This window comes from Salarias fasciatus, chromosome 23, assembly GCF_902148845.1.
Source record: "Salarias fasciatus chromosome 23, fSalaFa1.1, whole genome shotgun sequence".
NCBI lineage: Eukaryota > Metazoa > Chordata > Actinopteri > Blenniiformes > Blenniidae > Salarias > Salarias fasciatus.
Genome location: NC_043766.1, coordinates 19216578 through 19338593, shown reverse-complemented (window position 1 = coordinate 19338593; position 122016 = coordinate 19216578). Strand labels below are relative to the sequence as shown.

At 40.2% G+C, this 122016-nt stretch overlaps 2 protein-coding genes and 1 long non-coding RNA gene across 7 annotated transcripts; 1 reads left to right on the top strand and 2 right to left on the bottom strand.

Annotated features, from left to right (window-relative positions):
* The first annotated feature begins 5262 nt into the window (after nucleotides 1-5262).
* LOC115381422 (uncharacterized) lies at nucleotides 5263-26426 on the top strand. The gene is made up of 3 exons (XR_003930421.1): nucleotides 5263-5273; nucleotides 12605-12614; nucleotides 26345-26426. It is a non-coding gene; the product is annotated as an uncharacterized LOC115381422 (long non-coding RNA).
* tle5 (TLE family member 5, transcriptional modulator) lies at nucleotides 23371-72908 on the bottom strand. Of its 2 annotated transcripts, none has more exons than XM_030082773.1 (7): nucleotides 72104-72908; nucleotides 50382-50470; nucleotides 42074-42137; nucleotides 37708-37752; nucleotides 30100-30162; nucleotides 29179-29253; nucleotides 23371-27383 (listed from the first exon to the last, which is right to left on the bottom strand). In XM_030082773.1, the coding sequence occupies exons 1-7, from the start codon at nucleotides 72128-72130 to the stop codon at nucleotides 27156-27158; spliced, it is 591 nt and encodes a 196-aa protein (XP_029938633.1). In that variant the 5' UTR covers nucleotides 72131-72908; the 3' UTR covers nucleotides 23371-27155. The 2 variants fall into 2 exon arrangements, with proteins under 2 accessions (XP_029938633.1, XP_029938634.1); XM_030082774.1 differs by having other exon boundaries at nucleotides 23371-27380.
* Nucleotides 72909-75778: 2870 nt separating this feature from the next.
* LOC115381418 (guanine nucleotide-binding protein G(q) subunit alpha) lies at nucleotides 75779-119195 on the bottom strand. 4 transcript variants are annotated; one of them, XM_030082769.1, is made up of 9 exons: nucleotides 118014-119195; nucleotides 89445-89629; nucleotides 89013-89167; nucleotides 87765-87893; nucleotides 83663-83792; nucleotides 81828-81981; nucleotides 80170-80356; nucleotides 79103-79108; nucleotides 75779-76900 (listed from the first exon to the last, which is right to left on the bottom strand). In XM_030082769.1, the coding sequence occupies exons 1-9, from the start codon at nucleotides 118147-118149 to the stop codon at nucleotides 76882-76884; spliced, it is 1101 nt and encodes a 366-aa protein (XP_029938629.1). In that variant the 5' UTR covers nucleotides 118150-119195; the 3' UTR covers nucleotides 75779-76881. The 4 variants fall into 4 exon arrangements, with proteins under 4 accessions (XP_029938629.1, XP_029938628.1, XP_029938631.1 ...); XM_030082768.1 differs by lacking the exon at nucleotides 87765-87893 and adding an exon at nucleotides 87062-87190 and having other exon boundaries at nucleotides 118014-119191; XM_030082771.1 differs by having other exon boundaries at nucleotides 75779-80356; nucleotides 118014-119193.
* Nucleotides 119196-122016: the final 2821 nt, after the last annotated feature.

The window sequence follows — 122016 nt, the reverse complement described above, 5'->3', positions numbered from 1 at the left end:
TTTGAAGACATGTTATGTAGTTGATTTTTTTCAGATAGTGATTTGCATTAATGCCAGTGTGATTTTGATTCAGCTCTTTTATTCCATACTTCTTTTCAGCTTTATATAGCAGCAGATGCACAAAAGGGAGTAACGCCAGAAGAGTACAAGCATAACACTGACTTACCTATTTTTAAATCTATGACAAAAACTAATTTAGTCTTCCCCCGTTGTGTGTTGTGTTGAGCACTTATTGCCAGCAACTTTGTCTCATAAAAAAAATCCATCTGAACGGTAATATCATAGCTACTGGCGGCATAATGCTGGGCATTATATATATATATATATATATACATATACATATACATATATATATATATATATATATATATATATATATATATATACACATATACATATATATATATATATACATATACATATATATATATACATATACATATATATACATATATATATATATATATATATATATATATATATATATATATATATATATAGGTAAGACACACAACAATCCCTGACACAATCACTATTTCTCTGTGTATTTTTGTCTTTTCTTCTTCCTCTACTGTCCTTAAAATTTAACAGCTCTTTAACTTGTGTCTCTCTTCTTCAACTTAGCTTTCTTTGCCCTCGATTGTTCAACTTCCACACTTTTCCTTTAACTGAGACATGTCTTCCTGCTTTTTTTTCTTCCTCTGCCTCCCTCCCTGCAGACAGCCATGCAGCTCTGTAAATGGTAGGGTGCTATGTGGTTGAGATGTGGCCTGACTGTGGTCTGTTTGCACTGCCACTGCGGTTCACTCTGCTTTAACAGTCTGCTGCTTAGCGCTGTCTGGACCAGGCTGACTGCCTGTCTAGATGGTTGACTAATGTCACAGATCAAGGTGGAATGCAAAAGCAGTCTCATAAGAGTAGCGGAGTTGCTGAATGCCATGATACAACTGTACAATGATGATCTGGCTATGGATACTAGAGGGAAAGGGGTTTATTTACACTGGGGAAGAAGAAGACACAGGTGAGACGTCCTGACACAATCAGACACACAGTGGGAGGACCCACTGAAAAGACAAGTTTGCATCGTGGTCATTAGGGGTGTAACGGTACACAAAAGCCACGGTACGGTACGTACCTCGGTGTAAGGGTCACGGTTCGGTACGTTTTTCGGTACAGTGGGGAAAAAGTAAAAAAAGCTCACAAATGTACCAGAACATTTTTCCCAAGCTTTCCCATGCGACACATTATTGGCCCAGTTTGCATGGTGTTTTTTCAATCCGATTGTAAACAATAGTATTAAACGCGAGTGTATTCATGTACAGCATACAAAGCATCCATGCGCACAAAGTCTCACGAGGAACTTGCAGGTCTTCCTCTCTGCAGCAGCAGTCCTCAGCGCCAAGCAGAGAGTTTTTATCTGCTGATATCTGCTCAAATAATATCCCAAAATCTCCATGATATGCTGCTGAAGGAGCGGCTGCTCCCCTGACCGCAGCACCGCCGTGCGGAGCAGCACGTCTCGGTGTGAGCTCTGCGCCGCGTGCCGATGTTTCGAATTAACTGGTGCCCGTGTTAACTTGTGACCAATAATGACTGAAACATCTAGTCGTTCTGGCGAACGTCGGCTATCGACAGTTACAGTGAGTGTATACGTTTAAAGTCTTTTGTGAGTCTTACTTTAACAACTGCTGTAATCAGCATGTGTTTACACAGACCTCCGCTGTCATTCGTTAACACGGGAACCAGTTAATCCATAACACCAGCCGGCGATCGCTCGTATTCTGCTATAGAGCTCTTTATACAACTCGCTGTTGGGCGATTTGGTTCCATCTCGCCTCTCCAATGGTTTTTATGTCGGGGTTTTGTATTAAAAAAGTGTTTTTCCACCACCGTGGCGTTCTCTGCTGGTTTTTTGACTGTGCTCCTTCCCGTTTACTGGCACGTCACACGTCACTCCGTATGAGGGAACGCACGCAGAACAAATACTCTCCCGTTTAATCCGCTCCGCCACACGCTGCAGCTCTCATTCCGCTTGTACTTTCTTCTTTGTTTGTTCATGTTTGGACCTGCTTGTTCTACTTCTTCTTCTTCTGTGATAATGGTGGTTGCCGGCAGCTTTTAGGCTCATTACCGCCATCTAAGGTTGGAATTTTTTTTTTTTTTTTTTTACTCACTGGTGTATTCGTCGTGTGATTGTGTGTGCCGAACCGTGACCCCCGTACCGTGACGGTACGGGACGAATACAAATACCGTTACACTCCTAGTGACTACAGATGTATCTTACCACCATTGAGCATGGAATCAATGAGTAATGTCATTGTAAGCGACCTTGAGTTCACAGAGAAAAGGCGCAGTATAAAACCAATGCATTGAGGTCAGAGAGGGGGCCCAGAGCAGAGCCCTGAGGGACATCGGAGGAGAGGGGTGATGGCTAAAGGATTTTAACTGGACAAACCCAGTGTGGCCTGAGAGCTCTGATTTGATCCAGTCCAGGTGTGTGAGACAGTCCGATGACTGCCAGTCTATGGAGGAGGACGGAGTGGGAGATGGTATGCAGTAAGAATAATAAAACTGACCTTAGGTTATTGGGTTGCCTTTTCCGCTCAGAAGCTCTCCATCTCAGTTCCCTCTGGGTCCAGCAGGGGGGGCATTGGCAAAGCCTGGAATTCCAGGAACTCCTGGCTCAGTACGTCAGCTCCTCTGCTCTATGTCAGGGGAGCAAGTGGGAAAACCTCATTTAAGAAAGCATAGTTAAAAGTTCTGTGTTTGTGATGAAAGATTATCAACGCAAAGGATTTTTTTTTAATGAAAATACAGCTTGCGTGCATAGAGTAAAATATTCTCGTGTCAATGTGTCTTAATGTCAAATTTCATATGTTAAAGTGTCTCAGTATAGAATTCATTGTATTGAATCTCAGATAATCAGCAGAAATGTGTTGAAAAAAACTCCTAACCTCTCAACAAAGTAAAGAACATCTTGAGGGCCACATTCCAGCCTCTGCCGGATATCAAGAAACTTGGCGTGGTTGAGCAGTGGCTCTTGCAGGGTCAGCTTCTTCAACGCCGAGTCCACAACACTGATCAGAAATACCAAAGCAGCACCATGGAATCGCTCCGTCTGCTGTGGTGTGATGTGTCTATCATCCAGGAGCCCGCTGAGCTCAGGCCTGCTGGAGAAGTCCGTATTCAGCCCTCTTCTTATCACAGATACAACAAATCATGTTGACAGACAGGTTGAGTCAAGTAGATCATATAATACCAGCATAACACACTACATATGAAGTACAGTAGTTTGGGGCTAACTAGAATCTCAGCAGATGTAACATCCTTGATCACAAAGCTTGTCCTTAGATCACAAAGCGTGGACAACCTCAGCAGGCTTTTCTCCTCATGAGAAGAGAAACATGCTGGGTACAAGCATGACAGGGGTTCCCTGTAGTGCGGTTTCATTTCTAAAATTTGAACTAATAAAATGATTGTCAATGATCAAATACTGACCTGGCAAATGGCTTTCTCTTTCATGAAGCTGTTCGTGGCCCTTCAGCACTGTAGGCACCATGATTCGGCACATAGCTTTCAACTGAAGTATCTACAATACAGACATTTACAGGTGTAAAACAGTGGGTGAAACTTGTACAAACCCCAACAAGATAGCAGCGAGCTAAACACACAGAAAATAAGAAAGGCAGAATTATTTAAAAACAAATGCATGCATTGTAAATGAAGTATATATACAGACATTAAAAAAAAACATCTGTCTCTCACGTTTGTCATATATCTCTTCTTGCTTGTCTTATTTGACCACGTTTTATATGTTTTGGCTCCAAAATTAAATCAAAAGCGCCATAAACATATTCATACTAGTGCTGTCAATCGATTATACACATTACAGTTAATTGCAGATCTGAATATAGTTAATCACATTTATTTACCTGGTTAACTTGTACTTAGCACACCAAATCACAATTTTCTGATGCACAATAATGTTTCATTCTGGCTCTTAAACCTGAAGTGGGGCATGTATTTAGGCTGGCAACAGTTTCACATCGAAACTTTGAAATATGGAATTTGAACCATCCAACATTTAAATGTTGAGATGCTTAACTGAAGGTCAATCTGTCTATTAAGGTTAAAAAAAATAATTAAATTAACTGAAATAACTTCATTAAATTTGAAGAAACAAAAGTGCAATACCAATACACTCGTCTTATGTTCAGAAAATTAACTGTATTCCACTGAAATGTTAGCATTTTAGACCTGAACACATTTGAACTTTTCACAACAATGCAATGTGGTGAAACACAAAGAACTATTCCTCCTTTACATTCAGCCTTTACATTCGGCATGTAAACCTCAAAATAGCGTTCACAAAGCGCTCAAAATGCCTGAAACATTTTCTCACAACGCCTTTAAAATGAGTGAGCAAATGTCAGTTTAGGTTTATGAGCTTAACATACCAGAACGCGTTCAGATCGAAGATTGACGTCTGTCAGCGACAACGCATGCGCAACTCTCTGCAGACATAACTAATAGATCGCGAATGGCTTTCCGCAGGCTCAACAGATCGATCACAGACAAACTCCAGACGTGTGAGAAATCGGGGGGGTGTGGCGATCGAATGCGTGAGTGTCAGGGCCAGTGCGTGAGAGTTGTCAGCCCTGGGTCTGTGTTGGAACTGATTGGCTACTGATTAATTGGACTCATGGTACTCTGTGTGTTAGTCTTGTCTAATGGCAAGATGTGATGTGTCAGTGTTAAGGGTGACATTTATTTAGCTGCACGTGAAGACAGGTTGCAAAAAACAGAGCAAAATCTGCTTAAATCACTTGATAAACATAATGAACACAGATGCTCCCACTCAGGTGCACTACATGATACAATTAAGCAATTAATATCCAATTATGCGCTGTGGCTTGAATGAAAATACTGAGCAGCTGTGGTAGACTCTAGTTTTCCATGATGCAGGAGGATATGAGATTTAAACGATTTTCAAAGAGGCTGTTATTGTTGCTGAAATGGCGGGAGCTCCAGTCACAGAGGCTGACTGATGGGATATTTGAGGAATGAAAACTAAGATCGGTGTACAAATAAATGGAAAAAGATCATAATATGTGATCTGTTATCGACAGTGCATCCGACATCTGCACTGCTTGTGCTTTTGTGTAATATATGAAAAACAGAAGCGCAATTGTTCGCAGTGGCAACATAGGCTTAGATAAGTTAACAAAAAGGGCAATCTCTGACAAAGTCTTTAAAACTTCCTTTCTAATCTGGTCTCACCACGATTACAACAACACATCATCTGGAGGACAAAACCTACCTGTCTCTCAGTGTTCCAAACTCAAATCATGTCCCTTATTAGTGGGTGAACAACACTGGGTGGGACACACCCACATTCAGACACAATCAAAAACCAGAAGCTTTCAAAATAACAGCAACGTGTTATTTTCCCAAGACTGCTCCAGATTCTAGCCTTATTCAAGTGTGGTGAATTTGTTATCAGACAATAAAAAACAAAGTGAACTTAAAGAATTTCTCTCTTTTGAATGTTGGGTTAGTAATGAAAGTACTGACAGTAAGCCACGGTGAGAACATTTCCTGTTCAAAACTCATTCAGATCCTTTCTGTGTGGAGATTGCATGTTTCCTCTGTGTGGATGGCTTTTCTCTAGTAGTCTGGTTTCCTATTTTCCTGTAGTCCAAAGGCACTGTTAATAGCATTAATCACCTGTAGGAATCAGTGTGACCGTATGAGATAGTCTGTCTAGCATCCTATTGTTTTTCTTTTTTCTTTTTGCTCCATTTATGCAGGTCTTACCCTCATTCCAGTGTAATAAATGAGTGATGAAATATTTGTGTATCATATCATATCATATCATATCATATCATATCATATATCATATCCATAGATATAATTATTTCATCCCTTCTTGAGGGTTGCAATGTGATGCTATACAGAGATTTCTTTTTCAATTCAATTCAATTCAATTTTATTTATATAGCACATTTAAAAAACAACTTCCGTTGACCAAAGTGCTGCACAGCAATAGAGAAGTAAAAAGAAAAGGATAAAATAACTAAATAAAATAACAGGCTCAGCTAAACATAATAAAAAACACAGATAAGACAAATAAGACAGCCAAGAATATACTCCGGTTTTGCTAGTGTTTAAAATTGTTTAAGAGTGTAAAAAGTGTTTAAGAATTTTGCTGGTCTTTTGTTGTGAAGAGAATGGTGCATGGTGGTATAGCACTCTCATCCAATTCCATTAAAATTCCAGTTTGATTCACACCACTAGAACTCTCTGTGAGTAGGTTGCGTGTTCTTTCATTGTTGTTTTTTCCCCCGTGTGTGTGTGTGTGTGTGTGTGTGTGTGTGTGTGTGTGTGTGTGTGTGTGTGTGTGTGTGTGTGTGTGTGTGTGTGTGTGTGTGAACTGTCAACCTGTTTCTGGGCTGTACAGTGCTCTTCACCTGCTATTGACATGGATCAGGCTGAGTTTTCTGTGACCGCTGCTGACCTGAATAAAGCAGTTATAAAGGACTGATGGAAGAGCAATGTGTCGCTACAAATCAACAAAAAGGTATTCTTCATTGTGCAGTTCTGACCTTCAATTCAAGCTTTAATTAGAATAGTAAGTAATGGAACAAAAACCAGCATATCATAGTTATAGCATAACATAGCATAACATAGTTGACTATACATACACAGTGCGATTTCTGCCATCATTATTACCGTAAATCACAATAAAACGGAGTAACTTTTAGAATATAGATGTGTGTCCCTCAAGAAGCGTTTCAGATCAGTATCAGAGCAAACGGAAGTCCATCAGATGGTGTGTGAAACATTTGGTGCTGTTGGGTGTATCTGTGGATGTGGAGGAGCATGTAATAAACTAAAAGAGTGGAGATGACGTGACAAAGGGGCAAAACTAGACAAAAGCTGAATAACTAAATGAAGAAAAAGAGTGAGAAATGTGCTTGTAAGAAAAAGGGGACACTGCAGCAATAAAGTAATACGCGCGCGTGCGTGCGTGCGTGCGTGCGTGCGTGCGTGCGTGCGTGCGTGTGTGTGTCAGAGACAGAGAGAGAGAGAGAGAGAGGGAGAGAAAGTGAGTCAGACAGAGAGGGGAGAGAGGAAGCGGAAACAGGAGGAGGGGTGCTGCCAGAGGGTGAATGTTGGAACATAGAGCATGCTGTGTTGATTTGATTAAATTCAGTTCTGTTCTATTTGCAGTAGGCCTACTTACTCTGCTATATTTGTACAGGGCTGTCTGTGGAGTTTTTAACAACACCGACACAGATCTGTGGGAGAGCGAGGAGCTAAGGATTAGGCTTTAAAATACATGTTTTAAAAGCATACACCAAGTATCTCTGACTGAAGAAATTACCCATGTTTGACATTTGTATGGTTCAGTGTATCCCAGAGGCCAGAGTGGGTAACACTGAGTCCAGTTTGAAACTGCTGGCTCAAAATCATCATAAATACTATAAGATCACAATCCACACCAGTGGCAATGACACCTGACTGTGCCAGTCGAAGATCACAAAAAATAATGTTGCATTGTTGTGTAAGTTTGGGAAAACTTTGTTGGGCTCTGTAATTTTCTCTGACCCATTACCCAATCTGACCCGTGACCACATTTTTAGTCGAATGTTCTCATTTAACCACTGATTGTCTGGATGGTGTCCTAAAAACAACGTGGGTTTCACCGACAACCAGACTAGTTTTTGAGGAAAGCCTGGTCTGATGAGGAGAGACGGCATCCATCCCACTTTAGGTGGTGCAGTTCTCTTATCTAGAAGTATGGCCTACTTTGTTACACCCTCAAATCCCTGACTGCGTCTGAGTCTGGGATTTGAGGGTGAGTCCAGACCAGGAACTAAAAGCAGAGTTGCAGTCTTATATGCTTCTCTGCTGCTTCCTCGCATCTGTCACCCTCCAACAACCAAACATTTATTTTTCCTGTAGAGACTGTGTCTGTGTCCCGACCACTTTATTTAAGACAAGAACAATCCCGCAGGAGAAGAGTTAGTCTTAGAATCTTAATCAAAATCAAAACTGCAACTGCAGCAGATCGCTAAGTATCCACTAGATCTTTACTTATAAGTGATTTGATAACTCAGAGTAATGTTGATTTATTGAACCTCCCTGACATCTTTACAAAGGGGGAAGAATTTCCAGGCTTAAATCAAGAAACCCCCACTTGTGACATAATTATAATAATCCTTAAGAAACTGGTTAAAGAGGAGGAACAGCGTCCATTTACAACTCTAATCTTCTCATCCCTTCCAGACAAAAACTAAGTTTGAAAGTCTCGTTCTTAATTTCCTGAACTCCAGCTGGAAAACACAGAAGTTAAATATAGATGTCTGTCATACAATGCTGTGACCAAATTCAATGAAAAGGGTCCCATCGTCATTTGCTTCACTGGTATTTGTGGCTCTGAGGCTCTGATGATAAGCAGTTGTTCTAGCATTAGTCCCACTCAGGCTGAGTTGGTTGTCGATGGAGCAGCAGGCTCACTTTGCTCCACACTTGATTCGATTGTCCCCCAGAAGATAAAAGCAACACCTGAGAGGAGGAAAGCTTCATGGTATAACAGGTGCAAAAACTGAAGAATTTGGCAATGAAAACTGAAGAGGCAATGGCATCTAATTCAATTAAAAGTTTTTTGTACTATCTAGAAAGATAGTACGTGCATTCATACTGGACTTTTTAATTCCTGCTTAAATCCGATTAAAGCCTAATTCCGCTCTAGAATGACCATGTAAATGCCTGAGAACTTTGTTCAGAATTGAGTTTGAATCTGAATAGACTGGCCGGTTTGTTCTCCTTTGGGAGCGCAATTATATGTAAAATTAGGCATTACTTTATTCCGTGATGACGCAATATTCCAAAAAGGCAGCCTGCAGCTCGCGGTTCGCCTCGTACAGAGACAATTTTCTTAACGGGAGCTTTAGAGCAAACGAATATAATGGAAAGAGCGGATGAATGGGTGCAAAACCATGCAGATATTTTCAAAGCTGCAGCATCAAAGTTAAACGAGAAAGAAAGAAGAGAAAAATCACTGCCAAAACACTTTGTTTACTTCCGGGAGATGACAGTACATCACGGCCGCCCCCTGTCCAACCAGAACGCTGCACAGCCCCAGCGTTAAAGAGGATTCAGTCCTGTGTTTTTCCCATGTAAACAACAAGCTCATGAATATAATTCTGAATTGATTAGTTTGCAATAAACCAACTGCGAGTTAAAAACTCCCATGTAACTGCAGTTAGTGTGTTAATTGGTAATAATAATAATTAAAAAAAAGCCTACTGTTACTCCTTAAATTAAGAAATCACAAAAACAACCCCAGGTTTCTCTGTTGCAATGTTGCCAGACTGATAAAAAAAAGTCTCTGTCAAGCCTCATATCCCTTTAACTCTGAGCTGTAATGACTTTATAAACTTCTTTAAGAGCAGAACTGCAACTATTTGGGATAAAATTGAAGACACAATTGACAAAGCTGTCAAAAACCTATCAATGACGTCTTTAAATTTGTCAATAGAGCTCAGTGGTGGCTGGTGGTAAGGTTCTTAAGTGGGACGCTTCATCATTCTTCAATTTCAGCCAAAATCCTGAGTGTTAATTTAAAGGTGTAATACAGGATTTTCTATTTGCTTTGAGTTCCGGGTGGATCATCAAATAACTGGTGGGTTTGTTTGTCAATCATTCTGATGAGCTGGTTTCGTAAGGCCGTTCTACGTGCTCGCTCCCAATAAACTTCTCCCGTTTGCGCATGAGGACACGCTCGTATGCTTCCGCCATTGATAGGCGTTTCCTGGGAGAAGCAGGAGAGCCGGGCGGATGGTCTGACGCATGCACGTTTTTCAAAAAGTGAGTAACAGACATTTGGCTTCGTCTTTTCGAGAAAATCCTGTATTACACCTTTAAATATAGTCCATTTATAAACCACATTAGCAATATGTGATCTAAAAGCGACCCCAAACCACAGCCATCAAATGCTGCTGATTAGTTTAATTTTCTACCCTCCATTTATATTGTTAATCACCGATTTGTGGAATCGCTACTTAAACCTGCCTAATTGGGGTTGATATAGTTTGAATTTCATTCAGTTTGGGATATATGAACGAATATTCATTACCATCCTTAACTTTAATGCAGATAAATCACATTTGCAAAAATGATGTGTAAAGCAGGTGAAACCCATAAACTGATATAGTGTAAATGCAAAGTTTTAATACAGCCCAGTGCTGCAGATCCAGCTCTGTGTGTTTCTGTCCACTGCAGGATTATCTTTTGCTCCCATCAGGCTGATGGATTTGACAGGTGGGTATACAGCACGTGAGCTTCTTACTCAGTGGCTGCTCAACCTAAACTACTTGGAGAAGTATCGAGCACAGTCTTCTTTTAGTTTTCAGCTAGAGAAACGTTCAAAGCTGAAAAAAATCTTTGCCATCTTCTCATTCACCTGTCAGATTGTGCCACATCTTTGCAATGTTCAGACAATGGTTATTAGTTGCGAGCTGTATTGTTCTCATTGAATCAAAACTCTTTTCAAGCTTAGCTTGATTTTTAAAACGTTGGGTCCAAGTGTGAGTTGAGAAGGAAATACAATTGAAAATTACATTTGGTGACTGCAATAAATTAAAAGAAAAAAACTTGTATATGGTATGTTTTTTTTATTTTTATTTTTAGAATTATTAATGCATATAAGAGAGAATTACAGATTTATAAAATTATGACTAAAGACTGCAAATATTACATCTAAAGAAGTCACAATACCAAAGGCTATTTTGTTTACTTTTTACACGTCACTTCAGTCATTTTTTAATTAGGTTTGCACAATTGTGGGAACAGTTATCCGTCCTCTCCTTCCCTCCTGCTATTTTCTCACCTGCTCACAAGCTGTTGGGACGGCATGTCTTTGCTGTTTTAGCAAATCATACCAGCAAAGGTTACACCTTCACACACTGTCTCCGAAAAACACACGTTTAAAAACTGAATAAACAACAACAACAACAATAATAATAGCTGTGGCAGAGCATTTGCCACATTTAAAGACTATTTAAATTTTTTCAATATTTTCAATATTTTCAGTCAATAGACTGTCAGTCAAATTTCGTGGACTCAGGGATATTACAGCCTAAGGAGAAGTGGCGAATGCACCAACCCTGTGGCCAATACGCAGTCACTGATATGGTCAGGGCCAAGTTAGCCATGTGGACAAACTCAGCTGGATTTCTAACAGCTCGGATGTGGTGTGGCATGTTAATACTGAGCCGGATATCAGATGACAGCTGAAAACACTTGTATCACTGAGGAATCAGCTTTCCAGCAATTGAGCAAACCTAGCATTTTACAGCCTGACAACCATATATTTATGAACTCGCACAAAGGACTTTGAATGGTTGCCACAGACCACAGAGGCAGGGGAAGAAAAGAGCAAAAAATGAAAAAAAAAAAAAAACACTTTCAAAAAGCACTGCAAATAATTCTGCAGATGTGAAAAAGTGTGAAATCCCAAATGTGACTAAATACATTCCACTTTACTGGAACGGCTCAGACTGCTCACAACCTTGATCCTTGATCCACATGCTGCAGCGCAGCAAAAACAAAAAAGGAAAAAAAAAAAAATAAAGACCAACTAAAATTAAATTCTGAAGTACACATGTTGGCAGGAAGACATTTGTGAGAACACAAAAGAGCTGGGAAGATGTACCATTAGTGTTACTGTGTTTAAGAAACTAACTACAAGGAGGCCATTATGTTGTCACTGGCACTCACTGTATTGCTCGCTTTAAGGGGAGAGTTTGGATAAATACAGTTAGAACAGAAAAAGAGGAATAGGGGAAAAACAAAAACAGGCAGGAAACCAGAGTCAACAAAAAAAATAAATATAAGAGTTCGTAAAACCAAAAACAGCATCGGCTACAGAGATAGAGAGCTGTGGCAGAGGAAAAATCAAAGAAGAAGTCAATGTGAGTAGATGTAGAGAGAGCAAGTTTTTCAGTGAGAACAGAAAAAAGGAAGAGAAGCAGAGGAGGTTTGATGGTTCGAAAAGGAAGACAGACCACTTTTGTTGTGAGACAGGCCGAGGTGTTTTCATACTTGAGCCAGTGCTGATGGATAGAGGTCGTAAAAGGATGAATTAGTGATGAGGATCATGATGAAAGTGCTTTCCAGAAACAACAGGGCCGGCCGGCCAGACAGAGCCGGGGCACATGGGACAGGTGAGCCCGGGGTGCGAGGCTGGAGTGATGGACGGGACAGGCTGGCCATGAACCCACGATCTGTCAACACATATCAAACATGCCAGCAACACTTCAGTACAGTCTGCGGACCTGTCAGCCAGGCTGCTGGGGTATCTCTGTGCAATCTGTGTTTTCATGGTTTGTCTTTTCTCACACGTTCACATTCCTCAGCCTAAAGTTTTCTGCTCCAGAGTTCACAGCTCGATGCTGGCAGTTTGCCACCATTAGCAGCAAGGAAAACAAACCGGCCAATTAACCAAGCTGTGATGAATCAGTTGTGGTGTTGGCAGGAGCTGCTGAGTGCTTTCAAAGCACATTCTGAAGATGAAAAACAGTGACGTGAAGAAAAGAAAGCCAGAAGTCTGGAAGAAACATTGAATGGCATCAAAAAGAAAGACCAAATGTGAGTTAAACAATCAATGAAAACAAGAAAATAGCTGGATGTAAGTTTAAGGAGTGATTAAAAGTCAGCAGCAGTTCATAGGGTAGCCTTTTCGAAAGTCTAAAGAGACCGAATCAAGCACAAGACTCTGATTCTGTATAAAGACCAATCAATCAACAATGCTTTAGCTGCATTATAAATGAGATTCCCTGAACTCTCGTATTCTTTGCCTAGGACAGGATCTGGTGTGCGTACTTCTCTTATCCATAACTCAGACGGGTTGTCATAAGTTAATAATCAAAGACTAAATAAATAAATAAAAGCAGACAGAAATCAGAGAAATGCTGCTTTGCATCTATAAAGGATTTCTGCAGAATGACTCCAATCAGGGAAGATTCAACAGGGCGTCACACATTTGCTACATGTACTGTCAGGACAACAGAAAAAACTGAGTAATCATCAGATATTAAAAGTTAAAGCCATTCTAGAAAAGGGGAAGGGGGAAATCTCTTTGCACATATTTGTCAATGTTCGGGCCATGAAAGCGTAATATATCTGGTTGTCTTGAATTGAGCAACGTGTTTCATTGTGTGTGTTTCATTATAAAAGGCTGAACCTTCGCAGTCCTTCATGCATTTAATAAAGTAGTTATGAGGTCTAAACATTTCCTAACTAAGACTGTTTGAAGAGCTGGTCATTGTGTTCTCATTTGTGGAATGCTGATATCTGCAGTCGGATACATAGTTTGTTGCGCAAGCTTCACTTCAAAGGCCCCATTTTTCCCCTGGTGCCAAACGTCTGATTCATTGATGTTAAATTCTGGTTGTGGAGGTCCACAGTCCTTCATGTTTCTGATGAATAACCAGCACCACGGCAAATTCGCTGCTCAACCAACACAGTCACAAGACTTCCAGCAACAGAGCTTTATAATGCCATACAGGCTCGTCCTGGAATCTTCAAGCTGTGTGCGAACTGCACTTGAGAAGAAAAGATGCTGGTCTTTGGGATTCCTCGTGATTAATCTGGGATAGCTCAATCAGTTCTTTCACCACCGCCTTCATCTGGATTTCATAAAACCTTAGTTACATTCAGAACTTTTGTTTTCTCAGGACATGTTTCATACATAAAATATTGATTCTTTCACTGAAAAAAAAAGAAGAAAAGAGGATGAGCTAGTCAGATAAGATTAAAGTGACTGCTGTGCACATCACAGAGGTTAAGTGGTCACAGAGAGGCGTGTCCCACTGCGTGAGGACAAAAGCACATTTATAAACCATGACATTTTCCTATTCAGACCTGATACTCAGGCATAGAACAGTGGAAAAGTGGTTAGTACTGCTGAAAACACCCATTCAGTTTGGTCCAATCAGTGTGTATGTGTGCGTGTGCGTGTGTGTGCATGCATGTTGCAGTTGTCAAAACAATTTCACTTTTTCTCCTGATCCACTTGACAAAATTTGCCCATTGCAGGACAAAAAAAAAAAAAAACAGCAACAAGCATGAATACGTTTGCTAAAAGACAAATGTGTTTATTGGGTTGTGGGATAACTCTAACTATTAAAAAAACAAATATGAAATAATATTAGCAACAAATAGGAAATTAATGTCAGCATCATGATATGGAATGGGTGTAATTTACAATATTATCATAAACTGAAATAAAGAATTAACACTCTGTGGCAGATGCATGGATTCATCACGCAAGGTGAACAAAGTGTTTACAGTCCTTAAGTCCCTTGCATAACAATAAAGATACTTAAAGTATTTCTATTACTTACAACAACATCACGAATGTCCTCATATTTATTTGTGTACAGCATGATTGTGATTGGTCAAAGAAGACCGGATATCTTTTGCCTCTGCCACAATCAATTAATGTAAAGCTTTGTAGAGATTTATGAGGAGATTTATCAGAAGATTTATAAGGCTGATTCTGTCAAAAAAAGAGTTCAATTTCAAAAAAGAGATGTTGGTTTTGGACTGCTCCGTGGCCTAGCAGTTAGTGCCCCTGTTTCATAGACAGATGACCCCTAAAGTAGGTCTTTCTGTGCAGAGTTTGCATGTTATTCCTGTGCATGGGTGTTCTCATTTCCACGGTCTAAAACCGTGGTTTTGATTTTAATGAAGACCATACAAACTGAATGTGAGTGTGGCTGTCCATCTCTCTGTTTAACATGTCCAGAGTGCAGCTGGGATCAGCGCCAGCCCACTGTGATCTGAATTAGATGAAGTGGGACAGAAGATGAATGGATGAGAGTTGACTTTCATTAACAACAGTGTAAATATAAAGGATATTCAAGGTGCCATTTACCTTTAATACCGAAAATTGGTTCACATAACTGTTAGATTAGATAGGATGCAAAAAACCTTGAAAGAAAATGAGAAATCTATTGTTTAAGTCAAATAATAGTCCTATCGGTTTAAATTACTGCCTGGGCCCTTTAGAAACGATGCCAAAGCTAATCAAAGGCAATCAAATTATTATAATGTGCTAATCTGTAGTCTTTATATGTATGTGATCATACCCTGTGCATCCAGGTGCGTTTTATTCTGCTGAAGCTGTGAACTACAGATCAAGTGTGTCCTATGTACAGAAAAAGACAGAGTTTTACAAGCAAAGATCAGGGGAGAAAAACATTTTGGTAAAAAAAATAAATAAATAAATAAATGAAGGAAATAGAGGGTGCAGGAAGAGCTCAGAAGACCTGGCTTCTTATCTTCCAGCCAGGAGAAGAAGAGGAGGAGGAGGAGGAGGAGGAAGAGGAGGAGGAGTGTGGCAGGCTGCAAATAGAGCTGGAGAAGGAGAGGAGGGAGAGAAAGCAGTTGCTAAATGAATTTGGCTTTCAGCAATAGTGAGTTTACTTCACTGCTGAACCAGTAATTTGTTTTGTGTGCATATGTGTGGCACATGTCTGCGTGTGTGTGTGTGTGTGTGTGTGTGTGTGTGCGCGCGCATGCGTGCGGGCACGCGCACATGCTCTCAGCACCCAAATTGTTTTGCAGATTTGTGCATAAAAGACATCAGTGTCCATGTTTATGCATATCTCTTTTGGACAGACCCCTGACGAACGCTCCTAATGATGCTGTGTATCACAAATAAAAGAGGCATGCATGGCTGTGCACCATGCATGCATGAGCATGTGTAAGTGACGTGCGCGCGTGCATGTGCGCGTGTGTGCGCTTTAGGCACACACTGTCACCCGGATTGGAAGTGACAGGCAGGAAGTATCAGAGGCAGCTGGGTAACAGCCCACTAACCACACAAGGGAGGGCTCCACTCTGAACAACATTACCGGGGGGGCGGACAGACTACAGAGACACTCAGGAGGGGAATGGGGAGTGCAGAGAGAGAAAAACTTATAGAGAAAGGACAGAGGGGTAATTTTTTTTCCTGCTTTTTGTTTTTTGCTGTTGCTGTTTTTGTGGTCATGAAGCCAATATCACCACTTCCAAGCATGCTCTTTATGCTGTGGGTGTAAAGCAGCTGGATGTCATATAAACCCCTTTATACGTTCATTGTAAATTATTTCCTGCCTCTTTTTTTTAATGACCTGGAGGAACAGCACGTCGCTGTATTGTCCGAAACTGATGCCAATCAGCTAGAAGATTCAGGTTCAAATCTGAATCTGGTCAATTTAGTGAAAGGTTTCTATATTCTCTCTGTGCGTCTGCATGTTTTCTCTGACTCTACTTCTCCAAACGATCTAAACACTGCTTGTTTGTTCAATTTAATGGCGACTGTTAATTGACTGTGTAGAGGGGAAGCTGTTATTGTCTTTCTGTCTCTCTTTAATCCTGTAATGGACAGGTGACCTGATATCCTGATATCAGCGCAATTCATGTGTGTGTGTGTGTGTGTGTGTGTGTGTGTGTGTGTGTGTGTGTGTGTGTGAGAGAGAGAGAGAGAGAGAGAGAGAGAGAGAGAGAGAGAGAGAGAGAGACAGAGAGAGAGACAGAGAGACAGATTTGTATCAATTTTTAGAGTTCCATCCATGGTGACTGCATTTTACTGGTTTTTCAGCAGTTTTAGGAAATTCACATGACAAACAACAGTTTGCTGACGCACATCAATGTCTCGGAATGATACGGGAACAAATACTTCTGATATTTTCTCGGTGGATGGTTTGTGCTTGCATCCTCATATCAATATGAGGTGATTGAAACGTTAAGAGGTTTGATCATACACACACCAAATTCCTCTGATATTGCGCATTAAAGACTGACTCTGGGAACCTGTTCAACTTCAGTATTTTTTTCATAATAACGCTCTGATCTGTAGAAATCCAAAGTGACAGAAATTGTTATCATGGTCATGTTATTAAAATATGACTGTTGCTCCCTCTTTACCCCGAAAATACAAACTGTGTGGTATCAATACTCTCATTTATTACTGAAAGAGAAGAAAGAAGCATTTCACATAAGCGTGACATTATTTCATCATTTGCCTTCAATGGAGGGTCCTGAAGTCTGTGATAAAGAAAAAGTGATGATAATTGAATAAACCCAGATTTCCTGGAAAGAGAAGCAAAGCAGAGCGGTATCGACTGAAGACGGCAGCTCTCAGCCGGCTGAATGAAGATGACAAAAATGAGAGCTAGAGATAGACAGCAATGGAAAAAAAGACGCCAGTTATGAGTCAAAACTTAAAGACAGAGTTGTAGATGAAACACAGAATTAAGAGCAATGAGCGAAATGGAGGCGATGATGAAAAAAAAATCAAAATAATAAAGAGCCAGAAGGAGAGAGGATTGGGTTGAGGGAACAGATAACATAGAGGAAAGACAAAAGGTGAGAGTCAGCCGAAACAAAGAGATGAAACTATCAGAGAAAGACAAGGAAAAGGAAGATGAAGATGAGGAGGGTCAGTGATGAAGAGAGGTTTTCTTTGTATCGCTCTATAAAGTCTGAATAGACCCTCATCTGCACACACACGCTCACACACACGCACACACGCTCACACACAACAGAGACAGCACGCAGATGTACTCACACACGTGTAGAAGCAAACAAATAAACCCATGCACACAGACATTCCCCTGCCTCGCAATGATAAACAAACAGCTCGTGGCTGCAGAATAGAAGTGTGTCACTCATCGCGAGCGTGCTTGTGCATGCATGCCTGCTCGTGTGTATGCGTGCGTGCGCACATTGTTGTGTATTGGTGAAGACAAGATTAGAAAAGCAGGCCGAGAGACAGTTTCCCAGGGTGCATCTCTGGAAGCATCTGTATTAGACTGGGCTGTGTCAACACTGACTGCTCTCCAGCTGAGGCTGAGTGAGAGAGAGAGAGAGAGAGAGAGAGAGAGAGAGAGAGAGAGAGAGAGAGAGAGAGAGAGAGAGAGAGAGAGAGGAAAGACTGTCTTTACACTTTCTGATCTCTCTTTGCTTGACAGACACACTCAGAGAACGACAGATCAGTTGAATGCAGTGGAGGGGGGGGAAAGGGAAAAAAAGGAGGATGAAGATACATAGTGGAAGCTTTTGAACATTTGTAGAGAGAAATGGAATCCCAAAGTGGCAGGAATTAGTGAGACGTGGAAAAAAGAGGAAGAAAGGAGAGGGGAAAGAGTGACAGTGATGGCGGGGAGAGAGACAGATGGATAGATGGAGGGATAGATGGAGGAAAGTGCGGTGGGTTAGAGGATGGAGACAAGCAGACTGTGATTGACAGCCTCCTTTCCCAGGGATAGACGAGTAAACTGACGCAGCAAGGCGGGAAGTGGGAGGAGGTGGGTCGGTGGGGGAGGCAGGGTGGGTGGAGGGGTCAGAGAGAGAGAGAGAAAAAAGATAAAGAAAAGGAGTGAGAGATGGAGGAGGGGAGGTAATGAGAGATAGAGTATGTAATCAAGCCATAAAGGAAAGCTGGATGGAGGTAGCGAGGGAGAAAAGACGAGTGGGTTTTGAATGAGTCAATCATGATTAATCAAGACGCTTCTCGCTCTCCGCCATTCTCTCCATCTTTCCCTCTCTTTTTCGCTCAGGCTCATCATCATCATCCAGCACATACACACATGCATGCACGCATGTACACACGTGCACCAACACACACACACACACACACACACACACGAGTGAGAGAGGGTAGAGTGCATCGATGCCGTTTACAGCACCACAGCCAGTGTTTCCAAAGAAACACTCTTCAAAATCTCAAAATTGTTCCCTTGTGAACCTGTAAATTATGTCTCAGTCTCAGTTAGCCCGGTCACAGAGAATGGATTATGGTGTAAATGTGCAGAATGTACGGCTTTGATGTTCAGGCTCTGACTTTGTCACTCCAAACAATGGAGCGCCAAGCTCAGCACAGCAGGGAGCGAGGAGTGACAACACTAAAAAAACTTTCCTTTTAAATGCTATATGAACAGCAGCGGGAAGCAGACAGCAAGTGACAATGAATGGAGCGCTGTGCGAGGAGAGGAGAGGGAAGACAGAGGAGAGCTCTCATGGTTTTAACAGCAGCAGTGAAAAGGGTGCTTTAGATTTAGATTGCAGCGTGAACAGTGCGTTATGTCGGAGGAGCATCATTAAAAACTCTGCAGGTTGTCTTTTTACACATTAAAGGTCCTCCTGTGACCGCCTTGTAACATTGCTGTATACTGAAATACTCAGATATCACGGAGAACACGGTTCATCGACACGGCGCTGGCTGTCTGGGTCATCTTTTACTCTGCTATTCTTACTCATGGGGAGGTATAATGTCTTTTTTTCTCAGAGATTAAACTTATTCCACCTAGATAAACCACACGACTCTGAAACACACTTACAGTGCACATGGTTTGCACACTACGGAGTGAACACTAGTTGAAAGTTTGATTTCTTGTATTTGCAAAATAAACTGACAGGTGGTGTTTCAACGGGTTCCCTTTGAAAGTACAGAACATGTGTAACATTTGTTCTGGTCGTGCATTTCATCGAGTCTGCGTTACATTCTGACCATCTGTACACTGCTTGAACTCCAAATCCTAACAACTTCATTTAAAGACTTTTTGTTAGTCAAATGCTTCGTCCCAGTTGAATTGAGATAAATTGATCTAAAAACTATATTTCAGCAAGACAGAGGGACTTATTTTAAGGCAATCTTAAATCGAGACAATGTTTCATTTGTTCTGTTGGTTGATATTTTGACTTGTTTCAAGGTAAAAGTGCCTTAATTTAGTTTCTGCAGGGTATTCTTTCAACACAGAATATTCTATTATCCAACTGAACCATCATAAGACTACTTCGTACTTTAATGTATTTCAGAATTTTTTTTTTCAATTACAGTTCCTTTTCTTGTAATTTAGTGCAATTTAGGCATCTTAGCTGTATTTGACACAAGTGTTTCATACTTTTGAGGCTAATTTTGATACTTTGATGTTGGATTTCTTCCCGATGTTCGCGAAAGGAAGTTACTTCAGAAAACACTCTTCAGGAACTTTATTGCTCACCAACAGGTGAGTACTGGACATCTATCAGTCTCAGTGAACTAATCAGGCAGATTCAGTGAAGTGAATTTTTTCTCGGACACATAGTGTGTGTAAGCGCTGATCATCAACAAGCCAACAGTGCTGAGGCCGACTCACACGGTCTGCAGTGTAACTCTGGGACATAGTGGCTGAAACTCTTGTCCCATCACAGCAGCAACAGCATGCTCTCCCTATTTGTGTGTGTGTGTGTGTGTGGATTTTCTCTGGGCAGACTGGTTTCCCCAAAACATATTTATTTATTTAAATTGTGTGAGGGTTTGTGCTCATCTGTGTCCTGGGTTTTCCTGATATCGAGGAAATGTCCATGGTCCTGCCTTCACCGTTAGCTGAGATCGGCTCCGGCAATCCACGACCCAGGATTCCATGAAGCCAAATCAAAAAGAAGTAACATTTTAACGACTTATAAAGAACAATATCTCATATGCATTGTCACTAAGGTTCAAAGTGGATTGAATTATTGAATTATTTACAACATAGACGTGACAACAGAACCAGAACCATCAGTGGCACCTTTGTGCATCAGCTGAGATGCACAAACGCCTGACAACATGCTAAAGCAAAACAAAGGCAGGGCAAAGTTCAGAGAGAGAGAGAGAGAGAGAGAGAGAGAGAGAGAGAGAGAGAGAGAGAGAGAGAGAGAGAGAGAGAGAGAGAGAGAGAGAGAGAGAGAGAGAGAGAGAGAGAGAGAGAGAGAGAGAAAGATTAAACTATCTTTTACTGTGTAGGCTTGAATGCTTAATATAACTTTGACCTGGTTGAACTGATTGAACTGAGTGTCTTCTCTCTCTTGGAGGCCCTCAGTGGAGGAGTGAACAGTTTCCAGTTTCTGTGGAAATAATACGACTGGCTGACTCTCATCTGTTTGCTTGTTGCATTGTAAAACTCATACAAACACGCACTGGAGAGGAGATATCCTTTGGCCTGCATCCCAGCCTCAATTTTTTTAGTGTGACTGTGTGTCTTTGTGGATGCAAGACTCACCTTTGTTCTTTGTCAATGAGTTCCTTATTGTTGTCCACCTGAGAAGGTAAACATGAAACACAATATACGTCGTTAGGCTAAAATAAACTATAATGAGATACAATTCTCAGTCATATGAATAATATATTGATCTTGATATTTGTTTTCTCTCTCTCTTTTTCCCACATGCACAAACACAACACCAGCGTGCAACATTAATGTCTCAGTAATTCAACAACTTGAGTGTGATCGTAGCACTTTTTCCCCACAGTCTCTGATGTGTTCTGTGGAAAAACAGTGACAGAAGCCCTCCCCACCTCTGCTGCCGCTGCTGAGGAGCGTGTGAATCCTCAGACAGAAAGAGGGAAAAATAGGGCACTTTCATATTTATTTGAGTGTCAGACCCAGAGAGAGAGAGAGAGAGAGAGAGAGAGAGAGAGAGAGAGAGAGAGAGAGGGAGGGGGCTGCAACCGCAAGAACTCTGAGGTCTCACAAGTTCTTTTTTCTGTCCCTGGACACACACACACACACACACACACACACACACACACACACACACACACACACACACACACACACACAAGAAAAGGTTAAACAGAGGGACAGAGAAATAGGGTGTGAAAAGAATAAGAAAGCGTGAGGAGATAGATGAGGAAACGTTCGCACGCAGAAGCATCAAGAGAATCATCCACTTATCGAGCCTTCGTCCTCCCCTCCGCGTGCGCACGTGTAAATGAGAAGATGTGAATGCAGCAAACCAGCTTATGTCTGAAGAGTAATGAACTAATGCAGGCGGCTGTCGCGCGGGTCATGATCCAGCCATCAGTTCTGGGGACACGTAGCGCAGCATAGACGAGTCCTCATCAACTCATCCTGCAGAACAGGAAGCGGCCCCGCTAAGTGACACACAAACACCGGAGAGGAGAGAGAATACCTCAGAGCAATTACCTGCTGGCTTCACCTGAGGGTGCACGCGCTGCTAAACGTAAATCAAGAGTTCCTCCTGGTGGAGCCGCTGTGAACTGCAGGAACCCTCAGGCTGTCTGCGGTCTCCTGCTCCAGGTTTCCCCCATCTTCATGTTGGTTTGCGTTTCCAGTCTTTGAATCATGCTTTATTCTTGGCATGAAAGAACACGTGTCGTTGTCTTTGTTTTTTTTTAGCCTATAGTAAAAATAGAATTTGCATGTTTTTTTGTTTTTTTTTAAAAGGTGTCAGCTGTTACTGATTTTGTTGGAGAAGTATGAACTGAAGAAGCATTACAAGCATTTTTCTCACATGTGAGTGATGGCATGGAGGATAGCACTAGAGTGTCTCCAAGTCAGGCCAGCAGGCCTTAATGTGTGGAGTTTCCATGTTCTTCTTGTGCATGTATGAGTTTTCGGTAGTTTCATTTAGTACAATTGTTAAAAAATACAGGAAAGCTATGAATTATAAATTCTTCACAGGACTGAAAGTGAGTGGAAGTGACTCTCTGTCTGTCTGTGTTTGCCCTGTGGTGAACCGGTGACAGCAGAACACATCCTCCTCATGGTTACTCAGCGCCAGAGCTCAGACTCATGCAAGGAAACTGTGATCGCCTGCGGATATTTGGAGAGATTTTTGGCTTTCCTGTGTAAATTCGTATAGCAATTTTTTTTTCCCCGTGAGATGAAAACTATAAGGGTTGGTTTTCTTGATGTTGGTTATCCAGGCCAAGCATCAGTCAGCAAAGTAGTGGGGACGGTGTCAAATTACAACCATATAGCACTGCATGCTGGGAGAATCTTCACTGCTTGAAGAGAAACTTTGGGTGAAGCAGGAGACAAGAAGCCTTGAAGAACTGAAAGAGACAGAAACTTAAAATACAGTAACTTTTTTCAGAGATGATAACGTAGAATGAGATAGTGATCAATTTTAAGCGTAAATTATTAAAAACCAATGTAAGAATTCAATAATAATAATATAATGATAGTAATAACAATAAACCTTCAAAGAGGAATGTCAGGTACCATTTAAACAAAATGTAGAAGGTTCCCCATTGAAAAAACTACAGAATGTGTAGAAAAGTGTAAACAAACTCAGACAATTATCCACTGATGTTCTCTAATCCGTCCACAGTGAATTAAGACATGAGTCTGTGTGTCTGGTGAACAAACACAGCAACAGCAGTTCACTGAACTTACACACACATATCATTCCCACTGTGCTTGAGAGACGAGCAGAAATGCTTTTCATGATTTGATTGACTTTATTTGTAAGGCACCAGAAGTCCTTCCTTACTGCAGAACATTTCATATTATTTATAGTAAATGTTTGTTGCACTTTTTTTTTAAGTTTCTTTCATTGTTTGTTTAAATGAAGCTATGATTTCAGACACAAAACATCTTTCTTTTTTTTTCTTTTTTTTTTGCCAAAGTACACATTTTCAGGTTTTACATTATACACAAAATAAGTATTTAAAAAAAGACTTTTACAAAGCTCAAAATGCTTACAATGCTTCACGCTATGAGGGGAAGAAGTTAGGGAGAGGGGATGTTGCATGGGAATAAAGGGTATAAAGAAGGGCTGGGCAGGAAAAGAGCAAGAGGGTGGGGTTCAGAAAAGAGAGAAAGGAGCCAAAGGGTGAAAGGTCAACATACTGCGGTCCCCCCACCCCAGTGTCACATCAGCTTTGTAACACAATTAGTACAAGAGTCATCCAGGACAGACAAGAGAAGATGCAGCCATACACACATAAAGCTTTCTATGTAGAACTGTATACAGAGGTCAGAGCCTCCAACTACTTGAACAAATACATAGGATTTCATTTGTATGTTTATAACATCAGCTCTGCAATTCTCTTTCGAGTTCATATCGATTAATATTCAAAAATGAAGAAAATGTGAAAAATAAGTGCATGTTTGGATAAAACATTCTTAAAAAAAAATGTCTCCATTAGAAAGAAATAAATCTCGGTTCCTCTGCAGACATGCATTGATGTGTGTTGGTGTGTGTTTTGCTTCGTCTACACGTTCTGCATATCTCTACAACGAGTACAGTTTGTAGCTAGATACATGCAGCGTGTGGCTGGATGGGAGAACGTGCTGCAAGCTGAACTGACAAGCAGGATAGCATGTTAACCTTAGAAGTGGCAAGAACAGCAACGCATTTCACCTGGTTTATCACTGACGATCAGACCTGTACAGCCGTTTATACACGCCTCCTTTATGTATTCACAGACATATACAACGATGGGCAACAGATGAGCCATCCAAACAATGCCACCAACATATTTTCACCTGAATTTTAAGAGCATGATGAAAATCTCCCGATATGCAACTGTAATTTCACCAAAGTATCAAACTTGTGTGAGATGCTGTTACTCAAGAAGCAAATGTCTTCAAGTTGCTTTGACCATAAAATGTGCTTCGACACTCAGAGTAGTGGTTGTTTGTAAAATAAAACATGTATTTCACACTGAACCAACCAAAATGAGTGAAGCCATTCAGATGTGAGATCAGAGCAAAAGAGATGTTTTTTTTCTGTCCTTGTGTATTAAACAAGAGTTTATTCACAAGTTGTTTTGTATTAACACTCCATAGGCATAGACCTCCATTGAATGAGGCATTTCAGAAACACCGTCCTCTCTTTAGCGTTGTACTCCGACGCTATTGAGGTGTGATTAGTGTGAGTGTAAGCAGTTCCACTTCAATTGCATCTCAACATTTTAAAGGAGCCATCATGGCTGATTTAACAGATCTATATCAAACCGCCCTGCGCGCCCACAGTCCACATGCACGCACAGGGATTACACTGTGTTGCCTGATTAGATCTCTAATGGGACAGCAGGGTCAAGTACAAACTAGACTTCAGAGTGTTCCTGGATTCCTGCTGCATTTGATGGATCCAGATATCGCTGAAACTGAGCACTTGTGTTGCATTATGAATAACAGTGAATACTCCGATATATTCATATAAACACTGAATACATGAAAAAAGAAGTATTTGCTTCTGCAAACAAGAGTCGATATGACATTTCACCAGATTATCTCATTTCATGTTAAAAAGGTACCTCGGTTGACATAAAACCAACAAATTGAAGGTTTTATCAAACAGGATGCATGCCTTTCAGCAATTACGAAAACATTTTATTTTCTCATACTGGCCACCCTTGTCACTGACCCTGCAGAAACCGCTTCCGATCTGATTATTTTATCTATTCATCAAATCACTGATCAATTATTTGAAGTTCAGAAAAGTCCCAGCGCAGCAAGGAAATGGGGTCGGCACTGTTTTTTTTTTTTTTCCATTTTCAGAATACAAAATGCTGCATAAATGTTCGAGCATTCATAAAATAGCAGAGAACTGCTGTTAATTTACCTTCCATTAGACTGGAGGTCTAATCTGGCAACAACTCTGAGTGCGCTGCACCTTTCAAGCTGAGGGGGAGTTTTTTGTTTTCTTCCTTCTAATTCGAAGAACTGAGGAAATCTGCTTGTGCTTCATTCTTGTGACTTTCAATACTCATTCTTGATAAGAGTTTTGAGGCTGTTGAATGATGCCTCTAGAACCAGACCATAGAGGAATTAGTCTGATAAATGACAGACCTGCGCACGCAGAGGGAATCATAACGTTCACGATATCAATGGTAAATAAAAGTTTTTTTTTTTTTTTAGCTCTGGGACAGATTGTACTGTAAAGTAGACCGATTGGAAATTAAAGTAAAAGAGAGCAGAACGTTCTCAAAATCCGACTGCAAGAGTGACCAGAAATTAACATCACCGGGTGAGTGTCCGAGTATGAAATTTAATTTGTACGCTCAGAGTGACAATTTACATGTCGTTCCTTTTATTCTCATCCTGATTTTGCTCAAGCGTGAACCCAGCGAGGAGCATTCAAAGACACACGCTGCCCTCTGCTGTCAAACACACAACATGCACACGGTCTGTAGTCTGTGCTCCAACATTACTGCACGATGGAGGAAGAAAAACTTTGCAGTGTGTGGATTTGAAATGGCATTATCTTTGTTGCACATTGTGTGTCCTCAGTTGTGTTCAAGGATGCTTTTGGGTTACAGTGTCTGTTCATCCACGGTACATCGGGGGGTCCGGTGGGGATTGTGGTTTGAGGGAGATTACTTAATTCAGGGTTTGTTATTCAGTCAATAGCTCTCTGAGTGACGTCTGCTATCAGAAAGTGCTTTTTTTTTCTTTTTTCATACAAACTGAAGATTTTAAACAAACTGTAGTTTATCGACTGAAGAAGTAATTTCATTACAATGATTCTACTCTAAAAGCAGAGTTTTTTGGCTAAGATAAAAGTGTAGCTTTTAAGACATTTCTGTCTCTAGTCAGGGCATGAGGAGGGCACTATCCAAATATTTCTGTGATCTGTAACAATCAACTGATTAAACTCACAGCCCACCTTTAGCTCAAAATGAGTGCATGCAATCTCAAATGACAAAGTTTCAACACTGTCGGCCTCGGAGAAACTTTTTCTTGGAAAAGTTTCTTGAAAAAAGAAATCCTGTGTTGTGTCTGACAAGTTTCGCAGCTTGCCAAAGAATCCCTGTGTTCAACTGTTTGTCGGGTTTAACACCTACAGGATGGTGTTTTCAGTCTTACAGATCAGTCCAGGAAAACAGTGACCTGTATAGAACAAAGGCAAGAGGACAGAGGAGATCTGAAGGAGGAGTAGCATGTTGAGAGGGAGAAAAGAAACCCCCAGACTGAACAGCAATAAGAACTGAGAGGAGACTGAAACAGGAAGGCAGGAAGGAACAGATATAGAAAGCAGGAGGCAAAAAAATGGAACCTAATCTCATATAAGAAAGAGACAGCGTTTGAAGTAAAGACACGAGATACATCAGAGGGAGACAGTCTTGCAGGAATAAAAATAAAAGTGGATGCAAAAAACCACTCCAGTAGCTGAATCTGAAAAGATCAGGTGGCAAGTGCTGAAACTCTCCCAGCAGTGGGAGTGGCTGGAGATCTGAAGCTGGAGCTGCAGTGATGAGATTTAAGCCTATTTCCTATAAGGTCAGAAGAAGGGAGGCCAGAGGAGAGGCTTGAGGCTGTGGGGTGGGGTTTGGGGGACTCGGGTCTCTGGGTAAAAACAGAGCTGAGCGAGGACGCCGTCTAATCGGACTTGTCTCCATCCTCCTCGCGGTGGCTGTCCACGCCGTCACGAGACGCTTTCTCCTCCTTGGCCAGCTGGGCTTGGGAAGCCAGGAGGGAAGAGAGGGAGAAAAGGCCGGAGGAGGTGGTGACGGCGGGGAGGGTTGGCTGGCTCAGGCCCAGCGGCAGGGGGGTCATGGGCAGGGCCAGGCCCTGGAGCTGGGACAGCTGGTGAGCCTGAAGCTGCTGCTGCATGGAAGACAACAGGGACACAACTTAGGCACAGCAGGATGGATCAAGAACATAAATCACTGCAAAACAATCTACAAAGCGCGGAGCTATTATAAATCACGTTATGTTTAATACATAACCCCTGAGGCTCAGCGCTAATAGTTGAGACACAATAGATTAGAAAGAGCACACATATCATAGCCAAAATGTGCGCTCGGTAAGAGATGGAAAATCTGCAGCACGCACAACTTATTCATAATAGATGCAAATTCAAATATATAACCCCAAGAAAACAAGATAAGGAAAGCAGAGAGAACAGCGCATAATGAAAAATATATAAGACACAATACAGACGTGGTCAAATTAAACAAAAGTACACAATGTGCTGTTGCACACGCATTTCATTTTACTACAAAGAAAGACAAATTGTTGCTGTCAAGTCTGGGCATTTTCATCACTCCCTGCTCCACATATTCATTCGTGATGACACATCAGTGGGTTGATTTTTTATTACAGTCCTGACTGACTTCTCATAAACAGAGTTTAACAGCTTCCTGCTACACCCACAAAGTCAACAACTCTGCACACTGTTCAGCACTGACTTCACTTCCCCAATTATCCAAACTGTGTGAACACCTGTGGGAACAGAACGGGCCCCCGCCCTGCACACAGACATTCACACACGAGCACTTGCTGAGTGCGAAGCAACAGACACGACGACCAAAGCAATGCTGCGCATCATGCATCACAGTGATGGAGTGTTTAGGTTCGCTAAGACCAGAGCCTTAGTAAAATGACTGAGTGGCTAAGCTATCGAACCTCAGGCTGATAATGATGAAGTGAAGCCGGCTAACAGCTATAAAGGATTGCAGCTAAGTGACTAATGCCCAATGTGTAATGATTCACTACTTTTGCGAGCTAATCCCATTGATCTATACATAATTGTTGCAGCGTGCGCCAAGATGCAGGGTATCATTGATGAGATGATACCACTTTAATTAGCAAACAAAAGACCGATGAGGCAAACCAAGTGAATTATGAAGAAGAGGACTCCGACGAACTGGTGCATGAATGAGATCAAAATATAACAATTCTCTCACTTTAGAATTAAAGTACACATTTAGGAGAAAATTAGCTCACTGAAGTCAATGACTGTGGATAGATGGGCAAACAAATACACCTTTGTCTCCTAGACCAATATGAGATTCTGTTTTTGTGATACACTGCCAGGAAAGAGAGACGGTGTGTGAAGTGTTTTGGCCCAGTTACTATCAGAACAAGTATTATGAACTGACTCAGAGCAACAAAATGTGAAACATTGCTAAACTTGACATGAATTTTGACAGTCCTTGCTTTCTATCCAGCTCTTGCAGCTTTATTGAATTGTAAAAGTACATTAACAGATAAAATTGTTCAATTGGAAGTTATTAGCACAGTGCTGCAAGGAGCCAAACATTCGTCAAGTAATCTATTTTCTTGCTTATGACTTGGAAAACTGAAAGGCTATTTAACATTTCTTCATTGAAACACCTAGAGTTTATAGATTTTTAAAGTCTAGTCATTGCAAACAAGAATGCTGCACGTTATTGCCTGAGTTATATTGTCTGTTAAATAATTTTATTTTTGAGTTGTAACAAAACATGTCCTCTTATGATCATATGCACACATGCACACAGGTTTTTCTTTTTTAATTATGGCCCAATAAATAAGAACTATTAAAGAAAACAATAGAATTGATCACACTGATCAATATTTGCACTTTTAAAGTCACGGTAAAAGGCCATGGGGGTGACTCGGGGCTGGAACATCGTACCCTTATGATAGAGTTCATCTCTGGAGGGGTGACCTGCTTGGCCCTCTCTATGGCTGCCAGAACCTGCTGCTGGTGCTGGAGACGATGAGGAGGAGTAGGGAAGAGGAAGATTGGAGGGGGGGGGAAGAGGTGGAAAGGTTAGATCAATATCAATAGTCCCAACAGGGATCCAACAATCTTTTCTGGTGATGCACCTCCCCCTCAGGCCATTTAACTATTCATTCAGTCATATGGATGGACACACACACACACACACACACACACACACACACACACACACACACACACACCACACACACACACACCACACACACACACACACACACACACACACACACACACACACACACACACACACACACACACACACGTGCTGTAATGGGTGGAGGTCAACCCCCTCGTGGGCAGATAAGAGCAGGGCTTATCTGAATCACACAACCATTTATTACACTGACACACAAACACACACGTGTAAAAGAAAGGAAAAGGGGAGAGATGGGATGAAGACGCAGAGGAGGATGGATGGATGGATGGATGGATGGATGGATGGATGGATGGATGGATGGATGGAATAAGCGGTAGCAAAGAGGTGGTAGAAAAAAGGGAGTGTGGAGGAAAGAAAGCAGCGAAGAGGGGAGTTTCTGAATATGACAGTGGAGGCTCAAGGTGGGGGCAGGGTGAAAGTGAAAGTGAGGTGGAAAGGAACACAGGAAGCAAGTGATGATGAATGACGGCAGGAGAGAGGAGGGATGCTGAGCGAGAGGGTCAGAGGGGCGGCGAGGTAATGAGGCGGGAACGAGGGTGATCTCATTCCAGGATGTAAGGAATAGCGCTGAGGGTCAGAGGGTTAGTGAAGTCTTTGTACAAGTGTGTGTGTGTGTGTGTGTGTGTGTGTGTGTGTGTGTGTGTGTGTGTGTTTACCTCCTGAGACAGGTAGGGGAGGACTTGTGCACAGATCCCATTCAATCTCTTTACTATCTCCGCCTGTGGAAGATAAGTTATTTAGTTAAAGCATGAGTTTGCTTTGTATGTCAGCATCACCAGTCCTTATATCTCAGTAGCTTCGGTCCTCCCCGCTCTTTCTCTCATCTTTCTTGGCATTAACTTCTGAACTTGAAGCATTAATAGATTGTTTTACTTCTGCAACAAATGAGCTACCGTAAAAAATCCGGGAACTGTCTTTTTGGGAAATGTTGCTGAAACAAGCAAGACAATCTGGAAGGATGCTTTCTGCATAAGTAACTCAAAACACACACACCATGGTGTGCATGTTGATCATAAGAAAACAACAGGAATAAAATCTACTGCAGTTTTCCCAAACATCTCAAGTCACAAACTGGACATTGAGATTCCTTTACAATTTCTAAAATATATCCTGCTCAGGTGCCCTCAGAGCCCTGCCCTCACATTTGCATGAAGCAAACGCACGATCGACCATACACACAGCCGTTTTCCCCGGCTGTTCATGATTAACACTCTTCTTTAGATGTGCATGGGTTATGATTGAACAGCTTGTGAACTTTGCTCTTTGATGTGCTGCACACTTTAACTCATTGGATTTTTTTAATCACAAATATGTTTTTTTGAATTGGAACTTGAGATATCAAAAAAAAAACCACAGGTGTAAATAATAACACAAATAATGTTATTTCAGTGGCAGGGTTCTGCTATTGCTCATGCTGGTTCACTGTAGTGCCTCACTGGAGCACTTGATTAGGACGAGGCATCAGTAATGTGATTTAGTAACACCTGTGCTTTCCCTGTAATGACATGTCAAAATGTCTGTGGTGAAAAAGCCCTGCTGCCAAATGCATTGTTAGTTCAACTTTTAACAATTATGTACCCGTTTTTTTTAAGAATATTTTATCAGACGAGTACCTCCTCAACTGGGCAAAACAATTTTGGCAGGAATACAAATGGTACAATCAAGAGTTTTTAATAATTTACAGTGTTTCTGAGTCTTTAGTCTCACTTATTTATTTATTTATTTATTTTTTTTGGTCTTTTCAATCTGTATTCAAGTGGTGTCCTGGAATCACAAAACAAAACAGTGCGGATTACTGCACTTAAAACTTTTATGTTCAAGCTTATTGAACGGAAGATGAGAAGAAGCTATTTGGCTGTAATGGGTCCCACAAATAAGGATGGATTTTGATTGGTCGCTGCTGTGATTTGTGGGTTCATGCATTCTTGTGAATTCAATGTGTCTCCACTCATACGGGAGATTGTGTACTCAATGTAAGCTTTGACGAAGAAGCATTGTTAAACTCAAGCGTAAACGGCACAAGCGGCACTTTGGAATCCATCATTCTTGTTGTCAGTCTACTTCTGCATGTACAGAATATTGACTGCAGCCTGAGTGTGCACACACATTTTGTTCACATGGAGATCAAGGTGTTTGGAGAAGGTTTCACTCTGGAAGCTGTCTTCAAAAAATGCTACATTTCATCAAATATTTTTGTTATTTAAACTGTAAACTGTTAAAAATGAACAAAAGTGTTCCATTTTCATTTACAAACCTTTTGTGAATTTTGCCTTACCCTGTACAAGGCATGAGCACAATACAGTGAAACCAATACAGTAGGGGGGACTCTTGAAAAGTTATTTAACACCAAAAATCACACAAAAATCTACAACCAAAAAGAAAACAACACAAGTATATAAAAATGAGGCCAACTTTAAGTCAACAAATGAAAACATTTCAACTGAGGTAAACCAGTTTCTTCTCTGCTACTCTGTGTAAATTATCCAAAAAGGTGTCAACAAATAAAATGATCAGAGCTTTGCCAATGCCATCTTAATATTTTAAGACACCTGTCCAGAAATACATAGATCTATCTATCGAGTGTCCATGGAAGTCTGTGATGCAGAGGAATATTCTGTATCAGGCTTCGGGCACAGAGACTTGATAATAAGATCGAATTTATTGGTGGTTCTCGTCATTCCTAGGGTTGTACTGACAAGGACAAATGCAGAATCTCACCAGCCTTATCCTTTAAACCCTCATTAAATGTGAAATTGTCATTCAGTGATTCAGTCCACACTCTCATCAGTATGGGAAACGTCTGGTGTAACCTTCGCAAACTCCATGGGATTATGTCTCACTCACTCACTCACTCACTCACTCACTCACTCACTCCCCTTTGTTCACCTGAGTAATTATGTTGCTTGTTCTTAATACCCTTTCTCATAAAGTTTTGGACACAAATGCATACAAAAATGACAGGAATTGATCACACACACACACACACACACACACACACACACACACACACACACACACACACACACACACACACACACACACACACACACACACACACACACACACACAAAATCTTTCTCACATACGGGTCTATTATCACATTTGGTTAGTAATCATCCAATCCGTCTGAGATATGCAAAGCAGCAGTAATTGTGTTAGAGCTTAATTCATGGCGCGATGAGGAGAGAGGGGCCCTCCTAACAGTCATTAGGCATGCAGAGCACAGTTCCCCATCAAGCGCCTCACTCCTATCTGCTCATCATTACACATACAATCTCCGTGACATCTCTAAAACGTCTCTCTAAAATGTCTCTGTGGTACTCGCTCAGCGCCAACTCGCTCTTTCCCTTTTTCAGTGGCCTCTATTTGGTCCACCTCATTCTCTTCTGACTCAGCCTCTATACCGTATGTGCTTTTATGGCTTCTTTCTGTCATCTTCTCTTCTGTGTCTCTGCCACAGATTATGAATGCAGTTTTCTCTCTCGTGTTCTGTTTTTACAGTTTACTATCCATATTTGGTTTCCTAAAGCGCTGCATTCAATGAGAAAAGCAGGATACATTGGTAAAATAAACCATACATACTATAAAACTGAGTATGGAGACAGAGTCATGGCGCAAAAAATTTGCCTAGAGACTGAATCTGAAGCTGTTGGAAAGGTTTATGCTGCTTCTTGCCATTTAAATATATTTTTACATTTTGAGTTTTCAAATGAAAAAGCAAACACAGGTGGCCCAAAAATACGCAAGTTGATTTAACGTGTCTTTCAAAATCTGATACTAACCATAAACTACAGAAGATGATATTTGCAGATGACACTATAATCTTTAATGTACCACAACAGGAATATAGCTCTTGGTCTCCAACGGTCTTAGCAGAACCAAAGTAGCTTGAGAACTTCTGTTACGATACAAACCAATTAGATCTCTCAGATCATCAGAATCAAACCTACTTGTTGCTAAAAGAGTTACAAAAAAAATCTAAAAACTGCTTTTAGTTTCAGTTATGGCAGGGTTAAAAAAATTGATTTAGACATTTGGATGAACTTTCCTTTGAATGGTCCGATATTGATTTATACAATCCTAAATTTTATCTTTTAATATGACTTTTCTACTGTGTATAGTGCAAACTGAAGGTCATCAACAAAGTTCAAACAATACCTATAGTTGTTTCTCTTATCATTCAGTTGAGTTTGTTTTTTTTAACCACTGTGTAATATAGAACAAAAGCTTTGCAAAGTAAGAACATTCACTTGGCTGCCAGTGACCCTCTAACAGTGTGTTTCTAGTCACCTTATCTCGGTCTGCCAATGGTTTTAAAACATTACTTTTTTGTTTTGTTCATGTAATCTCAAGTCAGTTCAAGAAAAATTACTAGTACTTTATTAATGTAACTGCTTTGGGATTAGTTCTCAGTACAAACAATATTTTTAGCCATGCACCAACTTGGAGTTAGTTTCTACTGTTTACAGCATCAGTTCTCTGAGAATCTCTTCCATGTTCAAATAAAATTACAAATGTGACTGAGAAATCGTTCAATGAACTGAAAATCGAATTGAATCACCAATCAAATTGAACCTTCTCAATCAAATCCATTTGATTTAGAACATCTGAATCGATATCCAGCTCTAGTTAGAGGGTTACTTTCCAAATGAATTTACAGCATTAGTTATTTGAGAATCTCATCTTACTGAAGTCCATTTGAGAATCTCTCCCATTACAAAGTAAAATTGGTATTGTAACTAAAACATTGAGCTGTATCAGCAATTGTATCAACTTGAGACCTTGTATATCGGAATTGTATTGAATTGGGAGATTAGTGATGATATCCCGCTCTAGTTTCAATACACCAGACATTGGGAAGGTCGACAGGGAAGTAGAAAATTAAACCATGTTGTGTATGCCATAAAAAAAATAACCAAAGACAGAAGGTTGAACTGGAGATGGCAGAGGTGAGGATTGAAAATGGGTACATTATAAGGAAAGCTGATGTTGGACAGATTGGTGGGAAAGTGACAGATACGGCACTGAGATGGCTTGATCAAGAATGACCAGTGAGGACTTCACTCCTCACATCTGGACTCAAATACGGGAAAGCTGTTATCCTTTACAACAAATATAACAAAATCATGACACAAAAGGCTATGAAGGACAGAGACCTTAACTATATTTCTTTAGAAAAATATCAAAACCAAATATTTAAAAAAAAACAATAATTGGTGAACACGTTTCTGGCAACTGAATAATCCATTAGAGGACATTTCAAATCAGTACTTTTGCTTATTCAAAGTGGTGTTCTTCCAGCCTGAAAAGGAAATTCAGTGGTATTCTCTGTTTCATCTTACAGTTTCAAGTCTACAACACGGCCTAATATGTCTGGGTTTACCTTTACTGTCGAATATGTCTCCTCACTAAGATAAAACAGAAAGATATGGGGAGAGAAGAGACAAAAAAAGAGAGTGAACAGACAGAAAGGAGAGGCATTTTTTTGAATTGAGTAGGACAGAGTGATCAAGAGGGAGCAATTGAATGTGTGAGAGTGTGAAAGAGAAAGAAAGAGGGAAATAGACGCAGAGGTGGAAAGAGGAGGAGGAGGAAAGAGGAGAGACTGGCTCTGCACAATAGACCTAGACATGAATGCTCCTCGACATTCGTTTCCACACATCCCCTTCAATTTCAACTCTCTAATGGAAGTAGCGATTCTCCACACCCACTCACACTGTGCACAAAGAAAATGCACACATGATAACAAGAGCGGACCTGCACAATGACAGCCAACCGGTTATGAACATGTACCAATCACACAGAAATATAAGCATCTGCACTAATGAACACACACCAAAAACCTGAATTGGCAGCCTCAACCCACACATTATTATGTAATACACACACACACACACACACACACACACACACACACACACACACACACACACACAATAGACTGTATAAATATATAGTCTATGGCACACACGCTTGTGCCCGTGAGTTTCATGAGAGAGATGAAGGGAAAAGGTGCGATTGAGTGAACAAATAAAGCTCACTGTGTGATCCGAGTGTGCATCTGCAGGTGTGTGTGTGTGTGTGTGTGTGTGTGTCGCATGCATTACTGTGGCTGCTGGGTGCCTCCATCAAGTGTGTGTGGGTGGATATATGCGAAGGTCTTTAAATCATAGAAGCTAGGTGTGTGTGTGTGTGTGTGTGTGTGTGTGTGTGTCTGTGTGTGTGTGTATGTGCGCGCAGGCGCGCGCGTGTCCATTTGTCAGAGCGTACTCAGTTCTTCCAGTATAGCTGTCAGTGCACACCGTCAATCATAAGACAGTGTGTGTGTGTGTGTGTGTGTGTGTGTGTGTGTGTGTGTGTGTGTGTGTGTGTGTGTGTGTGTGTGTGTGTGTGTGTGTGTGTGTATGGACAGCGCCAGACGGGGTCACTGATAAGGACTGGCCCTTTGGAGGCCCATTGCTCTCTCCCTTCTACAGGCTGAGCATAAATTACTCCCTCAGCTTCAGCTGCACAAACTGATGTATGGACAGCAGCAGCCTCTCACCCCACCTCGGCCTGAGTCTGGGTTTTCCTGGGTATAAGTGCACATTCTTCCCTGAGTTTAAGCTGATAACAAGCAGATGAATGCATCTGTTGTTACAGAAATTGCAGGGTAAATCATATAAAATACTCTGGCAGCATTAACAGATATAAAAGTGATAAACTATCAAGGCACTAAACATAGAGACTAGTCACTAAGCTTTCACCACCTACTTTCACTTTTAAAGTTTTGAGTAATTCACACAATAACAGCAATGCATCAAAGTGAAAAGCTTGACAAGGGAAACGCTAAATCTGCACAATATCCGGAGGAAATCAAACTCTTGTCTTTGGACACCTCCGAAGTGACAGAAGGTTTTTAGTTGTGTTTACAACAAACTTTGCATATCATTGTAATCTGGGTATGCAGGCAGCTGGATCTACTAAAACAAGGCATTCTAAGTCATCTTGCTTTTATTTCTTTCACAAGATTAATCATTTGAAGTCACAGCAAGTAACAGTGGGGACTACTTTCCTTGAGACAACCTGAAAATTAATCATGCTCTGCAATATCAGCTGTGAGCTACAGTGGGATTAGAAACTTCTTTAGTTAAATATATAGTAATAGTAAATATATAGTAATGACAAATTGCTTAAGATCATTGCAACTCCTTTGACTTTGGAAATGAAATGGGAGTGCACCAAGTTCAAGTTTACACAGGACAACTTTCAATATGTCTGAAAAAGTTTGTGCTCACAACTACAATCATGTGGAAAGTGTTTTTTGTACACATGGCACGATCAGCCATTGATACAATGGTTAAATGGGTGGTAGCAACTAGATCAACAGTTGTAACAATAAGATCTTGGCTTTATCTGAATTGGAAGAGCAGTAAGTGGTGTGAAAGAGCCTAGAAGCATGACACACATGCAGGAAATCTGCTTCACAAAAACACTAAAAGCTGACTCTCACAGACTGTAATGCTCTGATAGTGGAATCACACCCACTAAACTACAAAATGAATTATTTGGGTGACTGAGGATCATTCGGTGTTTCATGAATTCTCCGTTTTCAGTGTGAGGTCCTCGGCCTTACTGGTCTTGTTTTACCAAGCCAATCTCTGGTCAAGGTATCCTTTACAAAGGAGAATTATCAGTCATATGAACGGACAATGTTGCGCTTCTGCCATTATGAAAGTGAGAGAATGTCCTTAATGCATTTTCCACTTTGATATTTTATAAGACAAGAGTAAATCAAACCTAAGGCATCATGTGGAAGTAACCCTCTTGTTGAAGTGTTGTTAAAAAGTTGTTTTAAAGACACTTTAAAACAGCTCCCGGTGAATGACATTGAAAATGATTGGAAACTCATGCCATGACAGACTGCTGCGTTTGCTGTTTCTCAGCCCTAGACATTAGGATTACAAGCTTCATTTCCTGCAGAGAAATATAAAAAAAAGTATCCATTTGCATTCTCATTTTATATGAATGTGCACAAGGACAACAGACCAACAACAGTTTTTACCAACAACATCAACATAAACACACTGTCAACAGAAGATTGCAGCCTCACAAACATGCATGCCCCCCAGTTGGAATCCAACCTGTCCTGCAAGCAAAACAGGCATCCTGCTGTGGTCCAATTTTTCTTCACATAAGCATTGTGCTATGGCCATACAACAGTTTTATATACTGACTGATGGGAACGGCACAGTTCGCTCTGGGAATATTAAATATTGGCTTACCTGTTTGTGCATCTCAATATTGAGTCCATACGACATTTCATAGTACTAGACAGGGAGGAAAGAAGACAAAAAAAAAGAGAGAAAAATTGTGAAAACAGAGATAACCATGGCGGTGTGAAACAAAGTGCTGCTACCTTCAAACCAGCATGTGACATAGTTGACGTCTAATGAGCGTCATAATTCCAGTTATTGTACAAGAGGCACATCACTACAAACAAGGAAATGAACGGAGGGAAAAAAGACAGTGTGGTAGATCTGTGTGTGTGTGTGTGTGTGTGTGTGTGTGTGTGTGTGTGTGTGTGTGTGTGTGTGTGTGTGTGTGTGTGTGTTCAGAGTTAATTAGAGGGCCACCCTCTAGGCGTCAACCCTGTTAATCACCCACTCTGTCTGCAGGGGGACTGGCTCTGTCACTGGAAAGCAAAGAACACACAGATCACACATGCTCGTGCGCGAACACAGACATGCATGCACACACGCACACACCACTGTTTTCATCAGTTTTCCCTTTACAACATCTTGCACGTGTACAAACACATTGATCTCACATGCGTGTGCACGCGCACACACACACCCACACACACACTTTCACTCCACACTTTTCTCCGTAGCTGCTCGTACCCACACGGAAGCTCCCTAAAGTAATTACAACACTGGGGAAATGGAGGTGCTGCCACTGGCTGGGGAGTGGAGCAACCTGATATGCTATTAGAAGACGGGAGGGTAGGTCGTTGTGGGGATACAAGACTGGGCCTGCTACTGATGGAGTGGAAGTGCGATTGAAAGTGTGCATGTGTGTGCTCATGGCATGCCTATTTGTGTGTACCCAATTGTGTGAGTGAGTGTGTGTGTGTGTATGAGCGCACAGGCCTGTGTGTGTGTGTTCATGCATGCAGTGGAAAGAGTGACACAACATTATAATCTGAATATAATTGTGTGTTTAGTGTGGCTCATTAGTTTATATAAACGTACAATATCATCTTCCTACATGCTGAAGCACTGCTGTGTGCAGGACAATGCATAGCAGTATGGCGTTCCTGTATAAATGTCAACTGGACAGCCTCTGCTGGAAACACTAACCAAATTGAAGATAATTTGATCCAAAGTGGCTGTTATGAAGTCTGCCACACCCTGTGTTTGGTCAGTTTACATGCCTTTGATCTGTTCTACAATCTTATTGCAGGATGTATGCATCAGAGCTCGTCTGGAAGAGGGCCGAGATTCACTTTTATTTGTTTGATTTGAGTGTAACAGAGTTTTGACTGCAAAGTTTATTCTTCCACAATCGCATCATCCTGACAGCATCAGTACGTCAGGGTGTATTTTGTTTTGACCAATTCCACTGAGAAGAGTAAACAAAGATCGAAAATGTATCATAATCCTAGATGGGGAGCACCCCAACATTAAGAATGTTCAATCCAACATTCACAGATACTTTACACTGCATGGAGGTAAATCAGAAGATAAAGATATCACTTTTGTTTGAATTGAAAATGTCAGCAGATATTTCTCTATCTTTTTGGGTACAGTCATCTGTAGTCAGATGGTGGGGCACTATGATTTTAAAAGTATTTCCAGAGACTCCAATCTGTCTCTGGGCAAATTTAATGTATAGGAATGTTCGGCATCATTAACACATGAATAGCAAGCTGGAACACTAAAGAGACCAGCTTTCACAAAGAGTAGTCTGATCAATTTAAACAAGGGGTGTCCAAATTTGGGAAAATCTGGGAAACTGCAAATAGCAAGTGAACTGCAGCTGTAATTTCTAAAAGGGCTGGGAAGGTAGGTACGAAGGTGCAACAGGAAACAAACATTGCCAATTCATTCCCAAAAATGAAAACACTAGCAGTAGTGGAAAATAGAACTCGATGTGTGTGATGTTTCTTTTTTTTTAACTAATTGTTTTGACTACATTGAAATGACTGTTACAGTGAATGTGGTTTTAGGTGCAGTCTCTGTCATGAGTGTGTGTAAAATTGTATGTGTGTGCATGTGTGGGTCTGCCAGGCTCCTGATGGTGGAGAGAGCAGTGTGGCGGCGCAGATTAGATGAGATTAAAGCCAGTCAGAGGATCAATTAGAGGCAAAACATCAGACGGCTACACAGCCACGGCCAGCAACAATGAGATTAGCCCTGAGGTGGAGCAGGCGAGCGCATCTGTGTGTGTGTGTGTGTGTGTGTGTGTGTGTGTGTGTGTGTGTGTGTGTGTGTGTGTGTGAGTGTGTGTGTGTGTGTGTGAGGAGGAGAGAGATGGGAAAAAAGATTAAATAAAAAGGTTTAGAGAAAGAGGAAACCGAAAGGTAAATAAAGAAATCACTGTAGGAAAAATTGTCATTTATTTCAGCTGCGGTTTTATTTTTAGGGCATCTTGATATCAGTGGCTTAAACAAGTTAACCCCTGCGATTTCAAATAAAAGCAGAGTCAACAGTAACACATGCAACGCCAACAAACACTGGCTTAGGCTGTTCTGCACAGACCGTGGCCTAACTATCAAACTGAATTATAAAAACACCTGTTGTAACTGCTATCCTCATCACATCCACATCAACACATATTTACTTGTTGGATAAATGTGGTTTGTTTTATGTGCTACATCATAGCATGTAAGCACAGGTTTAATATCAAACAGTGCATACTTGGTATTTTTCAAACGTCATTTTAAATCTGATGATATAATAAGGAATCAAAGTTGAATAAGTTTAGACAATAATTGTGTCTGTAACCACAACCCTTTTAAAGGCTTCAGATCCGTGGAATATCATGCTGTCCCCGCATTATATTTGAGACACCACTTTACCTGAACTGTGCAAAAGATGATGTGACAACAGATAAGCTCATTACAAACAAAAAGTGAAAACTTTCAGTTTTAATTCAGACATCTGGAGCCACAAACTTTGTCCAGTAAGTATATTCACTGGATTGTCTCTGACACTACCAGGTAAATCGAGCAGTGTGGCACACATTAATATTGTGGGTATCATACAGTAGAATAGGAGAAGCTGCTGATGAACAATTTTTGAAAAAACAAAACAAAACAGGAAGATAATGTAAATTTCGATTCTACAAAGCCCCTTTGACTTGTCAGTACAGGTCAATGAAGGTTAGCCTCATAAACCAGCCCCGCCCACTCCACATTTTGGATTGTGGAGCTTGGGTGGTTCTGGGGACAAGGCAATAGAAAGAGAATGCGAAGGAGCAGTGCGACTGACGAGCCAATCAGCGTTGCCGCTTTTGTTTTCAAATTTCTTTGGTGAATTCCGGTGGTGAAACCGGAAGTGACGCCATCATTGAGCGTAGCTTTTTCCAAAGCAGACATATCGGAGATTACGGAGATGACCATTAACCATCGTCTGAAAGCAGCAACAAGTAAAGTTATAGCCAAAATACCAAGTATTACAACAATCAATCAAAAGCAAAAGTCTGCGCTTGTTCAGTTTCTAACAGGAAAGGATGTTTTTGCGTGTCTTTTGTGTGTAGAGAAGCGAACGCTGATTGGCTGAAGTGCGCTGTCAGTGAAAGGAGTAACCGACACCCCCCGCATGAAGTTTGTATTGCCTTGTCCCCAGACCCACCCTGGCTCCACAATCCAAATGTGGAGGAGGCGGGGCTGGTTTACAAGGCTAAATGAAGGTCGATATACCGTAAAAATGCAAGTATCAGATCAGGAAAGTATTGGGATTATAATATACTCAGTCTCATAAAAAAAAAAAAAAAAAAAAAAAAAAAAAGCAGATCTGGATGCAATAACTCTGGTTAGGACATCACTATTACACAGTATAATCTTTAGAACGCTGATGTGATTGTGATTTAACGATATATAAGGCATGTTTCTGAGATTTCTGCGAGATAGGAAATAACCAACAGCTTTTAATTTGTATAAATGTGTCAAAACAGGCAAGCAAGTCTGATTGTTCCCAAGTATTAAACTGATCCTTGATTTCAAACCAAATTGTAATAACCATGGTATACTGGTATCTTCTAAACATTTTTACTTTTGTTTTACCTTGCCTTGTTTAAAAGTTGCATGCGTTATGTATAATGCTGTCACTGCAAAATCTCAGCCTGATTCTTAGTGAGAACAGTTCTTGTGAGAGTAACCTATATTTTAAATATAAGTAGTAATAAACCACAGTTAAGCCAGTCTTCAAAAAAAACAAAAAGAAGCATTACTTGCAGTGCAAAGCGAGGTCAGTTGTAGAAAAATGTGCATCACTAGAGAGAGTATCTAAATAAGTGAGGAAATACGACTATTAAAATAAAAAAGACACTCTAGTGAAAAAAAAACAGCTTGATATTCAAAAATTGCACTTCTTAGACTGTGATAATTACAGTTACGTGAACACACACACACACAGCTTGACTCACCATGATATAATGGCGCTGCATCTCTGACTTCTCACTGGCCAACTTGTCACACTCAAGCTTCAAACTGGAGGGAGGGAGAGAGAGAGAGAGAGAGAGAGAGAGAGAGAGAGAGAGAGAGAGAGAGAGAGAGAGAGAGAGAGAGAGAGAGAGACAGAGAGAGAGAGAGAGAGAGAGAGAGGGTAGACCTTGTTATTCAGCTTGACAGGCTTCTTTCTGAAGTGCTGACACCTGGTGACTTTATCATCATAACATCTGCTATCACCAGAGGACACTGTCATCACTTCATCTCCATCTTCATCATCGTCATCATCATAATTATCAGCACCTCCTCCGTTTTCATCTTCTTTGTGCATCAATATCATCAATATAGCATCAATATCATCAATACCACTTCCAGCATCCTCATTACCAAAATCATTATCCTCACCTTTGCTACTCGGTGGCGGTGTTTGTACTGAATTTGATGGGTGTCAACTGACACCAGGGGATCAAATTTGCCCTGACCTCCAGAGACGAGTCAAAATGTCTGCGTTCTAAATCAGAGGAGAGACAGTGAAGTATAGAAGTCTAAATATAGTGTTGAAGCGTTCCCTGCGACAGCCATTAGCTGTAATCATGTCAGCGCTGGTGTCACACGAGGTGACAGGACAAAGGAGGACGTGTCAGCAAGTCAGCTTGATTGTCAAATAAAAACGACAAGCGATAAATAAATCTTTAAAAAAAAAATAAAGATTTTATTAAAAAAATAGGGCGCTCAACGATTCTGACTGAAGCAGCGAGTTTGAACTTGCCACTCTCAGAAGGAATCATCTGATGTGAAGACAGGGTAAGACTCATCAAAATATGCACAGACACATGGAAGATAGGTTCAGATTCAGGATAAGTCTGTAACCTGTTTGATGGAGTGTATATATTTATGCTGGGATGTTCTTCTCAGCTGTCTGCAGCAATGACAGCTCGATTATAGCAACGGCTGGCTGAGTCTTCATTGCTGTTAGTCTTAACTGGCAGATTGCACACAGTGTTACACACAGCCGATAATGTGAGCTTGCTCATACACACAGCATTGCACTCCTTCTGCAGTTATCACAGGAGCCTTGGCTGGATTTTCATTTCTGGCTGAGTTTTCATCTTAGGTCTGACTTTAAGTTACTGAAGCTTATATTCTTAACACCTTAAAGTTCGTGTCCGGAGTTTTCGTTCGTTTCCAATGTATGTATCATTTTTTAACAGAGCTTAAATGTGTCAGTCTGGTTCGATACTATAATATAATATTGGCACGAAGCAATATAAAAATGTATCTATGAGCTCCGCCTTCACTCTCATAGACCCCCATGTTATCCGAAAAAGTGCCGGTCAGCCTTCACCAATAGATTTCGAGCTTCCGCTTTGTTATGCTATCAATCAACGTGTGCGAGCAGCCAGAGAGCACGCGCACTCGCCCAGGCAGAGGTGAATTAGCTCCGCAGCAGCCGCCGCGCTTACCTCGGATATATCCACGGTCTGCTGAACATCCACCGTAAACAGCTAAACATGCAGGATGCTTGCAGACTCGGAGGCACTCATTTTGACCCCACGGGTAATGCGCGTGCACAATTAAAAGGGCGTGGCTTGGTAGCTCGCGAAAGCAGAGGGAGGGCGGAACCTCCAGACGTTGGATTAAAAAAAAACCTCTCTTCTTTCAAAACTCCGGACACGAGCTTTAATGTTCAGCAGTTCTTAATTGAGTTCAAACTTATATTCTCTGTATCTCTGCAACAGCAGGAGAAAACATTCAGCTGCACAGCACAAAGGTCAGACAAAAAGGTGATTTATGTGATTGTTTCTGGAGGCTGACCCTTTGGCCTAGTGCTTCACAAACTGCTGACCTACAGCAATTGGCACACATTGCTATCTCAAAGGTTCAGAGAACAATTCTTGGCTTATTGGGTAAAGACAGAATTTGAGCACAGGTCAAGAAATAATTATCTAAATTGCTCCAGGTAACAGAGAGGCAACAATGACACACATTACTCATTAATTTCTACAAGGTATGCAGAAGACAGCCTCTAAAGGCATAAACCTGCAGTTTCTTATACATTTGATTGAAACCAAAGGGAGATTTTATTTGTATTTTTGTATTTGTAAAATAATGTGTGTTTCAAAACTCATGAAGAAAATAAAGAAGGACCTTTCAGTGTTGCATGGTTAGTGCCACACTTGTTCCAACAGTGAATTTCCCATTTGAGTTTATTTTCTGGGACTTTCACTCAAAACTTCTCTCTCTGAAAATATATGGGTTTTCTCAGAGTACTGTGGTTTCCTTTCACAGTCCAAAAACAGTTGACTGTAAATCACATATTTCTGTGACTGTGCATGTTGGTGTCTGTCTCTCTGTGTTTGCATTGTGATGGACTGGCGATCTGTTCAACCCTCCACTGGATAAATAAATTAAATAAAGTGGTACATACAGAATACAATATTTTTTTTTTTCACATGTTTCTGAAAAGTAGTTTGATCATCAGATTGTGGAGCTAAAGCAATTTGTCTGGCATACTGATCACAATAAACACTACAAAGGCCTCGACACCTTAATTTTTTTGGAAATACTAGACTTTATTAATCTTGTAACACCATTGTTACAACGAATTGCACTGCCACTGAAGATCATTGCTTTTCTCTTTTTTTGGGATGCCATCTCCCAGTCTCCACATCTTGGGCATGTGCCAAGATCTGCACATGGAGTCTGCCCCTATATAGTGTTTAGGGGGATATTATCTATGCTAATTGCCAATTACGTATGCCAATTTAAGGTCAAGTGGGATCTTTCATTCATCGTGCCAGGGCAACAGCAGATTTGGCTAATTAAAAGCATTTGGTGCATTTCAAGTCGACTTTTCTCATTTTCTTTCTTCAAAGAGCATTATGAGAAAACATTAAATGGTAAATGCAATTCATTTATATAGTGCTTTTTCCACTGCTTGAACAGTCCACAAAGTGCTTTACACCGTTAATCATATTCACCCATTCACCCACCAATGAAGGCAGCTGCCATGCAAGGCACACAATCCACAAGCAGTTGTGGGCTTAGAATCTTCCTTATGGAGAGGTAGGGATGGGGAACTGAAGCTGCTACCTCCCAAATGAAAGACAACCTGCTCTACAAACTGAGCCACAGCCACAAATATCGAAGATTGAGCCAATGAAAAGCAACTGTACAGATAAAAATGTCAATAAACCCCGATCAAGTTATACATTTTCAGTTATAACTGCTGCAAGGTAAGCTTGTTACCCTGGAAACTAATTTAGAAGCTACTGCTCAAAATACTCATTAATAAAAAAAGTTAGTGTAATAAACAAATACCTCTTTCCAAATGTGAAAGTTAAGAGTTTAGTAATATTTGAGAAGAGAATTGCAGCATCCCAAACATCTTTATCCGCCTTGTTAAAAGGGAACTGTCAATTACTGATTTATTATGGTGACCTTTGTTACCTTGACAGAGTACATTTTACTACCCGAACAAGGCAAGAATACTATCATAACATTCAAAGAAACAATAACTGTGGTCACAGTAATGCACAAAGACAATGTTAACGCAGATATGATCTCATTATGATTAAGAACTCATATCACACAGGACATTCAACCACCTGTTAATACTGGGTTTAACATATATTTCTTGCTGTGTGTGTGTGTGTGTGTGTGTGTGTGTGTGTGTGTGTGTGTGTGTGTGTGTGTGTGTTCTTGTATTTCTATCCTTGTCGGGGCCAAATGTCCCCACAAGGATAGCAAAACGTGGAACGACGTGCCTTGTGGGGACCTTTTTCCGGTCCTAAGTAGGAGAAACAGTGTTTTCTTGACCATGTTGTTGTTACTGAAAAAAGTAAAAGTGCAAAAACATTTCTTTAGGGTTAGGCTTTGTTGTGGTCTGGGTTAGGGTTAGGGTAAGGGTCAGGGTTAGGGGCTAGACATGAATGGGAGTCAATGGACGGTCCCCACAAGGATAGAAATACAAGACTGTGCGTGTGTGTGTGTGTGTGTGTGTGTGCGTGCATGCATACCTGTCATCTGTGTGTGAATGCAAGCATGCATGCCTATCTGTGTGTGTGTGTGTGTGTGTGTGTGTGTGTGTGTGTGTGTGTGTGTGTGTGTGTGTGTGTGTGTGTGTGTGTGCCTGCTTGTCTGAGTATGCGTGCGCGATCAGCCTCCACTTATCCAAAATGTTCCCCTTCCCACCTACATAAAACCCTTCCCTGCATTCCCTGTGTACATGCGTAGGCCGTGCGGTAGGTTGTCATGACGACAGGCGTCCCTGCTGCCAGCCTACCTGGTATTGGCTCTACGCCTCCTCTGATTGGTGTTCAGCAGCCCCCGGGCCCGCACCACTGTTCTCAAACGACACTTTGATGGAGTTTTATTGCCGATTCTTCCGTCTCTAAATCGCTCCTGCTGTCATCTTTATTTTGATTTATGTATTCCCTGATCTATTTATGCATGTGAACGAGGGGAGGGGAGAACAAGTGGGGGAAACGAGGTGGTGTGGGGGGTGGGAAGAGGAAGACAGTGACAGCTACAATGCTTGGTACTATACCCGAGGGAACGCCTGCGGTACATTTGCCTTTTTAAAGTCTTCAGCAACAGACAAGCGCAGCACAGCAGCGGAACGCTACAAAGCCTCGTTTGTGGCTCCGGATCCCCCTCCTGCCCCATCCCAGCCCCCCTCCTGAGTCAATAAGCACTGTATGCATGTTCTGTGTGCTCAGACAAAAAAGGTATTCTTTCAACTGTGCCCCGACTCTCTGAAGGGGGTTAAACGGTGCCGCTCGCTGTTGTGGGAATTACAACAACCAAAGGCAACGAGAGAGACGTGCAGGACGTTATTGCAGCCTCAGAAGAGTGATCAGACCAGAGTAGGGATTTTGCACACATTATGTCAGTCTTTCATCTGCCTTCGCCTGTCTCTGTGACCGGCCGAGGCAAGCCTCTGGAAGGTTCTGGGAGCACAGGTACAGAGGAGCAAAGCGCCTCCTCGGGAAGGAAGGTGCGCTTCAAAGACTCTTGCAGAGAGAGGATTTCTGTCAGAGATGCAGACCCCCGACCCCCCATGGCAAAACGCTGTTTTTTAAATGGATATCAACAGATCAGTGAAGGTCGGACTTCGGGAGTACCTCAGATTTCAGGAACTGTGGCGGTATTTTAGTCCTAAAAGACAGATCAATAATTGAGGATAAACGAGATTGATTTAGGTGTGAGTCGATTTAGATCATTTGCTCAGTGTTCAGTGCGAGGTTAAAGTTCAGACTGTTTTTTTTCTTCTTTTAAGCAGAGACAAAAACATACAGGAGGCTTCCCCGTGACAAATTATAAGTTGGTCTTTATCATGAGGGCAAATAAAGATTTAAAATCTCATTTATCAAACAATTGGGGCTCTTTATAAATTGAAATTAAGGCAGAAAACTGATCATTTAACTTTGATGGTCGAATAAACAAGTGTTTATCGGTGCGACAACATCAATCTTTAGTCTGTAATTATCAAATAGATGTGAACAATTGTACTTACCAGCTTGTCAATACCAATCTCATCTACTCTACTTAAATATAACTAGGGTGATGTTTCTTATATTTTACCACAGGGAGTGAAAATATGTATCTCAACTGTATACAGTATTTCACCATATATGGCAGTGCTTCTCAATTATTTTCTGTTACGCCCCCCGTAGCAAGAAGAAAACTATTTGCGCCCCCCACCCCACCACCCACTCTCCGCTGCAACTATAAATAATAGCATTTGTCTATAAAATTGTTATAGGTACACCTCTGTATAACATCGTATCCTTGCTAACATTAAAGAAAACAAAAAAGAAAGAGATATAGTTCAACTTACAAGAGTGACTTTATTAACATTGTTTATTAGTCTGTAAAAGAAAAGATTTTAAGGGCATCAATTTGCCTGAAATTCAAAAAATAATAATATCCTTGTTTAAACTGTAAACATTTTTGACAGACTTATTGCACCATTTGCTGCTGGAGAATAAAATTTAAAAAAATTAAACAAAATCAATAAATAATAACAAATTCAAATTCACTTCAGCAACATTAACTCAGGAGCACAATATATAAAACACTTTAACCTACAAAACAAAAATAAAAACAACAATTTGTGCTGATTTTTTTCTTTTTTTTTTTATTATCAAAATGTGGAAGCCAGGATTAATGGCACAGCTTCTCAAAACGAGGTTTGAAGCATGATACTGCAACTCTCAGCTCCTGCTCAATGTTAAGCTGGGACCTGTTCTGGGTCTTCAGTGCAGCAACAGCAGAGAAGCCAGTCTCACAAAGGTAAGATGTTGCAAAAGGAAGTATAATGCCCATAGACCTCTGCCCTAAGAGTGGATCCTGCCTCTCTACACTTAAAAATGTCTTCATGTTGTCTCAGGGTTTGTTTAATGCGCTTCACATCGCCAGCTCGTTGCAAAAAAGCCTACACCGTAGAGCTAATACTCGCTGTGCACACTCTGACAATGAGAGCCACTGCCAACTACTGGAGTGGATGTGCAATTACACTTTATTGTAGCGCGGCGGAAAAAAAAAGCATGTCCCCCTCCCCCACAAAGGTGTTCTGTCACACACTAAGAGTGAAGCTCACACTATAAACTCTAAACTCACACTCATGCTACACATTATTTGACTCAGGCTGTTTAACTCCAAGGAATACAATTTGTTTAAAAGTCCAGATTTCCCGTGTTTTATAAATTAAATAAATAAATAAAAAAATCTCAGTCAGATACTTTTTAGACTCTTACTCATTTTACTTGTTCCGAAATAATGGCATTAATGTTCATAAAAGCATAAAGTTGCATTCTGTAAATCTCAGTTTGATCAAAATGTAAATACTCTGAGCCCTTCAAACATCACCAAAAACGTCTACCTGTGCTTTTGTCATTACAAGCTGTATAGATCTCGTTAATCGTGATTATGGCATTATATGGTGTTATATGGTTCTAAAAATTGTTATACAGTGCTATCAAAATTCCATTAAAAAACAGCAAATAAATAACCTGAATCCAAATGCATCCCATGTGTTACTAGATAAACAGGTCTGGAATCAAGGTGTTGCAATGTGTGCTCCATCATCCGTGAGCTGAAATAACCAAGCCCATCATTGAAAAAAGCCTTCAATGGATTTCGGCATATGTTGCTCCAAAACTTGTGAATATGGTTCAGAATTAATGAAACCTACACAGATGTGCAAGTCACTCATGCCATATGTACTAATGCACCCTCATAACATCACAGATGCTGCTTTCTGAACTGCGTGAGCTGATAACAAGCTGGATGCTCCCCTACACACAGTCTTCCAAGATTTCAAAGAAGAAATTCACATTTTAGTTCACATGACTGATGAGAATTTTTTTTTTTTCAAATAAAAGATTTCTGTGGCGTCTCTCCATATTCTTTCTGTCTAGTTTATTTTTTTGTGTGGTTTACTGCATGGTTGAGGATCAGATGAAGGAGTGCATTCACAGAAACGGATATAAAGTATTCCTGAATCCAAGCAGTGATTTTGACTGCAGAGTCATGTCTGTTTTTAATGTAGTGCCTTCTAAGAACCCCAAAATAATGAGCTAACAAACTGTAGATAATGACATTCCCAGGTGTTTTTTTTTTTTTTTTTTTGCAATTTAATACTGAAAATGGAACTCCTTAATTGCTGCAGTACTTGCCAGAAATATTCATTCATCATTCTGATTTCTGAAAGACTGCAATCAATCATGATATTGATATAGCTCCTGATTGGTCTTAAGACCAAACACCTGCTGTTTTGTTTTTTTTTTTTGTTTTTTTACATTTTATAACTTTTCAACATTTTATTGAAAATTTTGCAACAATATTGAAATGCCAGCTTACAGGTAATTTTGTAAACAAAACAGCCATCTCAATTACTCCTACGCATAATAAAGCTCCAGTGTTCTCTCCAGATTTGGAAGCTAAGTTCCACTGCCTTTTGAGAAATTTGCTATTAAAATTGTTAAAAGGATTTAAATGTTATGTATTCTAAAAATCAAAGTGCAAAACAATGGCAGAAGAAAGGCTATCCATCCTCATTCAAGCCATTTTTTAGGAAAGAATTTGGAAGCTATTTTAGCCTTTACATCAGTCTGATTTAACAGTTATTTTTAGCAATGAGTTCAATAAAGCAATAAATGTATAGCCTTGAGATATACTCTTTATGTGTCTTTATGTGACACTTTTCAAGGTGGAATAATGTCACTGTTTCTGAACTTTCTTTGAGCTGATGCACATGTGCATTCATGTTTCTGTGCGCACCTGTGATATTGTGCTTGAAGAAACTGGAACTCATCCTTGATCCTGTCACAGGAATCAGAGGTTGTGAATTTCAGCTGCTGCGATGAGGCCTGCCGAAGACAAAAAGGAGAGAAGAAACTGTAAGAACCATGTGGAAAAAGAAAGAGCAGGAATGATGAGGTTGGGTGAAAGACAGGAAAAGGGAGCAGCATGGGAGAAATAATTAAAAACACGAACATGAAATCAAGCGGTTTTCAATTTGACACAGTCCAATGAGCACTGCGTTACGATAGCTGCCAAATATGTTTCCATATACAAGAGGCCAAATGCAGAAAACTCCCCTGTAGAGTAAAAACTGTAAATGCACAAAAAGCAGAAACATTCCTACTCATTCGTGTGAGATTTTATGTCCTTGCATATGCACTGTTCTGTCTTATATCGTAATCACAGCCATATATTATGCCTGCACAAGCCCAACCCACTACGAAAATATTTCAACACACTCCAATTTATCTTTCTGTAGACATAATCTGTTTCAAGTTTGGCACTGGCAGCATCTTTACAACACAAAGGCAAACTTAAGAGTTACCCGGGACTATTTAAATTGAACATAGGTACTGTGTTTCATAAAGGTGAATTCATTGATGGCACACAACTGAGATGAAGTTATGGTCCAAAGCCTGCTATTATTTTACCATTAGCGACCGCTCTGGCATTAAATATGCGTGACAACATGTTCAAATATTGGCCTATGAAAGTGAAACTTTCTTGGACAAAGACTGATGAATGATTACAGAGAACCTGAATGACAGCATTACATCATGTGAGCTAAAAATATTTAGATCCAAGCTGATATTCATCACTGCATTGAAACTAAACAGCAAAAAAAAAAAAAAAAAAAAAAAAAAAAAAAAAAGCAAAAGCCCTGCTTAATGCTGATTGTAAAGAAAATAATGGCTCCACATAGCAGCACCAGCTTAAACACTGTTTTAAGTAAAATTCTTATTCCAATAAATAAACAAAAGAATACTCTAGAAAGGCATGTAAATAATGCCACCTATATCACATGTAAAAAAACAAAAAAAAAAAAGAACAACAATTTTCAAGGCTAAATTTTATCCTACTAGCTTGGATATTGCTACTATCCCTTATTGTAATTCTGACCACACTTGATTCCCCAGGCAGTAGTGGATAGACCCGTTGTGTGTAAGAGCACAGCAAGCAGCAAACCCAAATATGGACAAAATCTCATTATTTCTCAGCAGGCTGCATAATGGGTCAGGTGGGGGCTGGGAGGTAGGACGGGGAATCGACATTTTCTCACTACAACTGAGCAGGCATAAAAAACCATCAGAAATCTGATTGCAGCACTTACGGGAAGCTAGCCTGCCGCTGTTAGGCATGACCTGTCGCTTTGTACCACCCCCCCCCCACGACATAATGCTGAGCTTCATTTTTAACTACAAATAGGCTGCTTTGCATTCACAGAACTGTGGCCAGAGAAAATGTTCAGCAATAGCATTGCCCAAGGTTGTAGGAATAGACCTGCATGCTTCAAAGGCTGAATTCGTGTTTGCTTTGTGACTCAGTGGACAGCTCTTTACTCTAAAATGATTACAGGTTGGGGATGTATTCCTACTAAAATCTTGCAGGGCAAACACACACATTTTTGATAATAGAATCATGAATTGTATTTATTTAAAACTTGGGCTTTCAAATAAATTTTTTCTTTTTCAACAGCAAATTCATACAATTTAACAAAATTCTAAATTTTAACAGATAACTGACAAAGTTAAACGACACACCATGGGAGGACAAAAAAAGAAGAAGACTAATATTTAGAGATTGCTCAAAGACTAAGTGATTAAGTAAAAAGAAAACTACAATAAAAACAGACAAAAAATCAACACCAAGTAACAATATCATAAGGATCAAGACTGAATGAAGATTATAAAAAAAAACATGTTAAAAACAGTCTTGCAATAATGGGACAAATACAACATCAGCAATTACATTTTCAAATGCCAGAAGTGCTGACAATATCCTACAACCACACGTGTAAGTTCACAGTCCACACAAACCAAGCCACTGCTTAAAAACAGACGCTGCAACTGTAAAACAGAGTAACCTTTTTCATTATCTCTCCAGCCAGTATGGCATGAACCAAACTCGGCAAACAACAGCTCGGCTATATGGGTTTGTGCCACACAGACTCTGTGTCAACACAAGATACTTGGCCACAGGCGGTGCTGCAACCCACACTGCATTATATGTGCATTGTTTTCTGAGTATTCTGTGTGTCTACGTACAGGTCCTCCCCCTGTGCCAGAGGCCAAAGTTGTTGCTCAAGATTCGATTTCCTTCTTGTGAAGCGCAGTATGCAACCATTTAAAATACCAATGATTCTCTGAGTCAACTGCCTCAGGTGTTGGAGTCAATGGAAATGAAGCCAAGGACAAGAAAAAAGAATGAAGGAAGAGGAGAAAAACGCAAGTGAAAGGGTAAGAAATTTGGGCCGAAACCAAACGTCAAGGCTACATCTAATGTTTGATTCACACAGGATTAGTTCTACCTGTGGACCTCTGGTGATTTGTGAACAACCCCACCCCCACCCCCCTCCAAAACCCAAGTTTCTTGCAGTGCATTCACACAGGACAAGAGAACTTTGTATTTTACTTGAATTTACTGACATTACAGCCCAGAATTGATGTGTTCATGTCGCAACATCCACTGCAGTCACGTCCAAGCAGTGCCACTACATGGAAATAAAACAGATTTTGATCGCGTGAAGAGACATTAAACTATCAAATTACTAGATTAAATACTATTAGGAGGGTGTCATTAGGTATAGGCACAAAAACCACTTGGTAAGGTTAATAGAAAGTGTGGTCCGGGTTAAATGATCACTTTTAGCAGGGTATGTAGTTGTCATAGCAACTCTAAATATGTCAAAGTAACAATGTGACTTGAGTGAGGAGTGTTGTCTGGATAAAGGGCTGTCAGGGCGTCTATATTAAATCTGTTTAAAATGTTTCTCAACGCATGTGGCTACCCATGTTACCCATTTCAATCGCAACTGAAAATTTCCCCTTCTTCTTCGTCTCATTTAGCAGTTTTTAGAATGAACTATGCATCTGCCGTGTATGAGCCTCCTTCAGCATTTGCACTTATAAAGCTGTCAACAATTTCCACCAAAGCCTATGTTATTCAACCAGGAAAAAGGGAGAAAAGACACTTTATTGAAAAAAACAAAAAAAAAAAACAAAACCTTAATTACCCCAATCACTGAGGTGCAGGTTTGCACAAGATTAATATTATCACAGAACGTCGGTGTTTGGCTAAATATGGTAGGTGATTTGTGGTGGGATTTTTACTTTACGAATTACCAACATGGCACATTCGCACAAGATTAAGATCACAAACATCCTCCGTAATTATTACAAATCACCATTCATCCCTAGGTAACACAAATCCCAAGCGATTAGGGATAAAGATGAGAATTGCTGCTTATCATCATATTTGTCAGAGTAATATTCCCAGTCAACGACAATGGTGCTTGGAGGTACTACAAGTGTCACTTCAAACTGGCTTCTAAGGTTGAATTTTTCTCTGATGGTCCCAACACCCCTCTGATAATCAGTGGGAGTGCTGCTACTGTGTATGCACACCACCACCATTGTAAATAGCTCATTTGACTCCCAGTCCATATTCTATTTCAATAGTCTGTGTTGGTATTTTAATAGTTGAGATGTATAGCATCAAATTCATAATATCTCCATGCAAACCTTGGGTACTCTCGAATGCTATTGTTAATTGTTCCCTGATGAAGCGTGTATGAATTGCTTTATTACAAAAATAACTAACTGCACTACTTTGTGTTCAAGGAAGCTAACTACAACATTTTCAGTGATACTGCCCTTGGCATGTAAATGGTTATCTTTGTCTGAATATTGTTGTGTAATCTCAGAACATCCCTGACCTGAAAGAGGCGCTGCCACTTGGAACATTGCCGTGTAAACAGGGCCTAAGTCTTCAGTAACTACTACTTTAATGCTTAGCAAGACTAGCCTGAGTGAGAGTGCACTTTGCAATTACAACACATAATCATTATGACCAAAGACAGACTGCCACCCTAGGTGGGTACATAACAATTGTACATAACACTGACCAGAGCAGATACATAGACAGTGACTGAAATTAAAAACAATGTTTGTGATTCTAATTTGTCTGCTAGAATTATGAGTTAAAATTTTTATATTGTTTGTGATGCACCATAATCTCCCGTAATAATAAAAGATGACAAAACCAGATACTCCATTCAGAAAACAGACAGACAGTGTGAAAAAAAACACTCCCTGCTGTCAAAGGCACACACCTCCAGAAGAGGTGGAAGTTTTGGTTGAAACATGTTTTTTGCATTTTGCACTGTCCTGTCCTGTACTTACAATGCCTTGCTGAAGTTGACAGTCAGAATGAACTCCTCCTCAATGACCATGCTGACAGCACGGTTTTTGTTTCAATCTATGTAGTCAATTGAAATAGGGAAAAACTGAAAACAAATCATGCATGCTGCTTCAAAACAATGCATCTTTCATGTACATTAAAGTGGTAAACACAAACTTATCAAAGCTTCTTTAACAAACATTAGCACAGGAGAAACACACACTTTAAATCAGATAATTCATTGACAGAAATATGTTTGCACTAACACATACCAGCAATGCCTCTAAGACTAATTTAAGAAGAACATTAATTGAAGTAAGCGAAGGAACGTGAAGGAGGCTAATACTTAAATACGAAACAATCTGTAAAAAACTAATTCTGAATTAAAAAACACCATGTAAGCATGGCCAATGAGGCTGTGCCTGCACGACAACAACCCAATAACCTCAAAGCATACTTCTGTATCTGCTGTAGTGAGGTTTGGCATATGTCAGTGCAGTGTAACAACCCAACACACACACGTCTGCCAACATTTCCCATGCTACCTTTGATACCATCCTGGGAGAAAGAAGAGACTACAGACCCATGTGTCCAGTGGCAACGAATCACAGGAATGTAGAGGCTCCACTCTACTGCAGAAATGCCAGGACCCTGGTTCATGAGTTCATGCTGCTAATCCATTAATCCCCTCAAGGGGGGAATAGTGCAGATTTTTTGTGTCCATGGGGACATGCGGCAGTACCCAACTACCAGGACGAAGCTAACCACGAACAATTAGGTGTTGAATGTCAAGGTGGAGGTTGCTAAGACTTTTCCAGTTCAAGTATTACTAGGTGTGTGGAGATACCAATAAGAAGCACCCCAAAAAATGTAACCCCCAAAATTATAAAATTAATGAAACATGAACAATGTTTTTCCACTTCAGTGGTAGCATGGGCCTTGGCAGATGACTCAAGGGAAACTGAATTTGCACCAGGACAACCAGGCAACACTAAACTCAGACTATGTCCCACTGAAAAGAAAATGCATGTCCTTTAGGGGTGGGGGGAAAAAATCAAGTCACATAAGCATCAGAATTTTTAGATTTTTAAATCGATTTTTGTGTTGAGAAATCAACAAAGCTGCAACCCCCAACATCACCTTTTAAATTGAAAATCTGGACACATTCTAGATTGTTTTGGCTTGAAGGGTAAAGTAGATTGATATTCCGTGCGCTTACATGGGACTTTTTATTCCTCTATAAATTCGAATTAAGCCTAATTCCACTCTAAAAATGACCATGTAAATGCCTAAAAACTTTAATCAGAATTCAGTTTAAATCCGAATAGACTGGCGGGTTTATTCTCCTTTGGAAGCGGAATTATATGCTAATTAGGTGCGACTTCATTCTGGTCATTCTGGTGTATACTCTGTTGTGAGGATGCAATTTTCCAAAATGGCGGCCCGCAGTCCTCGTCTTGTATGGAGACGATTTATTTAACGGCATTCTTAAAAGAATTGGATATAATGAAATGAAATGAGCAGATCGAAGGGCGCTTAACAACGGAAACATTTTCAAAGCTGTACCCAGCATTGGCAAGATATAGAGATCAGAGAGCTTCTCTTGATCCGTTGGGAAGAGGAGATTCGTCGACAGGTAACGGGAACTAAGCTCCTCTGCATTGTTTACTTCGCTGTGCTCCGTTGCGCTGATGATGTCATCAACATGGGACACCATCAGTGTGGGAAAACGTGGTCACGCAGCTCATCTACAGGTGATTACAGCCGGGTCTGCAGGTAGTGGGAAAGGAGTCAATTGCTGATTGTTAGTAGGTCAATTGGTGTTTTTCAAACACGGGTTTTCAGTGTGAAAGGGGTATCAGGTGTGATGTGTATTTTTTGGGGAACAATATGGCTCCTGGTGTAATTAGCAGACATGATCACTCAACTATTTCTACAAGGTCTGGTGGCAAAGCAAACTAAATCACAAAAATTTGGTAGCATCAAAGAATCGCAATATAAATCGAATTAGTGCCCAAAAAAATAAAAAAAATAAAAATTATCAGGAAAGAAGCACATCGACTTTAACCATCAATTTGGAACTGTTCAGTTATAAGATTCAATGTTACCGAATGCATTCAACAATGTTGGGTTCTAGAAGTGACCATAATGTGAATCAGGCCAAGCCTGTCCTACCTTCACTTTGCAGTAAAATTGTCTATTCTATCAGGTAGGGAAGAATAAAGGGAGAGTGAATGAGCAACTCTGAGTGCCAAACTCATCGAGACATCAACATTTAGTGAACACTCGCTTACTGGGAGCTCATTAAGAACACAGAAACAGGTGCAAGACATTTTTGTGGGCAGAACTGCACAAGGGAGTGGAGAAATATTGCTGCTATTTTCCAGCGTGTCATGTCACAGCATCAAATTTCAGAACTCCTTAATACCTTTTTACCTGCCTATCATCAAGACGCTATTTGAAATGGATGGATGACTGCATTCCCCAAGAATGTTTGAAGACACCAATACATCTTGGTAATAGATTATACCACCAGGGATCCAGAGAGCCCCTTGCAAAATACAACTGCTATGATTTGCTGTAGAAAAAAAAAAAACTAAAAAATTGAAAGTTTTAAAGAACTTTAAAATCTCTCAAGTCCAAGTTATCTGTATGTAAGTGTGTTATGTACTAACAAAGTTGTTGAAGTGGTAAGACACTTCAGCAAGGTGAGAATATGCAAACCACTGCATTTTAAAGTGTACTGTTTACAACCTGGCAAAGAGATTTAAAAAAACCTTGGCCGCAGTTACATGGTGTTTTTATGGTGAAATTAGTTTATTTTGAAAGTTGAGATGGAAAAGAAGGTTGATATGTAGAATATACATATAATTCCATTTAAGAATGAGAATAAACTGACCACTTTATTTTAAATTAAATTTAATTCCAAATAAAGATTTCATTTGGAAGTACGTGCTCACATGGTAATTTTAAAGCAGAACTTTTATTCAGCATTAAAAGTCTCGTGTAAACCCACCTATTGTGCTAGACCAGTCTTCTGAACTCCTTATTTCAGAAGGAAGTTAATAGCGGGGTGGTGGTACTATTATTCCATTTTTCATTCAGGATAAAGACCATTGGAATGAGTCATAGACAAAACAGATAGAACACAGTAAAATCAAGGACTCTTTAAGACTATCCTCAAAGTGTTACCACATTTGTTGCTACACAAGCCAAGTATGTTTTCTCTATCCCTCACTGCTGCTAACTATATTAACAATGTTGATCTCTTTCTCAATTAGTAACTGATAAAAGGTGCTCTAAGAGGGCCTGAGAGCCCACAACAGATGGATGCCCATGATGTTAATGAAATACTGCAGTAATATTGTGACACATGCCATCTGCTGTGACAAAAAAGGTGCCTGCATGCTGTGAGCATGTATATGAGTTTGAGCAAGAGACTGGCTTCATCAATGTTTGTGTTTCACGGGGATAATGTAGACACTGTGAATGGGTTAGAGGAAAATGTTGAACGTCTATGTGTGTGCTAAGAGTTAAAATCCTCAACACTGACTCGGTGTGTATAAGGAACAAATTTTTATGTGTGCACATGTGCATGTGTGTGTGTGTGTGTGTGTATGTGTGTTTGAATTTATGAGCCCAAGGCTTATCTCACACATAAATTCCAAAAATTTGAAAAATATCCATTTTTGTACAACAACCAGAGAAATATTCACCATTCGCCATGAATTACACGCACACACACACGCACACACGAATGCGCACACACACTCATACATACATACACACACACACACACACACACACACAAACGCACACACTCTTCCCTCAAATGAAAAAAACAAAAATTGCACAGTACACACTCACACAAACACACGCACACAGCACCTAAATGTAGGACAATCTCTAATTTGATTCTGCCCTGCTCCTTTGAGACGTAATTAAAGCATTAAAAAGCTTTGTGCAATGCTGAGGCAATTGAGACAGTCTTCAGTGAATAAATGGGATTCATCGTTTCAGGAAATTGCTGCCCCACCCCCATCCCCCACCCACCCACCCACTCACTCACTCACTCACTCACCATCATCACCTCCCCACCAACACACACACACACACACACACACACACACACACACACACACACACACGCACAGTCTTGTATTTCTATCCTTGTGGGGACCGTCCATTGACTCCCATTCATGTCTAGCCCCTAACCCTGACCCTTACCCTAACCCTAACCCACACCACAATAAAGCCTAACCCTAAAGAAATGTTTTTGCACTTTTACTTTTTTCAGTAACAACAACATGGTCAAGAAAACACTGTTTCTCCTACTTAGGACCGGAAAAAGGTCCCCACAAGGCACGTCGTTTCACGTTTTGCTATCCTTGTGGGGACATTTGGCCCCAACAAGGATAGAAATACGAGAACACACACACACACACACACACACACACACACACACACACACACACACACACTTCTGGCCTCATCGTCAGGTCCAATCCATGTGAAATCTACTGTGAACCATAATGTCAATTTTAAATAAGAATCAGACTACGGCTGTTTCTGCTTCATAGATCAGTTGACAAAAGCAATGGAAAGAGGTGGAGATTAGGGGGTGACGGGGTTACACACATAGAAACACACACACACACAAACACACAGCTCAGAGAACTGTGCTCAGACACACACACACACACACACACACACACACACACACACACACACACACACACACACACACACACACACAATAACAGCAGGATACATCGGGAAAACATCCTCCTCGGTATAAATCCTGCCTGAGGGTAGCAGCAGCGTGGGGATAGTATTTCCTGGAGCACTGCCTGACTGTTTACATCTCAGTTGGAGTGCGTTTGTGTGCAGTATATGTATGTGTCTGGGTGATGGGGGCAGGGATGGAGCCTTGGCATTGTAATCACTCACTAATGACTGGATGCTATCTCACTCCCACTTTTAAATGGATGCAGAAGATCCACACTAACGAACAGTTGGCCTATTTCTCAATGCCAGGTTGTCTGTTTGCTCCATAGCAACAGTTTCAAGGATGCCATTTCAGCCACATGCCTCCTCTGTCCATCACAGATTTCTACTGTTCAGTTTGAGTGTATGGGACTGACAGAAATATGCTGCTGTCCAAGTATTTTCCAATTGGCTAGTAGTAAGGGTAAGATATGTCAGTTTCAAAGAAAAATAATTATTAGCCTTTTTCAGCTGACTAGTGATAAGATTAAAACAAAAGAAAAGAAATGAAAAAGAAAGAAAGGTATACAAGGTATGCGTGTGTACCTGAAATTTTCAGACCATCTATGAGTTCAAATAAGTCAGCCTGATACAAATACCTTATAATAAAACAAGATTGCCAACCACAAATCAAAATACAATATCCCATAGCTAAACTTTTTAACTCTCTATTGTGTTCGGTCATTGAATGCACTGTCAAGCTGATCAAGCTTTACCTTCACGATTTTAAAATGAGCAGTCTGCAGTGTTGAAATATCTCCATATGACTTCACTCTAACGTGAGGTAAGCCTATACAGATAGCAGTCACATGAAATGAAAACAACTTTGAGAAATTTTACAGACATAAAGATCTCAGTCCCAGTACCTGCTGTGTAGTCTAATACTACATCACAGTCACTTTGTCACCAAAGCTTAACTTTCAAAATGCAACTTGATTTATCGGGATAACCTCTTTGTTGGACCTTGAAAGGACAAATCCACTATTTCACAGAGGTAGAAAGTTTGCTATAGTTTACAAAAATGCGTGTACCATCTGACGGCACTGTGTTTGACTTGGCATTTTCCAAACCTCTGCAGTTTTATTCAACAACTTTTTTGCATTCACCATTTCAAGTCAGTGATTAAATCTGCAGTGATATATTCACACATACATTTGTGCCCTACAGCAAAATTATATTAAGCGATCTTATCTTAAACATTTACCACTTAGCTGATTTGAGAAAAAAAAAAAAAAAGGAAAAAAGACTGTGCCTTGTAAAAGTCATGGTCACTCTGTGCCCTGACAGACAAAGCACATGGAGTGTTTACCACTTGAGCAAACCTGTCAACAAAAATCTATCATGACATGATTCTCAGAGCCAGACGTTAAAGGCTTAAAAGCATTTTGCTAATACACAAGTGCCAAACAAGATCACGTCCTTCATCTAATAATAGCTCCAACCAAACAATTCCATTCAAATAACCTGGATTACTGTTTGAACTAACCTATATGGGCCCAGTGATCTGTGAGATGGACAGTGGTAACTGGCCTACAACCAAGCTCGCCATGGCCAGCTCTGTCTTGACTAAAAGGAAGCCTTGCTGCATTATCTGCTCAGTGTGTATGTGTGTGTGCAAAAGGAGAACCTAAGGAATAGGATTGTGTCTTCAGCCGATCTGGACTGGGGCTTTAGCGCGTGGGGAGAGCCTAATCCTGTTTCGGCCACGAATTTGATTTTGATTATTATCTCTCACAAACCAAGCAGAGGCTTACCCCCATTTCTGCAGTGTTATCCCTACAACACACACACACACCTCCCTCTTGCAGCCCAACAGATCTGACCTCGTTAAGACGCTTTAAAGAGGATTATTCTACTTTTATCACTTCGAGTGAAGTGCCCCTGCAAACACAGGCTTGGCATGGCTTGCCTTCCCTCCCCACTCTACAGAACTATCTTGACCCCATACGCAAGGCCAGCCAAGCGCACAGTTCAAACACACACAAACATGGCACTTAGGGCACACGGCGTGCAAAACCAAATGCAGTTGTGCAGAAAAAATGTGGTCAACTACACCTACACAGACATATACAGACACACAGCGAACATAAGGCATAAGGTGGGGAGGCATATTAGAGAGGTGTGCGCACGCACGCACGCACGCACACACGCAAACACGCGCACACGCGCACACACGCACACACGCAAACACACGCACACACGCACACACACACACACACACACACACACACACACACACACACACACACACACACACACACACACCACACACACACACACACACACACACACACACACACACACACACACACACACACACACACACACACACACACACACACACACACACACACACACACACACAGGAAAAGCAGGAAAAGAGTGCAGACATTGCAAAGCCAAGGGAAATGGGCAATTTGTCAAGAGTGGGGAAAGTGGTGAGGCTGACAGTGCTGTGGGCTTGGAGAGCAAGGCTGAGATTAAAGCCAGGCTCACAGAAGGGGGGCTTTAAGATTACACCCAGTACAGTTGTGCAGATGATTGATGCCTGCTTGTAAAAACCAGGGTTATTACTTACAACAGCCAGTGAAAGAGGGAAGACAAGGAAAGAGGAATGCATGAATTGTTGCAAAGTTTGCAACAAGTAAGTGGACAATGAAAGCAGAAATCTGGAGTGCCAGCGTGTTGGCGGCACATCAATGAACTTGTGGTTTATCTGCTCAGCTGCAATGCCTTCAATGATATTGACGCTGTGATCATCATGCATTAATGTGTCAGTATCCTTTATTCAGTGTTTGCATGAATTAAAAAAGAAAAAAAAAGAGCAAAACTTTCACTACAACCTTCAAACATTTAGGACTACCAGCACTGTCATTGGAATAATTTGGTTTTTAATGCATGCTCATAGGACATGTTTCCTCCTGAAGGCTCCATTCAGAAAATGTACAGGACCACATTGGTATTGTGGACAGTGACCTGTGTGACAATGATGGCCTGAAATAATTTATTTTGTGTTTGCTTTTCAGAAAAGTTTTGTGCTGACACTGCATTTTGAAAATGATCTCCATACACATGGAAACAAAAGAAATACTGGTAAAGATGTAGTTTGGATAACTACACTACTAGTGGCTGCTGTGTTTTGTAATACAACCACCTGCTCAAGCACAAAGAATGCTTTAAACATCCAAGCATCTTTAAACTTTCTTTCTTAATTGTTGTGGCCTATACAGTAGAGGCTGTGTGAAAGAAATGTCTCTCTATAATGATCAATAATGTACATTTTATTGGAGAAGTGCTTTTAAATTCAAAATAGTAAACAGCACAAACAGCATGTGAGCTTGTTCATTGTTTTTATCGCAATACTAGCTTGCTGAATTCTGCTTCACAATGATAGATTTTTGATCCTTCGATGACATTGAAGGATCAAAAAGCGACGTCACTATAAACGTTTGGCCGCCACAAGCCAGTTATCCCTGTGGTAACTTTTCTGACACCTCCTGCTAAAAACTCAAAAAGTCAGAGGATGTAAGACTTTGTTAAAATAGCTAGTTCAATAGACAATTGCAATGCTTAACAACAGCTACTCTTGCCACTGAATTGAACACAATTTTGGCCAACAATAAGCTATAACTCTCATATTTAGACTGAACTTCTACCACAGCAGATAATTTATCCAAGTTGTTACTGTCAAGCATTTTGAATATTGATCAAGCTGGCAGATCCTAGTGAGGACTGAGGACCTGAAGGCCTCCAAAAGGCCTCGTTCACAGCAGGCTGATGATGATACCAGCCAACATATATTTTGAGAACAACGCAACAAGCCCAGCTTCATATGAGATATCTGTGTTCGCCATCTCCCCCCTCATGGTCAAACAGCACGCATAACGGAGGTTTTCATTATCTTGCAGAGAATGCTGATGAGGTCTGAATGGAATCTTGGTGGGGTTGAGGCAACATATTGGTTCTGTCATGGCCTTGCTGCTCTCAGACACACAAGCACAACAGCTAATTCTCTTGTCTGAACTGGTGCAGAGTCTTTAGTTTTGGCAGGTCTGCAGGTTGAGGCCAGGCTGGGCCAATCAAGGCGCCTCCTGTCGAGCTGCTTTGTTCCAGCTCAACGCACCGTTCCGCTGTGGGGAAGGGTTACCCCACCCGCAGCCACCACTCTCCTTTCTTCCCACCTCCCACATTCTCTACCAAGGAAGCAACTGCTGAATACTGATGGACTCCACACACGCACCACACCACACAACACAGACACACACACACACGAGCATTGTTTATCATCACTGTTTTTCTCTCCTCAAACCTTTCAGTCATGCATAGACACACTCAAAGTTTGCACAAAAAAAATACTTATACAACCAACAAAAAGAACTCCCACACATACAAAGCTGTCAATTACTAGTGAATTTGTGAAATGACGGCCTACACTCTTCAATCCTCCTCCACATCGATAAGCAAGAAATGCACAAGTAAGACAACACACAAAACGTAGCTTTGGCAGGGTTGAGCCTTGTATAACCCAGGACCTGTTTTTAGTTATATTTATGTTCTTTTTGGCTACTTCACTGCACTATATAAACAAACAATTGCCAACAAAAACCAACAAGAAGGTATAGATAAAGTTCTGCCATTCACTCTTGTTTTAATATTCAAGAAGAACATACTCATATAACATACGTAGCAATTATTTCAACTACCGGTACATTTTTAAACTCTGGTTCCAAAGCCATTCAGTTTTGTTCCATGTCATATGAATATGTCCTATTTTCTCTCATAAATGAATTGGTTACTCAAAAGTCAACTTTCTTTTTTTTTTTCTGACTTTTGAAATTGTACTTTGTTAATCTTCATCCTAGCGTCATGAATGGAGCACTGATAGCAGAGCAGCGCATATTCAGCCAAAAATTCAGTGGAGCATTGTGGATATTGAAAACACTTTCAGCAGGCAGGGGAGTGCTAACTCTATGCTCTCTGCCTAATCAGTGTGAAAATCAATTTATGAGACCTCGTGTACCTACAGCAGCAGTATGTAAGCCTGTGGTGCCAATGGTACAGGGCTTGAGGCAAATGAATGAGATACACCAGATGCTATGATGCTGTGCTTGTAGGGCACTTGTCAGAAATTATTACTGTCCTGTTCATGTGTCTCTACATGTATGTTTATTGTACCTCTGTATTCATTTTGACAATAAACATTTGTACCTTTGAAGATAACGTTTCACTTTTGTTCAGCAGTTGCATTTGTGGAAGGTACAAAAATTTTGTGGCAAATTAAAAGCAAAAAGCTTTTATTAAAATACATTCAAGAATACTGCACCAGTTTGATGGTTTGGTGTGGTGACTGTTAGCAAAAAAAATAGTACCACTGATGACCACAGGCCAGTGTTGCACAGTAAAGCTCATGTGTGAACAGCAAAAAGGAACAAAGAAGACAACAGAACAATATAGTTGAGGAAAAATAATTAGCAAATGTGTGCATGGACAAAAATAATTCTGTACGATTACCTTTCTGACACTTCTGTTACCACAAGGCAATTACATAAAAGGGTAAATTGAACGTTGTGCTTGCTTGTTGAATTAACTGGTTTGTAAAGTCTATTTTTAAATATAAATACAGTGGTAACATCATTTATCACTGAAATAGTTTTTGGTCATTACTGTCATTCTGTCCACTAAAAACACATTTTCAGAAGATCATATGGACTGAATCTAGGAATTTGAAATTGACACTTCAATTCCAAATGTAACAAGAGTAGTAAATGTGTATATTGTAAATAAAAACATCATGTAATCTTTGGCATTCATTTCCAACAAAATGCAGATCTTAAAATATTTTTTTCACTGTAACATGGCAAGCATTATTCATGGTAATTCTGCAAAGTGACAAGAATATTTTCAGCACAGTCGCAGAAATATAAGGTTTTGAAGTACAGTGCTGGAGGTTAACGCTTAAAAAAAAAAAACAAAGCTCATACATTGTTAGTTTATTATCATTTAGCATTAGAGTTTATTTTATATTTTTGTTCTGTTTCTGAGTTGTGGGGGCTGTGCCAAATAACATCATTGCTCATCATCACTCCATTCCGCGCTGGGAAGTTTCGCAAAGGGATTACTGGATCCCCATCTGAAGCGGCTTGCCCAGTACGCTTGATAACGACAAGTGTCTGAGGAAGGTATAAGTCAGCATTTGGATGTGTATTCACATGTATCTCCGCTACCTCCCTGAGTCAAAGTCAAAGTGTGTGTTCAACAAGAGAGGGGCTGCACCCATCTACACCCCTCCTTTCAGTCATGCCCGAAGCACTTTGACAATCATCCACTGTGGCCCTTCACAAAAATCAACATCACCTGTGACCCATGGCCCCAAGTTGGCCACTCAAAGTAGGGCCTCCTGGAGGGTGGGGTGGTGGTGTTGGAGCAGGCAGTGGGGCAGCATGCAGGGCTGCGTTTGTCATGTTAATCAGCTGGCCTAACCTTAATGACCCAGACATCTGCTTGCCTGCGTGTGTCAAGCCCCGCATTCAATTTGTTCCCCAGATACAAAAAGCAGATAAGACCCTTGAGACTGGTAAGAATGTGTCTGTGTGCGTGCACGTTGTTGATGTAAGGGAAAAATCCTTTTATCTCTATGCATGTAGTGGAGCAATAATTACTGGCAGAGACGAGAAGGCAGCCGAGGTGTACATTTGTGTGTTTCCATGCTTTCGTGTGTGTGTGTGTGTGTGTGTGTGTGTGTGTGTGTGTGTGTGTGTGTGTGTGTGTAGCCGAGCGATAGAGCGGGGGCGGGGGGGAGTTTGTTTAATGGGCGAGACAGGGGACCATGGGGATTAAGCTCCCCCCAGCTGTAGGCTTTAGAGGAAAGGCTGGGGGCTGTTCTGTTAATTCAAGTGGGCTTAATAATGCCTGTGCACCCTCTGCCCCTGACCCTCCCACCACTACATAAGATCTGGGAGGAAACGCATGATAAAGGAAGACAAGCAGCAGGAGGCGGTGGAGGAGGAGGTTGTGCGTGTGGGTGTGTGTCTGTGTGTGCGTACAACCTGTGGCCATCTCTACAGTTGAGCATGGGCTCAAGGGACTTGAGAGATTTCTCCTCCATATTATTCGCGCTACTCTTGGGCTTTGGCACAGTGCCATTCTGCTGCTCCACTTTCACGCGACAGCCAGCTTTGTTGAAGCTGCGTTAGGATTAATCAACACCCAAACAATATGGCAAATGCTGTCAACTGGGTCAGGCTCTGTACCACAATCAAATGAGGGTTTTTTTTTCCTCTTAAACCAATGAACTATGCCCATAACCTGCAACAGGGGATTAAATGTGCCCAGTGAAAAAAGAGAAGGCACGTGAATCCTGTAAAAACCCCAGCAACCAAAGATTTCTTTGTGACTAATCTGACATAAGCACTGTTTTTCAGATACAGTAACAAGAGGTTGGTTTATAAGAAAATGAACCCCATTAAAATCCATGAGTAAATTCATTAAAAAGGAAGCACTTCTACTGGGCTTCAATGTTACTTTTGAACACATACCGCTCTCATTAACAAGAAAAAAAAATAACTTTGATCTTTTAGGATAAATGTTGAATATATATATATATATATATATATATATATATATATATATATATATATATATATATATATATGAAATGGTAGAGTTTATTGATAGACTAAGGAATACAAAAGTTTATTATATGTTCTGTGTTAACAACATGGAATTCAATCCAATATTTGTAGAATCGTACAAAGAATATAAAAAAAGACCATCAAAAAAGTCTTGCATGTAAAAATATGATACAATTATAAGCAAACTTATGATTTGTTATTATCATTGTGCTCAGATTTTACATCAAATTGTGTCTGTATTAAAAAATAAAAAAAATAAATAAAAAAACTACACAGGAAATCATTTTCATCAAGTATGGAACAGCCACTGTCTATTTTATGTTTCTGCCAATTACAAATCTGAAGAAATGCGTCATTTCATTGTGGCAACCTTGTGATAGAACTGAATTTTATCACTAATGTCAGTAACCCCATTTACATGGGTCCAAAATTCCTCCTCATAATCGGACTGTAAATGTCTCAATAAACACCTAACTGCATTCAATTCACTTGAATCGGACTGTGACAGTTAGTCTACCCCGTCCCAAATGATAATCCAACTGATGCCTCAGAGAAACAGCTGAAGATAGCAGGTCATGTTATACGAGCGGGTAATTCATTCTGCACATGCACTCCCTCGTACGCAGTTACGTAATGACATACGCAGAAAACAGCTGGAAGTAATAAAGAAAGTCAAAACCAAAACAAGCAGAGGTGTTTTGTACCTATAATCCAGGTCATTAGCAACAAAATTGTTTTAAGTGCGCAGTTTTTCATGTGTACCTTCAATGACAATAAAGTTATCAATCTATCTAACTGGATGGTGATTGATAAAAACTTTTTAATAGAAGCCCGAAGTGAGCAAACAGTTCTCAAACGGTGCAAATCGCATAACAGCGAGTTGTTTCAACAGCTCCATGATAGACTACCAGCAGGCAGCCCATGACCAGGCAGCACGTCGCGCAACCGGGCAGCCCACTATTAGGTGATGAAGCCAGCTTGGCTCTCCATCCATTACCAGAGCATCACCTGAAAGGTGGGAGAGACACCTTCTGCGCATGTCAAAGATACTGTATAACCCATTTAAACTGGGGCTCATGCATATGAGGATTGGCTGTGGCTTGCTTCATTTAGCGTCCACGTATACACAGATCTTTTAAATATGATGGTTTTCAATCGAATTGAAAAAAAAAAACACCCATGTGTACTGAGTCAGTGTGTGTTAAGGAAAATAAAATGAGGAGCAGATTAAGCTGTGACAGACGAAGTTTGAGAGATCCACAATCTGTCATTATGAGACAGCAGTGTTACTCTCTCATCCTCCAGCTCATTATCTTTGGCACTCATATCTATATGGGTATCACATATGCTTCCCATTCTTGCACCCTTATGACAGCAGTAGAAGTAAAAGGCAGGCAAGATTTTAAGAGAGGATGCACATGCATGTCCAGTATAAAGCCCCGGTGGCGGGCGGGCGGCTAGCTCACAGGTGTATCTGTTGGAGAATTGGAGTGACTAGCAGTGAAGTCAGTAAAGACAAACCAGCTGCAGCTCTGCTGAAGAGACATGGTAAATTCCCCAAACCCATTTTTAATCCTGTGTGCTGGGTCTTAATACTCTAATCAAGCAGCATAAGGGCACTCAATTGGATTAGAAAAACAACCTCCTAGACAGGCGGACAAGTGGGAGAAGAGGGGCCCAGCTGCTCTCACCTTGGAAAAGGTGACTGAGGTCTCAGCCCATCAGGAGGTTCCTGCTTCACCACTTCCCCCAACGGATGGAGGGTTTGGTATGAAAGCGGGACAGCAAAGCTTAGAGAACAATCTATTGGAATAGGTAGGAATAATTGCAAAAGCTAAATGCATCTTTCCAGAAATGTAACTACACATTTCAACAACTTTTAATCATTATTTAAACTGTGATTGGTCCACTTTGCTGGTAAATAATCATTATCTCTCAGACGTGTTGTACATGCAATAATCAATTGTTCAACTGCTTAAAGTTCACACACGTCATCTCATCCAACACTACCTGTTTTCTGGTTTTCAAGCAATTCAATTATGAACAACTGTTGCAGAATATTTGACTAGATGTACACCATGTGAACGTCAGTTTCAGGTGTCATTGTTTCAAACAGATGCAGTGATACAGAAACCCCCTGATCATCCAAGACCCTAACAACAAACATAAATATAAAGTCAATCACACAGGCCCTACAAATAAATTGGTTTTACTTATAAAGCATTTTTCCATCAGATGAAAAGTCCTTAAAGCGCAATACACTGTTAATCACTTTCACCCATTCAAACTGAAATAGAGGCAGCTGCCATGCAAAGGTACACAATCAATCCACTTTGGGGATCAGATTCTTGTTTAAGAACACTTTCACATATGTACAAGGAGAGATGAGGAATTATCATACAATACCAACCGAGTCGCTCCTTTAGAACTTAAATAACCATAAATAAAATTAAAGTCTGAGTGGAGCCAAAATAAGGTCATGCTCTGAGTTTATCTTATAACCAATAAGTATACAAATATAAAGAATAGTGCAAGCAGTTTTGTTGAAGATAACAACACAGCACAATTCTGCAATAAGACCAGATTATCCATAAATTACTGTCCTGTGATTGAATTCAGTAAATGTACCCATTGCCAAACGATCACTGCTGATGAAAGGGAAGCTGGCTGTAAGGTTCCGCGCTTTAGGAATGTAACTCTTAAGAAACTGTATTCATTTTTTCATCTGTATGTTTTAAGAAAATGTAAAGGTGGTATTAAGGTACTGTGTGGATCACACCATTGGCTTTGTGAGTGTTACAAGGTCACTGCTTCAAATCCATCCTGATAAATCTTATATTATTTAAATCCTTCTGAAATATGAAATGGTCATTTGTTCAATGGTGTAACCGCAGAATGATACTCTAAATATCTGTACCACTTTGCATAGGTAGTGAAAGAAAAGCTGCCCTTCAACTATATAATAGCCCACCACACACACACACACACACACACACACACACACACACACACACACACACACACACACACACACACACACACACACACAAACTACATTTTAAACCAAACAAGACAAAAAATACAATGCGATGATATGTTTCCAAAAATGAGTTGCATATGTAGTTGCCCAGTTTAAGACTAAACTGTCTTTTTCCATCACCTATTCGACAAATTTCTTGAGAGATACTCACTGCTGCTATTCTACAATTATTCAGGTGCATCCTAAAGAAAACACACAAGAGTGAAACTGTTTTTGTGTGTTGATGCACTGAGGACTGCAATAAGACAACTGCTCCATATTCACTCTGACACTCTCAAAGTAAAGGTGACTTCCTCTGTTCATGTCTTATAAATCTAAGAAATGGAAACCGAGCGGCTAAGCAGAAGCGTAGATTTCAAAATGGAAAGTCCCTATAAGCATTTTTCTTGTAAACCCCTCTGGTTCATATTATTCATTTACACATGCATTTGCCCAAACTTGTTGAAGAACAGAGAGCAACATACATGTTATCTCATATGCTATGTATACACACCTAATGCAAAATAAAAGGTTAATGCATTAAATGAATAAGTCACTACTCAATCAAAAGGTGAATAAATAAGCCAAAAAAACGAGCACACATTTGCACCTGCAAATTTGCAATTTTGAGTCACCAGATAACCTCAAACACATATTTTTGCACTGCTGAAGGAAAACCCAATACCCACAGGAAACCCAACCCATCCACAAAGGCAACACGCAACTTCATACAGAACTGTCCATACAAAATGCAAGGTAATAGTGCTGGCTATAAGAGCACATTTCAACCTGAGTGATATTCTCAGTTATCAAATTAAATTTATTATGATCACTTGCATGTTGTTTGAGATCTGAATGTCTTACAGAGTAAAACTTCAGTTTTCATGACACCGAAGCTGAAGAGGATGGGACAAACTGCTAATACGGGATTTCACTGATCTGACAAGCCAAGCTGCAAGCAGAGGTTCCCAAATCCTCACATCATGCTTCCTCGGCTGAAAACTCACATCAGCAGCAGCATCACAGCGCAGCACAATCAGGCTGCCACACAGACTGACTGCCAAAGGGCAAACCATTCATGTCACAAGACATTCAGGTTTAAGCTTCAACGGACAACCCCTACCCTTTCTGCAGTAAAAGAACTAGTGATGGCTACAGAATGTTGCCAGGGAGAAACAGTGCAATATAAGTCTTAACAACACAACAGCTGTCTTTACCTATATTACTCAACCACCTCTCTTTGATATAGTTACTATTGCAAGGACAAGGCGGTAAAGGCCACAAATGTATAGCAACACCACACATAATGGAACAGCAGACATGTGCTATTCCAATGTGAAGCGCTGATACAAGTGGATAGTTGTACAGTGACAAGTGACACATTTCTGACAGTAACAAAATATGAATGTCTGACCAATGAGCACAGAGTCTTCATCACTGATGAATGCATGCCCTGGACTGAGTCTCTGTTACCATGGAAACTTCAAATTTAGGAAAAAGAGATGTGCGCATTTTTTCCAGCACAAAAACACCCACCTACAGAGAAACTGTGTGCACTTTATTATGGGTGGTTTTTGAGGAACAATACGACCTGCCTTTTTTCTTCTTCTTTTTGTGAATTTGCAAAACATCCATAGAAAAAGATATGGAGAATGACTTAAAAGCCTGAGAGAAAGTTTAACAGTCTTAAGCCTGCAACTGCACCTACAAACCAAACCAGCAAGTGTCAACTCCCTCTCTCCTGAAACAATTAGAGAAACTCCACTTAATTGCAACATTGTGTGTAAAAAAAAAAAATAATAATAAGTTGCATAAATCCACCTCATCTTCTGTACTTTGTGCTTCTAAATGCTGCAGGTAAAAACGTATGAAATTGCACTTACTGAGTGTCTTGATTGTGGAAACATCATGTCAGTTCCTTGTTTGTTGCAGTCCTTCTCAAACACGGTCAAATGTTTATGTTGTCCTCTTGCTGTTGCTCCTTTGTCCAAAGCTAGCTCAGCCTTCACGGGAGCTGTCCAGCGTTAGCAGGATCACGAGCTAACGGTCGACAGCGGACCCCTTCCGAATATAAGTGGTGTTATCGGGGTGATGTAAGATCATTCAGCGGTGCCTGTCCGGGCCCCGGGTTTACTGTGTGTGTGAGCGGGGGGGCATTTCTCTCCGGCTAAAGCTAACAGATTCTCCCAGAGCTGTCAGTCACAAATGATTCATCGCTGTTGTGAAGCTTTCCGCCTGAACGCACAAGCGGCAGCCGCGCGACTCAACGCAAGTAAATTAATGAGGCTTTGCACACGCAGCGGCGTTTGGATGAAGCGAACGTAGCTAATTCCCCCCCTTTTTCTTATGCTGGCCCCGTAGATGTGTCTCTGTTCTCACACGCAGCTGCGGCGACACTGGTGAAAAAGAAAGTGAAGATGAGCAGGGAAAAATTCTCAGAAATGACAAAATGTCTGCGGGTTCGCTTAAGTTGAATCCCGTTCCGTCGGGCGGCAACAACAAGAGGAACGCCGCAAATCAAAGAGAGAGAGAGAGAGAAAAAACAAACAAACTGGGGAATGTCCGCCCCCAGCTCTGAGTTCAACTCTCAGCCTTTATCCCTTGAGCCGAGCTTCGCTGGGTGCCGGAGTGAAGCCACAAAGTCAGTCCAGTCCTGGAGCTGCTGGGTGGACGCGACGCTGACTGAGCTGAACGCCCCACACGAGCACGGCGGGTAAAGGATCTACACACCGCAGGTCTACACGCCGCGGTCTACACACCGCAGGTCTACAGCTCAGGTCCATGTCTGAGCTGAGAGCGCCCCTTGTGGACAAGTTCTCACACTGCATCACTGTGCGGCCGCTTTATTAGTCACACCGCTGCAGCCCAGCTGTGACAGTAATATGTGGCAGCATGACTTTTTGAAGGAAATGCTCACATTTCATTTCTAATTTCTCTCATCACCTCACAGAAACACTGCTTCATTATCATCATACCACATTGTTTCTCAAAAGTATCAAGCATGAAATAGTTTTCAGGATTCTAACACTTTTAGCTTGTCTAAATTTTCCCCCAAAATACATAAATCAATTGCATGAATGCATACATAATAAATAAAACATGCCGTATTTGTTTGAATTGGTTTTTTTTCTTATAATGTGTCAGATGCTAATAATCACATGATGCCTATTAAGAAATGTTAAAGGCTTGTTTCTTTTTTTGTATTAAGTACTTTTGAAAACCAGGATTTTCTTGACTCACTTGGTGGTAGCTTCCCAATAAAGGGCAATAGGGGAATAGCACAACACTCCTGAAATATTCTACATTTTAGAAATTTTTGACATTTTGTCAAAGAAGCGTTTACTGATCTGACTTTAAATGCAATCTGCTCTTCATTTTCTTGAGTGCTGACTCAAATGTTGAAATTGACGACATTTCTATAGCTTTTGTTTTTAATTGATGTACTATTTAAAAAATCAGTTAATTGCTGTAGTTCTAAACACATTAGTGACATTTAGCTTGATTATTATGTGCCTTGCAGTACTGGAAAATATACGAATCAATCCCATTTTCACCTCTCTTTGAAGAAACATTATCTTTAAACAATGTGTCATCTCCATCAACAAAATGCCTTGGTCAAGTTATTTTCTTTCAAAATGAGAGTTCCAGGATGGAACAACTCCGATGGGCGGGGCTAAATAGTCACACTTCTGGATTCCAGAGCCAATCATATGTGAGATGCTTGCTTGTGGCGCGTGTGCGTGATGCACGTGCGACGCTGGTTGTGTGCGCGCAACACAGTCTGAGCTGTCTAAACCAGTGTTTCCCAACCCTGGTCCTCGGGGAACACTATCCTGCATGTTTTGGATGTTTCCCTCTTCCAACACACCTGATTCACATGACCAGCTCGTTATCAAGCTCTGCAGAAGCCAGATAACAATCCTGATCATTTGAATCAGGTGTGTTGGAAGAGGGAAACATCCAAAACATGCAGGATAGTGTTCCCCGAGGACCAGGGTTGGGAAACCCTGGTCTAAACTCACTTAAAGCCTCTCAAACTGGCAACTTGCGTGACACTCTCCGAAGAGAGAGTTATTTATATTGTTAAAATTGGCATTAAATAGTTACTGTTTCTTCTAGCATTGGTATACAGCCATTTATTTTCATTTGTTATCGAAACTGACTCAATATTTTTAAAAGCAGATCCTTTGTTTTGTGTAGTACTTGTTTTAATGGAACATCATATAATTTTATTCCTCTTTATTACAAAAGCAAAGAGCCACAATACAACAAAAAAAAGCCACAACACAACACCAAAATTTACAATGTAACACCAGAAGTCACCGTACAACAGTAATAAGTCACAACACAACAGCAAAAAGCCACAATGCATCACCAGAAGTCACAACGCAGCTGCAAAAAGTCACAAGACAACAGTAAATGCCAATTACTGTTGAGGCTATTGCTGACTACTATTGCAACAACACATCATCAGTAGGGTAAAGCTAACCTGTCTCACTACGGTCTAAACCCAGCTCACGTTCCCTATTAGTGGGTGAACAATCCAGCGCTTGGTGAATTCTGCTTCACAGTGATAGCTATGAGATGACTGATGTAATTATCACAATATGAACAAATCTAATTGAACCTGTAACATTTCTCTCCTCCTGTCTTACAAACAATCATTTATTTTCTGTCTACTCTGAGGTTAAAAGTTACACCATTTAACAGCAGACACATGCAACAAGGCTTTAAAACAACTTTAGGTATCAGCATTTAGGGCTGAGATAAAGACAAACGTGAAACCCAGATCTCTCGCATCTATTATTAAATGGACATTCATTTTTGTTTAATATCTCACTTATACATCCAGTGTTCACAGTGTGCTTAGAGTTGCGATTACCATATAATTAATGCTATCTATCTAGGATTATCATATTTTTTTAGAGGCAATCAATACGACAATAAAAGATTAATGCTACCTATTCAAATGCCACCAGCTGAAATCCAAACAAATGGTTGGTATGGTTTGAGTCTTTTTATCTTTTAAAAAGTAACAACATAACTTGAAGTTTCAATACAAAATTTAAATGGATTGGTTTTTATTACAAGGATGTTCGAAGCCAAAGAACAGTAGAGTAGATATTTGACGAGTTGTCAGTCCATCACAATGGCATCATGACTTTTTGACAAACAACACATATTTACTATAATGCAGATTAAATAGTTATAGATCACTCAAGGTGCAAGGATGCACATTATTTCAATACGAAACAATTATGCTAAATTAATGAGCTAAACGGGAGTGATGGGAGACTTAAAACTATACAAGTCACGCCACAAAGTGTAAGGTTGAAGTTACCTTGAATGTTGTTCAATATCAACCCAATTTTTTAGCGAGACGGTGTGAATACATGTCTCCAGTTTGCAGAAAAGACCTTTAGATGAGCTGATTTATTTGTAGTTATATCGACTTTAAAGGAGTTAAAAGTGGATTTGTGCATGGTGTTAAAACGTGAAGTGTTTTCACGTGTAAGAAAATGATTTCCCACGACAGAGGAAACACAAGGAGACAAAAAGAGAGTATAGGAACATTTTATTCCAATTTAAAACATTTAAAGGAGAAGGCTATGTAAAAATCATTTTCATGTTTGAATGAGGTTCAGGCAACAGTGGTTGAAATGAAACATACAAAAAGAGAAATATGGCTAAAATACTGTAAATCAATAACCATTTAGACACCTTTTTTTTCCAGGGTGTTGCATCAATAGTGTCTCACCCTCCCACTCCCTTCCCAACCTGACAAACACATGCAATTAAAATGACACTTGTCTTAAAAACAGCAGTTCATCATTAATATTAAATATAGAATAAAACTGTCCTTTTTTGTTAGTTAATCACATACTTAGTGTTTGATTTAGAAACTGGACCACGAAATTCACAGGCCCTCTGATTTTTCACAACATTGGCACTTGTTAAGAGTCTGGCTTTACAAAGAAAGGGGATTGGCACACTCATTGTACAGAATTTACATTTGGTATAAGAAAGAAAGAAAGAAAGATAGATAAGATAGATAGAAAGAAAAAGAAAGAAAAAATAGAGAAATCAAGGAAAAATACATTACTTTCAATTTGTACACCACTACACAAAGTTTATTTTAAATCTTTAAAAAAAGTTTATCTTAAGTGGTCCTAAATACAAGTGTTAAGGTGTGTCAACCTTACAAAAGAAAACAAGATGAAGATAGTTTTTAATATCACTGTACGATCATCCCTCTGACCAGAATGGATCTCAAGAAAAGCAACAGCCATCAAAGTACTCTTACACACGCACGCACGCACGCACACACCAGAGTATACCCACAAGCGTGCTTGTATGGACAGCTAAGTTGCAGAGAACAGAGGCCCATTGCAGTGGTGCAGTTTCAGTGCCTTCGACCCAGGGAAACGATTACAGTCAAATGAAAGAAAGGTGGGGGAAAAAAGGAGAATGTCCGACGTAAACACGCAGCGCTTTCATTCACTCACTTGCTGTTAAAGCTACCAAAATAAAATGTCTGTACCTTCACTTGACAAAAGTTTTTTTTTTTTTTTGTAAATAAATATATTAATACTGAGGCTTCAAGCATACTTTGGAAACCATTATATTAGATTCAATCAGCACTATTTATAATCAAATTCTTTCATGAAACCCTGGGTTGAGTTTTAACACGTTTGTAGTGAATTGTCAAAGAAACCTGCAAAGTACTTTTGAATAAATCAAAGTTAAAAAAAAAAAAAAATCATTGGAACAGAATTAAATGGTCAAGTGACCGTGTGTTGGCTCAGAGAAAAGGCATTGAGCAACACACTGATAACCATTAGTGTTGTGCTGACACATTTCGCTGAATATTTAAAACAATTCTTTAGAGAAGTAATGTTGCCGGCTCATCTATACCAAAACAACTGAACACACACCTGATTTTAGTGAATTAATTAACTACTATCAAACGAACACAAAAAAACAACATGAATGCCAAACGATTCAGTTTATGAATTTATGGCACATGGTTTTTGCAAATACCTAAACAATGCAGATGAACACCCTGGAAGCGAGATTAAAAAGCTTTACATGGGACCATAAAAAGGAATTTAATTAATGGTTCAGGAAACCAAAACACAATGGAAAAAATAAAACAAACTGTCTGAGCTCTGCAACATTTTTCGTGTTATTTTAATGTTGGAAAAAATGTGGCACTTAGCACAAACACACATCGATCGCCCAATGACGTGTTAGAGATGCTCAAATATGGTGTTCAGACTGTTCTGAGTCCTGGCAGCCAACATCAAGTCTAGGTGAAATACAAGCAGAGTTGATTCCTTTAAAAGAAAACATTTTCTATGGAGGAGAAAAAAAAAAAAAGATTAAGCTATTGGCAAACAATTATAGAACAATCACACACACCAGGGTATGCAGTAAATTCTCTGACGCTGAATCTGAGCCAAATGGCTCTGAGTGTGCACAAAAGGTCAAAATGTCTCAGCCCTGTCAGCACAGCTGATGCCAAAGTCAAACATGGACACACTACCAACGAAGAGGCAAATATGCAGAAGCACATGGTGGGAGGGGAGAAAAAAAAAACCCAGACAATTGGCACATTAAGTTATGAGTGCAGCCAAAAGGTGGTATAAGGTGCAACAGATAGGACACGATAAACATCACCTGGGAAATCCCACTCACTTTAACATTAGCCACTTGCCTCCTCTAAAGGCAAAAAGATAGTGAACGAAGAGCCAAACAGCTGCCAGACGCTCCCTCGGGAATATCACATAGGCATCTGTGGACTGCCGTGCCCCTCCTCTTCCTCCTCACTGAACCTGCAGCCCTTCTTCTCAACAATATATCAACACAACATTTGACTCAGACTCATCCCTGCTCATCGTTTTTTCTGTAATTGCACCGTTTGCTCTATGCCACTCATAGAGTCCTTTCATGTCTACCAAAGCTGCTAAGAGTAGCCCTTGTGATGAAAAAGTTATGAAAAACTTACCTGAATTACATTGTGAAGACAAAAATAGCCATCTATTAACTCTCAACCTTATGGAACATTTAAACCACTATCAGGCAAGATGCACGATATGGCATTGGTACCAAAGAACCAAAACGCATATCTTTAAAAAAAAAAAAAAATGCAAGCATCCTCAAACAGTAAATATTTCACCACAAAGTATTTTTGTATATATATATTTTTTTGTATATTTTCATTTTCCTATTTGCATGAAGCACAAACCTGACAATGGAAAACCGTTTTCCTATGTCAAGCATCAGAAACGCAACAACTAAAAATATGAAGCATCATTAGAAAGATAGAACACCTGTCCATAAAATAGTTTTGATATTTTACAGTAGTATAAAAACTCCTCCAAAACTCTCCATGGTTGGAAAAACTATGAGCTGAAACTATGGAGGAAGTCTCTCTTACTGTATCAACAACACTTAGATTTTGATTGATAAATTAGACATACAAAAAAGAATTATTTACTCCCTCGCTATCTGTGACAAGTTTATCAAATGTTGGTCGAAAAACATGGCAAACACCGCCCCCCCCCCCCAAAAAAAAAAACAACTAAAAAACAAAAACAAAAAACAACAATGAAGGCGATTATAAGGAGAGAAGCGGTTTGGACGATCATGACACACTTGTGACTGAAGCTAACTGGCAGCGCTAGTCTGGAATCATCATGTTGTGCACAGAAAAACAACCTCATCAAAGAAAGAAACAAATGAGCAAGAAAGAAAAAAAATAAATCACAGTATGACTACACGTGTGATACAGATGACTGTGCATTTTAAGTCAAATACGACTGAACGATGTGACGGGAGAGAAACCTCTCACTTGGGTTTGGGAATACCAGTCTGTAGATATTTTTCTTTCATGTGTGTGAACCATGTTATAGATAAACATCGTACTGGCAAAGCAATTCCATTTACAGAACAAAAAAACAAAAAACCAAACATGGACACTTATAATTTGGCAACAGAATCATGGGGCTGGGGAATGATGCACAGTGTGTAAATACCAGTGTTTATCTTATTTTGTTAGTTTTTTGTTTTGTTTCAGGTCGACAACTCAAAATGAAGGGCAGAGTATGAGGATAGTGTAGTCAGTTCAATTTGAATTAGCCCACAATTGAAGGAACAATAATACAACAGAGAAGTGAACATAGCCGAGGAGAAAGCATCTAAATGTCTCTGTGTAGCCCTCACTCTTGGTGAGCAGCCTGAAAACTTTATTTACATTCAACAGAGCTATTGCACTCTGATCTGGGGCAAAGTTAAGATTTGTATTTTTTTTTAATCCAAGAAAATGCAAAGAAACAATTCAAACCCATGGAAACCCTGTACCTCACTGCACCCCAGCACTGCCTGATTATATGTTTTTATCACTGTAATTAGTCACTCTTTGCAGATAAGCAGAGTTCAGGGTCAGCAGCCCGACCTCCAGCCCTCATGCTGTAGTGTGGAGCATGCACAGGTTAAACCAAAATGGGTGGGAGCCCTTTTGTCCGTAGAAACTTAATTCTACCTAGAGAAGGCCTTTTACCCACCTCCAACACACAATGCACTAGTGATAATGTAGTGTAGAGAAACAGAAGTGATCCATGCCCATAGCTAAAAGAGCCAAAAAAATAATAATAATTAAAAATCCCCCCAAAAATGAGGACAGATGGCGCGAATGCTATATTCAAATGTGTTTCATGTGCAAGAGGAGCAGGTAATATAACCACAAAACAGATAACCATTTCTTCAAAACTGGGGATGTGAGTGAACTAAAGAAGCAGGACATGGATAGTATTGGTCTGGTGCAGCGAGAGGAGACGCTCGCCTCTCGGAGCATCAATATGTGTCATGCAGATCTCAGGACTCTGCACTGAGTGTGAGTGGGGATGGCGGGTGTTTTGCTTGCTTTTCTCTCGGCCTCTTTCTTCACACCAAGTTGTACTCTTTGAGGTTGAGCTGCAGGATAGTGTCTTTGACAGCCGCAAAGACGAAGCGGATGTTCTCTGTGTCGGTGGCGCATGTGAAATGGGAGTAGATTATCTTATCACTGTCTGGGTTCAAGTCCACAAACATCTTCAAGATGAACTCCCGGCCTGCTTGGGCGTCCCGCTGCGGACCTGGAACACAAAACACCACAACACTTTAATGGTTCAGTCCAGCCGCCCTCCTGACAGAGAACTTGAACCACACTGCACTCTTCATTTACAGCTTTAAAACTGCACTGGAATTGTAAAATTGAAATTTTAAAGAAGTCTTTTTTTTTTCTTTTTTTTTGAGAACATTCAGTCAGGCAACAAAAAACTGTGCACTGCCACTTTTCATCGCAGTCTGGACGTCGTACGATATTTGCAACATTAAAAGGTGAATTTCCTGAGGTTTAGTTTGCCTTGAACTTGCTTTGGCATATTTGAAGTTATATTTATGAATCAGTTTCTCTGATCACAATTACATTTTAATTCAACATCAAATGATGCCATAGCACTGTCACTACTTAGAAGCATTTTTTTTTTCTAAAAATAAAGATGGGTTCTATATACTCTCATGCTGTTATTAGTGTACAATACTTAAGGACCAATATAAAAAAAAAAAAAATAAACTAATCACCATCATACTTCTGTTATTTTTCTCACTCAAGTGAAATAAATCACATACTTGCAATTGATATGACTGTTTTATGAACCACACAGTACTGAAGTAGCTTGGTCTCACAGAGAGAAAATCCCTGTTTTCAGCCTGGGCTTGTGACACCTTCCTTTAAAGTTTATGTGTAGTTCTTCTCCCCCCCCGCATGTTCTCTGGTTTCCTCTCACAGTCCAAACTCCTGCCCTTGGATTTAGCTGATGACAGTAAATTGCCCGTCGGTGTGAGTGTGTCTGCCGCTCTGTGTTTGCTCTGTGATCAACTAATGACCGGTCTGGGGTGTGCCCTGCCTTTACCAGCAGACGGATCAACTAAAGCCCCCTGCAACTTTAGGGCGGCTAAAGCGGCATTAAGGATGACTGCTTCTCTGGTTAATACTGTCCTGCTGCAACCTCCTCTAGACTTCTTGGGCACCCTCTCATGGAGCTGCTCTCCACACTTTCTAAATCACAGTTTTAGTTTTTCCATTTTAATGGAGGCAGCCTCAATTTTCTTAAGCATTTTCGTGAAAATCGTCTAAAAATGCAAGAAAAAACAAAAAGATACTGAAACAGCTCAACCAAATAACAAGGACGGATGGTCATGCCTGGATGTTACAGGTTAATAGTAAGTTTTGTTGTACATCTTATGACCATAAGAGGGCGCTCTATATTAACATATCCAATCCAGTGTAAGGGTCCTGCATTAAGAGAAGAACCAAAAGGAAAACGTGAGTGCATGTGAGGACACTGCCACTTCCACTGCTGAAACACAGCCGTACAGCTTGGTTTTCACAATAGTGGCTCTGATTGCGTGGATCACACAGTACGTATCAACCAGTGAACCTGAGCGATAGGCTGAGGCAAATGCTCCAGGCTCACACAACACAGGCCGCCACGCTTCATCTCAGTAAAAGTTAAAATGAATTAAAATTTAAAAAAATACATTAAAAAAAATGGGGGTAATTACCATCAAACTCAGGGAAGTAGTCAACCAGGTGTGAATACATGATCTTCTCCTCCAGTAGGTCCTTCTTGTTGAGAAACAGGATGACGGAGGAGTTTTGGAACCAGGGATATGTGATGATGGTCCTGAACAAGGCTTTACTTTCCTCCATACGATTCTAACAGTAATAAAACAAAAAGAAGTCAGAATGTGTAACAAAGGCTCTGAGAGCAAATTGTACAGTAGATTCATTATTTCTGATAACTTAAACAAAATAGTAAATGGAAAAGTACTTATGGAGCTAAACCTAAGAAAAAAGTTACTTTGAACACTTCTGTTACTTGCTAAAACTGAAGGGATGGTTGAGCTTTTATCGCAAAGTCCACAACTAAATTTGAGGTGATTAAACAGACAGTATCTCGTCTCGTCTAGCTGGGCAAAGCTCAGAAACAATTGAGGAATAATCAAGTTGTGTTACAACTGTAATAATCAGCAGAAAGTTACTCAGTTATGTGGACAGTTGTTTAATCACTGTATCTCCTTCATAAATCGTAGAATTGATTGGTGTCTTTATGTCTCCAGGCTGATAAGCCGAGTCAAACACAGAGATTCACACTTGAATTTGAGAAAAGGCCTTTCAAGTACCTCAAACAAGTCAAAACTCCTAAAAGTGATTGTGAAGACAATCTTAAGTTTTTGCACTACAATCAGCCTTCCCAGATGCCATAATTAGTCCAGACCTAGCCTTCAGATAGATCTAAGTTTTACTTCCTGAAACTAATTGGAAAAGCACAGCTCAATCAGAAAAGTCATTGAACTATGGAACATATTCACCAAACTCTCTTCATGCTAAAAGCTGCTGTTATCACTTCAACAGTTCAGTCATAGCAAGTCACATTATCGTCCCGGTCAACCTCAACCTGATGAAATTAAAGAAACGGTCCTGTCACGGTCCGACTGGTCTGAAGGGTCAAAGTCTGAGTCTTCATGTTGTCGTCACTGCAGGATAATCTCTGCACACTGCGAGGCCAGAGCTGGACCGGGATTTGTCACAGCAGACAGTCAACTGAATAATGTCTCATTGTGAGGATACATTTCTTGTTCTGGCCCCCCACCTGCTACGAGCTATGCTCTCCATGAAAGATTAACCCTTTAGTGAACAATTACAGAAATTAAGGACCACTACTGTCCTTTTATTTCATTGCGTGTGTGTTCAGTAAAACTGGAGCAACAGAGATGCTAAATGTTTGACCACGCACCTTTGAGAGAAGCTACAGGTTTTTCTGCAAAGTGGTTAAAGGCGCAGTTTTTTTATCAGAAATAAAAAGGAATGACGACAGCTGAAATCATGGCACAGGGAAAATATGCAGACCTTAATTGAAGAGCAGTTTCAGATCCAGAAACCATCAGAAAAAGAATGTGTGGCGGACGTTGGTCTCCTCTCTGTATGTCTGTGTGAAATTTTATGATGTGCGGCTACCGACCTTGTCATGTTGCTCAGATTTCACTGTGTGGTGCTCGCTCTCTCTTTTTGTCTCACGTTAACCAGATAAGAGAGGATGACTGTTCTGTCCAATTTCTCATGTTAAAGAAAAGTTCTCAAGTCAACATATTCTCCTGTGGAAACTGCTGGATTTCTGTTTGTGTAACTGCAAGATTGTAACTTCATTATGTAAAATGTCCTGCTGTGATGCATGATATATTCTGTCACTTAACCATTAAAACAAAAAGAAAAAAAAAAATACTGTTTAACAATGGATTTGTGATTTGACAGTTCAGCCGGAGAACGTAGAGCACTGCTTCAAACGGTCATGTGAAACCTGCTGGCAGATTGACAGATGCTGTTCTCAGTGTCTCACCTCATTGTCAGACTCCACCAGGACCTGGTCATATTCGCTGAGCGCCACCAGAAACATAATGGAGGTGACGTTCTCAAAGCAGTGGATCCACTTCCTTCTCTCTGACCTCTGACCTCCAACATCCACCATCCTGACCGGGCATTGGTGAGATGAGATGAAGAGCAGAGAAAATCACATAAAACAGAGGAAGACGGCATTAGGTTAAAATACAAAAGTTTTTGATGATCAGTTCTCATAAGTTATGAACAGAGGAGGTCATTATGTACTTTTACACATTTGCAATGACTTTGGGTGTGAATTCAAAATAACTTATCACAAAAAGCCAGGATATAAATGTAACAAAAAAACTGATTGCATTACATGTATTACAGACAAGTTGCTGTAAAATGCATAGCACAGTGTAGGAGCGTCAACTCAGGAAAAAAAATCTACCGAAGTCAAGGCAAAAAACTGTCAATTCAGAATTAACTAAAACATGATTTTTCAGGAAAACAAATGTGGGTGCAAAGAGGTGTTCAATTTGAAGAAAATGCTTCATGTTTATGTTTCTGAAACATAATGCTTAATCTTTAGCTAATTTGTCATATCAAGTGTGGTCAAACCATTACTGCAGATGACCAAAGTTCAATTAATATCCAATGAGTCCAGCATGGTTCAAGCTAAACACCCCAATTGCACTGTGCTGAAACTATAAACATAAGAAATGTGAAATGAGAAAATACAGAATGAAAACACTGCAAAGACAGAGCAACCCTTCACTGGGGTGAATCGAAATAACTACAAGGAAGTGTACATGTGCAAATGAACAATGCAGTTCTTCTCCTCCTGTTCTGTCAAACAGATGCAGGAGAGTCCATGCTAGTGAGTAATGAAAATACAGGGAAATCCCTGTTTGAAAGTGCTCTGGAGAGACCGTGAGTGATGTAGAAGGAGCAGCAGAGAGGTCAGAGAAGAGGAAGAAGGGCAGAAGGAAAAAAGATCAGAAAAATAACAACATGGGAGCATGAAGAACATCAAAATAAGGAACTGTGTGGACTGTAATTTAATTCCTGGAAGGATGAGCTGTTTCTTTCCTCTCTCTCCATTTTTTAAAAAAAATGTAGTTTTTGTTCAATTTACTGTCTTTCAAATTAACATAACCAGATTTTTTTCTTTTTCATTTATTTAGAGCTATTGCTAATGATGCCAATGAAAGAGTGGCATAAACTCCAGACAACCCACCAGACACATCTCACAATTCAAAAGACTCATACATAAATCCAGAGTTCTAACATCAGTATAATCTGGCTGCACTCATTACTTTGGAGCTTTAGTTCACCGTCTTACATAATATTTCAACCAATACTTGAACTGTGATGAGATGAAGGTGAACACTGTCGGCTAATATGCCAGAAGGAGGAACAGGATTGATAAAGAGACCTTCAGAAACCAATCTAAAAAAAAAAAAAAAAACCCTATACATCTGACAATATTTTCCCCTGCAAGAATGACTGACCTACTTATTTCCATAAGCTGGACAAACCAAGCGAAACATTTTTCTGTGACTTCAAAAAGACAAGTCAACTGGAGACATTCGTCAATGAAAGGCTTACTTGTTGCAGCTGTGGAGCAGCAACTGCAAGCAGAGGCTAAATGGTCCCACATGTGATTGTTGCTCACCACATATCAGGACGAGCATCTTTTCATCCAACATCAAGCGTGCTTCATATTTAATTACAGAAAATGATAGCACGTCCTCATATATAATCATTATATTAGGACAAGTCTTTCATCACACTCTTCTTTCATTTACAAAGAGACACCTAGTGTTCATTGCCACTTCATATTTATCTTTTCAGTTTCACAGCACAAAACTGATGTCACTGAGAGCGCGCAATGATTCACCATCAGCCGCACAGCCAAGCAGCGTAGAGCCTATCAGCTATCAGCAGCGGGGCTGCTGGGAACCTCTTCAACACAGCCTCATTGCAAGCAGAGTTATTTCTAGCCTTGCCAAGCGTAGGAGGAGGCTGACATGATGGCTTCCTATCGATTTGCACTCCTCTGTAATCGCTCTTGTTCCCTAGGTCCATCTTTTTTTCCCTCCTTTCTTTCTTTTCTTTTTTTTTTTAAAGGAGGAACCAAAACTGCTCGTCACACTGGTTGGTGGGTCTTAAGACTGTCTTTGTTTCACGTCCTGCACGCTGAGCCTCTGGGCTTCACAGATTAAGACTATGATCTAAATACTCGGCTCATTCAAACAATTATGGCGTTTCAGAATGATTAAAAAGCACACATACATATTTCCAGAATTTTATTTTGTAATGTTTGATTGATCAAGACCTGCTACTATCATATGAAACTCAGACTGTAACTTAACAATAAAATAGATCCATTAAGTACTTGAAATATTACAAGAGGCAAGCAACTAAGATGAATACTACAAAGCTGCCACAATGCAGCCAAATGTGACACATTAATAAACTTGGTTACCCTGTAGTCTTCCTCACATTACCAGCCTGTCTCTCTGTCTCTCCTTTGTGGAAATTGAACAATATGCCTCAAAAATATACAATTCCAAAATTGTGGGAATGTAAAAATCTTTTTCATCACAAAGAAAAATTGATTTTTTTTTTTTTTTTTAATAAAACAGAAGTAGCTATAAAATTGTGGGTTGATTGCATTCACAGTGTAACATAAAATGAAAGCTTAATATAATAGATGATTATTAAACTTTTGATGAAGTTCTCTCTAGTGGTTCATCCTGCAAATTCATCTTCTACTGATTCAGAAGACTTGCTCACACAAGCACAGAAGATTGATTATCAGTAAAGTTTACAATGAAATTGTCATTTTTGTCATTTTCCCCCCTTTTTTTTTTTGGAGGGGTGGGGGGTTTAGAACAAAGCAGCCACAATGAGCAACAAAATGAGAACCTCAAAGAACAGCAACTATCTCCATTTTCTGTGAATTTATTGTTTGCTGACTTTAGACCAACTTCCAAGTCCATCTGTCTGTCGGGTCAAGAGAAACTGCAGCTGTTACTTTTTTATACTTCCGATTTTAAAGCAACCTGGACCTGGGTAGTGTTCGTTCTATTAATCATCACCTAATGATATCAGAGCAGACAGAACTGTTGTCACAAGACCTGACATTTAAAAAGACCAAATTGAACTACTCATAGAGTAAAAAGATACCTTCATATTGGTTTTTATGTCAGTAGATTTATAGATTAATGCTTACAGTCAAATTTAAAGTTTCACAATAAATGTACAGTAAATAATACGGAAAAGAAGCATAATCACACACTGGGTTTTTATGCACAAGTGGGGACATAAAACATGTTAAACAAATTGACAGATTTTAGAGGGAGTGGAGCACAAACGGAGGTTAGTCAAAGTACCATAGGTCTTCTTCTACCTGAAAATGATGCTTTGCAAGTCGAAAGGGTATTCTATAATCCCAGTAGTTGGGATTCGAACCCTAAGCACATCCTGTTGAGTTGGTAGATAGGACGATTCGGCAATGCGATCCAGATCACTTAGATAGCTAGAGACAGGAAGGACAACAAAAGACAGAGAGAGGGTGGAGAGAGAAAGTGAAGCATAACTGCAAGTAAAGCGCATCCCTCCACAAGCATGAGCATCAGTTCAGATGTAACCAGACAATTCCCAAGAGTTATGAGGGGATTACGTGATATTTCAAACCACCATCCCCAAAGTGCCCTCTTAGAAATTCAGCTTCAGCTTTGATGACAGCTCTCAAAGACAAAACAATTCAGTTTTAAATTCAGCGCTTGTCAAAATGCTCAGCATGAAGGTCCGTAAGTTCAAAAAAAGCAGATATGTTTAACTTGCAGCCAAAAAGGTGACTTGGCACTCAAGAGAAAATGGGGGGGGGGGAAGAAAAAAGACTGCCTTTGCAAAGTCTTGCCAGGAGGTTTTGAGTCTATTCTTGAGGCCAGTCTTTGAGAGCATACCATCAGGGAAGTGTTAAAGTGCTGAGCCCTGCCGTGCAGCACAGGGAAGATGGCGATAGCGGCATAGACGGTTTCCAACTGGCTGGCCAACTGTGGTGCAGCCGGCCAACCAGTGACAGCGTCGGCAGCACTTGACACCAGTACCTGAAGATAATATTCTCCAGGTCAAACGGGTATTCAATGATGCCGGTGGTAGGCACTCGAACCCGCAGCACATCCTGCTGTGTGGGAACGTACCCTGGTGATGCTATTCGTTCTAAACCGTTAAGGTAGCTGTGAAGGGGGGAAGAGGGTGGGAAGTGGTTTCCAAAAATACACAAGCAATTGTTTGAACTCGAACACACAAAAACCTCAGCAGCATGCATCAATATAATCACCAGCATATGATAACATTCAATGTTAAGACATATAACACACTTCTGCTCAAGCTTTGATTTGATATGGCATCAATTCAGTGCAAAATATTTAAATGTTAGCATAAGTGATGAAACATTTAATTAAATTGTAAACTAGGCAAATACCATTTCTACTTTTTTAAAGGATGAGTACAAGAAATAACCATTAGCTTCTTGGCGATACTGAGTACTGATATAGGTATTTATTAAATGCCATAAAGCCTAATTCATACTCCATATGCAAACGACATGCAAAAGCTGTGTGTTAACACGAACCACACAGCTTCTGCATCGACGCCACGCACACTTCCAACTGTCTTAAAGCCTCCAGTGTGTTTATGCATCTACAGTGCGCCAAGGGAAGTGAGTAGCATGTATCTCCTCACTGCCCTATACATACTGGAGACTGAGGGATCAAGTTTGCTGTGTGAAGCAAACAGGCTCCAGCTTGCTGTTTAAGAGTGTTTAAGTTATACTCTAGTCATGTGCAGCATCGCTGGTGTGTGAGCGCTTTAGGATGTAGTGCGGCTCGGAGTGTAATCCTCCTCTGATCACTGAGTGAGTGAACTAATGAGCAACATCGGGCTTATTCTACTGGTTCAAATGTCACTGCTGATTACTACCGGTGTTGTAAAGACCATCTTTCACCTCCTCTTGATATTTTGGCAGAACATAATTTACAGTCCATCTTACTTTCTTCATTCTCATTAATAATAATAATAAAAAATCACGGACACTGCTCGTGCTCTGTGGGCAACGCTGCTGATGAATGTTATGCTTTTTTTTTTAACTTGAGAACTTTATTCTTCCACTTGCCAGACAATCAAGACACCCCATTACTACGTTATAATCGACTGTTTTAATGCTGCATCAACGTAGAATTGATCACATCCATCGTAGAAACATTCAACACCTCTACTGATAAAGGTCTAAGACTTCCTAGCGCTTCCTTCACACAAAAGAAAACAAGCAGCCACTGAGGCAGAAGTAGACATACTATTTGGTTGAGTCAGAGAGCTGGTACTCTCTTCTGCGATCGTATGCTTCCTGGATGCCGGGGTCTGCCCACAGCATCTTTATCGCACCGATGTACGGCTGGTCGAAGGACGAAACTTTCTCCACATCCACCTCGCGCACCAGCAAAGCATTATTCTGGGGGGAAAAAATATAAAAAAACAAAAACAAAGACAGCATTGTAACTCAGTAATGCAACACATTTTGCTGAATGCTGCAAATCTGCCACAGGTATTCCTCCCCAGTGAAATGAGAACAGAGAAGAACTACAAAGACTCACTTCAAACTAGTCAAAAAATGCTGCTCATCTTACAGGATCTGACACTTTTAATATCACTGTAAATATTTAACACTGACCATAGATTTTATTTCACACACTTCAGAGGACTGTGTTTCAGCCCTGGACAGTACGCACCTTGTTCTGCTCATACTTGAAGGGGATCTTGAGGGTCTCGGTTGCACGGATCATGGCTTGCATTGAGGTGAAGATGTTCTGATAAACCAGTTTGGTGAAGCCTTTCTTGTCCTCGTCTGTGTAGCCTGAACCATGGATTATTCTCATCTGCTTGATGAAAGTGCTCTTGCCACTCTCTCCAGTACCTAAAAGAAAGACGAAACACTGATGGTCAATGAACAGAATCAAATCACTGTTGGTATAAAAACTATTTTTTTCCACTGAAACAAAGATGTAGACGACTGTAGTTTTGGTTATCAAGAAGATTTATGCATAAAATCGGGTTTAAATTTATTCTTCAAAGAAATTACCAGCGACGCAATACAATGCAAACACTGAACATATATCACTGCCAAAAAGTAGGTAAGTGTTATAAATTTCCAAAAAGGTGAGGTAAATCTAATAAAAATATAATTTACACCATTGTGTATCCTCCAGTCCACCATTCCCACTAATCGAGTCTGTAAATGTAATGAAATGCATCTGCTGCTCTAAGAGCAAAATAAGAGGTAGAATGAAAAGACCTCTGCTCTTGACTGGCCAACCAAGCACAACAGTTACAAGTTCAAAAGAGGTCTCTTTGTACATACTCCATATTCCTGTGGTAATAAATTGGTCTGTCATTGCAACATGCTGACCTCGTCTGTCCACCTACGCCCTGGCGCTGATACATACATCTGTGAAAAAATCTGCACCGCCATGCCCTGAGGCAACGATCCAGACCTCAACACCAGCACAGTCTCTTCACTGACATAAGCTGTGTGCAAGCTTGATGACCAAGAACGAAACACCAGAGTTATTCAACTTAGCACAGGTAATCATAGATACAAATTAAAACAAATACCTGAGAATATATGAAAAGATACTTGTGGGTTTAATTGTCATCGTGGTTCTACTGTCCTGACATGTGAAATGTAACAATGCAATGTAATGATTGTTTTGGCAGAGACTACCACAGAGGCTTGGCTGACCAAATGAGGGCTACATGGCTCACCTCAACTCAACAAAGCACCGGGTACAGCGAGTACACTTCTGCAATTCTGCATCAGTCATCATGCATATGCACACATGCATAAACACTCTGAATAAGCTAGTCAGAAAGGAAAACTTGTTTACACATGCAGACAAAGAGATGTATGCACACACACACACACACGCATGCATGCACGCACGCACGCACACTTTAATGCCATGTTCAACTGTCCACAGCTGGTTCTGTATCTTTATACAACGAAGCAGATAACAGCCTCATCCAAACCAAACCTTCCAATTAACCACATTGCTATAGCTCTCTCTCTCTCTCTTCATACCATAATCCTCTTCTCCACCACCCCCATTCCACCACCTATTTTCTTCTTCTACAACCTTGTTCAAGCTCTACCACCCATCTCTCTACATCCCAGCACTACAGTCTGAATCACCCTTCATACTCTCTGGTGAAATCTATGCATACGCGCATGTGTGCACATAAATACAAAGTTCCAGAAACATCTGTTTTGAAATCCATTATTCACTGAACCTTCAAGCAAAGTTGCAATGTAACGACAAATACAAAGCAGTTGTGTGTTGTGAATGAAGCATGTTGAAAGCAGCTGACGGTGACAGTTACACAACAACAGAAGCGGAAAAGAGAGAGTGAGTGGCCGAAGTTACAGCACTGGTGTAAACCCCACAGGTTCTCACATGCATACAAAATGTTATTTTACACATAGCTCATTTGTGCTTGGCTGGAATCTGCTTATATGCTCAAATCCACGATGAGGATTTCAAAGTTGTATCTAATGACACAATTATATAAATAATACAAGTATTTTGTTGACACACTCCTTTGAGGATCAGTCACCTTTGGAAAACCACATTTGGAAAATGCAGACATAAATGAAGATACTTGAATGAGCTAAAGTATTGATTGCTATGTTATGTTGAATACGTGGATTTTTTTTTATAATTTCTATTGTTGCTGTGGAGTTGTTGCAATACAAATTTCACTATTTTTCTCCCCAAAAAAAGCATCAACACTCCATAGAAAACATGTTTACAATTAGTACAGCCAGCCATGACCGTGTCTGTTTCCCAAATAGTAAAGCACAACACCTCAAATTCCAGTCTGCGTGACTAAAGAATCTCTGTGAAGAAATCAATTAAGACAGTGTTTTTATGCTACATGCTAATGCCAACAAATGAGTACTGTAAATATGGAAATAGTAAGCTGAAGTTAATTTCAAAGTTAAATAATGTTGAGACTGAGAACCACACAAAAGTACTGTAATCACTCTCAACTGAAAAGGACAATGTTTGATTCTTTCCCTGTATGTTTGTGTAGAGTTTGCATGTTGTACTTAAGCCTGGTTGAGTAGGTTCTGGCTTTGTGACCTAAAATGGATAAAACATGTTTCAAGAGTTTACTGATGGAGAGATGAGTTAAATAAATTTAAAAAAAAAAATGGCAATAAACTGCACAGCAGTCAAAATATTTTAGAAAACATTTGACAGGCTGGCTTCTAAACACTATTTAATCTAAACAATATCTACTATTGGTAGATTGTTGTGTTGTATGTGGCTTAACTATAGAATCACTAGGCTTGAATACATAGTGAATACATCAATTAATTGCACGACAAATGAAAATGAACTCGATAATTTGGATGGCCTCAAAATCCTGCCGTATCGTCATCATCGTTTTCTTCGTATTTTGCCTCCAAACAGGTTTAAAGGAAAGACGATTGATTGTGCATTGACCTCAGCACCCGGCTGGCGTTGTTTCATAGCTGGATGAATGGAGTGACCGTTCTTGATAGTAACGTAACGTATGTAGAGGGAGGCGATGCCGCAATCATACACAAGCACAGTGCAGCAAGTAACCCTTGCGAAGAGCAACGCTAGGTACAGCAATAGAAAATCGGGAGGAACTGGAAAGCCAAATGTCACAGCCTTGGTGTGGGAATATTTCAGCTTCAGACCAAATGAGCAAGGTGAGCCCATCAACACGGACAAACCAAAGTGGTGGCAACAAAAAAGGTAAAACAACAAACTTATATCTTCTCTTAAAGCATAACCACCCGGCCCAGTTTTCCCAGCTGGGGCAAAAAAAAACTGGCCCTCAGGAGGCAGAGCCTTCATCCTGACAGTCAACACTCACTGAGGTATTTGGTCAACAAAGTAAGAACAAATAGAACAGCGCAAAACGGTGTGCTCTGACAGAAAGTGCAGTTCGCTACATCACAAAAGAAATGCTTTAATACACTGAAGAGCTGGAATCTCGAGACATGCTGCATATGTTTGAATTTTCTGGGGAAAAATACAACACACATATGACAATACCAGCACTTCACAATGAAGCGAAAGATGGTATATTAAAGAAAATCAAAGACATTCCATTTTACTCACTACTATTAATTTTTCTATTAAAATTATAATGGTAACACATGAGAAATAAACATTTATTGTGTTTGAAAAGGTATGCTTGCATTATTCTGACATTTATTATTATACTACAATAGGTGTTAGTTTGGTCTAAAAAAATCCTGACAATAATGTCATTTATCTGTAATGATGTGTGGACAAATATATCGACCAGCAAAATTTGTTATAGTCACAGGTCAAAAAACTACCCCTTCATTTAAGGCAGACCTGGTCAGATAGGCTGAACAGTTTTCCAAGGATGACAAGAGAAAAGTTTAGCGCTTGCTAACTGAAAAGCACAGAGTACAGTGAAGGAGCGCCCTGAGCACTGCCGGTCCCCCAAAAAGACAGAAACTTTCTCTGTGGAAAGCAGGTCACTGGAGTTTCCCTTTCATACAGTATGCCTTTGAGAGAGAGAGAGACAGAGAGAGAGAGAGAGAGACAGAGAGAGAGAGGACATAAATAGCAATTGTAAAGACACTGCAGTGGAGAATTTGCTTTCTCATTGACTTAAGCACTGAACAAAAAGGAGTGGTGTTAGAATGAGAGGGGGAGGGGAAAAAAGAAAAACCATCATACATTCTTTTCTTTTTCTTAATCATTATTGAGGCATTGGGGACTGACAAGTAGAGAAACACAGAGTCAAGACAAGCACTGAACAGATCAGCTGTGTCAGAAAAGTGCATATGTTGTAGTTTTTTGAACGGAGACAGCCAGAGGAGAACGGTATGTCCTGCAGGCATGATCAGCTTAGTTCAACAGATCCAGCAGCTCTCTTGCCTAACTGGAAACCCCAGAAGAAGCATTTCTCACGGACAAGCAACTGTACACTAGCGGGAGCTACTCCTGAGGGGTAATGCTAGTTCCCATGGCAACTACAGCAATGCACATTGCAGAAAACACCAGTAGAAAGGCTTCAGTGTGGACAGAGCCCAGTCAAATCTAAAACTTTGTGTGTGTGTGTGTGTGTGTGTGTGTGTGTGTGTGTGTGTGTGTGCGTGCGTGCGTGCGTGCGTGCGTGCGTGCGTGTGTTTTAATCCCACAACATCCCCTGTTATTACTCTCCAGTCAGCCACTGGGAATTTAACAATCACAGAAGCCAGTAAGAGAAATATTTTCAGCTCTTAGATTTTGTGCTTTTTGCTTGTAAGCATTGGTGAACATTTAACAAAATTATACAGACATAAGTTTGTTGGAAGTGAACCCAAATTCTTAGGTAGTATGTTTAAAGTTATGTCCTCATTGTGCTCACCATATTTTGCCACAGGCTCAGTGAGACTGCCAAATTCACAAAAACCTTTTACCCCCTCATTCAGCTGGTGTCTGTGCTTGACTGACAGCATTTGACAGGCTGAAAAGATTACTGGTGTTACCCCTCAGAGAATGTGACAAACGAACGTACGCTGTAGGCTACATATCAAGCAGGCAGTGTGTCATTAGTAGTATTGAAGAGTAAGGTCAGGATTGGTCGGATTGTTTACATGCTGTTAAATGTGCTGCATCTGAGCACATAATTATTTATCTAGCCTGAAAACTGGGGTCTTGCTGAGGAGGCTAAAAGGTGCAGAAGACAATGTGTGTTGGTGACTTTAGCAGGAAAACTATTCAGATACGATTACGAGGGGTGGAGGATGAGGTTTGTGCAACATTTCGAAGAGTGGTTCTGGGGTGTTGTCAATAACAATAATGCATTGATTTTTATATTGCACCTTTTTTTCAGGGAGCTTAACGTCGCTTATAATTGCATTACTCTTTCATTCCATACTCAATGGAGCTAGAGCTATCCTAGGGTAGATTGAAGGAGCTGAGGTTGCCAATCTGTGCCATCGGACCATCACCAATCACTCACTCTCACACTGCATTCACACAGGCTTCCTGGTGTTCTCTCGTGGTCTCCCATACAGGTACTGACCAGGCCCTACTCCGCTTAGAGATCTGACAGGATCGGGATTGCGGAATGTCAAGGGTCTGCTTTATGTAAAATTGGATTGAATTTATTGATTTTTCTAATGAAAAGTAGTCCAAGATTGTATTACTTATTGCACAAGTAGGTATGTGTTTGTTCAAAACTGTTTCAGTTTTTTTTCACATACTGAAGGAAATAAGACATTGTGCTACATGACCATTAATTCACAAAGAAAACAAGAATAAACGTACAATCTGATAAATTTAATTGGTTCAGGCCAGGTGGAGGCCATGACAGACATTTCAGCTAACTGCAATACCATAACAATCATTGACATTCACAATGGGATTACAGATTAAATAGTCAGAAAGACAGGAAGGACAGGAAGGAAGTGCAGTCTGACTTGGAGAAGGAGGCCATGTATGCTCTGAGTAAATGATTAAATGATCTTCAAAGGTTCTCTAAGCACATCAAACAGGAAGTCTATGTCCACTTCAGCACAGTGCTAGTGAAAGGCTGACAAGCTGAAACCTACTCAACCTGTATTTGGCCAAATAATCTGAGCTTTGCAGAAAGTGGCTGTTAATAAACAGAGATATGGAAATCTCACAGAATGAGCATCTCTAATTAACAAAAAGTTTAATGATAACCTCCAACCACAGGTACAAATCCCTTGGGTGGATATGAGAGAGAGAGAGAGAGAGAGAGAGAGAGAGAGAGAGAGAGAGAGAGAGAGAGAGAGAGAGAGAGAGAGAGAGAGAGAGAGAGAGAGAGAGAGAGAGAGAGAGGAGAGAGAGAGAGAGAGAGAGAGAGAGAGAGAGAGAGAGAGAGAGAGAGAGAGAGAGAGATTATATATTAAATAAGCATAATATAGTGAAAGTTAATAAAGTAGAAGCTTGATCACCTGGGAGAATTTCAAAGTAGAACTACTACTTTCCTTCACTGACAGGAGTCAACTGAGGCGGTTTCTTGGGCCAAATGGTTCCATTAGAGGTGCACAAACACTGTCAAGACAGACAAGGCCCTGAGGTTGGTCCAAGAGCTGATGAGGAAATTATGTCTCCTTTGGTCTTCAAGAGGTTTGGGGTTTCATAAGTTTAGTCTCCTCTACAGTGTGTGTGGCACACACCTAAATTCAATCTCATATGCATGCACACAAACAATGTAAGTGCTCAGTTACTTCCTCAGACTGAAAGAAAAAAAGCCCTAATCATTAAATCACCAGGAAAATAGTTGGCAGGGTCATTCATTCTAATCATGTCTGCATTACAGCATTCTTAGCTACATCCTCATCTGCTTGGTTCAGAGATCGGCAGGCTGAATGGTCATCATTTTTCAAATACTTTCTTCTTAAGAGGGCAACTGCAAGGAATGGGTGGGAGGGAGCCTAAAGATACAAGTCTCTCCTGTAGTGAATTTATTTGTTTAAAATGTATATGTATAAAGCAAGTGAACTGACAAAGCACATCTAGATCTTTGCTGAGAAAGAGAATAAAACAGAAAAGGAGGGAGTGGGAGCCACAGGATCTCTATTTCAGTTTTGAGAAAATTCCTGGCATAGTTTTCCTTGTAAAGAACTTAGATGTCAATTTAATCATTCTGCCTATTTTGGTTCCCATTTAAACAAAATGTTCAACAGTGGTTTTCCTCCCACTGGACAAAGGTTTTGTAGTTTATAGCCCCATATGCAATCGCAATCTGTATTTAACTTGACGTCTCTATATTATAGATGTCTTTTATATATGCATATTGATTGAAATATATAATCAATATTGATAAAATATATATATATTTTTTTTTTGATTAAGTACAGCCCTGGCCAATTTATGCTGCTGCTTAGCAGTATGTGACCTGGATTGTGCACATAGTCCATGAACAATGCAGGTGCGCTGGCCGGCCATGCAGTAGCTGCCGGAGATATATCAGCTCCTGTCAGGGCGGCCACACTGAGCAAGATTACCACGTCATCAGATGGGGTAAAACTAACCTGTCTCACGATGGTCTAGTCCCAGTTGTCTGTTGTGGTTTAAAAAGGGGCGGGGCTTGGTGGGGGGGAGCATGCCAGGGTCTGCATTTGCCATTGGTTGGGAGGAGGTGATGACTAGTTTTAAGCTACATGATAGGCTATAAGGAGAAAGGAAAGAAAACCGTTTTTCCTATTTAAGTTTTTATCAAACTTCTATTTTCTTTCGTGCCACACATCTATCAATCGAGACACACACACACACACACATATATATATATATATATATATATATATATATATACACATATATACATATATGGTATTAGGGCTGTCAGAGTTAATTGCACTAATATAGGGCTTTTAAACGGACATCATCTTGAGCATGAACTTCTTTCCACAGATAAAATTTAATATTTCTTTTTTGAAGTGCAACCACTACAAAACTGTAAGCAAAGCACTGCTCTGTCAGTACAGAGTAGTGTTCATATTACCTGCGGTGTTCCGTACTGTTTTCTTACCCATTTTCTGTGTCTTGCCTTTCAGTCAGTTGCCGTTCATTATTTTCACTTTGTACCCAAAATGCTGAAATGCAAACAATTTAAAAGTGGCGAAGGCATCTTCAATGTTAATATTCTCAGATTCCAAGTCATTCTGGCTGCGCTCGATGGACAGCAGCGTCTGCCGCTGCCGCTTTCCTTCTACTTCATGTTAGTTTCTGGCAAATTACATGTAGCAAAAGTTGCATGGCTGCCCCTCACAGGTCACAAATAGAAGTTTGGATAGCTTACAGTCATATGGGCTTCTGCCCTGTATCAACGAAGACCGCTTTTCAATTAAACGAGAAATATAGTCACGATTTAACCGAGCGAGATCTCATGACTTGTCACACACTTAATACATAAACAAAAGGAGCTCAACATGCTTCATTTCCTCAGATAACCTCACTAGCCTGATTCTGAAATGCACACATGCTTCTACGAAAAGAAAAAAACAAAAAAAACAGCTCATTCTACATATGTCATTCATAACTCATATGACCTAACCATCAGGTCATGAGGAGTGTAACTAAACATCAGCAAACAAACAAACGACGTTGCTATAGTCTATTCTAGTTAATATGTTATGTGGCACACATCACGTATAAATGATGATCACAATATGGCATAACGAGGGCTTTAACAGGATCATATGTGCCAGTATGAACAAGCCAGACAGGCGGGAACATGAAAAGACCTGGCAGTCTTTCACAGGTCTGACTGCCACATAACTGCAGAAACTCTGGGTGTGTCAACATCAGTTTGCTCAACCAACAGAGCTGCCAGACAAACAGTGCCGAACTACTAACACCTACCTGTTTTGCCTTCATATCTTAATGCGAAACCCAAGGTTTCATCTGCCAGGTACAAGAGCTTATGATTGCAAGTATTCACCTTTAAAAAAATACTACAGCCATAAAAGTGACCCAAGAAGGCCTGATACATTAAAATAATAGTTCAATTGCTGTGTTGTGGTAGTGTATGACATTAAAATGCTAAATTGAGATGCAAAATGAAACAGTTTTTGATAATGGTGCCAAAAATTATGAGGGTTATTTGTGACAATAGTTTGTCACGACATGCACAGAAAGTACTGGAAAAACTGCATAATCTCACAAACCTTCACTCTTCAAACCACAAAAGTAAGTTAAGTGTGCACAAATGTCAAAATAATAATCGCGTTCAGCTTTTACATATTTTATAGAGCATGTTAAATACCTCTGTATGATTTGCATAAACAAGAAATCTCAAAAAGCAACATTTAATTGGCTTCAATGAGCTAATCTACTGACTTGCAAACAAACAAGTTGGGCTCATTTGTAGCTCAGGTACAGGCAGACGTCCAGTTCTGTTCCATTCTCAGCTGATCGTAATGCCACATCACACTGGAAACGTCTTGAACCTCGTAAGCATTAATGATTTCTCATAATATTCCACTGATTTCTCATCAGTGGAATTTTCCTTCATTATCTCCCACAGAGGAGACATTTCCACTAACAGCATAGTTCTGTTGGATTTGGACCTCTGTTGCTGTGATGTCCCATCTCACCCCTCCTGTAGTTATCGTCCATTTATCGATAATGAGGTGAACTGCTCAATATATTGTGATATTGATTTAGGGCCATATCACCAAGCTCTAGATGAAATAGATCCTCAGGTTACCCGATTACTACATCATGTACTTGATTACTTCAACTTAAATGCAGCCTGAAGTTTAAAGCCGAGCAGTCTTGCAGGACCAGTCATATATCTGATCACTGGGTGAAATCTTGTGAGATGGGGTTGGATATGCTATGAATGTTTTGTATAAGAATGCCTTGTTATTAATATTGGCATCAAACAATTACTGCACTGTTAGTATGCACTGCGAGTGAGTAGTTAAAAACTACAATACAACCACACTTTTGAGATGGAGAATGTTGGCAGCTGCCACTCACAGCATGGCAGACAAAAAGTTTATTCTCTTGACTCTGGCTCATTTTTTTGCCCTCATTTAAATTAATATTTCTGTGTAATATGTAGTAGTCGGCTATCTAACAAACTGAAGAAACTTTCAAAACTGCTTTGCCACACCAAAATCAAGCATCCTGCCTCAAAAGACAAGCCTCTGAAGTTTTTTGAGAAAAGAAAAACATAAAACACAAAAGACAGAAGAAGTTGTTGAAACCCACCAGTTCATCAAATGTGCGTGGACTGAGAGCCCCGTTTTTAGTGACTAGCTGCACTGCTAAAGCGAAGAAGTGAAAGGATAGAGGATGTTGAGGTGCAGTTGCTCGTGAAGTAGACTGGACATAAGAAACATGCTTCAGGTTTCACTGCCTCTTATCAGAACCAGATGGGAAAGAAGCTCAGAGCGCCACTGAGTTAGTGTGAGGGTGAGTTGTGCTATATAAATTACAACAAAATAACAGAAATTAAGGTGCTACTATAAAATAATTGCATTTACATTATATGCTTAATAACTTAATTTGATATGATGCACTTTAGACACCCTCCTATTTGTCTGAAGAAATATTATATTGCTTAAACAAGAGCAAAAAAGTTTGGAAACCAGCGATCCGGATGACAGTGTAGTATATGCACACTTTATTAGAGAATCCCTGTTAAATCCAAGAGTGAACAGCACATGAATTCATTATAAATGTATCCATCTCATGCATGTGCAGAACTATTTACTATGACTAAATGCTTGCGCAGTGGCAGCATGTCAGAAAAACTCAGCTTTCGCTTTTAATGTGGAGAAGGAGAGTTTTCAAAAAGTTCCACTTTAGGTGCCGTTTTCGATAAGTCATTCTGAGCAGCACTGTTGTACAAACAGACACGGAAGATTTCTATTTTCATTAAATAACGTCCGAGGGTCGGTAGGTAGGTAGACATGGATGGAGGGATGGATCGATGGAGGATAGATGGATGGACGAACATCTCCATATCACTTATCTATACAGTCTGACTAGCCCAGCAATGATTTGAATAACATATATTGACCCAGTTTAAAACTGAAATAAGTTGTACTGTTAGGCATACTAACCCACGGCTGCAGTTTTCTGGACAACAAGGTATAACTGAAGTCATGTTGATAGAAAAAATAGAGAGGTGCCCTGGCGGTAATTTGTTGAACGACGTAATGATGTTTACTCAACTGTGACGTGCAGCCAGAACAACTGACTGAAAGGGTTGTATCCATTTAAACAGAATTTACTGCTTAATGCATTGCGACTGAGAGCACATGCAATTTCCACACAGGGCAGGAAACCACTTTGATATGAACCAGCAGGAATGTGGCAAAAATAACCAGCAGTTAGTTGGCACAATCACACCAGTATGCCAGGTCAGGCTATGAGTGCAATAATTTGAGATTTGTGGGAAATAAGCTCACGTGGGTGATGATTAGCACTACCAACCCTGGCTGAAAGTCAGTCAGCACTGTTGGGCATACAGTTGTGGGAGTTAGGTTTCCGAAAAGCATCTGCCAAATGTGTCTTGAGAATGGCTGGGATATTAAAGGCCATCCCCATGCTGGTGTGTATATAAACACACACACTCGCACGCACACACAATTTTTCATCTGTATTGTCTGCAAATTTCTTTATTTCTATAAAACACAGCTGAGCCTGTTCTTAGCCTGGCAGCAGCCAACAGTGATCCAAATAAAAATGGCTAATGCTGGGCTTATCTGCTTGGCTTACAGTAAGACTTACTAAGAGAAATCATAATAGGCGTAGGTAGGCTCCATGCATGAAACATCCTTGGGTGTTGCCAAAGAACAAATTTCATTAACCCAGATATTACCAGCCTGTTGGAGCACCGAGCACATTGATGGATGTAGTCTGTAGGTGCATTCATTGGTTTATTTGTGCAGGAGTGAGGCAGTCCTGGGATCTCACTTTCCACAGCATCAAACAAGATGGACTAATTTCTAAAGTCATTTTCACATTACCTTAGCACCTCACTAATTTTAACCAGCTTTCCCCCAAATCAGATGCAAGGTTTGTGTGAACATGTGTTACTGGCATGGCAAGAGAGCGAGGTCAGCCTATTCTGTAGAGTTGGTGTACCGGGTCAACTGTGTGATCACAACATCCTTATATGCACACAATTGGTGAGAAAAGAAAAACATCCACTACCAAACAGGATGGAGATAGTGCTGGGAAAAAAAAATCACCAAAAATGCTGCTGAACTGGTAAGACACAAAAAAGAGGAAGCCCTTTTCTTATCTTTGGAAAGGAAAAGACACAAATTAGCCAAACAGGTCAGTTTCAGAAAATAATTATATAAATGGCAGATTCCAATATTTCTTGACAGAGTGGAGTCAGAAGCAGTTGGGAGCTTATCTAAATAGGAATTAATTTTTCACAGGCGTAATTAAATTTTGATAAACCACCTTAGGGTGATGTCTTCAGCAGCAGCTAACAGTGTGACAAACAGACCACTATTCAGTTCTGTACAATCCTCACATGAAATAGATAAAATGAGCACTTTCAGCTTATACTGTTGTGAACAACACTCAGCTGTTTGCAACTTGGTATTTGCTTATACTTTGAAAAGTCATAAACAATCATAATTCCACCCAATAGACAAATTGCAAATTGATTGAGTTAACCTAGTTGTTGGCCAGTCATTAGTTAGGTGACATGAGGGCAGGGCGATTAAAGGATAAAGATATAAATTGCAGTATAACTTTTTTTTCGACAGAATATGAAACATGGTCGATAGTCTTTTGATGGATTGCGTTTGTGCATTATATGACCGACAACATGAACAGCCAATGATAATGTGAGCCACTCCGTGCTGAATCAATCATGTGGCTGAGTGAAGCTAATCTCATTTTCACTGGCCATCTGCACCGTCCATGTTTTTGCAGGCAATATGAACAGCCAATGATAATGAGAGCACGTCGAGCTGAGCCAATCATGTGGCTATAACAGAGCCATGCCAAGTTAGCACATAGCACAGAAGCAGGTAGCTGCAACGTACTAATGTTTACACTGGTTTAGCCATGTACCTCAGCAGTACAGTAACCACCTGTCCAGGAGGCACGGCGCTCTAATCTCCCCTTCACCATCCTGAAATCCAAGCCCATGCCCAGCCCAGTAAAGCTCAAACACCAACGAATTGCCCAAAACTTGAAGTCAAGCTAACAGCCAGCGGCTAAAGCAAACAGCTCTGAAAAACCCCGCCCACATCCAAAGACCCCACCCTCAGTAAAAAATGTTTAACTTTGACAGAAAACAAACATTTAAATTCATGTTAATGTTTTATCTTCAAATCTCACAAAAGTGAAAGAAATCATTTGAAATTTACAAAAATGTTTATATTGTGATATGTATCGATATCAAATGGTATGAAAAAAAAAAAATTGTGACAGAACTTTTTCCCATATCATCCAGCCCGGGATGGCATTATGGTGTGGGAGGACATTAAGGAGCAGGAGTCAATAGATAATCGGTCTAGCCGATTTATCAGGGGTAATATTACAAATTTTTATGGTTAACAATATTAGCAATTTTTTTCCCTAGATTTGCCAACATACAGTTGCTTTCCTAAGGTGCACTGTTTCTCCCCAGGTATGCTTTCCCAGCCGGCTCTTACAATCCATTTTTACATGCCCCAAACAACTCAAACCACAACTCCATGAATTACTATTTTTCAAACTCTATACAGCATCAATGTGTCACCCCACTCACCATATTTCTGGCACTTCATGCAAAAACACGCAGCAGACATCTTATATGAAAAGCACAAAAGCACCAAGGCATCAGAGAGAGAGAGAGAGGGAGAGGGAGAGAGGGAGAGGGAAAGGGAGAGAGAGGGAGAGAGAGAGAGAGAGAGAGAGAGAGAGAGAGAGAGATTGATAGAGCTAGAAGTAAAAGAATAACAGAAATTCCTTTGCCAAAAAATAGTTCTAAAAATTCCTCTCATTTAATTCACTGTATTAGATCCCAACATGTCTGAATGTTCATGTCAGACCTTAGGACCCAGGGGGAAGCATAACAAATTAAAGCTTGTGTCCAGAGTTTTGAAAGAATGAGAGTTTTTTTAATCCAACGTCTCGAGGTTCCGCCCTCCCTCTGCTTTAGTGAGTGACCAAGCCACGCCCCTTTAATTGTGCACGCTCATTACCCGTGGAGTGAAAATGAGTGCCACCGAGTCCTACAGCATCCTGCATGTTTAGCTGTTTATGGTGGATGTTCAGCAGACCATGGATATATCCGAGGTAAGCGCGGCGGCTGCTGCGTTGCTAACTCAACTCTGCCTGGGCGAGTGCGCGTGTTCTCTGGCTGCACGCACACGTTGATTGACAGCATGACAAAGTGGAAGCTCGAAATCTATTGGCTGAAGCTGACCGGCGCTTTTTCAGAAAACATGGGGGTCTATGAGAGGAAGGCGGAGCTCAAATACATTTTTATATTGCTTTATGCTAATATTATATTATTTTATCGAACCAGACTAACACATCTAAGCTCTGTTAAAAAATGATACATACACTGGAAACGAACGGAAACTCTGGACACGAACTTTAACACTTGACCCACGGCGTTGTTTTGCCGATTCTGATTGGCTGACAGTCCTGTTGATCTGAAGTTGCAGGAAACCACATCATTCACTTGGTTCTAACAAATCAAATGAGAAATGAGGTGTCAATCATCAAAATCTGTGATCTGATCTGGACCGACCCAGATCAGATCTAAAGCACTTGAGTCCTGCTTGCTTGCAACATTTATTGGAAATGTAACTCCCACGGCACTGGCACTTGGAAGGAGAGGTGGTAGACTTGTATTTGGTCTGGTCATTTACACTTAAGTCATAATACCCTTCACACTGTAAACCTTTGATGGTTGATTATACTACCATTGTGCATGAAAATTATGCAAAAATGTGCAATGAACATCAAATTAAAATAGCATATCCTAGAATTTAGAGAATAGCATTGAGATTCTAATCTGGGCCTCAGCATAATATATATCTGTCAAGATAGAATTTTTAAAATCGTAATTAATTGCACAATTTCTGCAGTTAATTGTGATAAATCACAATGCATTGTCTTATGACACACACACAAATATTAATACACTCAAAAAGGCATATTTGTGGCCACTGGACAGTAAAAAACCATATTGCACAAGCCCAAACAAAAAAAAAAACACTCATTAGTTCAGTCCATCCCTCAGTTCAAAATATACGCTTAAATTAAAAAAAAAAAAAAAAGCAAAACACAATTAGAAAACCAATGCAGTCGTTTAGGTGGCCATTTTCCTGCCAAGTGCTCCTATAAGGCTGAGGCTGTAGAAGCACCCGTTTGCCTGCTTGCATGTATGACTGAGGGCAGTGGTTAAAAACAGTCTGTAAGCTAATGATCACTTTGCTTCACCCAACATTGGGTTTGCAAGTTAATCTTTGATACTCAACTGTAATGCTTAATCCTATACCATCACAAGAAAAGACCACATGTGTAATTCAACATCTTCCACCTGATTTGGAAAAGGTGTACAATTAAGATTACATAGACTCTTTGAATTGGTTTTCACAGAGTCACTCTGAGAGGAGGAAACAGGCCTCACTCTCTCATGCTCTCCTTTGCTACCGAACAAATGTGGAGAGCCCTTTTTCTCAAAGCTGAGGAGTGCAGAATTTGACAGCTTCAGATCTGTGGCTACAACTCCTGCACCAGTACGGATTCCCAGGTACTGGGTATTGGTACCATATAGGTTCAAATGTGAAAGGTACCCATCCCGACTCAGGTGTTTATATGAGAATTTTAGAATCTGCTTCACTTCACAATCCGATTATAAGGAGGATTTTTTGACTCATGTAAATGGGGTCAATGTGTAGGACTGTCAAGTGTGCACCTTTGTCTGAACTACAAAAACTGCTTAGAGAATCATGGTGAAGTTTGTGAGTGGTGTACAGAACGAGGAAGGAGTGAGAAATGTTTGGTGCGTTCTATGCAGACTAGAGCTGGGTGATATATCGAATTAATTCGATTAATTCGATTTTATTTTTCAATCGATGTGAAAAAAAATTAAATCTCAACATCGAGTTTAATGTTTTCTGTCCCTCCGCCATTTTTACCAGACACGTGTAATACACACAGTCGCCATACCAGGAGGACTGGCACTGTAGCGCAGACTGCTGTCAGTACAGCACCGTAGCGCTTCACAGAGAAAAAGAAAAGACAAAAAAAAAAAAAAAAAAAAAGCTGGAGGCGACCATAGCACCCGGTCATTAAAGGAGATGGGCTTTTAATGGAATACAGGTCATTATTCAAGGATCTGAGGTATGATAAAAATTAAAATGAAGCTTAAAATGTGTGTTTTGTGGGTGCTCAAATTTGATCTGTGTTTTTTTTAATAACTTTTTTTATTTTTTCTCCAGTTTACCTTTTATTTCTTTATTTCTATTTCAATGCAGTGCCCATGCAAGTGTTTGTGTTAAAATTACCTCAGTAATAACTACATTGCCTAGACAGTTAAATGCTGACGTTTTGACATTCAATAAAATATCCTATTTTTGAAAAATGTTTAATTGTGCTTCTTTACACAGAAAAAAAATAAAAAATTAAATCGTTTATCAGATTTCAAGCAAAAAAAAAAAAATCTAGATTTAATTTTTTGGCTATATCGCCCAGCCCTAATGCAGACTCAAGTTGTTGCCTCCACAACCACTTGGACTGTAGTTCATTTGGCCTGTCGGTACCTGTCAGCTGCTTCAGGAGTCTCACAAACCAATAAGACTCAATAGGACTACTTCAGCTTGACGTAATCCCTTACTTCCGGTGTTCACCACCAGGTTCACGGGTTGCTGCCACTGCAGGTACCAGAGTCCCTGTGACCACAGCTCAGAGCAGCTGCTTCAGCAAGGGAGGTGGCGAGCATGGTCCTCCTCCCTCTGGATCTGGGAGAAGCTCTCCCTAAGGTGACAGTTGAAAACCATGCTGACAAAAGACTCTGCCAGACATTCCCAACAGACCCTTACAACACGTTGGGGCCTGCCAAGTCTGTCCGGTTTTATCCTCTGCCAGGGGATCAAATTCACCAACAGGTGGAGATCAGTCGACAACTCTGCTCCTCTCTTCACCCGATGCGACCGGAGGTCAGATGACACAACAACAAAACTGACCACTGACCTCTGGCCTGGGATATCTTGGTCAGTATCAAATGCTCTAATGGACACCCCTGTACTCAAACACGGTGTTTGTTATGGACAAAGCAAAACAAAAATCGAATGGCCGGAAGGTACACAGACACTGAGATTCCCTCAGCTGTGGTCCATCAGCTGCACCAGGGTGTTTAGGGTGGAGGTGGTAGCTCAGAGTGGACGTACTATGGTGGTAGGTAAACTCCTTTTTGACAAAATTAACGTACCGCCTGGACTTTTTTCAAATTTAACAAGCTGTTTAGAAGTCTAGTAGCATGCTCTTTCCATCACCACGATAAATTTACTGCAAAAAGCTGCTTCAAAATATCGAGATGCAGTTAGAGGAGGCGACTACGGGCGAGTACATAATTTTTGTGCTTTTTCTTGAAAGGTCAATTTTCTTGAAATCTTCATTTATCGAGATTAGGGTACACAACATATCTACATATCTTAAGTTTCACAGAAATAGCAACAAACAGAAATATCCTCTCTGTGGGAGATAGGGAAACTCCACTGACTAGAATTCAGTGAGAGACTGAGAAATCATTCAAGTGTTCCTGGTTCATGATGTTTCCTGAGCAATGTGCTTTTATGATCGGCTGAGAATGCAACATAACTGGACAACTACCTGTCCCTGAACCACACATGTGACAAACCTGTTTGTTTATCATCTCCTCCTCCTAGAAGAGAAAAGATCATTGGCTGCAGTCTGCCTGCCCTCCATGACCTGTACACCTCTGGGACCCTGAGGCGTGCAGGCAAGATGGTGGCCGACCCCTCCCACCCTGGTCACCAATTCTTCCAAACTCTCCTCTCTGGAAGGAGGTTCCGGTCCTGGAGAACCTCATGACACAAGAGCAGTTTCTTCCCCTCTGCCACCTTTCTCATGAACAAGGCCTCAGTCCACCACTGACAATACCCCCCCCCCCCCCACACACACACACACACACACACACAGAGTAAACGACTACGTACTTCGGACAATCTTCAGCCCCATAAACATCACTCTAAATACTTTTAACCTTAGTAATTTGGTAATTTTCGTAAATTATGTTAATTCTGTAAACCATCACCATAGTTATTGTTGTTGATATTGCTATTGTGTTACCTATTTATATTTTATACTTGTGCCTTTTTAAATCTCTTCCATCTTTTGTCCATGTTTGCACCTCAACTAAAACAAATTCCTCGTATAGACTACTGTACTTGGCAATAAACCCGATTCTGATTCTAGAAAATGTCCACATATGACAAAAACATCCTTTTCTCTGCCTATTATTCTTAAAATGTTTTCCCGTCAACACGGCAGGAAATACCTGCATCCACACGAGGACACAAAACGATGTAGTAGGTATGCCAGGCCTTTAGATAGCGCGTTAACTCTGCCACAGAAATACACCAAAATGAAGAAGACAGAGCTGCACGTTCAGCCTGTGTGCTGTAAAACACAATAAGATATTGACTTATTAAACCAAATAACATCGGGATTACTACTGCAACAGCACATCATCAGTCGGGTAAAACTAACCTGTCCCACGACGGTCTAAACCCAGCTCACATTCTTTATTAGTGGGCAGCAAATATATGCCATATTTTCTCGTCCAACTAGGCATTGTACTTGTCTGACATGACCAGACAAGCATTAATATGGAACCCTGCACCGGAGACGAGCCAATTGTTTTGGTAGCGGCTAAACCAGCAGGTCACAATATACTATGTGCATAGGGATCTCATCCTTTAGATGTGCAGTGGGTTGACACAGTGCTACAAAGTTTCTTCATCTTTTTCATGTAGTTTTAAATACCAGGTGTTCACAACATATCATTGTTCATGCAAAAATAAGGTGCAATCATATGCTGCATCAGTGGAGAACTCAATGCATCCTTTTAGACATTAATATGATTAATGTCTATTTCAAACACGATAAACACCATAAACAGGATTCAACATCGGTGTCATGAATTTTGCATCCACAAACCCTGGCATTGTTTGAGGCTATACTGCATTGAAGTCTGTGGAAGTAAGAGGTACTCCATCTTAAAGTAGAATTATTCACTGAATTTTATAATTTCCAAATTATTTGATTGGTTAAAAACGTCACACACGTGGGTATCACACAGGATGCTTGGATGTTATTATCATTATACTATTGCTATTAATGTCTATTCTGCTTATATTGAGTGTAACATTCAAACCAGATACCACAGATATACTTTTCACAGATAATGTATACATAATGGATTATATGTAGTGAGCTGGTTATTAAATAGTGAAATAAACCCAGACAGGACAGACTGAATCCCTCCGGTTTACATCTGGTGTCTTTCCAGAATTTAGTAGCTCATTTTACATTATTCTACATATTGCACACCTACTTACTAGTGAAATAAAATCACCACATCACGTATTTCATTAGGACGTATTTCATTCTATTTTCTTTTATTTCTCCCAAAAAGGATTGAAATAGATAAATTCCAACTTTTTTCATTTTTTTCTAAAGTCGACTTCAATGCTGAGCCTGACTGAAAGAAGATGGTGATGGACATGCTGAAGAGAAGATGAGAGGAAGTCCAGAATAAGAGAAGGGGGGGGGGGGGGGGGGGGGGGGGCGTGACAATACAAGGGGCGCCCTGCAAGAGCACTGCTCTGCGCCGCTCCGATGCGGCATGTGAGTACAGCACTGTTCATTGGCTCTGGACTGATTGATAGATTCTTTTCAGAACATTTCTTCAGTGGAATTTGGTTCTCATCCACATCTAGATTAAGTTGTCCTCTAATCATTATTTTCCAGTTACTCAGCTTGCTGACTTGTTTCAATTAGTTGTTGTCCACTGTAACCATGGCTTGTTCCTGGATTAACTAAAACAACCTCAAAGGATTCCATTATTCATTTTTTTTCCTGCAAGTTTTTCATATGCATATTAACCGGTAAATGTGTGTAATTCAATACCAAATTTGGTCTTTTTTTCAGGTGTTGTGGTCTGAACATGAAGTCCAACCAGCTTTAAGTTAAAAAAGTATTGTGTTTTCATGGTTCTCCTGGGTTTTGCAGACTGCCCTTCACCTGTCCCGCAGCTGCTGGGGCCCCCGTTACGGCCGGGTCCACACAAGTTGGGCACGGCTGCCAATGGATTGTCACAGTTAGGCATACACCTCAGCTCGCCTCGGCTCGGGGTGAGAGCGGGAGGGACGGACGCGGCCCAGTACTTCAAGTGAAGTCCTTGAAAATAGAGTCGTTGAGTAAACAAACAGTCAAAACACAGCCAAAGTGACTTCCTTTGAACAGATTTTCCAAGCTTGTCTCCATTATTTCCGCCATCACAATGCTCCCTGAGCTCTCTCCATACATTTTGTGACCTGAATGACTCATTACTTTGAGTTGCTCTTGTCGGGAAGCAAAATCTATTCTGTGCATGTTGATATCAAGATAAAGATACATTTGGAATATTTTTTGTCTGTCAAAACTGGATCAAACTCAGTCCAAGATTCAACTGCAGATTAAATTGCCTTCACAGTCACATTGTCATCTTTACGCTCAACCAATATAAAATGAAAATCCCTCCTGTGTAATCTCATCAATCATGTGATGAGAGCTCAAGTGACTGCACCAAACCAAGTACTATGAACATGTTTAACATTTGATCTTGATGTTTTCGATATGCAAATATTTGGCAGACGTTTGTGATACAGATCATTCCATAATTGTTTGATCAGTAGCTCAAGTAATTACTAAACTGTGGAATTGTAGTGTCTTACAGTGCTATTTTACAGACATGGGTTATTACAGTAAAAAAGCAACCCGAAAAAATAAATACAGGAACATAGGAAGACTGTTATACACAGGAAAGTTATTTTCAGTGAATTTGATCAACTTTGAAATGAAGTGGAAATTAGAAGCCCTATATCTTCAACTTGTGTCTCTTTCAGTGTTTTTCTGCACAAAAAGTCAGTATTTTAAGACAGTGTCAATAACAGTTAATCCAACACTGAAGAAAATCCTTGTTACTGAGCAAACCTCACAAAAGGGGGTTGTAACAACAGCTCCCAGAGCTCTGGCTGTACACATTTAATTACTTGTGACTTTCATTAGCTACAGAGCAGGCGGCAGAGTGGTCCTCTGACCCTGGCTTTTCCACCATGCACTAGCAAACCACACCGCAGAGAAAAGCCAGTCTGTTACTGATAAACAGCCTGAAAAATTAACCCAGCCTGAAACATCAGACAAAACCGCTAGTGTTTATTACAGGTACAAATACTGAAAGCCACGCTTCAGACAACTGTAACACTATGATCACATTTCAGTGAAGGTTTTCTAGATTTGCATGAAATTTACAACAGCAAAATCAACAGGTGAGAACTGAAAAGATGTACAGAGTTTGGATTTTTCAATTATGCTTACACCTGGATATACCCTTGTTCTTATTATTGGGTGTCCATTTTTTCCCAGATTCAATAATTCATTTAAGAAGTCACAAGTAATCTAACTTAAAAAAAAAAGCTCAAAATGGTATACACATATATCCATACAGCCAAAAACATGAGATTTTGCACTGTGAAAGAATAAGAGAGGTCGTAATGAAAGAGGCAATCCAAGCGGTCAAATACTGACAGTACGTGTAGAGAGTTCCTTCATCCTTTGAACACAGGTTTCAGTAAAGTGAAAAGCAGCCTCATACCAAAAGCCCAATTGCTAAATAAAGGTCAGATTTCTAGAGTGATTGGATAATACCAATCACAATGTAAACATCAGAGTGTGGTACTCTTAATCCGTTAACAATAGTTATGACTATGAGAAGCCAGTAGCTTGATTTCAAGGTAATACTCCATTTTTTTGTGTTTCTACAGTCAGTAACTGGATTTATGATTTGAAAATAATTATTCTGACGTCTAACATCACAACTTATGCATGCTTTTCATTCACTGTATTTCTGAGGGGCTTGTAAAGGTGTTGGATCTGAGTGCCACAATAATCTAACCAGTCTCATTAATTTGTATGCTCATGTAAACAGGTTGTCCACATTTAACTTATTCTACGAGCAGTAGGCTGTCGCAGCACACCACCTGGGGCGCTGCTGGGGATCAAAGACCTTGCTCGGGGACCTACGGTGGTGACCTGTCAGCTGTGGGATTCAAACCAGTGAACCCCGGATCCCAAGTTTACCTCTCTAACATAAGAAGAGCGCAAGTTCCGCATCATATAAAACCAAGATGTCATTTAACATTGAGGATGCTCAATATGGCGAAAACATTTTGGCTGTCTTGGCAAAAATTGAGTCTGGAGTTCAGTAAATTGTCAAGAATCCACCATACCTTCAGTCAGGGAAGGCTTCCAGCTCCCTCGCAATTATTACTGAGGACAAGCTTTTAAAGAAGATGGTTGGATTTTGAGGACAAAATTATTCAATTTAGGTTTGTAAATGACTCTCAGTATAGTAGAATAGATTTGAACATAGCTGGAAAACCTGCATATAAAAAACTCTTTCATTTCAAACCTTGGTTTAAACCCCACACCCTGCCTGCGTCCAAGCACACACTCGACACTTTCATGGCAGCTGTGTGGAAACGTTTTAGGGTTCATGGTTAATTTCCAGAGGGTGGAAGTCATGACATGATCAAAAAGTAATTCTTGGCTGCATTTTGTTGAATTTGCTGTGAGGGGGACTGAAAAAGCCACTTCAAATAAACCTTGCATATTAACAATACTTTGCTCAGCCTGGTGTAAATATGACATTAATTACGTGAGAATTAATTACGTGAGGTCTTGAAAGTGACACCAGGTGAGAAAACGAAACGATTCACACCAGCAGCCCTGTCTTCGTGCCAGCATCCACCTCTGGACCAGCAGCTGGTTGAGCCCCGTGGCAAACTGCAACCACCGGCTGCCGCGGCAAGATTTAGGCTTTTTTTTTTTTTTGAGGTTTTTTGCAGTTGTTTTCTTTATCTAACTGGTGCTTTGCATCCCTCACACACAGAGACAGCATGGCACGTTTGTTTTCAAGTATTTCTTGTGCTTTGCGTTGTTATAAAATTATGCAGAAAATAAAATACTGCAGTGAATTTTGTGCATATTCACATTATTATTAGCACTGTGTTGCAAAAATGCACCCCCTAATGCAAGTATACACACACACACACATACACACACACACACACACACACAGGCACGCACACGCACGCACTGCTGTCATGACAGTTACTCCACATTTTGTCGTCACGCTACAGGTGGATAGAGCTGCAGCATGCAGCTGAAAGTCTGGTTCCAAGGCGAGGTGTGGGACCCCCAAGAGGGACACCAGAGGTCACAATGAAGGTCAGAGTTTTTTCTGCTGAGGTCATCAAAATGAAATTTATTAGAACATGTTTATAAAGAAGGATAAAGCAGAAAAAAACTAAGTCTGCCAATAATAATTATTAAGAATTTCAGTACAACAGAGCCTCAGAGCTCTTCCATTAAAAAAAAAAAAAAAAAAAAAAAATCATTCTTCAGAGTCTGGGGAAAACTTTGCCATTGATTCTACAACCCAATACAATAAGAAATTATGTTTCTATTCTTTCTATTTTAATTTCTCCTTTTTACATTCAGCTTTTAAAAACTAATTTTGAACTGGCTATTCAATAAATAGTTTGTAAAACAAGAATCTGCAGTCAAGCGTCATTAGTTTATGCCTTGACAACTAACTGGAGAGCCTGGCCTGGCTGCGGTAAAAAATCCTAGAGGGAACATTGGAACATTTTCAGATTTTGTCAACAACTTCACAGTGCTTGATACTGGTGCTCAAATGTGTTTTTTTTTCTTTCTTTTTTTAATCAAATTTACCGCAACAGTTGAAGAAAAATTTGTTGTTTTTTTGTGTGTGACTTGTAAATGAAGATCTGAAAACCGGTATTTTAGAATTGGTGAATGTTTAAGTGTTGTGCTGAATTTGTGGAGAGAAAGAAAAAATCTACAAATCCACAACTCCTATTGATACACATAAAAATGACTGTCCATATCTGCAGTGCTCAAATCTCTCCTCCCCAATAATCCTTTCAGACTTAAAGGTATAATGGACAATGTTTTAGCCAATGAATGGCGTGATGCGAGTCTCAACTATTGGTCCTCCGACATGTCAATCACGCTGAAGAAAAGCTTGCATCACGCCGTCAAGCGCCCCATAGGAGCAGCAGAGCAGGCAGGATGGTCTGGCACATGCGCGTTTTTCAAAAAGCGACTAGCAGACGTTTGGCTTAGACTTTTTCGAGAAAATCGTCCATTATACCTTTAACTCTTGATACTGGTGGCAGACAGCTGCCCAGATTTGATGGAGGAATACTGACTACTCCAGTCTAATTGTATATTTAATGTCAAGCAAACCCTGCATTGACTGAGACTCACAGGCTTTCCAGATACACGTTCATTTTCACATGCAGCGAAAATCGAATTAAGAGCTGAAAAACTAAACTTTGCAATGATGAAATATCTAAAATTTTGTTTCAACTAAACAGAAACCTCAGTAAAAGTTTAAGTTGACAGAATACTGTTTGAGAGGGGCTTAATGGTTCAAAAATGAAGATGATCAACCAGATCAAGACATGCAGATGGTTTTAAAACTCAGCAAAGTATATATAATATAAAATAAAATAAATATATATTAAACAAAACATGGAAATAAGGTGACTAAAGAAAAATTTTACCCTCAAAAAATGGTACCAATTTTGCACAACTTATACTTGAATATTTTAAACGCTCTTCTGAAAAACACTGCTTTTCTTAAGAGGCACTTCAAGCTTCTAATAACCGTTTTGGATTTTAAATGCAGCTGAAGTGTGAGCCACTCTGTGCTCTGGGGTTTTCATTTGGAATATTTGCATGATATATTCAGGCTTTAGCCTGCATATATTCTTAACTTCTCTTCAACAAAATGAAGTGGAAGTAAATCTTGCAAGGCCATTGTTGTGACAAGCTGTGCTATCTTCTCAGAGCCAGCAGTAACACAACATCTCCACTATGCAAGAGTACGGCACAGCAGCCATGTCAAATTGGCCTCAGCACAACTAGCTCACACAGTTAGCAGCCGTAGCTATTTTGTTATGCATGTAAATATCTAAACATCTGCACTGAATGTGGCTATGCATTGCTCCAGGTTCGAGCTTATATGCCAGTTTTGTAGTATGTGTGCTTGTTTTCTGACACTGGCAACATGCTACTTCATTTTCAGGTTCTAAAATAAAGTAATGTCTCAAAAGAAAACAAAAACACTACTCACAGCACTCTTTAAAAGCTGCTGCCTACTTCAGCAATGCCGCATGGAAGGAAAATTCATTCTGAGCTTGCTGCATCGCCTGCTAGTAGCTATGTGTCTTGTAATTGCATGACAATTAAGCAGCACCTCGTACATGAATGAAACAAACCAAGAAATATTTCTGATCTCAACTGGCAAGGGGGCTGATGTTTAAACTCATAGCCAAGTAGACAAGCATGTCCCTAATGAAAACTGCTCATACTCTGTAGACAGGATATGCACCTTACAGCTTAACACGGTCCAGTCTTCTAACTTGTAATTTGCAAAACACAATGTTGTCATTTCTTTAAGAAAATTGGGTTTTAGTGTCCCGGTTTTATCTAAATTCCACATGTACAATTAACAGTTATTTGCACCATTACAGGATATGATTGTGCCACCGAGGCTTTCAGGCCCAACGCTCTAAAAGTAAAGCCAAAACACCTGCCATCACTTTCTTCATATGACACCTAAAAAAAATGATTGCATAATTTCCATTACTCTATACTGTGTCCTCCAGGGCTGGTGTCCACCATGTTTTTTCAGGTTTCTGCCAGCTGCAGTATACCTGATTAGAATTCAGGACTCATTAGTAGAATTTTTTTTTTTTTTTTTACAAGCTTGAAGATGAAATCAACATTAGATTGAAGTCTGCAGCAGGGAAACATCTAAAACACAGAAGAAGGCGACCCTCAAGGACCAGAGTAGGAAACCCCTGCTCCACACATATATAGTAGCAAGCAAATTGGAGGAGAAGGTGCTCGGTGCATGTGCTAGGGCCATTAATGTATTGCAAACGTAGCGACTGATAGCTTTGGAAGCACTGAATTTGATAAGCAGCTGATAAAGAATTTAAATTTGAGTATCGCAAGCAGACATGTTTATTCAATTAACAAAAATCCTATAAAATAATAAGTCAACTGTGCAATCTAAACACAAAGGCTCCAGTAGGTTTTTGCAAAAACCAATAAGGACTACAAAATATGACTGAGCCCTGTGTAATATTTTACTTTTTTTACTGAAATCAAAATGATTGTGAGAACACGATAGGCACAAAAAGCTGTTTGACCAACATGCATGTACTTATTTATAACAAAAAGTAATTTGTCTGAATACTTAAAAATGACTACAAAACCAAAACAACAATAAACCACATTATGGAAATTAAAATAAGGCAACGTTTTCTTCAGCTTCACAAACTGATTCATACAAGTCTTATACTCAGCACAGGATCTAATAAATGGTCACAAAAAAATCTCAAAAGCTTGTGGCATCTTCTCATCTACTATTGTTCTTGACATTATTAAAATGATTTCTACCACCATGTTAAATTAAAAAGGAGGCTGATGATCGCTGAACCAATAGATAACCAACTCACAGTCCATTATTCACTAAACAATCATTTATAATTAGCATTTTTAATTTCAACACTAACATGTTAGTCACTGAAACAACACATTTGGTTCCAACTGTAGTATCTTAAAGCATAAGACGTCTTCCAATTATGAGCTATTTTGTGATTTGAACTTTTTGCCAGATCTGGCAACATTTTATGACACAATTGAGGGGGAAGACTGTGAATGCAGATGCTCACATTCTCAATATTTGACTAGAAGGCCCAAGCAACCGAGAACACAAGTAACAGCTGGTGGACAGAGACACTGTCTTGTTGTATTGAACCGCTGTTTCTTTTTGTTAGTGAATGAAAAAATGTTCTCTATTTCACCCACCTTTCCTTTCACAAGTTAATTTTCTAGTCCAAATGTCTAATGTGCTACTAGTCAATAAAATTGATTATATTAAACTACACACAAAGGAAAAAAAAAACCTATTTTGTGTATTTTTTAAAGGAAGATATTAGTGCAATTAAACTGGAGTTTTGAGAGAGACACAGCAACTCATCAATCCAAGCAGTTTGAGGAATGAGAAAGGAAAACAATGTTTCTTCTGAAGTGTCATGTATGTCATCGTTTGGTGTTGACATGGCTATGAATGAGCACACCCCTAAAACCAGGAAGCGTTTCAGTCACCTGTGACAACAAACCTGACACTCCAATCTATCCTTGAGCAAGATATTGAATCCCTGTTAGGTGTTTTAAAGATGTTGTGTAACAGCAATCAGCCAGTTACTTTACTGAGATGACTGACCCAAAAATGCTTTCATTGTTTTTTTTTGTTTTAATCAAATACTCAAAGATTCTGCTTTTCAATTAGTCATGAAATTCTGTAAAAGGCACTGCAAACTCTCTGGAGAGAACATATTTCCTAAAGCCATCTGCCCCAGTGAAGACCTTTTTCAGACTAGATAACTAGGAGTACTGTCTCCCTTGTAGCAAACCTAATTAAAAGAATGCTTTGTTCAGGATTTAAGCCACATTTTACATGCAGATAAATCCATGGTACTGCAGCAGGTGACTGATGATACAGCATTAATTAGAAGGAACTACTGACAGCTGGTCTTGATGTTTACCTACCGAAAGTCACACAAAAAAAATACATCAACCATTAAGCCAACCATTGTTTCCTAACCTATAAGAAGTCAAATGGTTAACTTATAACTTACATCTTCTCAGAGTTTAAATATTATTACCTTATGGTACAAGCTAGGTCTTGTCCAGGCAACAAACTTTACATTATATAAAAAAGATGGAACTTTCTGAACTTACCAGGCTGTCTTAGATTCTCTGATTGTTTGCACTTACCTCTTAAGAGACATTTTCAGATTTTGAATGTGTAGATTTTGTGTGACAGCACTAAATACATCTCTGTACTTTGGTGGCAATATTAATAATGAGGTAATTAGTTCAAAAGAATGTGGTATAATATTATATTCAGTTTTGTCTAGTTTATTCATTCTAATAATTTTAGTATTAACCTCACAATCAACGTAAAAAAATAACATTAGGCAATGATGCCAAAATATTGACAGCTGTGTCAAAAACTAATGCAGTGAACACCTGCAGTAAAATATGGAAGTCTATGGAAGCTTTGGAAAGATGAAGAATACAGCATACAGAATGAATGGTCCACGCTTGCCTATATCCCTGGATCAGCGGCGATACTCAGTAATCAGACAGTTGAATGCAAAAAAAATTAAAAAAAAAAAAATAAAAAAAAAACATAGGGTTCAGATTTGCATGACACATCACAAGCAAATGCTGAAGCGGTGTAGATAATGAGGCTTGAGCGGTTGTGGCTGCAGTGTTTTGCGTGTGAGACCTGCACCATGCAATCACACTGACTGCATTTGCATGTATGTGTGTGTCATACAGGTATCAAGCCAGGCTATTGCAACCCATTTTAGATCAATCGCGCAGACTCACCCAGAAGAAGCAGCTTCAGCTCCCTTCTTGCATCTCTCTTGTCTCGCCGAAGTTGCTTCTCGATCTCGGCGTTGATTCGTTTGGACTCCTTCGCCTCCTCACTCAGGCAACAAGCCATCATGGAGTCTAAAGTCATCACCGCATGAGCTGAAAAAGCCCGTCTGACAATGGGAACTGGGCTGCAGCTCACACAAAGTATCAACTGAACAGGGCTCCTTATGTGCAACAGGCCGATTTCAACAAGTTATATCCGGACTCAGACGGTGGAGCTTGCTGCTCGGTGCAGGATCAGGCCTCCCTTGTTGACGGTAAAGCAGCTGTCAAGTGTTAAAAATTTGACAGTTTAACGTTAGTCCAAGTCGTAAGTATTCCTCGGGTTACGAGAACTGGAGTGTCACAGAATACCTGCAATGCAACATGTCTGCATAAAACTCAGATAACTACCTATGGTGGAAATCAACAACATATTTGATGTTCTTACCACACATTTAAAAAAAAAGCTTTTCTGTTGTTGTTGTGTCAGTCACTAGCTTGTAAGCTAATGGTTGCTGACAGTAAGTGACCAGTCGGTAAAATTCCAGTGTGTCAATACGCCAAAATCGTTTATCATCATGAGGCAAATTCGTACCAAACTACCCACTTCAGTCCCGGAGACAACGGGACACAGCTGGCTGCCATGGCCGCATTGGCAAAATCGCTACGTTGATTGCCCGGCCGAGCTCAAACCTAGCCGCCCAGAAACTACCGCAAGTTACGCCCGCGCAGTGACAACGAGCCCCCGTGCTGCAGACAGTCCATCCAGATCGACTGGCTATCCGTTTCCTATCTTCGACAAGCCGCGTTACAATCCGTGCGGACAGCCGGAGCAGGTATCCCCGGAGTACTCAGGAGCGACCAGTGGCCAATGGAGCCAAATGGGCAGGCTAATGGTTAGCTCGCTGTGTTAGCTGAAAAGACATCCCTGGAATCACAGCCAACTGGCTAAAAACCAGACGAAATGACAGAGCACCTTCATGGCGCCAACCTATCACCAATCGCCAGGACACCGCACCAACACCGAACCCGCCAGGCAGCCGAAACGTGTTACCGACGGTGGAGCGGACTTGTACGTTCAGTGCATTTTATCGCTCCTGGTATTTTTTTTTTTTTTTTCCTGGTGGCGGTGATCGCTCCCAGTCACCCACTCCTCAGCCCCGGTGTGGCGCTGCCCGTGACGTCACACGGGATGCAAGTTACTGGCAGTGGCAGAACCAATGAGAGTCCAGAGTGGGGGCGGCGGGGGCGGGCTCTTCACCGTCAATAGTTAACTTCTCAAGTTTGCCTGAGAGGAAGTCATGTTTGGAGAGGCGTGTCAGAGAGAGCAGCTGACATCTGACTGGACGGGCAACGCCCATCTGCTGTCAAAGACCAGCACACCCACAGAGCTGTTTGTGTCTCTGCAAGTCTGCACTGTGGACTGCATGCAACAGCTTCCCAACTTCTCTAAGGAAAGTATTCCATGCTTCTGGCAAAGTGTATCTACTCAAATAACGTGCTATTTGGTTCTGAAAACAGTTGTAGCATTGTCCCATATGTCCTTGACCCATCTGGGAGGGATCGAGAAATCATCAAATTTGTATGTAAAATGTGAAAATGTTCAGACTTATGAAGTCCTCAGGATTCTGACCCCTGAGGACCGCTGAGGTGCTCAGGATTCTGGACGTAAGAGTTCCCAGAGTCAGGAGCAAACAAGGGGAGGCAGTTTCTAGTTCATTTGCTCCTCACCTTGGGATCACACTTCCTGAACATCAGAAGACTGTTGACACATTAAATTCAGTTTTAAAGTATTATTTGCTCAGACTTTCAGACTGAACAATAGAATTTTCTTATGTCATTAAGGTTTTTTTTTATTAATTTCAAAAAATTTTATTAGTTTTTACTTCTCCTTGATTCTCCATAGAGAATCATAAAAGTCTGTCTGTTTTGGTGACAACTACACTGAAAACAGAGAGAGAGAGAGAGGGGGAGAGAGAGAGTTTTCTTTTCTCTCTATGTAGTGGCTAACCCTCTCACCTCATAATATCAATATCCTTGATTCAGTGCTTTTTGCTCTCGGCCTTGTTGTGCATAATTTGCATGCGTGCATGCAAAATGTTGTTTCCCCTCAAAATCCCAAAACATCCAATTGGGATTTACTGGTCACTAAATAAAGCCCTCGGACTGACAAGCTGTTCATGGTGTATTTTCAGTTAATGAAACTTTATTTTAGAACTTTTCATACAAGAAAATAATGATTGGGAAAAAGGCTCTAATCACATAATAGTGTCATATTAAAACCTATACAGCCACTACTCCCACAGTGTCCAACAGGTATTAGACACTCACTCATCTAACAATTTACACCAAAATTTGTTACATGCAGGAGCCAGAATAGACATCACCCTTTGGATAGAAGCAATGGTGACACAAGATGAGCAGATGGAAAGATGCGTGTGTGAGTTAGCTGTTAGTGCAAAGAAATATCAAATCACTTTTAGAGCGAAATAAAGAGTTCATACAAATGAAAGCAGAAGCTTTTGGGTTTTAAACTTTAAACATGGATTGTAAATGTTTTCTTAACCTACACTGTTGTTGACTTTTGAGGGCACATCATTTTCTGCCTGCCTTACAAAATCTCCAACGATTTTTTTTTTTTTATCAAACTCTATATCCATGAATGAAGCAGCCAGAATCTGTTTTATTATACTGCACAAAAACAGAAAGCAAAGATTTGATGGCAAGTTTTGACATGTTGAACATTCAGTGATGTTTTTTTTTTTTTCCTTGAGTTATAACAAAGGATTATACGAATTAGCGTGGTTCTTTGTAATCTTAAACAAGCCGGCCCCTGATTCAAGGTATTCATAAGGCATATTCATCCAGAAAACTGCTGCTCACTGAGCAATTTCTCTTTTCAAACATATACTCTGTAAATCTGGGATTCAACCATCAAGACAATTACCATTGAGGAAAATATGGAAATTAAAAGCATGGAAAGTAGCATGGAAAATAAACTGACAAAGCAGATTCTTTCATGGCATATCTAAGAGTTGATAGAAATGTCTCTCAGAGTGCTACACTTGAGTCTTATATTTAAGCACACCACAGAACTTGGACTTTTACATGTACTTGAGTAAAGAAGCTGAACCAGAACAGTTTCTTTTTCTGAACAGTTTATTCTCTTGAGCTGACACATATTTACCACAATTGGATACAAAACTTTTGCAATGCTTTTTTTTTTTTTAAAGATATACAACTTAAATTTACTTAACTAACAACAATAAACTTATCATAGTCTTTTCTTAATTCACACGCATTCTGTGAATAACATATCGGCATTAGAAACAGACAGTGTTTTACTGCCATTTACTGAACATGCCTTTAAGAGGAAAACAAAACAAACAGCAAGAAAACACTCAATCAACATGAAACCTATCTGTCAATATTTAAAGAGCCTTCTTTTGTTTGGCTATGGATTTCAGAATGAAGTGTCTCCAAACAAAGTTACAAAAAGTTTTTATTTACTTTGTGTAATGATGATCATATGATGTAGGCACATGTTATATAAACTAGAAATTGAAAAAAAAAACATGTGTTCCAATAATTGGTGTTTTAATCTATACAGATGGTATTTTTCAATATTCAACAAATACTAGCTGTGGGAATTCATCCATAATCTGCTTAACATATGTCACTTACTTTGCAATTTTAACTGGTTGTCACTAAAATTTGTTCTTTAGAAAAATGTGACAGTAGAGCATAGAGTCATAGTTATCATACAGTTGCTAAGGCATATAGAAATTCACATTTCTCTAATATTTTATATTAGATAGTGCATTAATAGTGTATCAGTTTATATTTGAATAATATATTTTAAATATGAACTGAACTGCATGAGCTAATGTATTGACCACTGCAGTGAAGTTGCTATTTATCTATTATAAACATCTTCCTCAGAATGACTTTGGAAATTTAAAACTTTCAA

Coding starts and splice junctions, on each gene's coding strand:
- tle5 (XM_030082773.1), bottom strand. CDS start 72,130: ATGATGTTTCCACAATCAAGACACTCA. Junction 50,471..72,103: donor TTCCACAATCAAGACACTCA/GTAAGTGCAATT, acceptor TGTCTTCGGCAG/GCCTCATCGCAGCAGCTGAA. Junction 29,254..30,099: donor TCCCCTACCTGTCTCAGGAG/GTAAACACACAC, acceptor CATCGTCTCCAG/CACCAGCAGCAGGTTCTGGC.
- LOC115381418 (XM_030082769.1), bottom strand. CDS start 118,149: ATGACTTTAGACTCCATGATGGCTTGTTGCCTGAGTGAGGAGGCGAAG. Junction 89,630..118,013: donor GCTGAAGCTGCTTCTTCTGG/GTGAGTCTGCGC, acceptor TCTTTCTTTTAG/GTACTGGAGAGAGTGGCAAG. Junction 80,357..81,827: donor CTACTTCCCTGAGTTTGATG/GTAATTACCCCC, acceptor TTTGTGTTCCAG/GTCCGCAGCGGGACGCCCAA.